General features: G+C 41.2%; 5 protein-coding genes across 11 annotated transcripts; 2 read left to right on the top strand and 3 right to left on the bottom strand.

The window, feature by feature from the left end:
- Positions 1 to 2,663: 2,663 nt before the first annotated feature.
- Positions 2,664 to 30,421, bottom strand: zmym2 (zinc finger, MYM-type 2). The gene is made up of 23 exons (XM_023792915.2): positions 30,324 to 30,421; positions 22,076 to 22,900; positions 21,488 to 21,776; positions 21,144 to 21,306; positions 20,769 to 20,981; positions 20,374 to 20,524; positions 20,058 to 20,173; positions 19,462 to 19,587; positions 12,008 to 12,158; positions 10,479 to 10,651; positions 10,232 to 10,397; positions 9,652 to 9,686; positions 9,040 to 9,184; positions 8,734 to 8,861; positions 8,045 to 8,210; positions 7,694 to 7,840; positions 6,792 to 6,904; positions 6,374 to 6,551; positions 5,927 to 6,078; positions 5,384 to 5,498; positions 4,380 to 4,622; positions 4,107 to 4,236; positions 2,664 to 3,682 (listed from the first exon to the last, which is right to left on the bottom strand). Exons 2-23 carry the CDS (start codon positions 22,884 to 22,886, stop codon positions 3,472 to 3,474), a joined length of 4,122 nt encoding a protein of 1,373 aa, XP_023648683.2. The 5' UTR covers positions 22,887 to 22,900; positions 30,324 to 30,421; the 3' UTR covers positions 2,664 to 3,471.
- Positions 30,422 to 32,204: 1,783 nt separating this feature from the next.
- Positions 32,205 to 60,023, top strand: pspc1 (paraspeckle component 1). Of its 2 annotated transcripts, none has more exons than XM_023792927.2 (9): positions 32,205 to 32,755; positions 35,091 to 35,392; positions 35,741 to 35,836; positions 36,036 to 36,232; positions 36,636 to 36,720; positions 37,004 to 37,109; positions 46,164 to 46,221; positions 48,464 to 48,603; positions 59,800 to 60,023. In XM_023792927.2, the coding sequence occupies exons 1-9, from the start codon at positions 32,393 to 32,395 to the stop codon at positions 59,851 to 59,853; spliced, it is 1,401 nt and encodes a 466-aa protein (XP_023648695.1). In that variant the 5' UTR covers positions 32,205 to 32,392; the 3' UTR covers positions 59,854 to 60,023. The 2 variants fall into 2 exon arrangements, with proteins under 2 accessions (XP_023648695.1, XP_023648694.1); XM_023792926.2 differs by lacking the exon at positions 59,800 to 60,023 and adding an exon at positions 51,601 to 52,436 and having other exon boundaries at positions 32,207 to 32,755.
- Positions 60,024 to 60,165: 142 nt separating this feature from the next.
- Positions 60,166 to 81,248, bottom strand: LOC140578834 (M-phase phosphoprotein 8-like). 6 transcript variants are annotated; one of them, XM_072700851.1, is made up of 15 exons: positions 81,012 to 81,248; positions 72,352 to 72,495; positions 70,874 to 71,029; positions 68,693 to 69,841; positions 68,505 to 68,601; positions 67,937 to 68,341; positions 64,495 to 64,617; positions 63,990 to 64,078; positions 63,739 to 63,879; positions 63,382 to 63,468; positions 63,119 to 63,273; positions 62,708 to 62,865; positions 62,499 to 62,623; positions 62,192 to 62,275; positions 60,166 to 61,804 (listed from the first exon to the last, which is right to left on the bottom strand). In XM_072700851.1, the coding sequence occupies exons 1-15, from the start codon at positions 81,114 to 81,116 to the stop codon at positions 61,763 to 61,765; spliced, it is 3,060 nt and encodes a 1,019-aa protein (XP_072556952.1). In that variant the 5' UTR covers positions 81,117 to 81,248; the 3' UTR covers positions 60,166 to 61,762. The 6 variants fall into 6 exon arrangements, with proteins under 6 accessions (XP_072556952.1, XP_072556951.1, XP_072556954.1 ...); XM_072700850.1 differs by having other exon boundaries at positions 68,693 to 69,844; XM_072700853.1 differs by lacking the exon at positions 70,874 to 71,029.
- A 5,058-nt stretch (positions 81,249 to 86,306) lies between these two features.
- Positions 86,307 to 90,141, top strand: LOC111834049 (uncharacterized). The gene is made up of 2 exons (XM_023792925.2): positions 86,307 to 86,635; positions 87,268 to 90,141. Exon 2 carries the CDS (start codon positions 87,473 to 87,475, stop codon positions 89,078 to 89,080), a length of 1,608 nt encoding a protein of 535 aa, XP_023648693.2. The 5' UTR covers positions 86,307 to 86,635; positions 87,268 to 87,472; the 3' UTR covers positions 89,081 to 90,141.
- Positions 90,142 to 93,636: 3,495 nt separating this feature from the next.
- LOC140578836 (ribosomal RNA processing protein 1 homolog B-like) lies at positions 93,637 to 101,660 on the bottom strand. Its single transcript, XM_072700857.1, has 16 exons — positions 101,471 to 101,660; positions 101,277 to 101,359; positions 100,811 to 100,868; positions 100,520 to 100,605; positions 100,097 to 100,158; positions 99,612 to 99,741; positions 99,363 to 99,427; positions 99,046 to 99,263; positions 98,836 to 98,924; positions 98,284 to 98,381; positions 97,893 to 97,912; positions 97,534 to 97,686; positions 95,642 to 96,468; positions 94,909 to 95,055; positions 94,518 to 94,584; positions 93,637 to 94,414 (listed from the first exon to the last, which is right to left on the bottom strand). The coding sequence occupies exons 1-16, from the start codon at positions 101,616 to 101,618 to the stop codon at positions 94,239 to 94,241; spliced, it is 2,427 nt and encodes an 808-aa protein (XP_072556958.1). The 5' UTR covers positions 101,619 to 101,660; the 3' UTR covers positions 93,637 to 94,238.
- Between the last annotated feature and the right edge of the window lie 9,171 nt (positions 101,661 to 110,831).

The following is a 110,831-nucleotide window of genomic DNA, read 5'->3' on the forward strand; positions in this document are numbered from 1 at the left end:
TGCTGAGTTCAGCACTTCCATTATGCCCCCTGAAAGGGCCAGGGATAAAATGGAAACAAAAAAACCTGCTGGGATGAAGCGTGGTATTTTACCGCTGGTCTGCTCTGTCGTGCGTCCCAGAGGGTGAATGAGACCAGGCTTTTTGAGATTGACCAATTAAAAAAAATTATGATAATGTAACCAAAGACCATAAAATCACATTCTAGATGTGTTGTATTACACAGTACAGGGGACAGGGCAGAGGCACAGTGATAATTTAATTTTCTGGCTTTTACAGTTTACTTCTTACTCTGTCTAGTTTTCACCGGTCCTATACAGAATGAACATAGACCTCACTGGTGAATTCTTCTGCAATACCTCTCAGTGCTTCATGACGCCCCCTACTGTAGACTAGAGGCGATGATACTGCAAGTCACAAATAATCTCTGACCTCATATCAGATCTAACAATTTCATACTGGGTCCTCAGTTGCTGGAGGAAGCCATAGTAAATGAACTGCAGGTGTCACGGTTTGGATTCTAAACTAAAGACACACCTTACAAACTGTAAGCAAAGGCAGATCCCTGCTTACTAAAGAACTTAATCCTCACAGTTCTAGCAAAACATATTGTTCTAGATTTGGCTAAGTGAATCAGACAAATATAATAATGTTTAAATTCTATTTCAGTGCTGAAAAACACATATAACAAAAGTAGAAAATTTGGCTTATGTAACATACATCCAAGACCTAGTTTGAAATAAACAATCTTTATGAATGAAACAAGGCGCAAGCTCAAGAACGGTACGTTTATGTTTTTATTCACAGTAGGATATGTGCACATGAAAATCGCAAAAAAATAAAATGCTTCACCTGCCGAAAATGCGCATTTGACAGAACTTGAAATACTCCGATGCCTAAGTATTATTTCAAAATTTCATGCAGCAGCCCGGCGTCCCGGCCCGCCCGCTGCCCAATTCACTCCAAGAGGGTGAGCCTCCCTGCAAGTGACGTTTTGAAGCATTTGTCTAGCTTTGCATTACTGAAAGCAGACAGTCTAGTGAAGCTGCATTTCAATGAGTTTCATCGGATCACTCTGCCATGGGAATGTAATGTATGGAAAAAAAAAAAATCACGTTACACAATCTGTGAGAAATTATTGCTGATTCTCAACAAACTAGCCATGAAGAATATGTTCTAGTGCACTCTTTGTAATGGCAACGTAAATACAACAGTACATATCTGACAAAAATTTTTGTAACATTTCAGAGGAGGAGGATCTGCCCTTGTAGCAGTCACCACTAGTCTGTTGTAGGCAGCACAGGGCACAAGGCTAAGGCACAAAAATTTAAGCTGTAGAACCAAAACAAACGCGTTTAAATTTGAACATTAATCTTATTTTATTCCTTTTAATTGTGTTTGTAAAGTGTGACATCTTGAGAAGTTGGATTAGATTGATCCCAATGTTACTGTAGCTACGATGTACCCTACAGTCTCAGTTTACATCTGAATGTCTAGTAACATTAATCAAACAAAAATATGGCAGTTTTTCCTAAAATTCAAGTAAATATTAATTTGAATTAATGTATGTAAATTGCATTGGCTGTTATATAGCTGTATGCTGCTGGTTGCTGAAGATTGAGAGGTATTTTGCAGGTCAGAGTGCCCAACCCACACACCCCCCAAGCTATTTTTGCACAGAGGTTGAAATGAGCCCCCCTCCCAACTCACAATAAACAAAAATGTGACCTTTTCATCATTTTATTGTGTGCGTGTGTGAAGTAAATATTGGCATCACTTAGACAATGGTCAGTTGGCCATGTGACTCATCATGGTTATATCTTCCATGCTTAGGGAGCAATGCGTGAGTAGGGAGAATTCCCTCTGCAGAGGTGTCACCATGTCTTCCCATCCAACAGGAAGTCAACAAATGATCTGTCACTCCACAGCAGTTCAGCTGCTTGAGCATGAAGCAAGTTTTTTGTTTTTCTCCATGCCTTGGGTACACATTGAAGTAATACTGCTCTACCACTCCCAGCTTAGCTGTACTGAATCAATAACTAATAGTTATTAGTACCTCTCAATAAGAGGATCAGTTGAGTAAAGCAAAAAAAAATAATATTGTTCTGACTCCTAAATCTCATAAATGACACTCCATCACTGACACAAACGGGTTCAGCTCTGCTATGAACTGGCAACACACTGCAGAGGGGGGCATGGGTGTGCCCACTAGGTGCAGTGAATCCTAATGGAGACATTACTCATACTAGTATTGATGTCACTCCCAACAAAACGTTTCTTGTGTGCAGGGTGTCTCTTGTTTTTCCTCACGCGTGTCTGACACCATGGTAGGCTCATGTGCGTTGAAGCTGAGGGCATGTTTCATGTCCCAGGGGGCCAGAATACAAAGGCTTCTGGAAACAAACTAAAAACCGGTTTTGATTTTAACCCCCTTGTTTTTCTACTGCTGGTTCATCCATCAGGCCTCTTTGTACAAATCAAGCCCCAGCAGCCAGCAGTGTGAAATCCCCTTAGCTACTCAAGTTTAAGGGCACAGTACCGGACCATGTCCATCAAAATTTTGACTGGGCAGCAAAACAAAAATATGGCACGTTTTAAACAATACAAATTACTTTTGAAATATTCTGCCACATAGGACAACCAACAATGCAATTATTGCTAGTAATACGTGTAAGCAAAAATGTTTTTATTGAAAGTGACAATTTTGCACATTTTAACATTTATTCCATTGGGTATTTACTAAACTGAGTTGAAATAACTTTCAAAAAAGCCCCTTGTGGAATTCAAACCATTCTAGCTTACGAACACCAGTCCATGGCCCTCCACCCACTCAAATCTCCACACTGAATGAAAACAGGGAGACAGAGGACAGATTGGGTAGAGCCGCAGCAAGGTTTAATTAATGCTTCGCTGAGAAGAGACTGTTCACATGGCACGAGCCCGTTCCGATTCTGTCCTGTCAGAAAGAAAACCTACAAATAAACCTAAAATGGGTAATAAATAAACCTTCCTTTCCCATAAAGGTCAAAGCCAAGTTCCATCTAAAACTGGTTCCATCTAGCTTTCAGAAACAAACTGTTGACAGCATGGACAGTGACCTCCTGTCATCCTTATGTTAAAATCATTCACAGACTGTAACTGGGAGGCTGGCTGCTACATCAGTTGTATGTTGTTTCCCGAAGAGGCAACACTTCGAGTTTCCATTTCATGATTTTATAAAAAAAAAAAAAAAAAAAATCCTTGGGGGGAAAAACAAAAAAAACAAAAACAAAAGCCCTGTTCTGCTCCACCTATGTGGCGCCTGGCTTTTGGGCGCCTATTCGCCTGTTCGCCTATTCAATGATTAGCCTCAACTGATCAGAAATCAGTAACGGATGAGAGAATGGCAGGGTCCTCTGAATAACAGCCCTGCTCCACTGCTGTTAATGTGCTCCTGGGTGGAGGTGCGGGGGCAAGGGGGGGACAAGACATGACTACTGGTCACCATCATCATCCTCCTCTTCTTCCTCATCAGACTGCCCCCTCTCACTGTAGATGTCCCTGGTCAGGAGGGCACGCGCAAGCAGACACTCCAGGCTACTTCTCTCTAGAGGGGTGGTGCTGTACCAGAGGAGGCTATCACTGCTGCTGAACGCGTCGGGCTTCACATAGAACATATCTGTCCTCTGCTTCAGGGATGCTGGGCTGTAGCAGGGGAAATAGAGAACAGCGGCAGCTTTTTACATAAAGTACAATTTGAGTGAATAAACCATTTAGCATGATTGGCTAACACTATATACCGGGGATAGGCAACCTTGATCTTGGAGTGCCGGTAAGTTTTCTATCCTACCTGATGCGTTACAATCTGCCTGAGATCAAGTGTGGTTCACCAGAGACCAGGTAGGACTGAAAACCTGCTGGATACCAGCAGTAGGTTGCCTACCCATGCTCCATACCAAATATTTATCTGTTTAGAAAACAAGCATTTCACTAGTTTTCACTTAAGATTTTATCAAGAGTGTGGATGGTGCAAGGAAAGATCATTTTCTCAAATAAATCCCCATACTTGGTTCAGGGCTGAGCACGTGGTTTCACACAGGCACTTACACCCTGCGAGACACAGACTCACCACTTGGAGAGGTAGAGCTCGTACAAGCGGCACTCGTGCTTCTTGACTGGACAGCGCGACGTGCCCCCCGGGCCCTCGTCTGGGTCACCCTCCTCGTCTCTGCGTTTCCTCTTCCCTGAGCCTGTCTTCTCTGCATGTAGACACAATTGCATGAACCCGAAATTAATGAAAGGCCGTGCTACATTCACAGTTGTTCAGGATACATCCTAGTGATGGACAACCATACTTTCACTGGGTCTGAGAATGACGACTCCATAGCAGCCGGACACATACCCTGGTGGTCCAGCGAGATAGAGGGGATGCAGATGCAAACACGGGTCTCTCTGCCCTGAGGGCCGGCCCGGCGCTCGCGGTACACATTGGCGAAGGAAAGACGGAGGTGCTGCTCGACGGTCCTCAAGCCGAAGTACTTGGTGTTGAGGTAGACCAGTGAGCGGAGGAGAGCGGCAGGGGAGTGAGCACCCAGCTGTTTGCTGCGCCATAGACACTGCTCCTCTACCCTGCTCCAGAGAGAGCCTGAGACAGAGAGAGAAGGAAAGAGAGAGACAGAGGGAGAGGAGGGAAGGAGAGAGACTTCCTTTAATATGATGCTGAAAAAACACATCTATCCTGATGTAACAGAGCCTGAAAGTGTTTTCCTCTACTACCAGTACAAAGACATGACAGAACTAGACACACTGCCACCATTTGAGATGAAATCTGGCACTGTGCAATTTCTCATTCTGAATTTACTGAATTATATATCCAGTGAAGGGTTTAGTTAGTTATGTTGACATAACGCCAAGTCTACAACTAGGGCTATATTCACTGTGTATATGGGTATTAAAACAGACAGAATCACCAAAAAAGGTGAAAACGTCATAACTATAAAATGTCCCAAAGCATTAAAACAATCTAAATAAGATGGTTAAGAGTGGCTTTCAATAATAAAAAAAAAAATCTAACAAAGCCTCTGGCTTGACTGTACTAACAACCTCTTTTACAGAGTGAGCAAAATGGTAACTCCGCCTAAAAGGCAAAAGAACGACAATACAATAAGATGCGTTTAGCAGTTAAAGGAGTTTTACATGTTGAACACAGGTGGATAGTCATCTTTAAGTACAAACATGTGAGTCAGCCTGGTATGCCCAGTACAACACCTCGAATAGAAGACCTGGTCCTAACGATTTATTGGAAAGATGACAAAAGTTAACTTTTATTATCTTTCCAATAATTGGGTGAAGGATTTTAGACAGTACAGTATAATAACACAGTCATTCAAAAAACGATAGACTTACCATCAGGAAGCACACTGGGCTGCCAGCCATTCAGGACCTTGTTAAGTTCTTGACCAAACTGCTGGTAGCAAGGGTCACTGAAGATGTCGTCCATTCTCCCGTTGTCATGGAGATGCTACAATTAGGTCCAGACTTCTTTAGGGTTTCAGAAATACTTACAGAAAGACCGACAAACAATTCTCCCTGTATAAAACTTTTCATCACATAATGCAATTAATTTAGGTGTCAGAAGGTGAACAAAAGTTGTCAATGTACATGATGATGTTTAATTTCCTTCAGAGTATAAGTCAAAGGAGATACCATCTGTGTAAATTTGGTAAGCAGACTTGCGTGCACACAGATACTATTCACCATTTTGTGAGGTGATGCTCAGCCACATTCAAACAAAGAATTTCAAGTAAGGTTGATATTTTGGCGATATTTACCGTATCTAACAAGGAAAATGTTCAATTGTGCGTGTTTATCACGTAACATCTGAAGGAACTATTGCAACAAGCACTAAATTAGTTCATTTATCATGGAGGATGAGTGTAACATTCCTACCTGCTGGATGCCCAGGCAGAGATAGAAGATGCTGTCAGGGGCGTAACTGTCGCCACTGGGCCGGCGCACCTCGCTGACAAAGCGAGAAAGGGCATGGCTCAGCTCCGCGGCACACAGGGACAGCAAGTTCCGCTTCAACCTCACCGGCTTTGCTGTAAGGCAGGGACAGAAGTCTCATGATGATTACAGCACACATGTTATGATTTAAAAACCCAGGGACCACACCTGCTTTCCAAGAAGGGTTTACTCAGCAGATTATTTCCTCTAATATACACAGCAATTACAGTGAAAAACACAATATAAAAGCATTAGGTTCATTTTGATCAGCATCGCACAGGTTATCACAGCATTAGTTTAGCATTCAGCTAATCTTCAGCTATGAGTCTTATCTGGGCAGACTATCTGAGAATGGGTTAAGTCTTCTCCCAGTTTCCTGCAGTCAGTCACCTAGCTTCAGCTGTTCCTTTGTCGTATCTTGGACCTGACCAGCGGAGGTCAGCACCCATCTTTTCCAGGCATTCACGCCATACTGGGGCTTTAAAGGGCACAGGGCAGCCTCTGCAGAGCCATTGGGCGATGGGGGTGGGGAACCACCCCCCGCCTCCACTGCCCGTCTCTTGTGACCCTGATGAAAAAGGACAAATAAAAATGGGGGAAAGCACAGCATTGCACAGACACTCCACTTCAATATGAGCCTATGTCCATTTATTTAAATATCTTGTGTCCTGATGCCCCTACAAAAATGTCTGCTTGCAGTGCATTTGAGCGTAAACCCCCAACACGCTAAAACACAAGCACTGCCTTCATTGCTGAAAGTAAGTGCACTTCACAAGCTGATAACAGGCAGCGAAACAAGCTAAACTACCTTTCTTCTGACTGCAGGTCGAGGCTTATCCTCCTTCTCCTCTCCTAAGACAGGGGGTAACGTGAACCCAATTTCAGCCTCCAGAAACTCTGTAGCTGGGTCCAGGCCTGGCACTGCAAAAGAGGGGAAGGGGTATCAAAATTACTTAGACTGAACGGCTGACTTTTGGGATTTAATTTGGAATCTTTTGTGGGAAATTAACATATTCTTTTACATCATGACAACATGGCAACCCGACTTACAATATATAGCCACAGAAAAAATTAAGAGATCACAGCATAATTTTTTGTTTCATTCATTTCTCAGTTTATGGCTGTGCGTCTGTGAATATGTTCTCTTTTTCCTCATTAATGAAGGGCATCTTCCTTGCTTTAAGGACTTCAGTCCTGCTTCTAGGAGCCTGATACAAACTTTCCTAGCAGTGCACTTCACAGCTGCACTTAATCTTTCCCATTCCCACGGTCACACGATGTCAGCCTATGATTCATGAGAAACTGTCGGATAAGTTAAGTTAACAGTCATCTCTGGCATTAGAGTGTCGCTTCTGCCCTCTACCTGACTGGTCTCCTGGTTCTCCTCATTCTTATGTACTGCTGTCTTAGAAATGTTTAACATGAAAGCAATATGCTGCTCAGCATAGCCTTCTGCTAGCAGAACCATCATTAAATAGGGATTGTAAGATGCAGATTTGTTGGAAAATAGAGTGGTCTTTTAAATGGTATTACACAGCCGTGGAAAAAAATTATCAATACAAATATGAATAATGCTAAAAGAAAAAAAACATCTGTCATATTGTAAATTTTGAGATGACTTAGCAAGTCAAGTTTCCTGATTTGTATAAAAAAAGAGAAAGTGTAATGGCCACAGAAAGACTGCAAACAAGGCTTCTCTACAGTTTGTACCTTGCGGAATGTCGATCTCTAGATCCAGGCCGGGGTCATACGAGTCGTCGTTCTCCTCTTCCTCTGAGCTGCTGCTGCTGGTGTCCCTCTCGGCCTTCACCTGCTCCTCCTTTACGCACTCCATCTTCACACTCTCACACTTAAGGTCTTAAGGAGGCAGAAACCAAACTGAGAAACCAAGAAAGCCAAGTCCCCCGAAAAGCAAAAGGCCTCCCGATCGGGACCGTGACCATTACGCTTTAACATTATCAAAGATAATGCGAGCTGCCGCACACAGCAAATGAGATCACATTAGTAAGGTGAGCACCAGTATCATACAGACGTTAAATAACTATATATACACATCTGCACCTTTGCAGTCAGGCTTCTCCTCGTCAGCTTCCGCCATCATGTCTGTCATGGTTAACAGGTCGACTTCTACAGCGTTGGAGGGGACCTTGGCCCTCAGCTCGCTAATGGCCTCCACAATCTTTTCTGCGCCATGCAGCGTGGTAGGCAGGAAAACTGGTACAGGGACCTGGGAAGGACGGCACACATCAAAAATTAAATATATATATGTATGTATGTATGTGTATATGTGAGTGCATGTGCGTGTGTTTACACACATATATATACACACACACATATATATATATATATATATACACACACACACACACACACACACACACACACTATTCCTCTATATAGATTTGGTTTTTGCGTAACATCTCTGCTACAGACTTGTTGAAAATGCTCCCACGCTTGAGAGCTTTTGGGCATTTCCCAGCTTCTCGGAGAACCACTCATACCCAGGATTTGAACCGCACCTGAAATTATCCAGTGCTACAGTAACCAAGTATTTCTTAGCTATAAGCCAGTTATCTAAATGTGGATTTTTCTTTTCTTTTTTCCCCCCAGAAAAGCGGAGGCCTTCCAAATACATGCCAAGAAAAAAAGGCTGTGAACCTAATACTTCCATAATAACCTGACTGTTGGCCAGAGTCAACTCATCCAAACGGACTTAACACGGTGTACATTTCAGTAAGGCAGCTTCTCACCGGAACAGGCACTGGCACAGGTGCAGGCGTGGTCTGAGCATACATGTTCATGGGTACAGGAACATAGACGGGAACAGGTATAGGGACGGGGACATACTCCTTTTTCACCATCTCCGAGTCTGCCTCTTCTACAGTACACAAACAAACAGTAACAGGCATTAGACTTGGGGGGGGAAAAAATCAGATATAGGCACATCACCAACAAGATCAGCACAGCTCCATAAACCATCCATACAGCTGCTGGAAATGTGCCTCATGTCCCGACGGTGTGATGGCAAGATGCCGCCCTGTAACGATGTGCCTCACCTGTCTGACAATGCTTGCTCTGCATGTGAGGTTTGCAATAAGTGGCCTTCGTCATGGTAAGCGGTTTGCACAAAACAGCTTTGTTCTTTGCATCTTTCAACAAGCCAGCGCCTCCAAATGTCGACAGCGGTGCCTGGTTATACGGCTACGGCAGAAAGGGATCAGGGAAGGGCAATGAAAGGGCATGAAATGCAGCAAGACTGTGGCCATTGAGAGTAGTTACAAAAGCCAGTGTACGCTGGCTCCCCAGGAGCATTATCAAAATCACCCTAAACAGTGCAGCAAATGCTAAGGACGTGATAAGATCTGTACAAATGGTTTAGTGGCAGCCAGAGGGGAATGGGTATGCTCCAGTCACAGAAACAGCATTTAGAGCTGACAGAGACTGGGGTTTACACTCATTGCTAAACCCCCCTTCAGCTAAGACACGAAATCTCTAAGGTACCGTCTCCTTGTAATACTGACATAACACTGCAAGGGGTGCTTTATAAAAATAAACTCAATATCTACCCTATCAGCATCCACAGCCATAATGGTCTGATGCAATCCCCACATAACTGAGCCAGCTTGTGCCAGCAAAGTGGAAGACGGAACAAACATGACAACACTCACCGTGTTTTTGGTTCCTTGTGACAGGGCTCCATATCCTGCCAAGGGACAGAAAGGTTACTGGTGAGGAGGGTAAAATCATTTTCTCTGGTTTTATGGGGCCACCGTAACATTGGAACGGTTGGGCAGGACCAGACGTGATAACAGAAGGGATACAAAGCATCTCAGGGCAGGAATACCTTTAAGGAGACCATGTCTCCCACAGGTGATCAGCAGGTTAAAGCTACTTAAAATGAGATCTAAACCAACCAAATCTCTCCATTCCAGGATCAGTTCATCAGCTTTCCTGAACATTACTGAATATAGCGTACGTCATTAAAGCCTCCTCATACAACATCTTCTGTGGCACTCCAGGGCAGTGTTTCCCAACCCGGTCCTTGGGGACCCACAGACGGTCCATGTTCTTGCTTCCTCCCAGCTCCCAGTAAAAATGTGGACCGTCTGTGGGTCCCCAAGGACTGAATCAGGAAACACTGCTCCACAGAAACAGTGCTGACAAGCAAGCAAAACAAATGAATAAAGCCAAATGAAATATTTATAAGGGAGCAGCCTGCAGAAGGCTGCAAAGGCCCTGCAGACCTACCGAACGACATGTTCTCAGGGCCCTTCTGTGTGGCCAAGTTGGGTTCATTCTGCTGGCAGTAAAAGCGCAGAAGACACTGCTGGTCACAAAAGTGCTTCACCTCCCCACGCCACTGTACTGATTCCGTAAGACTGCCCTGCACCTTGCAGCAGTCACAGCGCGCCGCCTGTGGATAGAAGGGGTGGGAACACCAGTGTCAGTATGTATGCAGACAGGAACGCATAGCATGGGGCGACAGCGCCCTCACCTTGTAGTACCAGTCATGGAACTTCTTGGCGCAGGCCTCGCTGCAGAAGTCCCGCTGCAGGTCGTCCACCTGCTTAATTATACCCCTCTTGCACATCTGTGAGCAGTAGTTGCAAGTGACACACTTGAGGCCCAGACGACGGGCAAAGTCCTGCTTGAACAGCAGCTTGCAGCCTAGCAGGAGTAACCAGAGCAACAAGCCCACGATTAGCACTGTGTTTAAATGGCATAGACCTAAGGTATACTGTAGTCTGTCATCAGTACAGGTACATAGAAGTTCTTTGGTTTTCACTTACTCTATCCTCCTGGGTAGCCAGTGTACAGTGCACCAGGTGTAGCTGGGGTTAAGGGCCTTATTCAAGGGACCATTGGTGATATGATCACTTTAGTAGCCACAGGATTCAAACCCACAACCTTCTGAAAATGGGCACAGATTCTTAACATGCTGAGCTACAGACCACGCATGAGATAGCAGCTAAGTCCCAGGAGGATCCCTTACTGTTGTACCCATGATTTATTTTCACTTGACGCAATGCCATTATTGTGGGTGCCATTCCACATACTGGGAGTGGGAGTATATGCTGGAAATGTACGAACTTGGTTACTCGTGTTACTATTGTTATCCTTACTGTCATTAATAGCATTAAGTTAAGTGTTTGGGGGTATAACACCTTTCTACCCTCCACAGCTTATCCTTCACCACCCGCCACAGTAACTTTCACCCCTGAGATAAAATACCAGTCCAAAAACAAAGCAAAATGCACACAACTGAAAGAAAAAGCTAATGATTCATTTTATTAAACCTTTCAAAATACTTGTAAAAGCACTCCATCTAGTGGCAGATTATGGAAAGTTCAAATTACGGATATGGGAAAGCACACTTCCCACACAGGACACTTGTTTCATTACTGGCTCAAGCTGCATCAGTCTCATCGAGTCATCCTATATGCACAAGAATATTCACTTATTGTGATGATCTAAACTTACTGCTACCCTCTTACTGTAGAATGGCTACAGGTTTAGCTAGAAGGGAACATCATGCACCACTTAATGTGCCCGCTGCCATACTAGGTCACACTACTATTTGTTGGGAAAAACTGTTTACTCATTCAGCTGGAGGTTCAAATCCTGCCTTTGTTCTGTGTGAGCTGCATGTCCTTCCCATGTCACATGGGTTTCAGGGTACTCTACTTTCCTGTCGCAATCTGTAGAGAGTGAGTTTGTTTGTGTTTGTGTGTGTGTGTGTGTGTTCTTGTGATGGACTGGCATATTTTCAGGGTGTTCCCCAACCTTGTCAAGGTCACATGCACCCCCCGAGCCCCCGACCCAGTGGTCAGAAGATGGATGTCCTGCTCAGACTTCATCTCCAGCACATTGCAGATGTACCGTAAGTATATTGTAATAATTCGAAAATTTCAGAGCTTAGAATTAACTTTGTCTGATGGCTAAATGTCTTTATTTTACTACAATGAACACCAACCACCATTAAAAAGAGAACCAGTGAAGAGCACCAAGCAGTACAGGGCGTACCCTCACTGCAGAAAGGTCTCTTCACTCCTGAGAACTTGACGGTCTCATGGAGAGTCTTCTCCTCCTGACAGTACTCGCAGAACGTCACAATGCAGTGCAGCTTCTTGTAGTCCTCACAGCAGGTCTTACTGCAGAACTGGTATACTTTATTCTGAAAGGGAGATCAAAGTTGAGAACAAGAAAGTATTTAGAGTCCACAGAGAAATGATTCTTGCACATAGTCATCCTCACTGAGGACGTTAAAATCCACTTTCGTGTTGGTCATACTTCTCAAAGGAAAAACTATAGCGGCTGCAAGTATGCAAGTGATTCCATATAATAAAACTGACAGGTGACATCCGTATAGATGACTAAAACCATAGCCTGTTATCAGATGACTTCTCCATTTACTTATGAGATTACATGGCCTTGTCCTAAACTCCCAGAAGTCACTGAAGGCACCAGTTTACGTCAGATTTCTTTTTCTGCTTATTTGAATCAAACACGCCATGTCAAATTCATTGTATCCATCGTATCCATCGTTGGCTAATAAAACTGCGGAGATTCAAAAGCACAAGCAAACTTGGGATGGGAAGTATATACACATTCAACACCAAATGTGTCAGAAGTACCTGAGCATGAAATTTAACCTTATATTATTGCAACCTAGGGGTGGGCGATATGATCTAAAATTATCAGTATTTTTCACTTTTTTGGATGTATCAGTATTATCCATCCATCCATCCATTAACTTCCGCTTGTCTGGGGTTAGGGTCGCGAGGGTAGTAGCTTCAGGAGAGATACCCAGACCTCCCTCTCCCCAGCTACCTCTACCAGCTCTTCGGGGGGGGATGCCGAGGCGTTCCCAGGCCAGCCGAGAGATATAATCCCTCCAGCGAGTCCTGGGTCTGCCCCGGGGCCTCCTCCCTGTAGGACATGTACGGAAAACCTCTCCGGGTAGCCGCCCAGGAGGCATCCATGCCAGGTGTCCAAACCACATCAACTGGCTCCTTTCGACGTGAAGAAGCAGCGGTTCTACTCTGAGACTCTCCCAGATATCCGAACTTCTCATCCTGTCTCTAAGGGAGAGCCCAGACACCCTGCGGAGAAACCTCATTTCGGCCGCCTGTATTCACGATCTCATTCTTTCGGTCATTACCCATAGCTCATGACCATAGGTGAGGGTAGGGACGAAGATGGTCCAACAGATCGAGAGCTTTGCTTTCCGGCTCAGTTCTTTCTTAGCCACGACAAACTGGTTAAGCACCTGCAAAACTGCAAATGCCGCTCCGATTCATCTGTTCAGCTCCCGATCTCGCCTACCCTCACTCGTGAGATACTTGAACTCCTCCACTTGAAGCAGTACCTCTTCTCTGACCTGAAGAGGGCAATCCACCCATTTCCGGCTGAGAACCATGGTCTCGGACTTGGAGGTGCTAATCCTCATCCCCACTGCTTCGCACTCGGCTGCGAACCACCCCAGAGCACGCTGGAGGTCCCCAGCAGATGAAGCCAACAGGACGGCATCGTCCGCAAAAAGCAGCGAGGCAATCCTGAGGCCACCAAACTGGACACCCTCAACACCCTGGCTGCGCCTAGAAATCCTGTCCATAAATATTATAAACAGGACCAATGACAAAGGGCAGCCCTGGCGGAGCCCAACCCACACTGGGAACACGTCCGATTTATTACTGGCAATGCGGACCAAGCTTCTGCTCCGTTCATACAGGGACCGAATCGCCCACAACAGCGGACCCCGGACCTCATACTCCCGAAGCACCCCCCACAGAACACCTCGGGGAACCCGGTCGTAAGCCTTTTTCAAGTCCACAAAACACATGTAGACTGGATAGGCAAACTCCCAGGTCACCTCAAGTACCCTCGCAAGGGTATAAAGCTGGTCCAGTGTTCCACGGCCAGGACGAAAACCGCATTGTTCCTCCTCTCCAGTACCCCGGAATAGACTTTCCCAGGAAGGCTGAGAAGTGTGATCCCCCTGTAGTTGGAACAGTCTCCTTTCTTAAATAAGGGTCTGCCAATCCAGCCGCACTGTCCCTGACCTCCACGCGCTGTTGAGAAGGCGTGTCAGCCATGACAGCCGCACAACATCCAGAGCCTTTAGGTACTCCGGGTGGCCCGGCCATCACGTAGCTCTTTAACCACCCTGGCCACCTCAGCCCCAGTGATGGGCAAGCCCCCCCCCCAGCACCCTCAGGCTCTGTGCCCTCAGATGTCTCAAAGGCAGTGCGCGTAGATGTATCTGAGGCAGGGTTGAGGAGGTCCTCAAAGTATTCCTTCCACCTCCGGGTGATGTCCCCAGGTGAGGTCAACAGCACCTACTCCCCACTATAAACAGTAGGGACCAGGAGCTGCTTCCCCCCCCCTGATATTCCGGATGGTTTGCCAGAACCTTTTTGAGGCCGAAAGTCACTTTCCATGGCCTCACCAAACTCCTCCAACGCCCGGGTTTTTGCTTCCGCGACCGCCGGAACCATGTTCCGCCTGGCCTGCCGGTACCTGTCAGCTGCCTCCGGAGACCCCCGGGCTAATAATTCCCAGTAGGCCTCCTTCTTCAGCTTAACATCCCGCCCTCACCTCTGGTGTCGACCATCGGGTACGAGGGTTACCGCCACGACTGGCACTGACCACCCTGCAGCCACAGCTCCGTACGACCGCTTCCACAATGGAGGTCCGGAACAGTGTCCATTCAAACTCAATGTCCCCAACCTCCCCCGGTATGCAGTTGGAATTCTGCTGGAGGTGCGAGTTAAAGCTCCGGAGAACAGGAGGCACTGCCAGACGTTCCCAACAGACCCTCACTATGCACTTGGGCCTACCAGGTCTGACTGGCTTCCTCCCCCGCCACCTGAGCCAACTCACCAGCAGGTGGTGATCAGTTGTCGCTCACTTGCCGCAACTCCAGAAGAAAAGAGCGTCCAGCCCCTCTCCAGGAGACTGGTTTCAGAACCCACGCTATGCGTTGAGGTGAGCCCGACTATATCTAGTCGGTATCTCTCAACCTCATGCACAAGCTCAGGCTCCTTCCCCACCAGAGAGGTGATATTCCACGTCCCGAAAGCCAGTTTTGTTAGCTGGGGATCGGACCGCCAGGGCCTTCCTTGGCCGCCACCCGATCCACAATGCACCGAACCCCTGACATTCCCCTTGCGGGTGGTGGGCCCACCTGGGGACAGTCCCGCGTGCCTCTTTCGGGCTGGGCCCGGCCACCAGGAGCTCACCAACGTGCCCCTCCCCCAGGGTGGGGTCCCGGTGACCCTAGTCCGGGCGAGGGAAATGAGACCTTGGTAGAATTCTTTGTCGTAAGGGCTTTAGGATCAGTATTATATCACTGTATTACTTTTTCCAGGTTTTGGGAGAAGTAGCATGTCATGTCCTTTTATGCAAATTAAAAAAATAATAATATTTTAAGTACACTTTAATTGCTATTACATTTCAGTATGGATGGTCTTATTTCAAAAAGATATAAAAAAAAGTGACATAGGTAATGTTTTCTCATATTTGTTTTATAATTGTAGGAGTAACGATAAACCGTTTCAGCTGAAAACAGTGCCTTTTTTCATTTCAAATAAAACGCAGGGTTGCCAACTTTGGTCAGCTTCAATTGGAGACGTCTGCACACACATTTACATGTATGTAAGATATAGCCAATTTTAGGCTTATAATGGAATAATGTAGATTTGCCGTAAGATTTCTTGCGTGAGTTTTGGCAACCATGAAAATGTATGTTTGTTTCTGTGAAGTTGAGTTTATTTGTATAGAAAACTAACATTACTTTATACAGTTGTTAAAAAATATAAACTTTAACAAACATGAAATCACCAATAAAATACGTCTATTTATCCACACTTTATAAAATATTACATTAGAAAACTTGTCAGCTGTACAATTTCAGGACAGAGCAGCTACTCTGTTAGGAACATTACAGCTTCTTGGTAGAGGTGTTAGTGTCAATAACAGCAGCGAAATCTAATGGCACATTAGCACAAACAAAGGGCTACATACACCAAAGTATGTCTTGCTTGGGGGTTAAAGGAGTTTGATGTTCATATAGCATGGGAAATGGCAGTTCAAGTGTTAATTGGGCAGTTGTGTGTTTTACCGTGCACCTTGCATGAAGACATACATTTGCTGATTTAGCGAATATGTTCTACTTTTTAATTTGCTAGTATACATATGTAACCAGGTTATTTTGTTTGTGCATAATTACACAAAATCTGTTTATCTTGAATTTGTTCATTTGCTATCACGACAGTGTCAGAGTGTGTTTAATAGAAAATTCACATAACGCAGATAAACCAGTTACAAAGAATATATAAGGACCTGAATTCAGATTATAAAATCTTCAAAGCTTCAGTTGTAAATAGCCTGTTGACTTCTCACTGTGTTAACGGTATAGTGCAAATCCATATCGCGGCGCACAATCACACCGATAATGACTATGACACCGGTGTACCGCCCTCCCTATTGTGACCCATTTATATATATAGTTATTACGCATAACATGATGTTAGTGAAACATACAAATGGGTAACTGAAATGACAAATTTTAATCATGTTTAACCATTCAAAATATGAGTTCAGCCATCACACAAAATAGTCACTTGTTCCTCAATATTCCCTGTTTGTCGGGTATACTCCAAGTGAATGAACCAAGAATTAAAAATACTTTGATTTGTACACACTGTTCTTGTTCATTAATGCAGTGTATGCACTCTAAATTACAAAACCTTCATTTTATGTTTAGTTATTTTAGTGTGCAAAGATTACAGCTCGCACCTCTCTCTTATTTTGCACAATCACTCCAAGCAAAACTGCATTCTGCCATCTCTGTAACATTGCTCGCTTTTAGTAATTTCTCACTAGTAATGATGCACAAACTCTGGTCCATGGTTTAATTATATCATGTACTGATTGTTGGAATTGCCTTTTTATTGCCCTTCGTGCAAAATCTTTATAAAAGCTTCAGTTTATTCAGATCTCTGCTGCAAGAGTCCCTAACCATAAGTGTTCTGCTCACATCACCTCCATTCTCAAGTTAAACTGGCTACCAGTTTCGTGTCAAATCAAATTCAAAATCTTGCTACTCATCTAAAAAGCTCTGCATGGCCTTGCACCCCCTTACCTCAATGAACTTACTCTCCCCCTCACTCTCTCCGGACATCCGGCTGTAATCTACTCTTCGTCCCTAGCACCAGGCTTCTCACTATTAGTGCCACTGCCCCCAAACTCTGGAATACTCAGTGTCTCCATGACTGCTCTTCATTATCTACTTGTAAATCTGACTTAAAGATCTTCCTGTTTAATGTACATTTCTCTTCCTGCTTAGATGTTTTTTTCTCCCTCCTTGTAATGCAACTTTGGATTTGTGAAAAGTGCTGTATAAATGTAATCCATTATTATTATTATTATTATTTATTATTATTATTATTATTAATAATAATAATAATAATATATTAATAACAGTAGCAGTATGCTACAGTATTATTCAAGTAGTAGTAGTAGTATAGGGTCAACACCTCTCCTTTAGCTCAACAGAAAGAGCATCATGCTAACTACTAGTGTTATCGAAAGTATTCATTCTACCATGTATAAAACTGCTCTAATGCTCATTTTACACTGTATTGATTCCACAGCCTGCACTTCCGGTTAAGACTATCAATGCGCATGCCTAGACCGGAGTGAAGTCTTACAGATGGGGTGTTACCGAGATGACTAGCTGAGCAACGTCAGAGCACCACCGCGCTTAGTTGAGTTGAGTATGTAAACAGTGCCACTGAACAATACTGGCAAACACCAGAAATTTATCTAAGCATTGAATGGACCGACACGTGATGTAAGAGTTGACAGATAGGACTCTTATTTATGAATTAATTAAATATTAATTTGTATGAGCTTATTGCAGTTGAAGTAGAGATGTAATGTGTATTTTTCTCTACGAGTTAAAACATTTTTTGTAGTTGGTTAAATATTTCCACATTAAGACAACGGTCTGCAGTTATTTTTACCTGTGGGTCTTGCTCAGCTCTTGAGGTCGTACTGATTAGTGATCATTCGGCTACCAACTTTTAGAGTTGTGCAACTGTTAGCATAGCATGTAAAGGTAATGGATATCTGTTCTATTATGCATTGCAATAATAGAAAGCAAGGTCTAATGTGTGATAGTGTTTGTTTATTGCTCATGAATATCTCTGAACGTGATTACAGAGCAATTACTATGGCTACTACTGTACTGCAAAGGTATATTTTAGATATAGTGACATGAGTTTACAAATGACTGAAGTTTTTACTGCAAACGAAATTGCAACTGAAATATTTTTTTTACATGACATTACGTGTTAAATATCGAAATTGCTACCAAACACTTCTTGATATCTTATCAAAATTTGAAATTTTTGTATCATGAGAATATTACTAATAACACAGAGCTTGGGGTTCAAATCCCAGGAAGCACACAAATTGTACCTCTTTCCTCTACTGTAAGCCTTCTTGAATAAAAAGGTCTATTAAATTTAAAGGAGTTACACGTACAGGTCACACACATTTGTGTGGCTTCTCCAGACCTCTGGATATATCACTAGTGTGTGTTACGGTTCTTAAATTTTTTTCTATGGCATGACGGTATCAAAGGGCAAAATATAAACAAACATATATAAAAAAGACATTTTCAAACATGGCTATTAAAACCAAAGAATACATGTAATCACGTAGTTGGAAATATTCTACAAATTATTATATAAATGGAATGTGCAATAAATGAATAAGTGCACTTTTTAGGACCTACATATCACAACAAATAAAAATATTTAACTTTCACCTTTACAGGTGATCCATCCAGTTCTTGAACAAGTTTGTGAGTGTGGGATGAGTACGGATTAGACGGGTAGAACAAATGACAGCACTATCCGGGAATTACAATGCTGTCATTTCCAATAGCACCAAGTCTCGTTTGAAAGATTTTCATTTTTACCATTAGACAACGGTGCTGTAACAAGAGACATGGGCATCAAATATTTAAATCTGAATGACATTTAGAAAATGATTCATACAGAAGAGCAAGTTGCAACAACTTCACAGATTTGTCTATAATATTGTTTTAAATGGAACGCGTTATGCCCTGAACATCAAAATGCCAGTGGTTAAACAAGTTAAATTGTTAGTTCATTCACTAATCAAGTCGGGGCCATTTACCCTAGATAACACTGCCAAGCTGCTAGTAACAAGCAACATGTATAGAGTTTGGATTCATATACTGCACTAGTCATTAAAAACTAACATTTTCAAAGGTGGAGTCACAGTGGCACCAGGGCAGTTTGAGTCGACATTTCAGACAGGCTCTCTTTGAACCACACACCACTGCGTTAGCCCCGGTGCTGAACTCAGCTCCCGTTGCTTTTTATATGGCTGTCAAAGAGAGCGCCACCTTGATGTGCGTCATGTTAAAGAGCACCACTGACCTCCCATTCCAGTGTCTCAGGCTTCAAGCTGAATGCACCGCGGCAGTAATTACACTTAAGCTGGATGCCCCCAGGGGCGGAGGGCCGTGCCGGCTGCCCGTTGGCGGGGGTCGCCACGTTGGCATTCTGTTAGGGGTAGTAAAGTTGACAAGGTTTTTACAGCACCTCGGGACAAAAGCTGAAAACTGATTTTTCACCCATTCTCTACAGTTAACTTGCACTGTGTAGAGTGATCAGAGCTAGTGTGGCTGGGCTGCATCACTGGGATTTAATGCAGCAACAATCAATTCAGAGGTGTGAGACCCGAGCTCGGGCTACACTCTTCACTGGTTTAGTGTCTGCTGATTTCCACTCACACACGTTCTCGGGATTTATCCAATTAGCAGTTAATGTATACAGATGTTTTCTAAAATATAAAGCATTTAAACATCATTTGCTGAAAGAGTGTCAATTTCAAAATGACCATTACTGTAAAGGAATGCTAAAATGAATGCTGATCCATTCACTTCCATAGGGGTTGTCTGTGGCCTGTACATGCATGTAAACACGCCTGCTAGGAGGCCTCTGCTAGAGGACGACACCCAGTTGCTGCCTACCTGAAATTTGGTCACACAGTTTGAGCTGCAGAAGCTGTAGACCTTGCCATCTGGTAGCGTGGCTTGGTACTGGGGTAATGCATTTCTCTTACAGAAATGACAGCTAGGCTCAGCACCTATAAAAGGCACAAAATTAACATGGACTAACACCACCTATACTCATATGTCAATGCAAACCAATACCACCTGGAAATGGTAAAGACATTCAAGCAATAAACTATGTTTTGACTCCGAGACCATAATTTGTGCTGCTTGTTTTCTGTAACTTGATGAATTGGGCCGTGGGCCCTGGGCTCTCTTCTGTGTCAGGACTTACTGATTGTGACAGGAGCTTTGCTCTTGTGTGCAGTCATACAGGTAGTGGAACAGTAGGGCTCCATGGTTCCACTAGGCCCAATGCAATGTGTGACATCAAATGACCTACAGGGGGCCTTGCAGCCACTGCAGTTGGTAAGCTTTCCATGTGCCTAAAAGCAGGACAAAGAGTTCACGATTTGTGAAACAAGACCTAACATTTTCTTACTTAGAAGGGGACTGAATGTTTCTCAGTATGACAAGAAAGGGCAAATGTGACTAAAAATTGGTTTGCAACAGGGTTAGAAATCTACAAGGCTGTGTTTGAATAGCAGGTACAGCATTTGCTGCAGGGATGTTTGGGAAGTAAGCGTTTCAAAATTCAATGATAAAACAGCCGGAAGGAGCGAAGCAGACCTGTTTGTAGTCCCTGACACAGTTCTGGCAGCAAAATCGCTTCTGCTGGCCATCGATAACCAGGAAGTGGTTGGCAGACGCCCGACTAGGCAGGTAATCTCCACATTGCTCACAACAGTTCATGATCAGGCCGTTAGCCATGCGGTAGCGGTTGAAGCACATGTCACTACAAATCTTGTGGGTGACATTCTTAAAGCTGACCTCATGGCGAATCTGCAAGGGATTTGAAGACATAACCAAAAAGGCAGAACCACTACATTCCCTCCCAAACATGTTTCTTAAAGAAAGTAGATATATCCCATAATATTAGATCAAACTTAATTGGCTTTTAGGTTTAAAGAGGTCAACAAGACGCAAAGGTAGATGCTATTTTACCTCTGTCAGCTTCCCACACACGGTGCACTTTGTTTTGACAGGTGTCTTGGGGGAGTTTTGTTTGTTCTCATATGAAGCCAGGCAGCCAGTGCTGCAGAATTCTTGAAAGGACTCACTGGAGTCCACCTGGGCCACGATGGTCCCTTTCATACTGGTAATGTCCCTGGAAAAGGGACAGTATTGAAGACATGGGTCAGCCTGAGCACCATAAAAATGGCAGATTTTAAAGAACTAAATGCATATTTGTACCTCACCTATGTATAAAGCAGGCTAAAAACGAGTTTAAGAAAAAAGAAGTGCATGGAAACTCAGCATGTATAAAACACCATGAATGAGACACTCACTTCTTGCACATTGTGCAGTTCTTCTTGGGGGCGGGTCTGTGGGAGAAGGCGGAGAGGCAGGTGGTGGAGCAGAAGAGATGGGCAGAGCCCTTGCGCTGGTAGGCTGTCTGCCCTTTCTTCAGCGGCTTCTTGCAGTTAGCGCACGTGACCTTGACAGCTCTGGGGGGAGGCTGGGGCCCCAGAGGGGAGCGTGCTGGTGGCTTGGGCAGCGGTGCTGCTGGGGATGGGGAGTCAGCTCCGGGCTGCTTCTGATTCCGTGGGAAGGATGCTGACTGGGAGATCCAGGAATCTGCAGGCAGAGTAAGAGGAAGATGCTTCCATTAATACTTACCACCAGAAGCAGAAAAGAGATGCTGAACACTGGCAACTAGTTAGTAATGTTTATAATTCAGCTGCAATTAATGCTTTGTCCAAAATGTCTTACAGATCAGTGCATGTAAGCACAGCATAATCATAGTCCTGTGCATTTTACCTATGTGAGAAAAAAAAAACAAAAAGCTGAGTCCAAGATAAAACAACAGCTCTGATTCTGGCACAGTAAGGATAATAAACTGCCCTCTAATCAATTAAATTGTTTTTTTTTTTTACCAGATTTCTGGTGAGTCCCTGTTTCCCCATTTTGCACGGGCTCGCGGGCGGTGCTGACCCGGCCAGGGTTGAATGTGCCGGAGGACCCAGTGTTGGTGCTCGGTCGGCCACTGACAGGGGGGTCACCATTGGGGTCCTGAGCCTCTGGGTTCAGACTGAAGGTGCTGCTAATTTGTAGCCCATTTTCCACCTCTGCAGCAGCCCCTGCTGGTGGAGTGGCATCCTGCAATGAAGTTACACTTGTGATCATCAAGTTCATGTCCTGCTGCCTGGCAGGCGACCCTGCCCCAGGGGCTGCTGTTGCCAAAGCAACAGTAGGAGGGGTCTGTGTGGCTGGAGTACCCAGCGTTGTGACGCTGGCAATCCTGATCTCAGAGTCTGGCTCTGTGCTGCTGAGAGCCCGTTGGGGTACTGCTGGTGCTGAGAGGGCATCTTCCTCGTCATCTATCACGATTGTCTCACTCCGATCCTCAGCCGATGGGTTCAGAACAGGGGCTGTGACCGTGGTTACTTCCTCCGCAATGCCTGCAGGCTTGGGGGCAGGGCTGTCTGCAGGAGAGTTCATTCTAATGGCAGGGAGAGGAGCAGTGCCAGACTCCTTTGCAGGAGGCGTGGTCTCCACCAGCACCACATCATCGTCGTCGGCTACCCTGGCTGTATCTGCCTCTGTAACAGCGCCTCCCTGGGACTCTGTGGCTGTGGTCTTTTCTCCTGAGGGAACAGTTTCCATAGGGTAACTCTCCTCTGGAACAGCGTTCCTCTCTTCACCTGCCAGGCTAGGCTCGGAAGCCTCTGGCAGCCCTTCATCCATCTCTTAGGCACCTGCTGACAGAAACAGCCCAGTAGGAAGAAAAAATGGCCAATCATGTACATCTCATTTGACTCATCGCGGCAGAAAATGTCTGCCGTGGTGTGATCTCGTATCCGTTTTATAATATTGTGCTTTAAATGTGACGTCTGCACACAGACCACTTCAAATTAATTCAAAGTTATAGAGTTTATGCATAGAACATGTACTCCTCTAATCTGGTAGCCTCCATGTTCGTTCACATCGATGGGACCACAAGGCACCGAGTGTGCATTTACTGTAGTGGTAAAAGCAAAGGGTTAATTAAGTCTTGCCTACTTGTGCAGTTTAAATACAGAGTAAGGCCTTACTCCGTATAGGCAGGAGGCATTTGTTGCTACACGTTAAAAACAAGGAGACATAGGCCTGCTTCATGTGCATAATGCCTGTTTGAATTGCAAGGTTTACAGCTAAACAATACTGGGAAAAAAAAGCACATCAACATTTGAAATTTTGCGATATTTATAAAGCAAAAATAAGCTGGAAATTTACGGAAAATACACTATAGCCAAATACAATTTATCTACCAATAAAGTCTGTGTAATAAACTGGTGGTGTTGCTGCGAGTTGTGATGACTTAACACAAAGCCGACATCACTTGCTTTTGCGCAATATCGTCTCTATGGAATCCAAAATATTTCCTTACAGCTTAAGTCTAATGTCTTTTAGTAATTCTTAGTTCCTGTGCAGTTCTTGTAGATGTACCGGTAGTTCTTGTTCACTTTTCTCCGCCTCACTCTCTTAAATTTCAATTGTTTTATTTAAATTCACACCTTTTTCACTGAACTTTATTGAAAAAAAATCAAATATTACCATTGGAATTTACACCGTATTAAAATATTTAATAATGTACACATTCATAAACAATCCTATAATCATAATCAATATATATGAAAGCTGTTGCATCTTGTTCATTGAAGGTGTCATGAATGCAATGCTTTAAGACATTACAGTATACTTACATGCTGCTTATGAATGTTCTATCAATGCCTTATGAAGGTGCAGTTAATGTAAAGTGTTACCCATTTTTTATTATGTGAAAAAATGAAAGATGGGTCTGTGGTCCAGAAATAATGAATTATAAACATGTCATGCCAGGAACAGTACTTTGAGACTTCTTGTAACTGATAAATTAAATGAAATCATCTCCATTATTTTAGCAGGTGTGTCTTTATATCGGGTGCAGCCAACTTTAAAATTGAAATATCGGTTGGCAGTACCAGCCAAGAATAAGGCATCTGACTGATGTCGATATCTTGATTTTTAAATGTACATCAGCAAATACCAATGTTGAATAACATTGGTAATAAATAACGCAAGCATTACTTTTTACTTAACTAAATAGTTAGCAGTCTTGACCATTGCTACTGCAGCTAGGAAAAATTATGACTTTTTGTGCTAAAAAGGCATTTCCTAAAAGTGTTGTACCGCAAACCATCAGGTAGCACTTCCCTTATGAATATTAATGATCCTTCCCTACAATTCGGAAATATGGGTGGCATTACTGCTACGCTGGCTGTTCAAATGCAGATCATGAATGCAAGAATGCGCAACCTGAGAGTCGTGCTACAAGGCGACCAATGTGTTCCTGAAAAAACTCACAATTACTAAAATCAGATACTAATACACATATCCAATGGGAAATGCGACTCAAACTTAACTTAAGGCAAGTGAAATGAATTAAATAATAAAAAACAGTGATACCAGTGGCCAATAATGTAATTATTATTATTTTTTATTTAAAGTGCATATAATACATAAATAAATTACATTACAAAACATCTCCTATGGGTCTTATGAGTCTCATGAGACTTGCATAGAAACAGCTTCAGCCGAAAGTGCCAAACTCACGACCTGTCGATTGCAGAGAGTCTGGAGTAATGATGGCCAAAACCACATTTCATGAACCATTTGCTGTATTTGTGACCTCACTAGAGGGTGCTCTTGGTTTTCTTTGGCTTTGAACATGGTCATGCTTTGAACCCTTTTTTGAACAGAAAACACCATCTAGTCAATGTTGTGAGCCATAACCACTATGCAGTTGGGCATAAGCACACCACAACGAATTATGGTATGTGTAGGGACACTGAAGACAACATGGCTACAGGCAGTCTACAAAAAGTAAATGTAAGTGAAGTTGCTGTGTTTTATATGATAAAAATCTAAAAATATTTCACAGGTTAAAATCTAAGACTTTGACCTGTTCAATGCATGGTTGAAGAAAAAGTTTAATTCTTTTAGATTTGAAAACTGGTTTGGTCAATTTGCTGAAAAGATCTGGTTCAAAAGAACGATACGTTCATGAATCGGACATCACTATCATTCACTTGGATAGCTGTTTTTGCATGCAAGTAGTGTTTCTCACTGAGGCCATATCACGTTGTAGTTTATAGTGCTTTTCACTTTAACTGAAATTGCAAAAATACAAATGCGATTCAGCTTGGTATTGGACTTGGGTACCAATATATCAATCATGTTAGAACAGATTTGTTGTACAATATCATGCATTGTAGTAGCACTGACTGTAGGAGGATTTCTACCTCTGAGGACTTTGCCCCAAAAATCGATTTTGACATTACTGACATACAGTTGAATCGCCACCCGAAATTTTTGATTCATCATAAAGCATTGATGCATCTTTACACAGCTAGTTAAAATATATGGTTGGTTTATTTCAAAGACAAACATACCTAAATCAAATCAGATTTGCTGATTTATACATGTAATGTCTATGCAAAGCAAACCCAAGTTGAGTACTACAAAGTATATGTGCCTGAAAGTTACGCATTTAACCACAACGTTTATTATACAATAACTCACTTTATTACCCATACCCACCTCCATGGGAGAGGTGACAAGAGGCTAGAACTGCAGTACAAGATTTCGGCCAACCTATTTCAGATGAAAGAAAACTTAGGCAAAGAGAAAAAAAATTAGCCCCATCCGAAACAATATGAAAAAACTGAAGAGGGATTTCTTGCTGCTCCTAGTCACACAGTAATACTCCATCAATGGCTGTACTGTGGAAACTGTCAGAAACACCAAGTTTCTTGGCAAACAGATCACAGATTACCTCACTGGGTCCCCTAGCACCACCTATTTAGTCAAAAGAGTACTGCAGCACCTCCATTTCCTGCATTGACTGAAGAGAACAAGTCCCCCTCCCCCATATCCTCACCATGTTCTACAGGGGTACCACAGAGTGCATCCTGACCAGCTGTATCACTGTTTGGTATGGGAATTGGGACATCTTAGACCAAAAGTCCCTGCAGTTGATAGTGAAAACAGCTGAGAACATCTCTTCCCTTCATTCAAGACATTTACCACAAATGCTGCATCCACAAGGCTTCCAGCATTTTGGGTGACCCCCTCCCATGGACTCTCCATCCCGCAGTCATCTGCAAAAAGATACTGCAGAACCCAGAACCCAGTTCCACCAGACTAAAACAGCTTTGTACCCCAGGCCATAAGCACTCTGCAACACCCTGCTGCCCACACCTCTCAGGTTAATTTAATAAACATAACTCAAACCCTGATCCCCTATTTGCACTAGCTGCACCCCATGTTTACACAAATGTACAGATATGCTGCTATATTTTTATATTCCAATACCTATGAATCCTACATTTATACATCCAATTATACTGCTATGTACTCTTTTTTTGTTGCACAACCTATAAAAGAATTCGTTCATTTTTACAATTTTGCATTGTTGCACTGTTATGTCAAGCACTACATGTATCTTTGTGTACAACCTGTCTGATGTGTGTGGCACTATGGTTCTAGAGGAAAACACAATGTGTTTCCTTCCATATATACTTAACTTCATCCTATTCATATACTAGCACATTTCAAAAGTGTGTGTGTACTGTCAGTGAAACTCCACAAGGGGCAGCACTGCAAGACAAATGTTGACTCTTTTCTCCCCTTTCCCTGCCCCCTCTTCTCTTCCTCACAACAGGTGTTCATGCAAGTCCTTTGTTGCGGTGGCTATCAGAATATTGAAGAAAATGCCCATTTTGCCTAGGTAAGCATCAAATCAGGTCTGCAGCAACATGCTTAAAGTAGAAATCGTAGCTTGATAGTGGACTGAAGAATTCAGTCTTTTTTCTCATATTGTGCTTTTCAAAATAGAGGTGACTGTGCTGCCAATTTCATTTTGGAAAGACACAGTTAACTCTACAACAGAAAAAAAAAATAATCAATAAAACATCTAAGGCCTTACAACATAATGGCAGGCTCCTACATGCAAACAACGCTGACAGCAGAAAGGCATCTTATGTCAGATGGGAGTCAGTCTAAGATGGTGGAGATCCCCAAGTAGAAAGGCTAGCCAGTTCATCTGCTTGATGTCAATTTGTCATGGTTTGCCACCCCTCTAGTGTACAGCAAGCAATAAAAACATAAAATATTATAGGAAGCAAAGAAGTGTCACTAATGAATACATTACAAAGTAATACCCACTTATGCTGAAATGCTAGTCTTGTGAATCTCTGACAGACCACAGTCAAGCCTAACATCCATTTGTACAAAGCATGGCCAAAACAGGCAAAAATATAATGGGAATTCACACATCGTCTGAAGTGACCCCTTAGATATTTTAGTGTGTGAACAAGATCAATCAGCTCCTATGCTGGTAGACAAGTAAAGCATGAAAACTTCCTATTGATAAATTCTGACACAAAAAGAAAATCTAACATAAACTCCAAATAGGTAAAAAAAAAAAAAACTACGTAACTGTCTTTTTCAATCCGAAAATGTACTTTCCAAGCACACAGATGTACATCTGGGTTGTCTCACACAGATTCAGAAAATGAAGAGAGCACACAAGGGCATCAGTGTCTGAAAAAGAGTACTGAATGGCAGCAAGTTCAGAGCCATGGCAGAAAACGGTACAAGCAGGACAGCACTGCAGCTGTGCAGACATAAAACCAATAGCCCCTGTCCATGCACTTTTGGCTAATCAGTACTTTGATCTTAAAATTGAGACCGGTTCTGATCAGATTAAAAGAAGTCAGTTGCTTTACCTTACCCAGTTCTACTGTTCTCCCATAATGTTCATTTCGGTATAGCCATCAAAAGTCAATGTTTATCTTCATTCATTAGGCTCCAGGTTGGATATTTACCAGTGTGTGAAAAGAATGTACATCTCTGTGAAATGCTCAAAGTAAATGTCATGCATAATTTAGCTACCCATTCACCAGAGTAGCTTGGGCTATGCTCCTTTCTCAAGAATGCCACTGAAGATCCCCTTCTGGAACCTAAACAAGCAACCATTGGGCTAAAATCCACTTCCTTAGGTTGCGTATTCCTAACCATTAGGCTACTGACTGTGGGATTATTCATATTTTCAATAAAATATTTCTGTGTCACCACTGTGAACCAGCATGGTCATTGGTCATTGCTACTCCCTCAGGTATGTCAGCTTTACTCTTCAAGCATCAAACTGCATTGCAGCCTAGCAAGCCTTTACATCATATACTCCACTGGAGGAGAGGCAGTAAGATTAAGAGTAAATGTAAGATTCTCACAGCACTGTAATGTTCCAGCTGCTCCCCACAAAATGATGCCACACACTCAGTATGTGCATCTAAAGGACAGGAGACCGTCATTCAAAATACAGCAATGGCATGACACAACATGACCCCCCATTGGCGGGGGGGGGGGGGAGAGGAAACACTCAAAGCCAAACACTGCAAATTTGACATTCCGTTCGCCTCAAACAGATTTTGATGTTGCTATGAACAGAGTAAAAGCTTGTTGGACAAATTATTTCCATAGGCAGAGCTTTCACCTGTTCAGAACACGATCACACATTTCATACCTGTGCTAAGTCAAGACCAGACCCTGATTTTAAAAAGGCACCTCAATAGGCGAAGTCTCATCTAATTTAACATCTCACTATACGCCTACCCAATTATATTATATAACACTTACTGTGACTGACTTTATACGAAGTATGTGGGGGAAATGAACAGTACTATGCAGAAGCCATGATATACATAACACTTTTATACAAGCAAAAAAAGCATCCTTTGTATTAATTCAACAACTGCCATCAACAGACAAGTAACCAGCTCATAAAATATTGCTTAATATTTCTTAAAAACTGGGTGGTTAATTATCACGGCAAATTCGGATATTTACAATCGAGGTAGAAAGCAGACCATACTTATCATAATGCAGGCTTTCCCCCAGGCCGTGCCCTTGACTATGCAAACGAGTCGAATCCCCGGTCCATCACGAGGACCACAGTTCCACGAGAGTCAAGGCAACGAGCAACCGACCGCGTCGAGCCAAAAAAAACATTTAATTTTTTTTTATAACTTAGAAGCGTCCAAAAGTTTGACCGCGAATCGATTGTGAGAGTTGACATTAGCAGTTCGCTCCCTAAACGCACGAGAACTTGTTGTTATTCACTAACAGTGTGAACCGTGCTTGAGCTTCGGCTTGACGTGTTCCCACCCCTGGCCTCCTTCGCGCACGCAGCCATTGGATTAGCGGCGAACTGGAGGGTGGAGAACTGAAGACTGCGCCATTGTTATTAGCAATGGGGGAAAATAATCACAAGTTATTCGTGATCATTCGCTGCGGGATATGACGGATGGTACTTTGTGATAACTCCACAGCACGCCTTATCGCGATAGAAAAAAGAGAGTTCGAATGCTGAGAATTCCTAGAAAGCCATTTGTTTGCATTTTATTCTGCCATGTCCCAATTCAAATGTCAGTGTTAGCAACCTACCTGGAGTCACATTACTAGATCTGAGGTGTTTGACATGAGGTTAAATTGCGTTAAAGATTTTTATGCAATATTATCTCCAATTATTATTACCAATCTACTATTATAATTCTGTATACTGTGAAAAGCTACCAGTTACCGTTTAATTGGAAAGTTACCCCTCAGCGAGTACCCCGGGCAATCAGAAAAATACATCGCATGACCCCAAGGGGCGCTATAACACTTAATATTACATCAGTTGCACTCCTGTTATTATATTTCTAACAATGATCTAAAACGGCTTAAATTTAAGATTAGAAGCTCAACATACGTTAATTGCCCCCACTCAATCAGTTGCATAGCGCATATCCTCTTACTTCCTGTCTCCAATAGGGGCTATTATTTGCCCCCTCGAGTCAGCAGCACTGCCTAACGTCCGCCATTAGAGAGCGAACGAAACAATACGTGAGTGAGCAGGCAACAGCACCCTGCCACAGCAGAGAGGGGGAGAAAAATCACAGGCGGGGTAAAATTAACTGCTAAGTCGCCATTAAATTAGACTTAACAACGTAACTGAAGACTAGCGGGCCTCAATGTACACCCGACTCACACCATCAGTAGTTGCTAAAACTTTGGCCAATTAACCATAAATTGCAATAAAAACGTCTCTGGATCTCTTACCCGAGTCGAGCTGGAAACGATATAGCGCCACTCTGTGCCTTGACATCAATCCTAAAGCGCATGCGTCGAAACGTAGAAACGTCCTATGCGCGTGGGAGGTGTCTGTTAGCAGGATCCTTTTCCATTTCTCGCCTTTCATCACTGCGCAAGCGTACTGTGTTCAATCAAAGTATTGCGGTAACATAACCAATTAAATTGGCAGTACTTAAAATATATTTCCGTTAAGTGATCATCTATGGAATTCTTACTCAAATCCTCTTTGGATTATATCGAGACTTATTTTGTTGTTAAATTATAATTTAGCATGCCGTAAAATAATCATTACGGTCAATGTATCAGTAAGGGATTTGTAAGTTTGGTGGTAGAGCCGAATTATATTTCCTATAGAAAGCATTCATCACGGTTTTGGTGTATGGTGAACTTTTAAAAAAAGTAGGTTATTTTTAAAATTTCTGGGGCGTGTGGCTCCAACTTTAAGTTTCCTACCTTGTCCGAGGGTATTTTCATCCTGAAGGACACGTGGTATCACTGATATGGTGCCCTTGAGACGTATGTGCATCCTTTGGTATATTCGATTTTAAATTCAATAGATGATTTAATTTATTCGTATTAAATTATTATCATAGTTATGGTGGATAATGTACATAAGCCAATGTCGCGGTATCCCCCATACGGTCTCCTGTAATGCCTGCGTATTTTCCCTCCATGTTTGCAAAGCATTATGGCGGGCGCAGTGGTCCTTTCTGCATTATATTTATATAATTTATCGAATTGCATGTTTTATTTACCCATTACATTTCAGGTTTTATTGTACATCCTTTGAAACTATGCCATTTTTATAAAGTGATTGGTTAAAAACCCAATCTAACAGGGCGACAGAACATCACAGCAAAGGTTCCTAAACTACTATATACTACCAACTTATTTGTCGTTCCTAGAATGTTTGAGAAACGATTTTACTTCATATACCCCGTGTAATGATAACAAATCATATAGACATTTAATGATTACACACATTACTTTACTGTTTATTGTGTTTAGAGCTGCTGAAGCTAAGGAAATAAAAAATGATCTTACATTAGTTTTCACACACCATATGTGTATACACACGCATATATATATATATATACATATATATATATATATATATATATACATATATATATATATATATACATATATATATATATATATACATATATATATATATATATATATATATATATATATATATATATATATATATATATATATATATATATATATATATATATATATATATATATATATATATATGCGCACATACACACACATAAAATAAGAATACATATCTTCCGGATTCCCCTCTGTAACCCCATCTAGCGACAAAACGGTGATATAACAATGTGCCACCGGGATGCCTATCTCGAACAATGGTCTATAGTGAACCGAACCTATCCTCGTTATGCTAAAGTCCCGTCCGTTACAAAAATCACGGTGAAACCGTGTAATATACCTACGTCACCGACAGCGTTACAACGGTTCACCTTTAACGGGGTGCTTGTGGCGGCCAAATGTATTAAACTCTCTACTAGTAAACTAAACAGTTAAAATGAATACGTCTCCAGGCACATTTCTATGTTGTTAACGATTTTCTTGCTATCATAATTCTAATTTTTTATTATGTACTTTGTGCTGTATAAGTATCATTGTGATATATATCCAATAACAGGCTATTAGCAGAACATGGACTTAGAGGTCAATATATAAATATTGATGGTCACTCCAGCACAAGATCAAATTAAATATCTAACTACTTTGTTGTATATGTGCAAAAATCATGAGAACTAAATCCATTAATTGAACCGTTAAGCGTGAAGGAGGGCAAAACGGGGGTTGTCTTATGACGTGACCTACAGCCATAGCTGCCAGAAATCCGTCTGCGCCATTTTGGAAAAGGGACACAGTGGCTGGGAGCCTCGTCGACCTGGGTACGCTGCGTTGTGCTGCGCCGTTGCGCGTGTTTTCGAGGCAAGGATTTCTTTGATTAAAGGGCAACCCGGTGACTGCTAAAACAAACAACATTAACCATGGCCAACCGAAATTTTAAAGCGGGTAACATTGGAAGCAATTCGCCGTCTCCGAGACCGCAAAGCGCGAAGCTTAATTCGGAGCCTGCAGGGCCTGAACTCGAGCCAAACGCGGAGAGGAGCGCGACGCCATCGACGGAACCCGGGCTGGAAGTCAGCGTCGGGGAGCCGCTGGAAATGACTTTTGACTTGAAGAGCTTCAGGAGACCCGGAGAGAAGACATTCACCCAACGCTGCAGGTTGTTTGTGGGCAACCTTCCCACAGATTTGACTGAGGAAGATTTTAAGAAAATGTTTGCTAAATATGGCGAAGCTAACGAAGTATTCATCAACCGTGATCGAGGCTTCGGATTTATTCGACTGGTATAACTATTTTTTTGTTATATTATTACTTTTTGATTGTAATTTAACATGGTTAGTATTTCGATGCCTGTCCTCAGCAACACTTCATTTTGATAACGTCTATGGCACAAGGCGGTCAGCCAAAGTACCTAGTTTTGCACCGCTACGTTTTATGCGTTTGAACATTGGGAGGAGGTAACTGCTCATTGTTTGCGTGAATTGGACGCGCTTGTACTACTTGAGTTGTAAGTAATCTCTAACCTTGCATGTTAATCGGTATGTGCAGCTACTGTGGTGTCAATTTCAACGTGCACGTTGCTATCGGGAAACCAGCTTAGTTTTAATGCCGTGTGCCACGGAAATTAATGCTGCGGATGTATTTCTATTGTCTCCTGTATTGTCTAGATTTAATTAAAACGAACGTTGCCAGAACGTCCAAGCCACTATCTCATCGTTTTAATGGTTTCTTCTATTAAGAAAATAGGACGACCTTAGCCCGAAAATATTGTTGGGTCACTGCATTTTAAGTAGCTGCGTGGTCCGTTATTAAGTATTGATGTTCAGCATTAAACCGGTCTCCGTTTAATTAATTATCTCTAATCGCCCTGAACCCACACATTGCGTAGTCTTCCTGTCTTTTGAGTATATACGTGTATAGGTTAAGGATTTCCATGTGAACAAGTGTACAACTCCCGTTTCTTCCCGTTTTTAAATGGTCACGTTTGTTATCGCAGCTAGCTGTTTTTTTTAGGCAATATTGGGATTTGTTCGGAATGAGGCGTTAGGGCGATGCAGCTATAAAACGCTGGGTCTACCGATTGTCTATGCTGTACACGTGGATGTGTATGCGAACTCGGGTCTTCGTATATACTGCTTCTAATGAACCGATTGTGAAAATTGCCTGAGAGTATGCGATCGATGTCTATAAGCTCGATGGCGTAGGTTTGGTTTCAAAATTGGTGGGAACCATATCAGTACACATCCCCCCCTCCCCGCCCTCCTAAAACACGCTTCAAAATATCAATTCATTTAATACACAAAAATATTAATTAGCATTACACCAGAATTGCAACTCCAGTCAAAATAACTGGATAATAGATCTACCAAACATTTGTTTACTCAAAAATAGGTTTTCAAAATAAATTAATTATAATAGTGGACAATAAAAATCAGTAAAAATGCAAGGATTAAAGAAAATAGACTAAAGGAATAATTTGTGAAAAGAAACAAACAGGGGCTTTTATGTAACAAAATCACAACGCCTTAGCCAAATGGATTGTTGCCAGCTTGTCACTGTCCTATCACAAAAACCATTGACACCATCCTATGTGCAAAAATTTTACCAATCATCTGAAACACTCAAGGAGTGTGCTTATAATAAACAAATCAAACGATATTGGTAATCAGTGCACTCATATCTTGAGTGGCTGCATGTTCCCAGTCACCACTGGATGTCATAAACCTGCACCTGAAGGTAAATCTCATTATTTTTAGTTTCCTTCCTTGATCTCCTCTGTGAATTTAAAGAGGACAATAAGTTAGTTAAACAAACAACCCATGAAAGGAAACTATTGGGGTACATCTTTGATTTCCCACAATAATTGTCAGCAGAAGGAAACATTTACTTCTATTATGAGGATGATGACATGAAAAAGTTTGGAGATTGTCCCACCTAATAGTTTAGCAATCTGGTACTTTCTTTGTATTGGTAGGGACATGTTCCTACCATCCACACCGAAATCTATGCTCTTGCATAAGCTTGTCATCATGAACATTATATTAATGTTAGCTTTATATGTCATTTATCACGTGTTTGCTTTAAAAAAAAATAAATAAAAAATTGGTTGTTCCAAGGAAATACAATGCTCTCTAATTTCAAATTTTAATGGGAGCAAATTTTTGTCCCAGACATATAAAGAACAAGGCATTAATGGTCCCCTTTCCTACGTGCTTTATACTGTTTGACATTTCTGTTGTGTGATGATCTTAAAGTAGAAAACTAGGTTTTGTGCTCTTTCATTACTTATGCACTGACCTTGTACTTTCGTCGTTATTCTGGTGCCATCAGCACTGCAAAATGGATTACATTTCTGGCCTGAGCTCTAAGTTTGTATGTTATTCATGGGACCCAGTGTTGTCTTTGGGGTTGCATAGCACCTTTGGAACAAACCTTCAATGTTTAGCGTCATTTGGTTCCGAGCAAATGTAAATCCTATATAGCTGAAGTTTTTAGTGTTGTTGTAAATACTAATTTTGTGATTAGCTGGTTAGATGTTTCTGCAAGCTTTGACACTCCACACTTTACTGTGTCACCAGAAAGGTTCAGTATAGCAGTCAGGTTTTCTCTTGTTTCCAGGAAACCAGGACGTTGGCAGAAATTGCAAAAGCTGAACTGGATGGGACTGTCCTGAGGAATCGGCCTATACGTGTACGGTTTGCCACACATGGAGCTGCACTGACTGTGAAGAACCTCCACCCAGTGGTGTCCAATGAGCTGCTGGAGCAGGCTTTCTCTCAGTTTGGGCCGGTTGAGAGAGCCATCGTGGTGGTGGATGACCGTGGCCGTCCCACTGGCAGGGGCTTCGTGGAGTTCGCCTCAAAGCCAGCTGCCCGCAAGGCACTTGACCGCTGTGCAGAGGGGGCTTTGCTGCTGACCACGTGAGTCACTCGTAAAGTGCCCGCCTCCCTTTTTCTCAGCACGTTCTGTGTGATCAGTGTAATTCAAAGCAGAAGGCAGATCATTACCATTCTAATGGTTACCTTCTACTGTGGAGCATTAATGCTGCTGTGTATTTGTCCGTGTTGTGCAGCTATTGTGTTTTTGTGTGAAGTATTTCATTTAGAACGTGGGTATCTCTTCACAAAGATTTCTCAGATGCACAGTGACCTTTACTCTGTCAGAGTTACTGCTGTTAATATGGTCCACTTGAAGTGGTGTGATCATTTCAATATGTATATTTGCAAGGTTATGCGGGGTGGATGGATTTATATATATTTTAATTTTAGGTCACCCCGCCCAGCAGTTGTTGAACCAGCAGAACAATTTGAAGATGAAGATGGACTTCCTGAGAAACTTCTACAAAAAACTGCGCAGTATTACAAGTATGTGCTCTTGCATTAATTTGTATTTTTTTTGGAGTGGGGTTTTTGAAAGTTGTCTTTCAGTTGAGTTACCTCTTGTCTGTGGTTGTAAAGTTTGTCTAGGTTGTGTTTGATGTGTCACTGCCTGCTATTCACGGGTTTCAGACTGTGCTTTTGCTTCCTCTGTGAGATTTCGTCATTCCTTCATTCATTGTTTCAGGGAGAGGGAACAGCCACCTCGTTTTGCCCAGCCAGGAACCTTTGAGTTTGAGTACTCATCTCGCTGGAAGGCTTTGGATGAGATGGAGAAGCAGCAGCGTGAGCAGGTGGATCGAAACATTCGTGAGGCAAAGGAGAAGCTGGAGGCAGAGATGGAGGCTGCACGTCACGAGCACCAGCTCATGATGATGAGGCAAGGTGAGTAACGTGTGATGCTACACAGGTGAATGTGGATAAGGGCAACTGGTCTCATTACTGTGCAGTGAACTGGTGCTCTTCCTACAGAAGCCCTTGTCCAAAGCTAACAATTATTTGATCACTCACTTGTCATATTGGGAACCAGTTGGTTTGACTCTGTGTTAGTGTTTTTACAGTTGCCCTGGTGCCTGTGAGTTCCTCTTTTCCAGTGGCAAGGGTTGCATAATTTATCAACAATATTCCATTTAAAATGGTTAAAAGTGGAGTATTTGGGAGTGCCAGTCAGAGGAGCGTGTCAGTTAATTGGTACATAACTGTGCAGAGGAGCAGAAATGCTGAAAGCAGTCTCCTTACTGGAAAACACCATAAATATGAGTCTAATGCTCTTTCAAATCTGATTCAGATCTGATGCGGCGACAAGAGGAGCTGAGACGCCTGGAGGAGCTGAGAAACCAAGAGCTGCAGAAACGCAAGCAGATTGAGATGAGGTACACTGGGCCAATACAAGTTGAGGCTTTTGTGGAAATGGAAAGTTCAGTGAATTTAAACTAGTAAAAAAAATGGATTGTTTTACTAATCTAACCTATTTAATCTATGTATGGATTTTCTTAACTGAAAAACCAAAGAGGAGAAGTTCCAGAGCAACTGAAGGAAAGTTTCACTTGGTCTGTGGTCCTGAGGAATGTTTTGGATTGTCATTCTGTTTTTGGACCCCCTCGTTTTAATAAATAAAAAAAAAAAAAGTGAATAATACTTGTCTTTCCTGCTCAGACATGAAGAAGAGAGACGTCGTCGTGAAGAGGAGATGATGCGCCACCGGGGACAAGAGGAACTGAGACGGCAACCAGATGGGTTCAAGCCCAGCTATATGGACAGTGTGAGTAATCCATCTCTCCTGAGGCACCAGTGTGCCTTAATCGCGTTACCACCAACTCCTTAGAGGCCCGCTGTTGCGACTTCTAATGTCGCCTTCTGAATCTGGCGAAGTTGTTGGGGCCTCCACACTGAACACCAAACACGGTATTGTTTCTTCTATTGAGATTTTTGTCCTGGTAGAGTTGGGAGGCCTTGAATATAGAGTCAAAATGTCCCCTCAGGCCTGTAACTAAAGTTACCCTTTCATAGTTAAACTAAGAATCTTTTACAACCAGAAAATGAATTTCTCGTACAGTGGCTATATTACTTTATCGCGTAAACTGGCCAACTGGCAGCTTACTAGCTGTTAGTGACAGTGGCTTACTTTAGTTGTCTGGTGAGAACACATCTTTCTCTCTTCATTGTCCTTTGTTCACTTCAGTGGTCTATAAGTGTCCATTACTCCTGAACACTAACTTGGTGTGTGGATACATAGGTTTTTATTCTGCACTAGTGGTATTTACTATCCTTCTGGTGCTAATTAATATATTCTGCAGAAAGTCTGCTTGTAAAATTTGTGCTGTTCCGCAGGCAACATTTGGGCCTTAAGTCATAACCAGTTTCTGTCTAAGTGTAAGCCTGCTTTGTGCATTACATTTCCTGCCTCTTTGGAAATGATGTTTGCCTAATTCTACACATGATCAAACTTTTCAAAATGCTGCTCAGGTCAGTGTTGTCATTACAATACTGTTTAAATGCAAAACTAAATGAAATTTAGCAATTGCAGTGGTTACGATGTGCTTTGCAGTGCAGCAGGAAATTCAGATTTCCCTCAGCTTTCTGGCTCTTTTTGCCTCTACTTAAAACACTAAGCAAGGGATTTTGAATTTTGTCCACTAGTCGCCAGGTTTTTTGCTTTCTGCATAGCTCCTGTGCAGTACAGAGCCAACATCTACTGAAGGACTGGTAACTGGCCCTTACTGTTTGCACTTAACATCATTGTGCTGTTTGTAGTTGCACATTGTCATTTTTCTTTTCCCTTAAACATTTTAATTGCTGATTGTAATTGCATTGTGGGTGCTAAATTTGGTGCACCAGAAATAGGCATTGCATAGTGATAACACTGAAGTGTTCAAAATGTTTGAGAATTTCATTATAGATCTTAGTTTTTATATTAATGTAATCTGAGGTTTCCCGTTTACCCAGAGTAGCAGCATTTATGTCGTAATATATTTTACAACTGTGTGAAATGGAGTCCATGCCAAGTTCTTCTGGGTGAATATTCAGGGACCCTGTATAGATTACTTTGTATTTCTCCACCCTCTGTGTTTTCTCTTACCATAGAGCCATTAAAAATAATATTGCATTTATCTTACACAAATTAAGATATTTATAAATAAGGGAATTTTAATTCTTATTTTTTCCTTTATCTTAATCTTATCATAGATGTTGCATGATGGTTCCATATTCTAATTGGTTGAACACTTTTTTAAATATTTTAATTATAGGTAAAAGTTGAAGGTATGACTCAGTACAGGTGTTCACGCAGTGTGAGGAGAGTATTTTAGTGCCTGTTTTCATTTGAATTAAAAACCAAAGTGCCAATTTGATCAGTAAATATGAGCTCCTTACTTAAAATGTACACCACATTTTGCAGGTACCTTACACATCTGTGAAGAAACTAGAAGTTTTGGTTATTTGTCTTTGGCGATAAGACCCCCTTGAAATGTGAAGTACTCATTGTTACCCCACAGTTTTAATTTTTGCAGAGGCCTACATATTATAATCATTACTAAAACTGCTTGTTACAACACTTCTTGTTGGAGCTGTGAAGCCTGTGACATTGAACATAACGTCTAGATATTTCAAGAGCAGAGTTTAATAGGATGGATTAGTAGCTTTACCTAATTTGTCATTCCACAGTTACCACGATTCTTTTTCCAATTCAATACAGTGCTGCGGATCCATTTCATATGTAGAAGTGGATTCAGTATAAAGCGTATGTGATGTGTACCTAAATCATACTGTTCTCACAGGTATGCTACATTTGTGCTGAATCAAGTGCTTTGTGGTTACTATTCCGTCTTTACACATAGATTTCTAACAATAATAGTATTAGACAAGGAATTCATGTGTACTACATGTATGTGTGATGTGTTTTATGATGGTATGACCTGACTGCCTCTTTTTTCCCCCTTTTCCAATGTTTATGGAGGTACCCTAAAGCCAAAGGACCTTCTGGGAAAGTTCTAGAGAACTACAGTTGATCTGCTTTGTAAGAGTAATACTTGTAATGATAAAAGTAGTTGAATAGTCAATAGCAGAATGGAAAGGAACTCTTAACTAAGATTTCATTCATCAGTGTTAAAAGCAACATGGAATACTATTTATCAGGTCTCTGCCAACGAAAATGAATGCAAGGAAATTTAGGGAAATTCACAACAGTGTCATTCTGAATAAATTCATATGAATTCTGGTAGCAGTGACCATAAGTATCAATTAGAGTAGAAATGCAAAAATAAAAATATTGACTTCAATGAATGGAAACATACCCAAATCAGCTGTGGGTTATTTTGTTGGTAAGTATAAATTTAACACAAAAGCCATATTGCTATATCACCTTATGTTCCTAGTCTAAAATTTACATTATATTGTATAATATTTCATATTAATAATGTATTCTAACCATGCGTCTATCCTTCCACCCGCTTTCAGTAAGGGCTTTTACAGATTTGAATAACTACTTGTATGGCTAAATACCAAATTACATGTATAATGGTAAACATAAATAGGACTGGGTGGTTGGATTATATTCATCTTTAGGTTGCTGAGAATACTTGGAATTTAGGTCATGGTTTCAACCCCTCTCCCCTTTCTTTTGTTAGTAACCGTAAAATGATGCTGTGGAAGCTTATAGCCCAGTACATGCAAAAGGTCAGGCTCATTGGCAGACTTGCATTTATAGTACCCATAGGGGTTTTAATTCAGTAAATATGTCTAGCTCCCTTTTTAAAATGTATTTTGCAATATGTAACTTGAAGCAAATTGTATTTGTCTATTTCAGACTACCGTATTTTCCGCACTATAACGCGCACTGCATTATAAGGCGCACCGTCAATCAGTGGTCTATTTTCAAACTTTTTCCACATACAAGGCACACTGGACTTTAAGGCGCTTTAAGCAAAACAAAACAGTCAGATAAGCCAGTCAACCAAAATTTTTTTTACATCACGTGTTCACAATGACTGTCAACATTGTTCAAACGTTTATGAGTGTCTTCACTACTCTTTAACACGTAAAAAAACAAGAGTCTTATACCGCTAAATCAAAAGTTAGTCTATTAACAATAACTCAAAATTGAACACTTATAATACGGTCCTATACCGCTAAATCAAAAGTCAGCGTATTCATAATAACTCTTGAAATTGTTAATTTATAACACGTGAAGCACTACACAATGCACTCACTTTTCAATACTAAAATATTCAAATCGCTTCGAGTTCAGTATGCACAACAGAAATTAATCCACGCTTAAAGCGCACTGGATTATAAGGCGCACTGTTATTTTTTAAGAAAATCAAAGGCTTTTTAGTGCGCCTTATAGTGCGGAAAATAAGGTAAATAAATCGCCTTCATTTTGGAAACTTACTTCCCCATGAGGCAGAATAATTTAGATCGATGAAAATGTATGCTGTATGACTGCCTTTATAATTGAATCACTGTTTTATGCTAGAATGGACATTTCCACTAATCCATCTTGTAACTATTTTGATTAGGATCTTAAAAGTTGTGTGCTAGCGCATCATAAGGTCTATGCATACTCATGCTCTGTGGGCAATTCAGAGACTTCGGTTAACGTCATTGAACATTGCTGAGTTGTGGGGGAGATCTGCTTAACATGGGAAGAACATGCACGCTGCAGACACAGTGCAGAGGCACTACTCAAACCCCCCCCACCCACCTACTGAGCTGCTGTGCTGCCCAGTACTCACATTTACCTGAAGTGATTCCAAGAATGCATTCTGTGACTCGCGTGCGGCTTCCCTAGCTTGCAAAACTCGTTGGTTCTTCATTTTTCATCTCTTTGAAACATACTGTTAAATGTATGGAAGGTCACATGGTATCTTATGCCTTCACTGATTCAAAGAAGCAATTCTTTTGTTTTCTTGGGAAATGACCTGTTCCACATGACTCAAATCCAAAGTTTAAATACCTGCTTTTTGGAGTAGCCAAAATTACCACCAGCTACATATTAGAATGAATCAAGAAGTACTAGTGTTTTTTTTTTCTCCCTTCTGACCCAAACACTGTGGAAATGTATAGTTTAATAGATTATTAGAGTAGAGTACTATTATTAGACTACTATTAAAAATTAGTCTTTTTTTTTTTCTTCATGTCTTGCAAATCATTGGAGATTCCAGCATATGTATGTCAATAGGATTGTCACATTTAATTTAAAATCAATCATTATAGGGAGTCCACAAAAATAACTGGGAATACAACGATCACCACCCAGTAATTTTTTTTTTTCAGCTGCAAACTATGAGCCAAGTGAATTATTGGCAGTGGCTGCAACATTTCTTTATTCTTTTAAACACTTTGAAGCCTCTGCACTGTGAAGTAGAATCTAATTTCCTTTGAAAAAGAAGCCACCTTGATTGTAAGACAACTGGACACTGTACAATTTTCCAAACTGCTGGGATCAAAATCTATGATATTGTACAGATGTCAGCAAACCATGTTGAAGTCTTAATTACATCTCTAACAACCTTATAACTGTGACATTAACATATGAAATGATAGCTGATACATTATAGCCATCACATTCGTAAGTCTTCACCCAAAATGGGCAAATTAGGCAATACTGGAGTACTCAGACCAGTGTCAATTTTTTACTCATTCCAATTTGCTGTCTTTATAATTGAGGCACCAAATTGATTGTGGAAATACGTTCATAAGTTTCCAGATGTTTGTTAGGAATTCAACCCAAGACAGATGCAATGACTGGATCCTTTGCCCTTTTTTCCTGGTTTTTCGATTCACACTGATCAAAAAATTTGATCACGAATTGCTGTAAGTACAGCATTCTCTGCCTAAGTCCATGAGTTTTAAATCTAAAAAGACATACAAATGCTATGTTAAGATATCTGATGTTTATGGGACTCTTTTGCAAGTGATGTGACTACATCCATAAACACAGAAATGAATAGGACACTTGTGCAAATTATTGCCATTTAGAATTTGCCCAGTAATCTTAAAATTAGTTTCAAATGTTATTTAATATAGGCGTATGTTAACTAATATTGGGAGAAAGGTTAGAGAATATTACATGCAACTGTTACTGAATTGTTCAGAAAATGGTTTTATAGCATTGTTAAAGGAAAAATGATGGGATATATTGTAGGGGTGCAATGGTACGCAAAATTCACGATTCAGTGTCAACTTCAGTTTTGGGTTCATAGTTCAGTGTGATTTCTGTACAGCAGGGAAAATGGTATTAAAAGTGCAACAGTTAGGAACCGTTGTAAATCTATGAACATGACTGAATAACAAAACCTATGAGACACTTTGTAAAAGTAAAAAAAAAAATAAAAATTGTAAAGATAAATGAGGAGAAAAATCAAAAATATTAGAATCCTAATGAACAAAATCCGGTGCGCTCTATCACAGAATATGGTTGCATCTCTAGCAGTAAATACCATGTAACTTTATTTGCTTGATTGCTTTTTGTATATTTACTCAGTGGCTAAAGCTGTTTGTCTTGCTCTGGTTGCATTCACACTTGGATGTTATCGTCTCAGATGAGTTAGCATGTTAGATATTTCCAGCAGAGTACAGTATAACTGATCCGACTTGGTCTTATCAACTGCTCTCTCTCCAGTCCTGGTGTGATTTATTGGGAAACCGAAATGTCCCCAATCTGCTGATTATGACTGATTTAATCAGCATTAGCTGGAACCAACTCACAGCCATTACTAAGAACTAAGAACGTTAGCATAATGTTTTCAGTTTAGGTTTCTCCCATGACAATGTATAACTTTGTTTCATTCTGCATACCAAATCTAATGATGTACTGAATGATACACAGTGAATATGTGTACAGTATATGGCCCTAATATAGTGGGAGGAATGAGCAAGATTTGTTTAACATAATTGACTCATAAAATTTCAGTTATTTTCTAAGCCATATTTTGATTAGATTTTCTTTCTGAAAGCTATTACACCAATTACAAGCTTTCCTGCTTGACTTGAAATGTAAGACCTTTCTTTCTTTAGAGATGTGCACTATAACAATCCTGTTGTCTTGTTTCCATCAACACGGTGCCAGACTTCTTCCCAATCCAGATCTAATTCCCTGTTTCCACCACAAAAAAACTGTCCCTGGGTCAGGAAAAACGGCTCCAGCATGGTATCACAGAAGAGTTGGTCTAAAAATTAACGTCAGCGAAAGTGGGATGTGCTATGGCGTCCAAACTTTGCACATACCTGGAAATCCATAACTGATATATTTTAGTCTAATATTGTCGGTGCTGGCAGTGAAACAACTTGTCAGCACTTATTAGCAGAATAACGTTACATTGTTGTTGTTTTTTTATTGTGAAAAATGAAACCTGTCTGCTGGCCAGGTTCATTAATATGGCGCAGGTCCAATAAATATATTGTGGTGTTCAAGTGGTGAAGAGATGCAGTGTTTTGTTTAGCAGACTCTTTTATTGCTCAGTTCTTAATAGGACAGCGGTAAAAGAGCGAGCGAGAAGAAACACGGGGAGCCTTTTCAGAGACAATGTCATAAAATATCTTAAAATGGTAAGGATTGTATAAGCTGAAAATACAATCCGTACTATTTTAGGTCACGTAAATATTGTGGCATTCGAGTCGCAAAGAGACCATGAGGTGGACTGCGAAGTTCAGTTTTTAACACACTTCTTGCTCTATCCTTAAGACAACGGTAAAACAGCAAGGAAGAATAAAGTACACACAGACTGGGGGTCTTTATGGACAGAAAAGTGGTTGCAGGCAATAGACACCGCAATGAGTTTTCTGAAAACCTATTTTTGGTTTGGCAGCTTATAAAAACTTAAAATCAGAAATGGATCAAAATAATCTGTTTTGTTTTTTTTTATTTTATTTCTTTCACTTCCGTCTACATAACATTTCTGTTTCATTCTTTTTTGAAACTGGTGGAGATGTGGGCAGTTTCTCAAAAGGCACCAAGCGAGAACCAGCCCAGGACCAGCACTGGCTTTGCTTTGGTGGAAACGAGTCATATCAGAATAACCCGTTTACACTCGTACTCAGCCCCACACTATAGCTTATTGCTAATTGGATTTGAAAATATGAAGCTTATGGATTTACAGTATATTTACAAAATGTGTAATTTTGATTTACATTTTATTGGGCTGAAATTACTTTTTTTATTATAAAAAATTCTGGCTTATTTACACCCTTTAATTAGATCCGTTAAATAATAGTTGTATGTATTTTTCCATGGAGTTCTTTATACACATGTGTATAACATTCATATATGCCATATATGTCAGTTCCTCCTCATTTCTCCCCTGGATTTGAACCTGTTCCATGAATTACCACACTGCATGCATGCGTGTGTGATGCATTTGCTTGTAAGTGGATATTCCTGTAAATTCCAAATCATCTTTTGGGTTTTTAAGGTAAGTGCTTTCATATTTAAATTTGCATGTCTGGAAAGCAGTAGAAGTGTTGAACCTTTTTCTTACCGTATCTTTAAGTTTCTAGTTTTATTGCTGTCTGCCCTTAGTTTACAATTTACTAACATTTTTTTATTAAACATTAATGATTAGACTGAGGGAATAATATGAGACATTCATATTTGAATGTTTGTTTATGGTATCTGTTGTCCAGAAACATTTTAAATCTTAATTGTATACCTGAGTACATACGCGATTGCCCTTTTCTATGGGCAGAGTGGTAGATATTACCCTTTGTACATCTGAAAAAACCTCTCGCTAGAACAACTGGGTTCTAACCCCACATTTTACTTTCTTTACCATTTTTATGAGCTTAAGGCAGTGCTAAAAGTTGTATGACTTGCCAGTGTAATTTATTGCTGTGATGAGGAGCCATTTTAAACACCTGTTGTCTTGTGGTAGTAAAATTGGTCTGTTGGTAAAGATTTTTTTCCTTTACATAGTTTTTTCTCAACAGATCTGAAATTTGCTTCCCTAAAGTACTTTTATTTCAAGCAATTTAAAGTTGTGCTATGTCTGCTAAGAGACACTAAATCTTCATTAATTGGACAAGTGTTTTTTTAAACATTTCTTTAGAGATGGTGTTTGGTCGTTAGCCCTATGATGAGGTTCAGGTTGAGTGCATGGAAGGTACATGTTTCTGGGAGTGGGGTGCTGCCTATGGGTTGTCATATCCAGTATCCATTTGCCTTGTCACCATCTCACATGTAAAAATGGAAGTCAGTTCAGCATTTGAACTGCCAAGTAAATTCATTGTTGCCCTGGTCTAAAACTATATACTATTTCAGTATTATGTTGTTTGCATGAGATGCGAGGACATACACTTGAATGTGAGTTGTCTATTTATATATTCCTGAATATTAATTTCTCTATTACTGTATAGATGTCTTGTTTCGTGTTAAGGTTTGTCATCTTAGCCTTTTTTGTATATCTAATGGCATTTTTAATATATTGTTCACATACCTGTAGTGTGAATACTACTGCAAAAATGGGTCTATTTGAATGGGTCCATTTCAATGGGTAATTACCCTAAATGTATGGATCAACAGAAGTACCCCTCCTGGGATGATATATTACAGAGTTGTAATTTTTATTGCAATATTATGCAATTAGCATGGGAGGAAGCGTATTGTACAGTTTTTAAACCAGAGAACTAAATACGTGCAATGCAAAAAAGCATTTATATTTGTGTAAATTCATAATTGTAGCCATTTAACGCATATTCGCATTTTGCACATTAGATCTCAGTCTTTAACAGAGTGTTCATGAGTGTTACTGTGGAGCACCCTAACCTTTTACATCTGCGTCTTGTCTGAGGTTGACCCGTGCCAAACTCTTTTCACTTCCAGAGAGAACAGGATATGAGAATGGGTGATATGGGTCCACGTGGAGCGATAAATATGGGAGGTAGGGTCCCTGCAGATCCTGGGGACAGCTGTGTGGGGCCTGTGCTCTGGGAGAGGCTGCATCATTGGGACTGCACGACACTTACATGCATACATGTTCTCCCATGTGCCTGATCTTCATCTTCGTGGGCCTGCCATCAGGTGGTAGTGGGTTTGGCTCAGCTTGATGGCATCTTGTATTTGTAACTTGGGACTTCTGTATACATCCCCTTATTAACGTCTGTTTGTCCCAGGCTTTAACTTCAACCATGTCTTCCAGATGTGTGGCACTGTGACATTGCTGTAGATTAGTCACTGCTTCTCTGAACGCGAGTGAGTGTGTGCGCGCGCGTGTGTGTATGTGTCTAAGCAATGCATATATATTCTATATGTTTAGTCTGTTACAAAACAGTCAGCCTTTATGGAATGCTCTTAATTTAGTCAGTGTGCAGTATTTACCAGTTGTCTGGTTTCATCACTGTACATCTTGAGTCTTTGGGTCAGTGAATATATGAACCTGTAACGGCTGTTTTTTTTCTTCTGCTCAATGCTGAGTTTGTGTCTGTAACTTATGTATTACTATCAAAGAACAATATACATTTATAACCCTAGTCGATTTATTATGAATTCAATGGAAAATGACCTGTGTGTGAATACGGAACAAGTGACTCTGATAAAAATGGCTACATTGGTGTAGTGAAAATTGTGGTGTTATGTTTCCACTTCTGTAGTTACATGGTGCTTTTACCCTGGCATACAGGAACCAAGCCATAACCAGAAGAGACACTAGTTACAGCGCAGTTCCAGCTCATGTTTCCGTTTTCCACTGCAGAAGGGTCGGCTCGGTAAAGGCATTGCCAGGTTTGGAGAATTACAGCAACATTAAACTTAAGAGATGTTTATTTACTGTTCGCAGGGTGTACATCATGATTTACTTTGTGCTCATTTCTGCCATCACCTCTGAGAACTTGTCAGCATCAAACACTAGTGGAATTAACTTTCGCTTGCATAAATTTGCATCACAAATCCATTCTGTTCAGCTGTTGTATAGTACTTTAAGTGGTTGGAAATTTTCAAGTTATGAGTTAGGAATACATCAGTACATCGCGATATGCGATATTACTACTAATGAATAATGTATAGAATATGCCCTTTTTCCCTTCACATAATCCCTGCATATCACCGTAGAACCTGCATCAGATAATCCACTGCATTTAGACCAATCAGATGGTAGTGATGCAATCAGCTTGGTTTGGTCACACTTTCAGTCCTGTTAGTAAGTAGGACCATGTCAAAGCGGGTACAGCCCGTGGGTGGCTTGGATAATTTGCAATGGAAAACTGTCAGTTTGTCGTGGTACAGCTTGGTGGTAGTGGAAAAGGGCCAATAGAAAAGTGTCACCTCACTCTGTTTTATTATACTCTGGTGAAATGCATTTTCTCTTGTGTTTTCTGGTTCCAAATCAAGTCACTTGTCACCAGTACACAGGAACTATACATGTGAGTGAAATGCTTGTGTGCAAAGCCTCTTAAAGCAGCCATAGTAAGACACAAATTAACAATCAAAAGTATAAAACATGAAACATTTGTTTTAAACCAGAGGACTAATCTATGTATTTTTCAGATGTTCAGTTTTGGAGCTTCCATGTTTTGAAAATGTGAATTGCTGTGTGTTTGTTTGGGGTGCGGTATCTGCTCAAGCTTCCGTTCTTAGTACTTCCATAATTATGAATTTAAAAGATGTATTTGAAATGTTACGGATACAGCTGTGCTAATATGATATGGAATTGTATTTTAAAACTTGTTACTTGTGTGGGACCTCTTCTAATCAGCATTTAGATTTGTTGAATCAAAACCTTTTAGATCCACCCGTTTTAATTTCACCGTTAGGTTATAGGGTAATATCTGCATATTGTGGGAGCATGGGTGGTAACGTCTGAATGGTGAGGTATGCGATGAATGGCAATGCAGCTGGCTGGGTGACTTATTTTACTCTGCAAGTTAATCATCTGAAGTGCTGTAGTTCATCTCATCCTCTGTAGAAAGGGAACTGGTTTGCTTGTGTATTTGTGCTCCTTCAGTGGCATTAGTGGAGGAGGGGTTTTCCCTCATATGCAGCCGCATAACGTGCAGTCCCAACTGTGTTCTGTCAAGATCCCATGAAAACAAGCCTCACACAGCTATTTCCCATGTCCTCTTCATGTGTTCCGCACGGCCCTCTAAGTTGTCAACGAGGACAAACAACCACCACATTGTTTTGCGTAGATTCGTATAGCCCAGCTGTGGCTGGTGCTAACCAGGGACCTCAAATGATGGGCTTGGGTGTGACGGGTCGTGCTGGAGCCCTGGGGCCCGACGGAGCCGCCGGCATGGGGACACCGATGATGCCCGATAACGGAGCCATGGTAATGTATCCTGATAAACCCCACTCGGGCTTCTGCCCTCTCACATATGACTTTTGTCCTCAGTAGTGCATTGCAGCCACTTTTGCATGAAAGTACAACAGCAAGATGTGCTGCAGAGCTGGTGTTGGGGATTCGGGGGTGGGGCGGGGGCAGCTGTTTCTAAGGAGTGTAATGGTTGTACCTTAATACATGGGGTTGAACTTCCATTTTCAATGCTTGTATAGCAGGTCATGTAAATGGTTTTTTCTGTTTCTTATATCAAGTATGTTATACCAGCAGTGTGCTTTCATGCAAAACTGAAATATGTCTACTCCCAGTATTTTTAATTAAAAGCACAATACATCTTTTTACAGATCAGGACAACTTTGGTATCTATGCAATCCTTGAAAATTTAAACAATGATTGCACCCACAAGAAATTCAGTTTCACTGTTTCAGTTTTTTACAGAAGTAAATTACTGAGTAAAAATTTTATTTTATACCTAGCAATATACTTTTCTGCAAAAGAATACAGTGGTACCTCAGAACTTGAACTTAATCCGTTCAGAACTCCAGATCGAATCCTAAAAAGTTCGAGTTCTGGTCAAATTTTCCCCATAAGAAATAATGTAAGACCAATGAATTGGTTCCCAGCCCCAAAAAATTACACCTTAATGTTTTTTAGCATTTAAACACAAAATGAACCGGATAAAACAAGAAAAGCATATACTGTACTAAACACATTTAAGCACATTTATCAAAACAGTAATTTGTAAAGTAAGAAAATAAATATCCAAACAATGTGTAAAGTCCTGCTCCTATATTTAGTCCGCGTCTCAGTTTGTTTCCCCAGTCCGGTTATTGTATTGTCTGTCTGCGTTTTGCCTGCCTTACCTGTAATTAAACCCCGTATTTCCCGATACCCTGACGTCTGTGCCTTTGTGCCCATTCCGTCCCCACTTGGCACAACAATATTATAATTAAATGTATGAATGGTTTATTAATATTAAAATTAATAAATCTTTATTTTAAAATGTATTTTATTATAATAATTACTGTTACTGTCTCATTGTCAATGTATTTTTACTGTCTAAATGTATTCATCTAGTGTAAACATGTACGATGTTATCACAGCGAATGCGAGGCTGAGACTGAAGCATTACCCTTTGTTTCCGCTGAGACACGTGCCGCGTGACTCATTTTCCCGCGCGTACAAGTTATCTTAGGTCGGCGTTCACGGTTTGACTTCTGAGATTCAGATTGAGTCCTAGGTAATTTTTTTTTCTAACTGGTTGGTTCGACTTTTAAGAAATTCGACTTCTAATGAGTTCGAGAACTGAGGTACCACTGTACTCTTAAGGAATCATTGTGTGGTAGATCCTTACCATGAATTCCTCAATGCAATTCTACTCAGACTTAGAGTCCTAATGTGTATTTGTAGGATATCTAGCTCAGGGACTTCAACAAAGGTAAAGTCAGCGTAACTTGGTTTAGATTTAAAATCTCGTGTTACACAGACTTTCCTGTGATGTGCTGTAATATGCAATGTAATGGCAGCAATCCTGTATATATGCAACACTAAGGGAGGCCTGTTTTTGGTTCAAGTATTCAGAATAAGTACCTTTTCTTTGATAAATATGCTGTTTTGCCCTAATGCCAAACTAATTTAGGAGACAAAGGGTTGCTTTGTGCCCTTTGTGTGATAGGATAACTTAGAAAACTAATATAGTTAAATGTTGCTTTAAACTCAGGCCTTTTTATCAGTCAGTTAATTTGGTTGCTCAGTTTCTCTTGAGCTTGATGGGCCAAATGGCCTCCTCTTGTTTGTAAATTTCTTATGTTCTTAGTGTTTTACTGTCGAGGGTAGATTATGAACATTGGAAAGCAAAAGTCTACTGCTGTACTTGATAGCTAATCCACATAGAAATACTGTTTTAGGACTTGGTAAAAAAAATCCATTTAAAAAAAATACATTGTTACAAAGATTAAATAGTTAAAATGATTTAGTGATCACCAGACTTGCTAATTGTGGGAACATTTTTCATTATTTTTGTTTGTGGTCCACTGCATAGTTCTTTGCAAAGCTTAAGGGCTCCACAACTGCATATTCTTTTACTCTAAGCAGTAGTATTGGCATCCGTGCAAAGATACTCTGAGATGCTTTGAATGGCAGCCTCTGGTTGTGAAATACGTCAGGCTTATTCTGCAATGATGGTGACAAATTAAAGAACACATACGTATGTGCATGTAATATACTCAACTGATAATGAGTAGTTAATGCTGCCAGGTAATTTTAAGAGGTATTATTTCTCCTGAAGGTCGATCTAGTACAGCCGCAAAGAGCAGAAATTTGCCAAGATGAGGGGTGGCCAGCTCTACTCCTAGAGGGAATATTTTGTATTTTGAAGTACTGCAGCCCTTGAGGTCCAGACATGGACACCCCTGTCTTAAATGCACAAGGATATCAGGGTCACTACTGTTAGATTTTGAATAGTATGAGATTTTGGAGCGAAGCAAATTCATGTGGCTTTTTAACTGTTTTAGAGCCACCTTTTCTCCATCAGCAGCATAGTATTATCTAAATTAATGAGCCTCAGAACACTTTTATCGGACCTTGGAGTATAACATTAATGTTATGCTATACCAGGGCTACATTCTGGCAAAGTTACGTATCAATCTGCAAAAAATTGCTGTTCAGTTAAGGTATGTTCAAGAGGTATCTTAACTAGTTGGGGTGCGATTTGGTGACTAGCAGATCAGCAGTATATAAATAACACTAATAAAATTACTCCTTTCTTCTTCCTCCAATGTTTGATCCTGGTTCTCTTCGGAACTCCGCTGTCCTCCCAACGTCCGACCCATCATCTGCGTTCGGAACATGCTGTGGGGGGGTGCCAAAATGTGTTATCTTTCTGGGTGGTGGCCGGGGACGATCAATTATTCTTTGGACTTGACTTACATTTTGGCTTTCTAAACTGGTTCCATTATCCCTTGGTGGTGGTGGTCGTGAAACCTGTAGCGCAATGATAGGTTCCCCCCGGCCGGTGGCCCTTCCCCGATGGGCACTCCCATTGGCAATCGGTCAGGAGTGGAAGGCCAGCAGCAACCAACGCAACAGCAGCAGCAGCCACCCATGATGGGTGTTGGCCCAGTAGGGGGCGCCGGTGGGCCCCCAGGTTTCGGGAGAGGGAACCAAGGCGGGCCGAGCTTTGATGGACCCAACAACAAGCGCCGCCGCTACTGAAGCTGTTTGAAGGTGGTTGTCCCTAGTTACCATCACCTCCCTGCAGTACAAAGATCGGGCGTTCTTTGTGCTACCCTTTTCATTAAATGTTGTGGGAATTTCTGCTCTAGTTTTCAGATTTTGTTGTGGCTCTGATTTTTCACAGTAAACATTTTCAGCCAACCAGGGTTGAGCACTGCAGTGCATCTGGTCAATGGCTGTTAGCAAAGGAAAAAAAGTTTCACTAAGTGTGTTATTTGACTCGGTTTAATTTTCATGCCCTCGGTTTAATTTAGTTTTTTGTTCTAGTGACAAAGGGTAAAATTATGAAGCGAATTAAGAATTTCTTAGATATTTCTTGGTGCCATGCCCGTCCATTGCTCCTTTTTAATTTTTATTTTTAAATAGTAGCTTGCTTAATGTTTAAGATGTGAATGAGTATCTTTTTTATTTTAGAATAGGCATAATTGTTCCAGATGCATGCCTCCTGCTTTGTACCTTCTGACAGCAGTTTATAGTGATCTGTGAAACACCAACACTCCACATTTTTGTTCTAGTATTTCGGCAATTGTAATAAACACAGAATTTGAAACGGTAGCTGTGTGTCTTGACATTAAAGTGTTGTTATTTCAGTAGTTTGTGTTTTTTTCAGGTTGCTGTGTCAAACTGTCTATAAGATATGAAAAATTGTGTGTTGTGGAAAGTGTTTAGGTTTTTTCATATCTTTAGCCCAAAGAGCATAGTTTTGAAGTCATTATCATATTCTCTGCTTCTGTTCTGAAAGTCTTACGGAAACCATTCAGTGAATTATTTCCCTGATCTGTAGGAGACCTACCATTTAGATCTCATATAATAAGAGAACTGATAATGAGACACTACATTAAATTAAACTTTGATTAGATTAAGGGTTTAATGCTGGTGTAAAAACTTCAGATGGCATCTCATTTTGAACTTTTCTGAGATTCCTATGCTAGGAATCTCAGATTTGTTCCAGATGTGCTCTGCTGGTAGAGGTGCCTTATAGCCTGTATCAGGGATATAGAATTCAAATTATAGCTGGGCCTGTAATGTGTTTATTTTTGTTTGGTGTGATACCTATTTCACCTAGTTGCAATCTTGCTTTTTTTTTGTGAAAACTCTCCCTTATTCCTTTTAAAGTTTTTACTTGCAGACTGTGAACATATGTTTTTACGCTTGAAAGTGAAATCATCGATTTGATTTTGTTGCAGTGGGCCCACCAATAGACCATCCATATGATATTTTTAATGCAAGTATATTTTCCTTTTAGGGATTGGGTTAGAACTAGTAGTATTTATGCAATACACGCTGTATTATCACAAGGTAAATAAATGCATTTTGAATCTTAAGCCCCCAGTATTATATAAACATGTCTGCAGTTCAAAACCCAGAAAGTTTCCCTTTGGCTGCTAATATAAATGCAAAAAAGATACCTAAGGGATTTTTATTTGACTTTTCGTTGGCATTTATGGTTTTCTATATTGCATTTTCTGAAAAGAAATGTACTTGTATATAATGCTCTTCATATTTGTCCATCAGACCTTTGGTGTTTTGGTTCATGTGGGGTTTTTGGCATAACTTCAGTGACACGCCATTTTTCCTTTTTTTTTTCTTTTTTTTCCTTTTCTTTAAATTGTATGCCAGTTAAGCTGAGACCTAACTTCAAATCAGTTGAACAAAATGGACATTGCCCCTGTGTAAACTTACATACACAATGTTTAAAAAGCCAGTGCTTTGCTTTTGGTGAAATCAATGCTTATTTCCACTCAAGATTTCAAAGAAATCAGGTAGAAGCAGGGCCGGATTAAGAGCATTAAGTGCCCCTGGGCAACAGCACCTAAAAGGACCCTGATCCACCATGTTTTATGGGAAAATTCGTTTACCCTAAACAATATGTCACGTCAGAAAGAAGCGGATCTGACTGGTGGCTCACAGAATCAAAAATGCACCTAACACAAGGGAAAATGTTGCATGGGCTTTTCAGTGAGTGCCGTATTAAAAGATCATACAATCATGCTAAATATTAGACATCAAAGCACATTTTAAGGTATTTGTGAATGGGAACATGCTTATGGGGGGTTGCTCTTGAAATACTCTTAAACTTTGAATAGAATACTGATGTAAAATTTCACTGAATTGAGAAATTGAGCCTATTTGTCGTCTTAAGCATAGTTTAGACCTAATGTCTCTGTGAAAAGATTAATTGTGCAACAAAATTACCTTAAACATTTGTGTTAAGAAATAATCTCATTTCACACATTTGAGTGCAGCAGTTATTAAATGGAGGTAAAGTGAAATCAGTCACCGAAGTGTAAGAGCTGTGCAAAAGGGACAATTGTTTAAAATGACCTGTGAACTTTAAATGTTTAAGAATAAAAACTTCTAAATAAAATCGATTTATGCAGGAAGAATTGTGCAAGAAACGTGAGATTTATCCTAAACAAAAATGTCCTCCCAAAAAAATCATTTTCTTGGAAAACTCTTCAGTTCTTTTTTTAAATTACATGATAATAAAGGTGGATACTGCATAAAAATCTTGCTTTTTTGGAATAGTCAGCCACCTAGGTGTTCAGTGAATTTCATTTGATTACTTTTCAACATCATTTACACAGCTGCCTGTTTACTGGAGTACAACAGCAAATACTTTCCTGGAACCTGAACAGGCAACATTCAAAAGAGAGTACTTTAAAATTCTGTTGCACATGGATACATGGAAGATGGCAGTAGCTTGCTCATATTTGTTGTCAAACTGTATTGAAGTAAGGATTTATATATCAACTTTAAACCAAAGGAAATTCTATGCTGAAACCAAACTACTGATTTGTAAGTAATTTAATGCCATTTATATTCAAAACTCTTGTACTGTAAAAAGTAGAATGTAATAAGTTAAAGGCATTTCGTAGTCTGCATAGTGAAGAGCTGATGAAGGTAGGCTGAATGTTTGCTGTGCAATTTTTTCCTCTTGTCAGAACTTACACTAATTCCAAATGTTAAGTCTGCATGAAGTGATGCTATGCAGAACAGAGGTGGTTAGAACTGGAAAGTACTGACCGAGCATTTAACGACAACCAGTGTCTCGTGTATGTATCACCTTGTCTGTGACATGAAGGCTTTTTTTTTTTTATATATACATAATTTCATATGTAAGCATTTTGCAAGTTTTAACTTAAATTTGTAGTATTTGGTTAAATTATTTCCACTGACCTCATGGTTGTGTGTCTCCCAGTGTAGTTTAAATGAATATATCAGCTTGTTGCCTGAGACATTTATTCATCCAAAATATTACTTTTCTGTAGCTGCACACTTAAACCCTCCTTTTCTGCTTTTAAAATGCCATCTGACATGTGTCCTGCAGGACTTGCCTTTAGTGGAACCTTACAGGCTGGTCATCTCCTTCCATCCATTCGCAGAGTAACATTTATCCTACTTACACATATGCCTTCAGTGCAGTGGAAGTCCAGTATTTTCACTCTAAAGCAGATACATCTTTTGCATAAGCTAATTGTTTGCAACTACCTTTTCTAGGGAAACACCAACAAAGTGGATTTTTGATGTCACAAATGTTTGTGTGTGAATAGACTGACTTGTCTTTGCCTTTTAGTGTGTGACTAAATTCAAGCCTTTAACTAAAGCTGACCAAGCAAGGATGCCCTAACTTCATTGGGGTCATGATGAGAGCTGACGATGTAATTAATCACCACAGCATGAAGCCATGTGTCTTCCACCTCTCACCTAAAGCCTGTGCTATTTAGGTCATAACTTGAAAATTAATCTTGCTGTACTGGGTAGTGTCAAAAATAACATTCTTAGATCTCGTATAGCGTCATGGGATATATTTGAATGTTTTTTACTGAGTGGAAATGTGAATCCTAGTGATTATGGAGTTAAAGTTGAGAACAAGCCACTGAATTTGTCTGACGAATGCTGTTCAGGGTGTGCAGTGCAATACTGAACTCCCCCCACTGTGCCAAAATGGCATCAGAGGAATGTTCTTCCACCAGGTGAGTAATCAAAAGGATGAATACACTTTCATTTTGAAACTCTTAGCCTGTTCAGATTAGAAATTGCTGAATTACTGAACTTTAAGCAATTAAAATAGATCTTGAATACGTTTCTACCATCTCAAACAAGGAGAGAAATCGATCCATACCTCAGACGCTCCTGTATTCAGTGTCTACATTTATGTGCAGGACACTTCAAATGTGATAAGCCATTCATTGAAATAACCCACCTGACAAAACCTGCATGAACACAACCACATCTTACTGATTCAAAAACTGCTTTTAGGGACCGATGTTGTCCAAACTGGTTTATACAGTTCCAGTACTTTTTGTGTCCGGTCTCTTCCTTATATTGTCCAAAGACTTGCGGTTAGGATAATTGTTTCTATAGCGCCTTGTGATTCTGTCCAGGGTCGACCTGTAACCCTGACCATGTTGGTGCAGTTGGGTGAGTGAAGAAAGACAGGCCTATAAAATAATCTGAACATAATGAGATTTGTAGTCAAATGTTTGTGCTTTTGGGCCATAGAAATTTCTAATAAAGAAAAGCTCAGCACTCAAAATGTTTCAAATGCAGGTATCTTATGCTGCAATAAATGTAGGCAAAAACTTATTTCTCAAATATTTGTTTGACCTTTCAAATTTTAAAGTGACAACATTTTATAATTAAAGGACATTTTTGTAGGTGGAATGAGCCTGAATACTTTTGCATAGCATCTAGCATGAAGAACTGATGGTACATTTATTGGTTTTAAAAATAAATTATATTTCCTGAAGTCACTGGATAAAATTACTGATCAGGCTCATGTAAGGCATTTTTAGTGTTTTTTTTTTTTTATTTCCCCCCTTCTCAAAGAAATAGCATTCAAACTATTTAAATTAACCTTGTGGTTGTAGGGTCTGTAACAACCAGTCAGTCATAGACTATAGAGTTGATTTTACCAATGGTTCTACGGGGAAAATGTTAAGATCTTTTCTGAAACGACTTTTGAATCCCACATCTTTATTGTGCATAATGATTCTTTGCTGTTCTTGTTCTATGTATTGCCATAAATTACACTAAAAGATTTTCTCTCTGACAAATCAGTTCAGATTAATAAATTTAAAGGCCACCTGCTGCTTAAATCATGCATTGACAGTGGTAATTGCATGTCTGTGATGCCTCATATTTTGTTGTATCCAGATGCTACCCAGGTCATGAGCAAATTAATACTTCCACAGCTAAGCATGACCCTGGAATGTAGCCAGTCACTCAACCCACACCACCTTCAGGATTTTAAGTGCTGTGTTCCAAATTCTCTGCACATACTTGCTGAATATGGAGCATTGTTATAGAAGTTGCTTAGGGTCTTCTTCAACATTTCATGAATACCTAGCAATTCATAATGGGCTGAGAGTCAAAATCGGAATTTGAATTATTCTTGTTAATGGTTTAACTCTCTGCTAATATTGATTATTAGTTACTGTGTCCAGCAGTGCTTTGCAAGACGGCTTATTCCAATGCCAGATTTTTTTTTAATAAACTCGAAAGAAGTACATTCATTCTTAAGCATCTGTTTGGATTTTGATCTTTTAGTCATTCAAAGCTTAAAAAAAAAAAAAACCACAAACATCCAGCACTTGGTTGTGGCTGGCTGCTTTATGTTACAATGGAGGCCCGCCCACCTAAAAGATGGATGCAGCTCATTTCTCAGTACCATATCCACCCTGCATGCCTATAGCACACAGCACACATTCAGTGTGAAGCAGATAACATGCTGACTTCTAAATAAAATCTTGCAAGACATTGATAAGCTTTAAAATTCAAAGGTCTCTTAATCACAATGTTTATTACAAAAGCAATAAAAAATATTGAGATTTCGACAGAACTAAATGTATATTGTAATTTGTAAGAAATAAGCTCCTGCAAGAAGTCGTTCTTAATGCTGTTTATTCATTTTACCTGATACCATTCTTCAGATTTGTTACTTGAAACATTTTGTATGCAAAATGTTGGTATAAAAATTTGTTACTCCAAAAAACAGCATTTTGGGTAACCCTTTAAGTGATCCCTGCTTTCTGCTTGTATTTCAAAACCATCAAAGATCAAACTTCCTTTTTTCCTTGGAGATTTACTCCTTTGGTAGCCATGGTTGTAAATGGTTTACTTATTAGTAATTAATAGCCTTAAACTAGCTCCAGTTGCATTAGCTGCATGCTATATTGCATCACTTTTGTTTTGATCATATGAGACAGGGCTGCACAAAATTCACTTTGATTGCATGTTTGTCTTGATTTTTCAGGTTAACTTGTCTCTTGTAAGTGGTACAATGCAAACAGCTGAGATTTAGTTGCTGCTGTTAGTATGGGTTGAACTTTTTTTCCTGCACACTAATCTCCTCTGCTTTGAAATTACATAAATAAAAGGTCACTCACAGGAACCATCCCTTTTATTTTTATTTTCTGTTGGTAAATGTTTTAAAGAATACTTTTTACAACTTGCACATGCATATACTAGCAGGTCACTGGAGCATATGAAATATACACAGTGTATATTCAGCACAGTGCCAACCTAAGTATAAATAATAATAATTGATACTTTATTGATCCCCGTGGGGAAATTGTTTTTACGCCTCCCTCAACTTGCTCTTTGTAGAGTAAGTTGTCCGCGAAGGGCAACCACCTGTTGGGGTGCCCAGGGAGTTGGGGGTTAAGGGCCTTGCTCAAGGACCCACAGATGTGCTGAGGCTGGGTTTGAACCGGCGACCTTCTGATTACAGGTACACAGGCTTAGCCCACTGAGCCTCACACTAATTCAAACTGCGTAGCTGTCAATTATGTTACTGTGGTATCATACATGCTGCAGTAGATGCGCAAGGTGCTTTTTGAAGGCTGGGGTGACAACCCAGTCCTGCTTCAGCAGTAGGAGCAGCAGACATCTACATGCTCAGCTGGGGGACTTACTAACCAGGGCTGCCTGGGATTTGAACAGACAGGCTGTGTTGCCTGGCTTTTGTATCGTACTTCCTGCTGTTACGTTTATGAGGGCATGCACATACAGAAACGCACTCAGTGAGGAAGTCGAGGGGGGTGGGGTACATTCCAGCCGTTAGCCCACAGGCTTGGTCTGTTCCCTCCCTCCCTTTCCCCCCCCAGTGGAAACAGATGCAGTGTGTTTCAGCGAGCAGTGAGCCCCTGTGTCCCAGCCATTTGCCCACATCTTCATGCTAGCTGCAGGTGCTCTTCTCCATTCAATCCCCCTTTCCCCAGGACTATGAGGTAGGGCTTCACCTTCTAACTGGAGGACTTAATGTATTTCCTGAATGCTCATAGTTCGATCTACGTTAATGAAAATGCATCCTGGCAAAATGTAAAGCTTTACAGAGTAAAGCAGTAATGCTGTGTGCGAGCACAAGTGCACTGAGGTTTGGTGTCTTGCTGACCCAGAGTGATTAATAAAAGCTCTGCATAACACCTGTAAGTGTAAAATAACCCTCATTCTGACTCTAGCAGGTGTCTCCTTTGTGTGTGTGTGTTACAGTGGGGGGTGCATCAGGTCAGCCTTGCATTGTGAGCTATACTGTAGTTCAGAATGTGTTGCAAAAGGTTGTGGCCTGATCCTGCCCCCTACTAAGGGTCAGCTATATGGTATATTTTATATCTGATCGACATATTTCACCAATATTAGACAAACTGCACTTTACCCGAAACAGAAATCCATTGATCAGAGCTTCCCGATTCCTTTATAAACCCTGCTGTGTATGAGGTTGCACATACAAGGTGGTGGCACACAGGACTGCACTGAAATACAGGGCAAACACGGAACTACTTGCTTTTCAGAGGTTTTGTCTGTGTGCCGGATGAGGTGCACAGCTTAGGTCAATATAATCGGCATTGCAACAGCACTGCAGATACAACCTGAGCCAGAATGTTTAATATCATTGTCCACATCTGCATGGATTGTTCCTGTGGTTTAAAAGGTACTCTGTTTTTGCAGAGATCCCCAAGATTAACAAAGGGAGAGAATATCGTTGGTACAGAGGGACACTGAAGGACCACATCATTGTCCCCACCAGAAAATCCCACAGTAAGTATGAATGAAAGAAACTGGACTTGCTTTAACAGTGAGGCAGTCCATATGAACACTATAGGGTAAGTGTCTGTCCCGTTTACATCTCTGTTGTACAATGTACATACGCAATTAAAGTTCATTCACCGAAATCAGCGTTGTGTTCTGTTTGGTGGATACGGACATCGGCTTGTTGATTGATATTCTGTAGTGCACCATGGCAACGGAAACCTGATATCCAAGTGCACCCAGGTGGCCTGCTGTTAACTGAAGAAACATTAAGCACAGTAATGCTTTCAAAGGTTGCAGCTATATTTAATGCAGAGAAATATACAATGTGCCTATTTCTAATGAAAGTATAACAGGTATTCACCATATTTAAATACAATAGCACTTCGTAGTCATTGTTAAACCAAAGCAACAGCTATTCATTGCCATGGAGTACTTTACATCATCATTTTATAAAGAAATGGTGAATATAGCAGCCCCAGATCTTAGAACATATTAGTGCTGGGCTAGCAAAGCTACAAAACAGCACACTAAGGCTCTGTTATATCATTTCCTGTTCTGATTTAAACTGGTGACGTTAGCTAGTTATATTGTGGAGAATATAAATCAGAAGAAATGGGGGAAGACCTGTAAAATGTACACCCTGGACATTTAATACTAAGCTGAATATGGAGGTATGAGGAAATTTGCCACACAAAAGACACCATAAAGGTCCATCTAGGCCTCACATCACTTCAAGGAGGGGTTCACTATATCTGTACCTTGGGTAACAGTTTGTGTGCAATCAGACAGGTCTTGTCTGAAATATTGGTTTAAAATAAGTGAATAAGGTCTTATTTCTCTGAAGAGAAAGTCAGTCCATACATTGATTATACAGAAATGAGTTCCAAAATAAAATTAAGTATCGGAGAGGGAGACAATGACACTTCAGTTTCAGGAAATGGACATGACAAAAAAAAATAAAAAATACTCAGGGTTCTGCCCAGGCATGACTACCTCTCACCCAAAAACTTCCTTGATGGGAGCACAACTGGTTTCAAGGGCTACATTGTATGCTGGTTTTTTTGAACCTCAACATGACAAATACCTTTAAGCTGAAAAACACCCAAAACCAGCTAACATCACAACCTGAGAATATGGTATTTCTCACCCGTGATCTTTGGGATCCTGGAACAACAGGAAGATCTTTCAGTGAACAATATATTGACCAGGCATGCATGTCACTGCAGCCTTTACTACTTTACCCCAAATTTTGACGCAGAGTATGATACAGTACATTAGTGTCTAATGTATGTGGGCAAGATCACAGGCAAAAAGTATTAAATGGAGAGCAAATAACCAAGAATCAAATACTGCAAAAAAGCCTGGTGGAAACTGACTGGCCTTAAAATTTAAGAACACTTGCTTTGAAGAGGAGTTACAACTTCACACTCTGCCTCCCACTGTGTTCCATGGGAAAGGGGCACGAGTAACTCCGGTTGTAAAATCGGACCCAAAAGGCAGATTTCCAGGGGAGGGTGGGTCGGGGGGTGGTGTATTCTTTGAATCGCATGATGCAGAGCGTTATTCGTGAAAACAGAATTCTGGGCAGGCAGTATTTATAGGAGTTCTTGTCCTCAAAAGCATAGAGCACGCTGTGTGCGACTCCGTGCATCTCCCAGGGATAATCGTATTCTTTGCACACAGGCAGCCCATTCCCAATGGGCTCAAGCTCTTAGTGAAACTGTAGGGCCAAGAGACTCAGTCACTCCATCATCCTGGGCTAGTCTTTCATCTTGATGGATATGGCTGGGGCCATACTCAATGATAAAGACCAAGGCTGCGCAGGAATGTCCTGAACTTGGTTTGGGGTGCAGTTGACCTTTGATCCAAGGCGTGCATGTCACTGTAGCTGGACTCTGTATGCACAGATGAGCAGCTTGACCTGGTGGGCCAACAGGAGGGGAGACAAAAAAAATTCAGAACATGCATTAGGTACAAAAAAAAACATTAAAACTGAAAACAGCAGAACTTGGTTTGGTGATTCTCAAGGCTAATTCCTCAGTAATTAGTACATTGTTTCAATGAATGTCTCCAGCTTAATATACTGTTATTTAATGCAGTAACTGAAATTACTTAATTTGTCTCACCAAATCCCACTCAGTAATTCCATGATACTGTGCTCATTCATACTCCTATTGCCCCCAGACCTGCTCTGAACATGCACAATACATTTATTATTGCTGATTTTTGATCTCTGAATACTTGTATCCTTCAAAACTGACTCGGTGTTTTCGAGGCTCCTGTGACCAGTCAAGGTGAACAGTCTTACCTTGGCAGTGGGGGACTCTGCCAGTCGTATAAAAAGCTTATTGAGACCCGGTACTGGACTGAATGAGTAAATGAAGTGACTATCCTGGAAAGGAGAGAAACAGGACACACAGATGGGCAGTATGGTAAGCCATAGAAAATAACTGATGTTCATAGCTAACAAGCACTTGTCCATACCTATATATGGCCACAAACACATTGCCACCTTTAGAAATTATTAAAATAAGTTAAATGACTACATATTCAGCTCTGGTATTGCATGTCATATCACCACCTTCAGAAACCCCTGAATAGTTCACTTAGCTCACCAGGAAGATGGGAAGTTGGAACTTGTCATTGAGCACAACAGCATGGACACTACAAGGCCCACATAGTCTAGCCGTGATCTCGCTCAGGAAGTTGGCATGAAAGATGAAGAGAAGGATGCCTGTTCCTGGAAGAGAAGCGAACCTGGGTCACATGGGTTTCCGCTTAGCCCACTACACCTTTAACGTGCGCAGATGTACCTTATACATACCCTCAGGGGGGGTGTGCAGGGGAGCTTTGTAGTTAAATTCCAAGGAGAAGTCTGGACCCTCACAAAGCCGATGGCAAGCTAATGGAAAGACGGGCTCCAGTACAGCCAGCCGCGTCTCAAAATACGCCCGAATGGTGTCTTCGGCCACACTAGATAGCCTGCATGATTTGGGGTAGTGGGGGAACAGGGATGAGCTGTGAGTCATAACAGTACTTTATTTGGTTGCCTAGACCTGAGATGTACATTAGGCAGGCTGAGACATGCATGTCAAGGCAACATTTTCCAAGGCCTGAGTGATATGTTCCACTGTACAGGAAGCTGGCTTGTTAAAGAGCACCTGTTTAATGAGGCTGTGCCTCTTTGTTGCACATAGTCTGGACAACAGGTCTTCTCAGCCCTTTCTGAACTTACGTCGCCATGTGGTCCTTGATGTGATCATAGACCATGATGTTGTTGCTCAGTTTGGCGAAATGCATGGCATTGTTCTGATGTTTAGATAAGATGTTGCAGTCAGCCCCATACTCCAGCAAAAGACGTACAATGTCTGCATTTCCTCTCTTACATGCCTGGAAGAAGATTCAGAAAAAAACAATCAAGAAGATAGTTCACGTTAAGTATTATAACACCAACAACATTCCATTTTAAACAGTTAATCCTCTGACTGACAAACACACCTTCATGAGAGCCGTTTCGCCACTCAGCGTCTGGGCGTTGACGTAGGCCCCTGCTTCTAGGAGTATGGCAACCGTTGTCAAGAAGTTCTGAGACAAATTACAAAGTTCAGGGATGGACACATGCACAAAATGTACAAATAAGACTAACAATGATTTGAGAAATTAATGTAATACAAAAGCAAAGTACAACAAAATTCATTTGGTTGTGTGAATGAAAAAAATCTTTCAGCCAGACAGGCAAGGATAGGCATGGAATAGATGGATGAACATTAAACTGTTAAATGTATGGGAACACTGTATAGAAGCGACAAATGAAGATGGGGTAAGTGTGAAGGCAGCAAGGGCCAGATACCATACCTTTTCTGCTGCGTGCATCAGGGCCGTGCTGCCGTTCTTCTGCCGGCCGTTCACCCGCGCTCCCTTCTTGATCAGCAGCCGCAGGATATCGTCCTGCCCGCCGGCTGCCGCCAGCATGGCCAAAGACATCCCACTCGAGTCCTGCATTCAAATAGATTCTCTGAGGGCCTCTCCCAAAGCCTCATAGTTCTGCAGACTTGCCATTAGCTGTAAACTGGGTCTACCCATGTTCCTGAGAGAGCTTGCCCTACCTCCTGATCTAGGTTGTAGTCCTCTTTGGAATTAAGTGCCAACCGTACTGCCAGGTAATCGCCACTCTTCACCGCCTCTCGAAACTCACCTACAGTAGTAAATGAGTACAGAGTACATGAAGAATAAGCAATATTTAATCCCTCTATTTACAGTAATTCGTTTGTCTTTTAAACATAATGGGTCTTTCCCCAACAAATGTTTCTCTATAGATTTCAGGAAAACAATGTGTAAAAACATTACACCTTCTCCCGCAAGTAGAATGCATGAAACCGATTGTTTTAAATAGTTTACTTTTATAATGTTCTAATAAATTTGTTTGGGTGATTTTTCAGCAGCAATAATGGCCAATACTAAACAATAATTTCCAAAAAGATAGTCCTTCACTAACAAACATGGCCAGATTAATCAAACTTACTAAAAACAGGTAAATCACAATTTGGGTTTCTTTCTGAACATTAAGCGGGATACCAGCTATGCAATGTCTGTATATCCAGTCGCACTCACTTGGAGATATGGTTGCAGCAGACATAACCTCATCTTCCCCATTCAAGTGCTTCTGAAAATCCTCCAGTGTCATCCAGTCCAGTTTCAGGTCCACCCCAAGGTTCAGGGAAGCCTGCCCCCTGTCTGTCACAGCATACACCACACACTCCGGTTACAGAACTAACAGCAATGCTTACAGATAGAACAGTATTCTGATACTCAGAGCAATTTCTGGAATTTGAAATGAATTGAGGGGGAAAAAAGCAAATCTGCTAAGGCTAAACTTAAGAAAAACTCCAATAAATTCCATTGTGCAATAGGTTTCACAATGGTTAAAGAATATTATACATTCAATGCTACGTAAATGTTGTATGTTAAACATTCAATGTCATGCAAATGTTAGGGTGAGTGAAACAAGCTGAACCGTAGTAGGGTTATGGTGGTGTCCCCTTAATGCTCGAGTTACTTTATTAGAAGTCAAACAATTATAAGCGGATCATGAATGAAATGAAAGCATTTTCTAAAAAGCTAAGAATAGAGATGCACCAATCGACCAGCCAGGCCCCAAAATCAGTCAATTTTCAGCATGCTTGGCCCAGACCAGAGACTAGCCGGTCAGTCTATTTCCAATACCGAACCGTTCCATTTTACACATACACCACATGTCATGCACACAGCGTGGCAGGCAATAGCCTCGCAGCCACACGTTAACGTATCATTAGCATAGCATGTGAGTGAAGATGACACAAAGCTTGCAATTTGTAATACATGTAAAGCCAAAGAGAAAACGTGGTGAAACATCGGAGCACCTTTGAACTGATTATTGAACATACACCAGATAATCTTGAAAATAAATAATCAATAAAATTGCTAGGCTAGCTAAGTTTTTTTCCTATGACAGAGTAAAAAAGTTTTAGCGGAACTTTAACCCCCTGCGGTATAATGTCCGTATAGTACGGACGTAGGGTAAATTGTAAATAACAGAATGCAATGACAGAAATCTCAAACTGATATTTTATTCACAACAGAACATATAAAACATGTAAAATGTTTAAAGTGAGATTTTGCTATTTAGTGAAAAATATTGGCTTATTTTGAATTTCATGACAGTAACAAGTCTCAAAAAAGTTGGGATGGGGGCAATAGGAGGCTGGAAAAGTTAGTGGTACAAAAACCCAACAGCTGGAGGGTCAATTGGCAACAGGTCAGTAACATGACTGGGTATAAAAAGAGCATCTTAGAGTTGCAGTGTCTTTCAGAAGTAAAGATGGACAGAGGATCATCAATCCCCCTAATACTGCATCGACAAATAGTGGAACAATTTCAGGAAAAAAGTTCCTTGGTGTAAAATTGCAAAGGGGTTGAAAATATCATCTACAGTACATAATACAGTCAAAAGATTCAGAGAATCTGGAGAAATCTGTGTGTAAGTATTCTGGATGCCCATGATCTTCGGCCCTTAGGCAGCACTGCCTCACAAATAGGCATGATTCTGCAATGGAAATCACTAAATGGGCTCAGGAATATTTCCAGAAAACATTATCAGTGAACACAATTCGCCATGCCATCCAAAGATGCCAGTTAAAACTATCATTCAAAGAAGCTGTTGTATTTGAACATGATCCAGAAGCGCTGATGTCTTCTCTAGGCCAAAGCTCATTTAAAATGGATTGTGGCTAAGTGGAAAACTGTTCTGTGGTCAGACGTATCTGACAAGAATGGGACAACATTCCTCTCCCAACACTCGAGCAACTGATGATCTCAGTCCCCAGATGTTTACAGACTGTTGTTAAAAGAAGAGGGGATGCCACCCAGTGGTAAACATGGCCTTGTCCCAACTTTTTTGAGACGTGTTGCTGCCATGACGTTCAAAATTCCTTATCTTTTCCTTAAAATGATACATTTTCTCAGATTAAACATTTGATGTGTTTTCTATGTTTTGTTATGAATAAAATATGGGTTTATGAGATTTCCATATCATTGCATTCTGCTTTTATTTAGTTTGCACAACGTCCCAACTTCATTGTAATTGGGGTTGTATGAAGGTAAGAAAAAGCCTGATCTTAATCTAGCTCACTAGCGATGTAAGAATTGTATGTGCATAGAATGCGATGTTGGTATTAATAATATAATCCTGCACCTATTATTATTTGGAAGAGTATAGTACACTTTAGTTTTATTTGTAGGTTTGTAACCTATGGACTTTAACACCAGTAAGAAGGAAAAAAAAGGGAAAAGGTCATTGTTGTGTTGTATCATTTTCCAGTATGTTTAAATTCACCGGATAAGTAAGACATTCATTTTATTTAAATCTGCTGCACCTGCTCTTCTTTGGTAAAGTTGGGTGTACAGTAACTCATTTTCAGTTAATTATTTGTACCTCTTTCCAGTCAGAGTACTTTATTTTGAGACTTGTTTAAGTGATTGAGTTTGGGGGAAATAGTGAAGTCCAACAAATTCTTTCATTATGAAAATAAAACTTTGCATTGAAGAAAAGTTGATTTTTGTTTGTATGTGTTGTCAATTATAGTTTTAAGAAAACTGGAATTGGCAAAAAAAATTGAAATCGGTCACGAATATCGGTGCATCTCTAGCAAAGAAGTATCACACTAGTACTGATAATAGCACAGATGTTCACAAGTCTGAATCTAGTCTGAAATCCAAGTCAAGTTTCTGCTTCCAACTTGATATGCATTCCAGGAGCTTTTTCTTCTGAACTGTATTCCATGCAATAACCAATAAGGTTTAATAGTGTAAGAACCACAATTACAAAACCATTTACGCACAATGCCCAAATTCAACATAAAGAAAAAAACCCCATATGTTTAAAGAAAAACTGCACCGACTCTATTATTAAAGGCTGGTTAACATTCACAGAAGTGTGGCTGGGAGTTATTCCAACCTCTGGTGCAGTCAAATACATTGACAGAAAAATGTATAGCTTAAATTTCCAAAGTGCCCATTGTTTTTTGTTATGTAAACTGTATCTATGCTCTATATGAGATTATGAGATGTGTTCGCTGTGCTTATCTTCGCAGTTCTGCCTAGCTAAAAAAAACACATGAATATGTAGAAAGCTGCGGTAAATTTGAAAAACTGCAAGCTCTTGAAAATATCACGGAGCTTGCAAGATTTTGCACTAATTACTGCAATCCCAAATCACACAATCCTCGGGGGACTAGTTAAAAGATCAGGAAAAGTTTCCAATAAATAAAAATATATATAATATATATATATTTTTTTTTTGCTCCTGCAGAAATGTTCTGCTGTTCATTAAAATATGAAAGATTCTTAATGTTTATGAGTCTTTACACAGAAGTGAAGTCTGAGGACGATTAGGAACAAGTTGCAAGTCTGTGTGTGACTCAAGTCACCAACTCGAGTGTCCATCCCTGGTTAACAGTGAAAGTCTGACTGCTGTTCCGGCCAGGGCAGCTATGAGTATACCCCCCCCCAAGCTTACCAGTGTTCAGGGTCGGTTCCCGTGTCTCCCGACTGTCATCGCAGGCGATGTAGAGGCGTGGCTCGCCATCTTCCTGCTTCCTTTTCTTCTCCTTCCACCTTCCCGCTGCCGGAGCTAATAACTCTTCTGCTGGTTCTGGTGACGCTGCTGGCACCTTCTTCTCCAAGCGATCGCTCCTCACCTCTTCCAACCTTCCCTTCCTCTCCCAGACATCCTCCGGTGTGGTGGTGGTTCTGATCCGTCCTGGCACCTCGTCGTGCTTCTCGTCCTTTTTTTCTGTGGGGCCCTCAGGCCTGCCCTTCACCTGGTCCTTTGCACTCTCAGCTGCCTCCTTGCCCTCTGGTGAATGGTCTAATCTGCTTGGCCTGTCCTCTGCCTCCGCTGGGCTGTTTGTTGGCTGTGAACCTGAGGCAGAGAGAGGCCAAGTAGACTACACCATTCACCAAAGGATATGGAGGTCCAGTCTCAGGTTGCTTAATTCAAATGACCCCCACATTTAATTATAACATCCATACATCAAGTTCACAGTACACGGTTAACGCATCGCTCCAAGCTCCCCGCTACTTACCCTCTGGACCCTTGAACTCCTTATGGGCTTTCTCTAGTTCCAACCTATTCTGCACCACCTCCTTCACTGGCCTTATTCTCTTCTCTGCCTTTGCAGCCTTTAACATATAAGGAGGGGTAAAGTATAAAATTATACATTATTTACAGATGTTTCATTTTAACACTGATGCTGAATTGATGCATGCTGACCTTCATCTTGTGCTCTCCTCGTGTCTCCGTGCTTGAATTCAGCACGTGGACCGTCTGTCTCCTGAGCACCCGGTCCTTGGCCTCAAAGTTCAACAGAAACTTTTCAAAGAGATTGGTGGACCCCAACTGCTCCTTTTCCATGCTCTCCTTCTGCTTTTTTGAAGCCAGGGCTGAACTAAAGCCCATCCCAGCTCCGTCTTGCCTCTGCTCATCTGGTTCCTTGGCCTTGGCAAAACTAGCTGCAGAAGAGCTTGTCTTCTGAGCCATGCCCTCCTGCACTTTGGCTTTCCCCCTTCGCTGGATGGAGATAGTGGCATCGCTAGAATCGGAAGATGGCAGTCCATGGTCATCGTCCACGCTCCGCTTCACCTTCGCCATACCCCGACTATTCATCAGGTTCTTTAGCTTCTGATGACTGGACTCCCTCAGTGGAGGTGTGGCCTCATGTGGTGACACCTGTTGCTGCACCTTCTTGTTCTTCTTCTCCTGGATGAGGTCCTTGATGCCCTGCAACTTTAGGCTTGCAGGCTTGTTCTTTTTTTGCTTGGCCTTCACCTCCTCCCCTGACCTGGGGGGTCCTTCAGGGGGCTCACAGCTCTCTGTGGCAGTCGTATCATCAGTCTGCATGCTGGCTGACTCAGATGGTGCTTCACTGTTCAAGTCTTCCTCAGCCCGCACCGCCAAAGCCGCCTCCTCTTCGTCCTCCACACGGGGCACGTTCTGCTCATCTTTCCTCCTGCTCTTCTTCTTTTTGATCTCTGCCCGGACCTCCTTCTTGCCTTTGCCTCCATCTTTGGCCTTGTCTTTTGTCTGCCGTTTTGATGCACCAGTGATCTCTTCCTCTTCATCATCTTCATCAGACACAAGAGGCCTCTTCTTGGTTTGGACAGTCCTTTTTAATGGTGCTGAAGGTAGAACTGGTTCATTCTCCACCACCTCCGACTCGTTGCCGTCGGACTCGGGTCCCGGCAGCGGCTTCCAGCGCTCCTTCTCCTTCCGCCGCTTCTTCTTCTTCTCTATGGTCACATCCTCGGCCTCTGCTTTTGACTTCTTCTTTTTCTTCTTCTTCTTGGGTGGAGATTCATCCCTCTTACTCCTGCCACCCTCACTCTCCGAGTCTGCATCAAACAGGTCACTCTTCATCGGCAGCTTCTAACAAACAGGACAGAACAAGGGCTGATGTCATCGTCAGGGGTTTTCTCTTATCCCATGCATGTAATTCTGGATTGTGACCAATCTTCATGGCCTGGCATCAATCAGGATCCATTCACATTTATTTTGTCAATTAGGCACTCATAATAATTGTTAACTATTTTAATAATTGCTGTAAATTTTAGAAATATAATAAAATTGGGCCTCCTTGAAAGACTGAGATCATGGCTTTCATGAATATTACATCCCCTCAAATGGATTCTGGGGGGATATCGACAAAGTTGAATTTCCTGGTTAGCTGGATAATTTAAGCCAAACATGAAAACTGTCCAATAGGAAGAGAAGTTAGTGACATTCCCATTGGACAGTCCTTACATGTGGCTTAAGTTTTCTGGCTAATGAAGACATCCTGCTTTGTGGAATGCCCCCCGCACTGCAAAAAAGCTATATAAACAGTGAAATCCCAAAACCCTACAGGCAAATATAAATGCACACAGAAACTTTTACCCAAAGATGATAAAAACCCATTAATATCCAACAGGAAATACAACCATAATAAAAAGAAACCTTACCATGACCCCATCAACAAATGTCCAACCATCGTGTGGGAAGAGAAAAGGGAAGACCAACTCATTTGTAATATTCATGGAAGCAGCTGCCATCAAAGATACAAATTCTATGTTTTGTTCACACATGCTCAGACATGCAAGCGTATCTTTGGCTCCCCAACATCAAGTGAAAATCCGATCCTTCCACTCGCCTTTAGAGGAACACAGACACCAAACAAAAACACTACAAATCACATACACAGGCAAGGCCTACATTTCCATAAACACCATACCACCAACACAGTGGCAAAATGAAAGCACTGTTTTTCTCCTTTCCCGGTGCCAGAGTGACCTCTCAAACTATCACTGCACGGAACACGCAGAAGCCTCCACCTACCCGTCTCACCCGCTCACCCTCCAGCTAGTGACACGCAGGGGAACAAACTGGTGGGCGGAACTCAGGTATAAGCTGGGGTCTTACCTGTAGGAGTGGGTCCCTGCATGACCCACGGTGTGGGCCTGTGACCTCTTCCTCCTTCTCCTGCAGCTGATGGGTTCCCACAATACCCTGGGGTGTGTCTGTCAGCAGGCGAAGGCTCTGCCCTGCACTACAGCCTACTGCCTGTGCTTTCTCCACCTGCGTTTCATTTCCAAAGATTTGACACGGATCAGAGGTCAGACGCGCTCCCACTCTACAGAGCCTTGGTGGGCCATGGGCGAAAGCCCGTCCTAGACCAAAGCATTCAGCTCAGGCAGCTTCTGCAGCCTCCCGCAGACCAAGGACCCTAAACGCTGCCACTGCGGCTTTCCAGGTAGCAAGCAGGAGCCCAAGTTCCACAGAGCAGTCATATGCCTTCTCATCAACCTGTTCTACAAGAGCACTAGTCTTGTAAACGGAAGCCTCTGGAAAGCAGAGAAACCTGCAGATGCCAGAACCCGACAGATAACGCAGTGACAGAGCTGCCATTCTTCCAAGAAGCCGGCAGTTTCTACACCATAAGTTAGGGCTGTAACGGTACATGTATCTGTTTGGTACATTATTTTCAGTTTAGTGCACACAATGAAATAAATCAATACATTTACTAACACTGACAAAATCTCAATTCACAAGTACATGTTTAACATGGAAAATATGATGCTAACTGTGAATGCTGGTTAAAGTCACTCATATTCAGCGGTTTGGGGACATTTTGGTTTCCCAATGAACTACACCAGCACTGGGGGGAGAGAGAGAGAGAGAGATAGACAGACAGATAATTTATTAATCCGAAAGGAAAATTAGGGAAACAATCAGAGCTACTGGATAGGCTGCTACTCACAGCAGTGCCGGAAGTTACCACCCTTAACTTATTATCTACTCTCTGGCTGGAAGTGTCCAGCCAAGACCAAGACTGTCTGTTTACTATGATATACCAAATTCAGATATATTGCTGGAAACACATCCAACATGCTAAATCTTTTGAGACAACACCGTCAGAGTGTATGAGCACAGCAATTCAGAAACAGAAACTTGGCAAGTGCATCTCCCTGTGGTATTTAAGGCGCTTTTGCCAGGAAATTCAGACAGGTCTAAGGCTATAGGGGTGTTTAACGCTACAGTCACTTGACCATACTTGACAGTAGAATTTTGAAATAACTTCCATTTTCCCTGCTGTACCAAAATTGCACCAAACCGTGAACCCAAAACCAAGGTTTGTACTGAACCATGAATTTTGTGTACTGTTACACTCCCAACATAAATAGAAAACAAAAACTGTTCAAATGTTGCAGCTTGTATAATATGAAGGAATGTCTGGCACTGATAGCTATATGGTGCAGACACCAAGCTGCAGGGCCCTCACTTCATGGGCCCAGAATAAGACTAACCACTGTGCAGCCAACGCCTTCACCATGATGGAGGCTGAAATGATCCTTAAGCCCCAGGGAAACCTGCTGGATAATGATGAAACCCAGACTCACTCCAGGGGCCTCCTTCTTGACCTCGGCCAGCCTCCTCCGGTAGGCGAGGAGCACCTCTCGGCAATCCTCCAGGTGAGACTCTGGCTCCCAGGTATCATCGTCCGAGGTGTAGTTCTTCCAGCGCACACGGTACAGCACCTCCCCCTGGCACAGAAAAGGAGTGTCCGCAGGTCAAATCAATAAGCAGATGTGAGAGGTCCACATTCTTCCCAATCACATTTCAGCAGACAGGTTTGGGTGGCTGGTGAGTGAGGAAGGAGCATGAAGAGTAAAGGGGTCATTCATTCCATGTCAAATCATCACACTTTCGGACCTTATCGTCACGGATTTCAACGAAACGTGGCATGCTGGCTATATTTACCTTAATATAAGCTGCACAGAAATGGTCCTCATATTGATTTAAAGCTATTGTGCAGCTCTATAGATTGAAAAAATAATATGCCATCCCCATATGAATTACTACTATGTAATAACTGATTAAAATATAAAAAATTCAATAACAAAAAACCTATTTCAAAATTGATCAATTTTTTTTTACTAAATATAGCTCATAATGTCATGAACATCTCAGGAAAATTTGGTCTTTGGTTTTTTAGTTGTTGCTCAGATATCACTACTATGCTGGATTTAGTGAAATGTGTATCAAAACCACAATTACTTACAATGCTGTTAGCAGTAGCAGAATAGCAGTGATTAATGCATGGTACAGGGTTATTATTTTTCATGACAACTACAACTATTGCCAGAACTAGCTGTGGAAATATAATTTAAATTAAAACATTTTTAAATTGCTATTAAAAATGAATAAAAAGAATTTGCCAAAGTAACTGGAAAAAGAGAATTAATTGACTAGTCACTGGCCTTCTAAAAAGGGCCTTCATTTGTTAAAAACCAGAAAAACACACAATAAACAAAAAAAACACAAACTAGATAGGCTTTTATGCTACTAGGGCAAGGAAAGCATTTCAACAAAGTTACATACTGTACAATCAGTACTGTCTAAAGGGAAGGTGGGAATGTAAGAATATACTCTCAATTTATAGTCCATCAGAGCCTTTGATGCAGCTATTGTGTATGTCCGCCCTGTTGCTATCACAGGTTCAACTACTAAAAGCACATCCTGATGATCCATAAGAAGTCTATCAGGACGGTATGGGAATGAATAGGATGGAGATGGTCCATAAGGATGTAAAAAGTTCAGCCTCAACTCTCCAGTGCTGGGCATAGTTTCTTCAACACATCTTAGTCACCAATTATCATCATATGCAGCCACAACATAACCTTTGATGATTGCAAAGTCAAGTGATTCCCTAAGTGTGCACTTACACTGGGACCAATTTGCACACCTCACTCACCTCTGATGAATGCAGGGCATTAATTAGCCATATTTACTAGCCATGTGGGCACGTACATGTGTCTGCAATGACATTAATGAAGCTTTCCTTAAATTTCAGTGTAGCATATTTGTAAACCTTAATTAATGTTATTACTTATTACACCTGTGCTTGTTATATTATTTCATGTCAGTTTGGCTGCCGTTAAAAAGGCCCATTAGTGATATGAAACCATGTGACGCTACCTTTACGTCAAGATATCTCATCAACACCTTAAAAACCAAAGACCAAATTTTCTGGATATGTTCATGACATTATGATGTAGCTTTAGTAAAAAAAAAAACTGATCAATTTTGAAATATAAGTTTTTTGTTACTGAATTTTTAATATTTTAATCAGTTATTACATAGTAATTATTCATATGGGGTTGGCATATTATTAGTTCAATCTATATAGCTGTACAATAGCTTTAAAACAATATGAGGACCACTTCTGTACATTAAGGTAAATATAGCCAGTCAAAATCATAGCCCCCCCCCCCTAAAAAAAGGTAAAACTTTGTTCGCTTAAATCTCCCTCAGTATTGATCCAAGACACGCTCAATTTCAGATTCATGGGTCACTCGTGTGACCAAATCATCATGCCAAGTTTCGCTAAAATTTGTGACGATGAGGTCCGAAAGTGTGATGATTTGACATGGAATAATGACCCAAAGACTGCTCACATCAAACACCAACTGATAATGACTCATCCCCAAAATAGTGCACAAAAACATGCAGCCAGACATACAAATTTCACATGCAGAATTACATCACGTGCGCACACAATGCCACAATGGCTAAGGCTCGTCTACATGGAAGATCTGCTAACAAGAGGTCTGCAATGTTCACGCATAGACTAGAACAAAACATAAGCACACTCCCAACAACATCCAGCAAGTGAGGAATCGGGGTGGTGAGGGAGAAAAAAAAAATCACAAAATCCCAAGGTCAATCAATCCCCATGACATTGAAAACATTTTTGCTGAATCTTACTTGTATTGGTTGTATCACTGTATAGGTGGTGCCTCTATCCCCTATACAGTGCACTTATTATCCTAACTAGGCTAAAGTAAATTCCATTAAGTTAGCCACTGATGCCAACAATGGTAGAAGGTGGCCCTTAAATACAAGAGGAGCAAAGTCATCTGCAGTGTGCAGTACAGGAATGAAGTATTGTGGCAATATTTCTATAATTCTAAGGAATCATTAAGGCATCACACAGATGTTCTAAAGTCTCATTCAAAGCCAGCAGATCTAAAAGTCTCAGCTGGGGTTAGTTTTACCGAGGGCGGTTCTGTATGTAATTTGATTTGACTGGCCGATTCAAATGGGAAAAGAAACATTCCCCAGATTTTCAGAGATAGTGGAGATAACAACCAGATCTTAGTGTCAAAGTTAATGCACCTAAAAAGCAAATGACAACAACATTTTCATTTTTGGGTGACATATCCTCTTAACATACTAAATTAAACATACTAAACATTTTTCTCCTCCCAGCCATACAGCTGCTTACAAATTGGTGTACTCAGAAGTGTTGTACTGCTCTGCACTTGTAGAAAACCTTGACGCAGACGAGGCTATAAGTGTAGGTCATCAGACATTTATGGAAAAAAACTCCAAGTTCCATGTTCAGTAGGGGTGTAACGGTTCACAAAAATCACAGTTCGGTTCGATTACGACACAGTGGTGTCACGGTTCGGTATGTTTTCGATACAGCAAAAATTAAAAAAAATGCCAGATAATTCCTTTTTTATTTATTAAAACATCAAAAAAGTATGATCTTGTTTTTTTTCTTTTACTTTAAACAATGATGAAGCTATTCTTCACCCATCTTCTGAGGTTTCTTTTTAGCAGCAAATAAAACAAAACTCCTTTATAACCAAAACCAAAAAGCTCCTGATAAAAATATTTAATGTAATTTTGTAGTAGTTATAAACTAATAGAAAGAAAATAACTATTTTGTTTTTATATGGAACTCAGTTTCAATCAATTTTTAAGTTTTTTTTCCAGAAAGATGAGTGTGTCCACATTTTATCCACCACTCTCTTGCCATCACCCTCATAACTTACAGGGAAACCAAAGTGCTCCCAAACTCCAGACCTGTTGGTTATAGGAGGATCCTCTATTTCTGGTCTGATAATTGCATTGACATTACTAGCCATTTTGCAATGAGCCAGTGCAGCAAATGCCTGACTGACTGGAGTAGTGTTTGGGGGTGGGAGGGGCAGTCAGCACGTTGCCTGTCACGTCGTTTGGGCTGCCTTGATGAGCGTAGTAGCACTGAAAACATATTTTACACACTTTATTATCTTATTTTTTTCAAATATAACCCTCTGGAGTCTAGGGGTAGGGAACACACTTTCACTGATTGGGGCATGATCACACATTTCATTCAATATCAAACTTAATTCATGGCAAATAAATTATTTCTTATATATTTGGTTTGGCAACAAACTCATCTTAATCTTAGTGTACTTTGTAAATATGTCAGATTTATGTGAAGTTTGTAATTTGACATTCAAAGTATAGACATTGCAAAATGCAGTTTGTAACACTTGCAGAAACATTATAAAAGTACATAGTAAGCAATGCTGGCAGTTTGTCTTGATCCCAGATATCTGATCACCAAAGTCTTGTCTACACGAAGATGACTAAATAGTGTAGTTGCAATATTCATTTGGATAAATGAATAAGAAAAACCTAACTCATGTAACTATTTCTTGCTCCTTTCATTGAATATGTAGCAACTTTCATGTGTATGAATGAGCCATTGACACCTGGCCATGTCCCTCCCTCCCCCCCTTTTATGGCTCTGACTGGAACGTTTCCGGATCGCGTTTCACCGTTGCGCTGTTAATAAAATTACCATGCGAATGCGATTTGAATACGCGCTAATGCGGCTATTTAGAATGTGCATAGTGATCTTCGGGTGACAATGGCACTACACGCCCCCGATGCAGGTAAAACAAAGTAAGGTGACATGGTTTACTTTCTTGCCGATATAAAGCGTATCGTTACACCTCTAATGTTCAGTGGATGAATGCTTTCCACCTTCCTGTTTTTACAAATATGACTTTATTACTGAGATGACAATTTGGACTTGACTACAGTAACCGAAAGTTGTCCGTGTTCACCGAAATACAGAAGGCCAGTCACTCCTGAATTTGTAATGTGGAAGCCTATATTAATTAGACATGGCTGATTTAGATTGGCTTAAAATTAAGGACCTAATTCCATTACGCACACACAAGAAAAAGACCTACCTTTTCTGGTTAATTGTTTCACATAGTAATAGACATTACCTTACACTATTTTCTTTTTTCGGTTAAATAAAAAATTAATACTGACCTTTGTTAATGTTTGACATTAATCTACATGATAAATTGATTCTCAGAGAATTGTTCTATACATGTTTTGGGAGTGTCCCATGATGTATGTATTTTGGAAGTATGTTCTTCACATGTTATCAAAGTTCCTTGGTGTTGCTCTGGTGCTGGACCCTTGTCTCTGTTTACTAAATGACAGCCTGCACTTGTGCTTACTTTACACAAAAAGCGCTTGTTATTTGCGGGCTTCACCGCTGCCAAGAAAGCAACCCTTCGACTGTGGTTTGAAGTGGACATTAATCTGTTACTGGATTGTGTCTTTGCTCGACATTGCAACTTTAGAAGAGACCACAGCTAGATTGAACAAAGCTAGCGTCTCCTCAATCACTGCATGGACTGGACTCTGTTTGTCGATTAACAATACTCTGGGTCGGTAGTATGATGTACCTGATAAGGTTTGTGTTTATTATTTGATCTGCCCCCCTTCCCCTCCCTTTTCCTTTTTTTTTCCCTTCATCTTGTGTTTGTGTGCGTTTTTTGTGGTGTGTGTGTCTGTTTTTGTTTGTTTGAAAATGCAAATTAAAAGTAGAATCAAAAAAAGCTAAGCATCTGTGAATCGAAATCGGATCAAATTGTCAGGTCAGGGCTGACTGCCAGTCCTAGTGAGGAAACTACAAACTGTAGTCTAAACCCTGAGGCAACATCAGTCTGTAGAGCCATGTAAAGAATTGCTTTTTTAAAGCCTGACAAGAGGCAAATTAATAATGTACAGTAATGTACCATTTTTGGTTGCCATAGAACCACTCATTTAGCAACAGAGTTCCGTTCCAAAGACCAAGCCATTGACTGTGACTGTGGTTACACCTTTACTCTACATCTTTCATGCTCAATTTCTGTTATCCTTCATGAAGTGGGCATTTTTAACAACATTCTTCCAGAAATCTCTCTCTCACTCTGGCGTACATTATCATCAAGAGTACAAAATTTCATTGTAAATGCGTGCATCAGTTGAAATGGTCCCTAACTGAGGCAGTCAAACGAGGAATGGCTGTGTCACGCTGCTTATACATGTGAAAAGGTTGTGCCCAGGTGGAATATCTGCTGCTCCAGTTCCCAGAGTTTGACAACAGCTCAGCATCTGTGCTCCAGTCTAAATTATCACCATGAGCATAAAAAGTATTTTTAAAGTAAGGTGAGTCTGAAGACCCATGGCTTTTAGAACAGTGCTTGGTGGCCTTTATAAAGCTGAGCACATTATGCCAGGAGGCATTTTCTTCAATTACTTCAACAAAGTGAATAAATACTGAAGCTAATGGGAAAAGTGGAGTCCATAGCCAACCAGGTTCAGCCTGGTTTGTATTTCACCGGTAAAAAACCAGTGGCTTTCCCCTCTCAGTGGCTCCAACCAGTAGACAGTGAGAGAAACCATCATTCCCCATCGTAACATATCAGAGGTTCTCAGCGCCCACCATGAAAACCCCTAATGTCAGACGACTACTGTGTTAACTCTGGTGGAACAGTGTCAGGGGCATAACATTTCATTAATATTATATTTAGTATCATTAGTATTAGTATAATTCACCTTTGTGGCTTAGATAAATTTCTACTGGACTGCAGTTTTTTGACTGCCTGAATCACTCTAGTAAAAATACCCTGTGCATGGACAGACCAACAAACTTTGATATATACAAAATGAGGCCTTGGTGTAAAGGACTGCTTTAGGTATGTGACCACAATGTGTAAAGAGAGACGCACACAGAGCAGAAGCTCACAAGGACACGGTTCAGCCTGTGTATCATCTCCCGTTTCTGCTCTGGGAACACAAATAACGTGAGAGACCCAAGAGCGTCAAGCTGCACATATTAGTGCTGTGTGGTCATAGGGAGGGTCACTACAGCAACCCGACTGTGTGCCTGAGAGGGAGAGAGACAAGCAGAAATACACATATGCCCCCACCCCTCTTTTCTTGGTGTGTGAAAGCTGCCTCAGTGCAAAGCTCCCCCCCCCCCACCCCTGCCCTGTATTTATGTAGATCTCCAGATCTCCAAGAGGCACAGTACACAGAAGTGGCTGCCAGCAGCTTCAGTCTCTGGCCACTCTCCTCTAGCCCCTCCTTAGACAGAGAGAATGAGAGCAAGACAGGGTGTGTGTGCGCAGGCACGCGTGTGTGCACGTCTACTCATTCCCATCACAGACTGGGGTCTTGGCACACACAGGGCTCTCACTCCCACAAGGTTACTAAAGACCATGTTAAATTCAGTGTTACTGACACCCTACACATGCCCCGACACAAACATACATCTCTCAGGTCACCTTCACTCACATCAAGATGTTTGTTTTTCTTACATTGAAAACCAAAGACATTCCCCATTGGACTAAAAATAAATGCCACATTGCAGAAATTCTATCCACGTCGCTGAGTGCTGCTTACGGACAGTAGGGGTTCCCCAGGGTTCAGATAATCTTTGTTTGCCCCCACTGCCCCTACACATCACTCTGCTGCGCTGCTATGGCAATGAGATAATGTTGCTACAACATAAGGGATAGCAATGCTGATCCAAAGGGGATTCGCGCAAGCGGGAAGGGGACCCCCTTCTCTGAAAATGAGCAATGGGTACAGCCATCCTCTGCTCACTCCACAGCAGAAGAGGGCTAATCTGGCACACAGGGCTACGCAGTGGGCTCAGCGTCTTTCCACTGCAGCCTCTGCCTCAAAATACTAACTGTCTAGTGGATCTACCACATGCTGCCTGATGCCAGGCTCCAGCTGTCCCCGAAATCCCTACGGGGGCCATTAAAAGGGAAGCCTGAGTTGTGGGGGGGACTCACCTTGGGTGTGGCAGCAAACAGACAGGGCACTTTGCCATGTCAAGTGCAACTTCCAGTGAGAGAAGAGCCCCTTTTAAATGAGCAACACACTACAGCAAGTTATAAGTTGTGCACCACTGAAACTCTCCCCCGTGCCTGTCTGCGTCTGTGGTTAGCGAAAGCTGGGGAAGGCAGGGGAAATGCTTCTTCTGAAATTCACCTCTGTCATTCCTGGCTCTCAGGGAACTAGCTTTCGGTTAAGCACAAAACATAAAGATCTTCAAGAATGGACCCATCAGACCTGCTACCACCTACTGGATTTCCAGTAGAATGAACTCAACTGCCTGGCAGCCCCTGACCCACTCAATACCTAGTGTTTCATGAAATTAATCTAGTAAAAACATTCAGAGATTAGTCAGTGATTTGCTACTAGCCACATAAATATACAGGGAAAAAAAGATCACAACGTGATCCATATTAACCACTGCTTTAAAAGATCAAAGTCCACATGTAACGTGACTGCGTATCAATACAACGTATTTCTGGGGTTCCACAAAAATTATATTTTCCTCTGCGTCCCACCCGTTGAGATGAATGTTTAAAATGAGCTGAAATTGTTGCTATGCAGTCAACGGGCAGCGGGTTGACGAAAATAAACTGTGAGAACATATATATATATGATTAACTGGCCCGCGTATAGTGTAAACAAACAATAACATTTACGGAAGTGGTTTTCAGGGAGAGACTGAGCCGATGAAATGTCGTTTGGCCGAAACTCAGAGCGTCGCTATCGCTGTCGCCGGTGACGGCGACTCGGCCCGCTCTTGAGAGCTCGCCACCAGGAGCGCGCACGCACGTACGCTCACACGCAGACGGACTTGGGCGAGATGACCGACCAAGAAGTATAAAATAGCTGCGTCAGGTGAGAAATTTAAACGATAACTGTGCGTGAACGAGAAGGAAGGGAGAGTATGGTAACAGAAGTAGGACGCGCACGGGCTGCTGCTTCCACGCATGCAATCACCATTTGCAACAGCTGTCGTGGCATTTTCACACCGCCCTCCAAAGTTTGGCCGCACAAAACATTTCTTGAATGGCAAGGAGCCATTCGCCCTCCCCGTTTTCCGACATTCTGGCCACCGTACGCTCACCTTCTCTGTTCGCATATCAATAATCTTCTCCACCTCGTAAACATCCTCCTCCTCGTCCTGTTCGCTGTCTCCTGGTTCAATCCTCTCGGCAGACGATACTTCCATCTCTGGTGATGTTGAATCTTCTGCCCTATTTATTTATTTTTAATCCAAACTTGCTTGCGTCCCAGAAATGTCCGCACCACAAGCTCAGGCCGCACGGTCTGAGCAAGCGCTAGTTTTTTCCGCTCCTGTAAGGAGGGGAGGATACAGGACGGCTCTCTGAGGGGGCGGGCCATTGCGTCATCCGCTCAGCCAATAGCGTCTAAAGCAGGGACGAACAATTTTGGACACAGGCCGGATGGTCAAACATATTAAAACAGGTGTAATGTCGAGCAAGAGGGCGTATTGGATGAAAACCAGATCAAACTGGAATTAATGTTTTCTCAGTTCGATGAAGTGGACTCGTCTGCAGACGTGGGTTATGAGATACGTCACGGGGAAACAAAACGGGAATACATTTCACACCTCCGATTATAATATTAGTGCGGTTGTATGATATTCGTCTGTGGCACTCGGCTTTTGCGATTAACATCTTTCCGCGGAAAGAAGTCTCTGAATTCTTGTGTACTTTACCGCCGTGATTAAATGCATGCCGCACTCTAAAAGAGGACAGAGGATTCTATCCAAGCTAAAGTCCATTTGGAACAAGATAAAATGCATTGTGAGCTGCCACCATTGAGCATTGTATCATTTCTAATGCTTTATTAATAGTTATTCTGAGCTGGTTCTTAAGTACTAAGGAATATAAAATTAGCGCTTACTCAGAAGGTATTAAATTAGAAAATATACCTTTTAAAACATAGAAGATACTGATTTTCAGTGTACAAGTTATGGTCCAGGAAAAGAAGAGTAACATGAAACATGCAAAACGATAGATATTCAGTTAGAACTTAATGGGTTTGATATTTTTACTGAACATGCAAGCCCAAAAGAATCGTTGTTAATATTAAACTGTGTTAAAAACACCATTCACCTTACTTTTGAGTATGTTTTTTTTTTGCAACCATTTTTTTTATTGGGTTTTAGTACAATGCACACAAAAGTGACACATCAAAACTGTTCAACATACAAAACAAAGAAAAAACACTAGAACCGAAACCCCACCCCACCCCCAACCCCACTGGAGCAAGACATTAAAGGAAACAAAAGAAAATAAAAATGATACAGTTTTACTATATACATACACAGTAATATACATACAGCAATAATAAATAAAACATATATATATATATATATATATATACACACACACATATATATACATATACATACACATATATATATATATACATATACATAAACATATATACACTCACCTAAAGGATTATTAGGAACACCTGTTCAATTTCTCATTAATGCAATTATCTAATCCACCAATCACATGGCAGTTGCTTCAATGCATTTAGGGGTGTGGTCCTGGTCAAGACAATCTCCTGAACTCCAAACTGAATGTCAGAATGGGAAAGAAAGGTGATTTAAGCAATTTTGAGCGTGGCATGGTTGTTGGTGCCAGACGGGCCGGTCTGAGTATTTCACAATCTGCTCAGTTACTGGGATTTTCACGCACAACCATTTCTAGGGTTTACAAAGAATGGTGTGCAAAGGGAAAAACATCCAGTATGCGGCAGTCCTGTGGGCGAAAATGCCTTGTTGATGCTAGAGGTCAGAGGAGAATGGGCCGACTGATTCAAGCTGATAGAAGAGCAACTTTGACTGAAATAACCACTCGTTACAACCGAGGTATGCAGCAAAGCATTTGTGAAGCCACAACACGCACAACCTTGAGTCGGATGGGCTACAACAGCAGAAGACCCCACCGGGTACCACTCATCTCCACTACAAATAGGAAAAAGAGACTACAATTTGCACGAGCTCACCAAAATTGGACAGTTGAAGACTGGAAAAATGTTGCCTGGTCTGATGAGTCTCGATTTCTGTTGAGACATTCAAATGGTAGAGTCAGAATTTGGCGTAAACAGAATGAGAACATGGATCCATCATGCCTTGTTACCACTGTGCAGGCTGGTGGTGGTGGTGTAATGGTGTGGGGGATGTTTTCTTGGCACACTTTAGGCCCCTTAGTGCCAATTGGGCATCATTTCAATGCCACGGCCTACCTGAGCATTGTTTCTGACCATGGCCATCCCTTTATGACCACCATGTACCCATCCTCTGATGGCTACTTCCAGCAGGATAATGTACCATGTCACAAAGCTCGAATCATTTCAAATTGGTTTCTTGAACATGACAATGAGTTCACTGTACTAAAATGGCCCCCACAGTCACCAGATCTCAACCCAATAGAGCATCTTTGGGATGTGGTGGAATGGGAGCTTCATGCCCTGGATGTGCATCCCACAAATCTCCATCAACTGCAAGATGCTATCCTATCAAAATGGGCCAACATTTCTAAAGAATGCTTTCAGCACCTTGTTGAATCAATGCCACGTAGAATTAAGGCAGTTCTGAAGGCGAAAGGGGGTCAAACACCGTATTAGTATGGTGTTCCTAATAATCCTTTAGGTGAGTGTATATACATATATACATGCATACACATATACATACACATGCAGACACATACACATACATACATACATACATACATACATACACCTATAAATGCATATGCATGCACACCCCCATACATCCATTACTTTTGAGGATATTAAAGAACTAAAAAGCTCTTTATGGTTACATAAGTGATTTAAAGCGCTGGGAGTGAATGTTTCTGACCTTAACTGACGTTTAATCTTGCTTGTAAAGCCTGTGCAGAGCACATTCAAATTCACCCCAATTGAAATTGATCTACAATAATCCCACATTTTTTGAGTATTCTATGAACTCTATTTCATTATAAAGCAGGAATTGATTTCTCAAACTATATTTACCCTAAATATTTTATTTTTAGAATATTTTGACAAGAAAATGCACACTTTTCAATGCCTTGCATGACACTAAATTTGGTTTTCATGCTGTTGCAGGCATGCCTGGCATTGTAGGTGCAGTGGGAGGAAGGCTCATTCCTACTGGTATTCCCAGCCTCCTGAATCCCATCTGCACCTGTCAAAAATGCTTCTCAGCACTAGGTCTCAATGTCCAGGTGATATGTAGACTTCAAGGACATTGTACAGACACTGTGGCTAAGTGGCCTATAGCAGTACACCTGATGCTTATATCTGGTCCAGCTTTGGAGTGTGTCACATGGCAAAGGATGGTGCATTTGCTGGTGGCTAGTTATTGGGAGACAGCAGGTACATTAATGGTGAAGAGCAACACCATGGCTGCCACCAAAGCTAGAAAGGCATGCTGGCAGCAAGTCACTGATGGTGTAAATGCTTAGAAACAGTGTGATTGTTAAGAAAAAGTCAATAATTGTCATAATTTTCAAATGTGCTTTGTGGTTTTTGTAACTATCCTTAGTCTTTATATTCATATTCATAATCCATTTTTATTATTCATTTTATTATTATATATAAATAAACATGTCACCCTTCAAAATCAGTTCAGCATTCCTTTATCCATCTCTCTCTCTCACACACACACACACATACACACACAGCATGCGTGTGTTTGGGAAAGATGACAAAGGTGTTGACATATTTTAGTAGAGTGACATCCATGTTCATTTAGAATTACACCATTCAAAGTGAAAAAGCATAGAATAAATGGATTAATAACTGTAAGGCTTAATGAGATGTCCTGTAAAGTGTGGTTTAACAAAGTGACTATGGGGGATAATGCACACTGCTTGACTTTCTGGTAATGTACTTCTATACATCTTTATTAATAACTGCGCTGGGTCTATTCACCACCAGCTATTGAATGTGAGGAGCACATATGAACATCCATCCATCCACCCACCCATTTTCTGTAAACACTTATCCTTGATTGAAGGAGATCTAGAGCCTATCCTGTAGGTTCAAGGGGCACAAGGCAGGGAATAACCCAGGATGGTGTGTCAACCCATCACAGGGTACATTCACGCCCCATTCACTCACACATGCACACCTATGGGCAATTTGGCAACTCCAATCAGCCTCAGCATGTTTTTGGACTGTGGGGGGAAACCAGAGTACCCAGAGGAAACCCCACGACGACATGGGGAGAACATGCATACTCTGCACATATGGATCCCTGGGGGAGACTCAAACCCAGGTCCCAGAGGTGTGAGGTGACAGTGCTAGCCACTGCACTCCCCCACCACCCCCATATGAAAATTCAAATATTAATTAAAATTTGCTTGTAATTTGGAAAACCATGGGGTGTGCAAGAGTTGCTATAAATTCAAATTGCTGAAACAATAACTCATTAAATCAAAGACTGACTCTTAGATACTGACAAGATTTAGCACACATAGTGAAAGGGCTGTGGACTGTGGACATCAAAGGTCTAAGACTAAAAATTTCCTGGCTTGCTTGATGAAAGGTATTGCAGCCTGAGGAGTGAATATCATATATACAGCTACAGGGCTTGGACTGAATTACCTAATCAATAGTGTTTGAGGTTTCACGCCTATATATGCAGTCTGGTGGCCAGTCTTCACGGACTGCACATTCCACCAGTAACAGAGGATTGTGAAGGTTGAATTAGCAGAGTAATAGCACAGCTGTATATAAAATATTGCAATCCGCACCTCATAATGGAAGACGCATCAGAGTTCAAATGAAAACAAATTGTGGACAATGTGAAACATGTATTGTTCTCTAATGAGTCCATCTTCACAAGCATGATCCTTAAACACAGGGGGGGTTCCACAAAGCAGGATTTCTAGTTAGCTGGGTTAAGATAGAAGTCATAATTGTCCAATAAGACTTTAAGTACTGCCCTAGTGACAACCAAAGATACAAATTTGTACTTTTTTTCTGACAGTGATGTGAATCTTTATATTGAAAATGCATCAAATTGTATGCAAATACAAATGTATTTTACCCATCTCTGCACACACACACACATACACATACACACACACACGCACCGATTACAATTCTTAATGCTTTGATACAGGACTGATCTTTTTAACGAGAATTCTGGGATATCGACATACAAATAATGAATATACTGATAGTATTGTTCATCAAGTAAAATATTGTTCAGATATTGCAAAAAATTTAAATTCCCTTTGTTGACTGCATGCTGGTGACAGTCATTAATTTAGGAGGCAGGTCACGGCATACTGACTGCATCATGGGATCTAGTCGCTAACTCCTAGGCGGTAGGGGGCGCTACAATACCAACACCATGAGCAGAGGGTGTTCTTCGGGGTTAGGGTTACAACCAGGTTACAGTAGGATTATGGATACTAGGCATCACGTAACTGTAAATAGTTACTTGATGATTTGAGGACGGGCTTTACCCCATCATTTTTAGCAGTGACAAGTCTAACAGACAAGTCTATAGCGAATAGCAGATAAAGAGACCCCACCAACCATGTCTGTCGAACGAGAGGCATTTATTCTGTTCTCTATATATTGACTTTAATTTGTCACCCTTAACTATTATTTTTGAGATTTTTCCAGCTGAACTCGCTTAAATACACCGTTAACATATCGCGTAAAACGTTTATCCACCCAGAGAATATTGTGGTAAGTAGGATTTTCATAATAGTTCAGCGACGTTACAGATATGTAATATGTAGCATGAGGATTTCTTGGTTTATTTGGATGCTGTAGCTGCATGCCACTCTGTAGGCAAGTTTTATCTGCACTATTGAATAAAAATTTATATCATAAAAAATTAAGTAGTATGTTATTGCTAGGGGGTGGGTTATGAAGGATGTCTTGCGGCGCGGTGTTTGCCACTAATTATATTCAAATGAATTATTTTCATTTTGAGAGTTTGCAATACATTACGTATTTTGCATTTGTGATTTTGTTTTCATATACGGAACGTGTTATTCATATCATGGATATTGTTAATTATTCACGCGGTAAAGTATTAAAGTTTGCCTTTGTAAAAACTTGTTAGGTAAACGACGAATCAATCAGACGCAAAATAATAACCCACGTGGCGTCGTAAGTTACATAGGTAGCTACCTCCATTGGTGACGAGTGTTTTTAATATTTTCGCTCAAACCGGTTAAACAAATCAAACATTTACGTATTTGGTAAAACTGGTAAATGTATAGCGAGTGTAACAGCATAGGGGTAGTATCAGGTTCCATTAGCTTTTTCAGATGTCTTGTGTTTTACATGGTCTGTTTAATTTTTTCTGCCAGGAATAGTATCAAGAACAGTGGAGACAGCTGAACCCCGTCCAGAAAGGGCAAATGGAAATTACATTTGGATATGGGGCCACTAGGAACAGAAGACTAATAGTATAGTACCTAATAGACAGTAAACGAAGTTTGGTGTTGCGGTGTTAATTTACACAACGGTAACTGTAAGAGCCAACAGACAGCAATCAGGTGCAACACAGGGGTCATGGCTTTGTGTGTTAAAAGCGAATATGATTCGGGTTCTGTACACACTGGGGATTCAGCAGCAACATGGGAAACTGACAGTCGTGGATTCTATCTGGATACTGAACAAATTAAAAGAGAAGTCGTTGATCCAGACTACATTAAAGTGGAACAACATAGTGACCTGCAGTGCCTTGGTGATTCAGGGCTAGTAGTCGAAGAAATGAAGTGTGAACCAGTTGGAGCTAAGACTGAAATCAAACAGTGTGAAGAGGATCTCAAAGAAATTATTGCAAATAGTGTGGAAACTCAAGAGGAAAATCGGCTCTTAGTCAATTATAACTCACAGTATGAGAATGGGAGTACTATTTATACAGTAATTAATTGGTCAGACTGTATCCAGAGTACAAAGACATTTGAGTTAGACCAGCAGATTAAACCAAACAGAAATAAACATAGCTGTCCTGAATGTGGCAAATGTTTTACAAGATCTTATACTTTAAGGCAACACAAGAAAATTCATTCGGGGGAAAAACCGCATAATTGTGCTGACTGTGGAAAAAGTTTTGCCAATACAAAATATTTGGCAAAACACAGAAGAATTCATTCTGGAAAAAAAAAAAACCTTATATGTGATTTGTGTGGGAAAAGTTTTGTAGATTCTTCATCTTTGAAGAAACACCATAAAGTCCACTCAGGGGAAAAACCCCACAGCTGTTCGGAATGTGGAAAAAGGTTTGCAGAAACATATTCCTTAAAAATGCATGTAAGACATCATTCAGGTGAGAAACCATACAGCTGTTCCCAGTGTGGGAAAAGTTTCTTTACTCTGTCATCATTAAAGAGGCACAAAAGGATTCATACAGGTGAAAAGCCAAATATCTGTGGACAATGTGGGAAAAGTTTTTCTGATCCCTCATCTTTTAAAAAGCACCTTAAAGTTCATTCAGGTGAAAAACCACACAAATGTGCTGTCTGTGGCAAGTGTTTTGCAGAGGCTGAAACTTTAAGGAAACATATGAGAATTCATTCAGGTGAAAAACCATACACCTGTTTCCAATGTGGGAAGAGTTATACACAGGCATACCAGTTAACAATACACAAGAGAATTCATTCAGGTGAAAAACCTTACAAATGCGTTGAATGTGGCAAGTGTTATGCACAGGCAAACAACTTAACAGTACATATGAGAATCCATTCAGGGGAAAAACCATATAAATGTACCCAGTGTGGAAAGAGTTATACACAGGCAAACAATCTGACAATACATATGAGAATTCATTCAGATGAAAAGCCTTACAAATGTACACAGTGTGGTAAGAGTTTTGCTGAAGCCGACAGCTTAACAACACACACAAGGATTCATTCAGGGGAGAAACCGTACAGATGTCCCCAGTGCGGGAAGGGTTTTATTTCTGTAGACTCTGTAAAACGACACCAGAAAAGACATTTTAGTGAAAAACCGCATGGTTGCTCTGAATGTGGGAAGAGATTTGCTGATGTAGGATCTTTAAAACTGCATAAAAGAATTCATTCAGGGGAGAAGGCATTCAGCTGTGACCAATGTGGAAAGCGCTTTGGCTATCCATCCTCATTATGGTACCACCAGAAAATGCACACAGGTGACTAGATAAGCACGGGGTTTGGGAAGTGTGTTTAATACTAGAAATGCACAATATATTGGTTGATATTGCCAGATTTTAGTCTATTTAAAGTTAGCAGCATCACAGCTAAAGATGTAATTACTAAAATCACAGAGATGATTGTATTGCATCAGTGCTTCTCAACCCGATTTTCAGAGACCCCCAGACAGTCCACGTCTTTGCTCCCTCTCAGGTCCTGTAAGGTTAGATGATCAGCCATTTTCCATATTGGAGGACGAGGGATTTCGTCGACTCATTCACCACTTAGAAGCTCACTACAGTCTCCCGATTTGGCTCTACTTCACTGACGTCTCACTGCCTGCATTATATGACGTAGCTGCTATACACATTCACAGGATCTTAAGAAGTAGCGTCATCCACTTCAGTTTCACTGCAGATTCATGGAGCTCAAAGGTTAGTTATTTATCAGTATAGACAAAAACATATTTCTTAACTGTTTGGGCCAAAATGTATACATGGGTGTACCCCTATTTGTTAGCAGCATCACCATTGGTCAATAATGTAAATGTGCAAGATGGCATGGTGACTGATTGAGCAGTGCAGTAGTCATCGCTTTCAGGCTTGTAGGTTAAATTATTCTCCATGGCTCTGTATGTATTCAGGTTTGCATGTTCTTCCTTTGTTGTGCCTGTTTACTCCAGATAATCCAGTTTCCTTCTGTAGTCAACAAACATGGTAAATTGGTGTCTCTAAATGGCCCGTAAGGTCTTACTGTGCATCTATAATCTACAGGAATCCTCTGTGGGATAGCATAGGCTTCATATCCACCACAGCCTTGTGCTGGAAAAGTGGTTATGGAAGGTATGTGGATGGATGAAGACATGCATCAGAAATAAATCATCACAGTAAATCCACATACTATCAAGTGAATTTAATTACTGTGTCATGCACCACTGAGTTTGCTTTTTGAATTTTGCAAATAATTTGTAAAGTGTGTGACAGTTTTTAACCGTGAGATACTGCCACTTACTGTATGCAGATTTAATAAAATAAAATTAAACCGCATTAAAGATTCCTGACATATCAAGTGTGGTGTAAATCAATTATAATGCCAGTCGAGGGGTATTACATTGCTTTTCAGTGAGAAACACAGTAGTGTAGTAGACTACAGGAATAGCAGACGTGTGTTGATCCACTGTTGTCCAATGTTTTCTCATTCACTATTCTGTTTCACCACAATGACCATGTACCATTTTATTGAATAAAATGTCATCATTAAAAAACAAACAAGCTGCAGTCACAAGAGGACGCAGAAGCAGCCATGGGTTTTGTTTAACAAAACAACAAAAAAATTAAAGAGAAAAACCTCAGCATTTCCTTCATTACACCACCTTTTAGTGTCAGATGGTTGTGAAATGGTTTAATTTAAGCTCCAGCTACATCTGCAAATTATTGTATGTATCCTCATAAGATGCTGCAAATCTATTATTTGCAAGCTTGGTATATTGTGCTGTTTCCCATATTTGAGACATTGTTCCAAGGGTTTTGAATTAAATCTGGGTAGCAGCACAAGAGAATTACACACTACTTGGTGGAGATTGGGGGAGATGGTGTGTTTTCCTGTGTCCTGGACTGGAGGGTACCCAGAATTAAAGTCTGGCAGTCAATTGTGACTCCACAATTTCTCACTACACCCCTGCCCCTGCAGAGTAATTTGTGAGTGATCATACTTTAAGAATGTGCAATAGAAGTCATTTGTAGAACAATGTGCAGGTGTGCTAAATGTGCAAATTCTTAATTTGTTTTTAAAAAGTAGATGCTAAACAAAACACAGTCTGTCGTTAAAGCTACGCAAACCCAGCATGTAAGTCAAAATTAAACTTGGATAAAAGTGTTCATATCTATTCCAAATGTGGAAAGAATTTCTCAGGAGCAAAAAGGAAAATGTACACCAGAATGCATTTGGGTGAGAAGTCATACCTGCGCACTCAAAGTGGGCAGCTTTGCGTGGGCTGTTGCTAAAAAAATGATGTAATATGGCTTTCAGGTGAAAACCATGCAAAATTGTCAGCTTAGAAAATATTGTTTTCAGGGGAAAAAAACATGGCAGTTATTAATAGAGCCTGCGGTTTACCAATGGAAACTTGTTCAAAGTAAATAATGTGGTTTTTTTGGAAGGGTTACACTGGTTTGCAAAACTTCAATATGTTATTATAGAATTTGTATACTAACTTGTTTGTAGCACAGTGCATCAATCCAAGGGCGTAACTTTGGCTGGAACATTGGGGGGGTTGAGGTCTCCACCCATTATGGGGGAAACATGATTATTGGGGGGGGGCTGCAACCCCCCCCGTAATTTACGCCCATGCATCAATCGGGCAGAGCACCTACTGAAGGCAGTGGTGGTAAAGTCAAAGCATGTCTTCCTGTTCATATTTCACTTATGAAGGATACTGCAAATACAATTTGATTTATAGTTTTGTTTACATAATATGAAGTTGTTTAATGACCAGGGATATTTTGGTAAGCCAGATATTGCAGAAACATTAGTAATGGGTTTCAGGTAACAAGCCAGACCATAATATGCATGAAGCAAAAAAAAAAGGGGTTAGACAGCATTCATCGACTTCTATTGGCACGTAACTGGAGATCTAAAAATTAGCATCACATTGCATTTTGCATTTATAGGCTTGCCTTCTTCCCATAGTGTATCCTGGTGTCTGTTCTCCAGGTAAATAACTCACATGCACCTGGCCGTCCACATGATATAACAGAAAATGACCCATGAGACCAGGCCATCTGCTTCCATTGCTCCATGGTCCAGTTTTGATGCTCATTTGTCCATTGTAGGCGCTTTCAGGGCTCCACACACTGATCTTACCTTCAGAGCAGTGATACGATTGGTGCATGGAGTTCGGTAGAAGAAAAGAGTTTGGACATTATTAAACTGCTCACTACAAAGTCTGTGGATTACCTTCAATATCCGAGTCGTGATTTCTGGTAAGAAACATTGCAGTTTAATTTTCCCAAATTTTATTGACCACAGGAAGAATGCCATTATAATCAAGGGAAGCCCAACATTTCTACAGCCAATATCTCCAAAACTAGGTAACTCCCAGCAGAACAACCTTGATTGATAGATAACACTGAAGCCGCAACCTTCAAGATAACTTTAACCCTGTGATGTCAGGTTGTTCAGATGAAGGCTGGTGAAATGGCCCTCTTAGCCACTGGAAGAGAAGCTAGTCATTCCAAGTTTCATTTTTGAAATATTGAAGTTCCAAAAAAGGCCCGTCAGCCATGCAAGATGAGCACGAGAGAACAGGACAATAGGGAGACTCTGTAGGCGATTGGGTCAATAAGCAGCTGCCATCAGTTTAGGACAGAGCAAGAATTTGTTTTGACAAGGTCTTGTCATCTGGGACAATATGGACTGAAAGGCCACTCTGCAGTGACAAAGCCACCCATCAGCAAGAAGAATAAAAAGGCTAGACTAGCCCTTTGCTGAGGAGCACGTCAAGTGGACAGAGGAGAACTGGTGTAAAGATCATTTCAGCAAGAAAAGCTAGTTTAATTTGGTTGGTTCAGATGGGACACATGTGCAGCATTGAATTAGGAAAGACTCCCACCAGAGTGCAAAAAAATCAGATTAGAGGGGTGAGTGTCACGGCATGGGGTGTGACCTCAGCCACAGGAGTCAGGCTTCTCACACGGCTACATGACAAGGTGAATGTTAATGAGGATCAGAACCTCCTTCAGCAACATGTGGCTCCTTCTCTGTGAACATCACCTATTCAGCCAATGATTTCTATACAAGGCAATGCCCCTTACCACTGCCAAACGGATGAAGCAATTCCTCAAAGCTGAGTACATAGAGGCGATGAAATGGCCGACCCAGAGTCCCCATCAAGAATCTCTGGAAGGTAAATGGCGACAAAGTTATGGCAAATCTGATACAGTTACAGAATTGTGGAAGGAACTGGAAGACAAATGGAACAAAATCAAGTCAGAGTAGTGCAAGAAATTGCTCATGTCCTGTGGGCGCTCATGTGCCAATGTCATTGAAAACAAGGACCTCTACACATCCTATTCATTTCTGAGTTGTAACTGTCAAAAAAGTTGACAAAATTCATTTGCAAGTTTCTTCTGTAATAAGTATCCATTCTGTAATTTTGATCGCAAACCTATTATTTTGTGATGTGGGATAGATCTCTTCTATTCAGGAAAGAATAACTTTAAATTCAGATAAGCAACATTGTAAATGACAGAAATGCTCTCTAATTTTGATCACTACTGTATATTTACTTAGCATTCCATCCATCCATTTCCTGAAACCGCTTATCCTGTTCAGGGTCACGGGGGGTCCGGAATCTATTATACTCAGCATTATTCTATTAAATTTAACTGTTCTGATATTGTGTTGTATAGCAAATTACAGTATTAAAATAACAAAGGAAAAGTATGTATTAGAGGTAACTGGAGCTCAGCTAAGCTTAGTACTAACCAGTTTGACCGGATTTTTTAATTTTATTACCATCTCATAGTTTTTCAGTGGGATCATAATAAAGTCTTAATAAAGTCATTAATAATTAAGAAAAAGCTTTACTTGTCTATCTGCATTCACAGTTGTGTACATAATGTGGGCTGGTTTTGTAGCCTTAGATAGGTAATTTACACTCTCTCTTTGGATGAACAGATAATTGTATCCACTATCTCAATTTAAATTAAAAGTTGTTGAAATGAATACTGTTTAAGCTCTCAAAGGCTAATTGCATTCTCCACTGGCATAAAAACAAGGAGGAACAGAGAACAGTGTCAGCAGGACACACAATCGCTGCATAAAATCACTGTCATTATGCTCTCGTAACATTACAAACCACATCTCTGAAGGGTACAACCAGTGACTCTTGTGAGTCTAATCATGTGCTTGATGGACGAAACATACACCAAAAAGAAATTGACTAAATAATGTATTATTTACAGAAGTGGGGAAAGACTGCACTGCTCAACCAGAACACACACCCAGATTCTTCTGAAGAAGAATTTTAATCTAGCACTTAATTATTTTGAACATAGAAAAGCTCACAGAACATAACTGTTTTCAGCCAAAACAAGTCCATGTTACTTAGTCATTCTGTAGATCGACAGAACATCAGGATTTTGGAATTCTCTGTAAAAAGCTCCTTAAAAAAAATCAGCTGCACAAGGTCTCCTCTGGGTGGCACTGCTGCTGTTTTTGCTAGCCTGAGCTGTCATCGGTGACTTCAACACTCCAAACCGTGGCTTTTGCTTGGGGTCAAAGGCCACACGGGATGAGCCATCGGGGCTCACCAACAGGCTGCGGTCCGTCTTCCTGAACTCTGGATAAATGGAAAATAATCAAAATTCCATAAAGTGTGTGAGTCAATGCAGAATTCTCACAGGCATGCTTCATAACATCACCCCGCATAGCGAGCAGCTAACCTGCAGTCTTGTTGTTCTTCAGCCCAAAAGTGACCTTCTTAAATTCAGACAGCGGCGTCCGCCTCACCTGGAAGGAGAAACATTTTAGAACCTTCAAGCTCCTCATGCCAGATCCTTCGGGATGTTAACGAAATGTGGGAAATGCACACAATATAGAGCCACTCTGGAGCTCCCACTGCAGTGATGGTGCCACAGCTCCTTTCTAAAGCATCCTGCCAATCCCCGAGACCCTCAAGTCATTTCATTGCTGCTGATTTGTGTGCATCATCTTTGGTTGACTGTCCTTGTTTAACCTACATGGACCTCATTTACTCCAAACTGTCGCTTTACCCGATGTACGTGAGCAGGCCCCAGGGTGCCTGTTGCTCAGACCCATGTGTGGTACAGATACCTGCTTGGTGAATGTGGCCCGGCCTCCTTTACTCTTCCTGCAGAACAGAGGAACGGGTACAGCACCACTTTGAAACTTGACAAAATCTAACTTGGCCCCATCTGCTTTCTTCTTAAGGGCTTTTTTAGTTCTGCCTGGGCCAGCGTCCTGTAGCAAGAGAACCCAGGTATATTTTTAATGCATTATTCTGTGCTTTCATCTCGTGTTTTTGTGTGTCGTTATCTGTTTTGCGTTCCATTATGCGTTTTTTTGATTGTATATATTTCAATGATTTGCAAAATATGCAAATCAGAAAAGCAGATAAACCTATATGACAGTGGTATTGTAGTGTGGGTTTCTGAAATTTTGGTGTGGATATCAATAACTATCATAATATTCTAAAATTCTTATGTAGAAATGGTCAAATATGACAGGTGGTTTTGGTTTTTCTAAGTATGATGACCAAACTATTTTACTAATAGTTGGAGATTTCCTACTCAATAGAAGCAACTCAGAGGTGTTAACCATGCACCCTACTGACTCAACTGTTTGAATATTTTTTCTATCTCAACCCTTAAAATGAATTAAAATGTCTAGTCTTTCCCTAATGAAATCCCCCTGAATGCTAATACCCATGTCATTAGTGTTCTCCCCATAGTCCGTAGTTTCTAGGCTGTGTGTATCGTCCTGGATAAGAATCCGCATTAAGGGAGGGTGACACTGACGGTCTTGGGACAGCCATGCAGTGACTTACACTGGCCGCCGTGGGGGCCTTGGTGCCCACCCCCTCCACGTGACCATTGGTCTGGCCTGACTGTTCCTCAGTCCACACAGTAACCTTTGCTGCCGCCGCCTTCGCCTTGGGAGCTGGGCTCTCCGCTGCTGGCTGCCTGTCTGCACACACACCACCATCGGCTACCTGCCGCCTCTCACATATTAAGGACGTCTCCTTCATCCTTTTCTTCTTCTTCCTTTTCTCTTTGCCCCCCTGGGAAGTAGCCGTTCCTTTTGCTGTCTCTGGCCCTGCCTCCTCTGCCCCCCTGCTTTGTGTCACTGGGCTGGGACGGCTGTCTTGTTCTCCCCCCATCAGGGCTGTGGGAGTTTCCAGCCCCAGTGGGCTCTTGGGCTCCTCTGCCAAAGAGCTGTTCCTCCTCTTCCTCTGCTTCTTCTTCACCACCTGGCGTTCTTCTGCCGTCACATCATGCTGACTCAGAGCGTCAGACATTTTCACGCCGGGGTTGATCTTCTGCCTCTTCCCCTTCTGGTTTGTCACAGTGGCACCACCTTGTTCCCCCCTTTCTGGCACAGCTGGGTCTGTCCTTTTTTCTGACACACAATGTTCTGACTGGCCCTCCCTCACCACCTGCAAGCCCTGCTCTGCCTCTGGAATCCCCTGGGCTGAACCATTGTTCTGCTCTGACCCGTCCACTGAAGGTTCTCCTGCCTCCACCCCCTTGTTCTTCTTCCTCCTTTTCTTCTTTTTCTTGGCCATAGAATCAGTCTTCCCCTCGTCCCCTGTAGCCTCTCCTTCCACAGAGCCTTTTTTCTGCTTGACTGGAATCTCCATTTCTTTCTTCTTGCCTAAAAATTAAGGTGGCATAACAATTAAACCCACTTATCTGTACTGTTCCAGCAAAATACAAAAGTATTAGCTACTGGCACTAGGGTGTGAGGATGGTGTCTCCATTAGAGATGTTTTTGTGGCACTTTCCACCACACCAATTCCCATACATTTGGTACAGTACTTTTGGTACTTTCCCTTTTCCATTGACTTGCGGTCAAGTACCAGTACCAAAAGTACCAGTACCAAAAGTTCCAAACTTCTTTGGTACTTCAGTACTTTGGGTGGGACTTGAAATGCTTTCTTTGTCGATTAATTATGCATATAGAGTGCCTCTGAAATACAGTACAACCGCAATCTTAAAAAAAGTTATGAACATTTTTTTTTGTGTCACTGGGCAAACCCCCAACGAGATTGCTCTTTCATGCCATGAAACCTAAGGAATGCACTTTCTTTTACTCCACTGTGCATTGGCTTGTGTGGGACCCGAACCCAGCGAGAATCATACCCATAGACCAACAAGCCGTGGTACTTTCTCAAAGTAACAAAAGTACGGTACCCGGTGCAGTGGAAAAGCACCCTTGGTTCCAGTTTTAGGTTAATTAGGGACCTGGCTATAGTGTATTGTGCTTGGTAGGAAAGGCAGAGTTTGTACGTTTATGTAGATGTGGGTGTGTCAAGTTCTGATACAGGTGGGGTTTGGGTTAAGGTTGATTTATATTTCTTCACAGAATCTACGCCGTAGGTTGCCGCGTACCCTAAGCTGTACCCTACGCGGTGCCCTAAGCCGTAGCCTGGCACACACCTCCCCAGAAACATCACTACAGGCATCAGACCACAGCGAAGGTTACAGCGTAGATTCTACGCAGAAGTAGAAACTGGCCTTTAGTCACTTTGTCATGGCTTGAAATCACCAGTTGAGAAACTAAAAATGTAAACTGGTCAATGGTATTCTACATTTCCCTTTTCACAGGCTAATGCTATAAAATAAAAGTAAAAACTATAAAATCAGTAATAAGGCAGTTAATTTACTAAAACTGAGACTGTCCATTTGCACTAACAACTACCACTCTCTGCATGCTCGCCTTTGCGTTTCTTGGCCTTGGAGCCTTCATCCACGTCTTCCTCATTGATCCAGCTCATCTTCCTCTTCTTTAATCTCCGCCGGCTCCCAAACATCTCGTCATCATCTTCATCTGTGGAGACCTCCTCTGGGTACTCATCCTGGGGGAACACACCTGGCGCGAGAGGTTAAAAAAAAAGTAAGAGGAGACAGAGAAAGGATGGATTAATGAAGGAAGAGAGACTGGCAACCTCACCAACAAGGTGCATCAGAAAATACTCAAGATTTACATCGACTGGTCATGATTATAAGACGGCTGACCCACAATTCAGAGACAGATCACAATTCCACAGACACTATAGTATTTACTGAGGCCCCTACCTTCACCGAGATCTTGAAACCTGTAAGAAAAAGAGTCAGAAGAGAAAACATAAATTCCTGAAAGCAGTAACAGTAAAGCAGACAGACATGGGTTCAGCAGCTCAGCAGAAAGGTGAAAAGCATCACCCAGTCCACACTCACACACGTCAGCCAGGACTGTAATAGTAATGCCGCCCCCCAGGTGAGCACGAGCAGGCCTGCTGGGCATCTGCTGTTTAGGGGCGGGGCCAGGAGCAATTGTAGGATTTCACCCGTGGGGGGCGGGGCCTTTGCCCCCTGAAGAAACATGGGATGCCATTTCCACACGATTAAATTTGCTGAGCAGGAGATACCAAAACACATATCTCTGCTAAATAGGGTCTACAAGTGCCTATGGAAATTCAACACTCACGTCTTCACTGCTCTGTAGAGCTTCTTCCTGTTGAAGGTGGGTGTGTTGCTGCGACCGGACAGCTTAAGCAGCCTTTCTGCCAGTGCCTTGTAGTCAAACTGTCACACAGAGGAAGAGGAAGCCTGGGCTCTCAGCATTTTACATCTGCAAACATGCCACATCCGTCTCCAGGCTCACACATGCCAGATTCCAAATCTTATACAGCTTGGAGGTCACGACCTGGTCTAGCAGAGACTACCACAGACTGCCCACCAGTGCCATACAGTACACACATTTCACTCTGATATACCTAAAGCCCTGTGAGAAAACCACTAAAACTCTTTGAATATGGCCAAAAATTCAAACTTTGACCAACACCTATAGAATACTATAGGGGAAGGAGACTCTGCGATTGGAAGGGACACAGTTAAGCTGGGGTCCTTCAGACCAGGATTCTCCTCATGGTGTCTAAATACTGAACTTTAAATGTGAGAAAGAACTAAAAGACATGAATGAGACTGTATGTGCTGCGGATTTTCATTCTAGACTCTCCTGAAACACGGCGTCACTGACCTGAAGCACAGGCCCGATGTCATTCTCAGGCAGGAGAGAGTCACCCTCCTCAAAATCAGACAGCTCATCCTCTTCACTAGCTGGGACACCTAGAGAAAAGTGCAAGGAGAGATGATTATTTGAGAATATTCATGTAGTAATAACAAAACAATCTGCATTGAAATTTCTATAATGTGCTCACTCAAATGTGATGCAGTGACAAATACATACCATTAACATGTTTGACTTTAGCTTTCTTAGAGCTTTGTGGGACAGCGTCAATCTCACACCCCTCTTCATCCTCCTCATCACCAGAGGCCTGACCCGAATCATCCTCCCCAGTTCCACCTCTTCCCTGAATCTCATTTAGGAGGTCCTCGATGGCAAAGGGGGCATGGTCAACAATCTCTTGGAACATGGTGCCACAGATGGCCTGTACTAACATATGACTGTGGGGGGGGGGGGGAGGGAGAGGGGGCAGAGAGAGCTTGAGTCCTCAGACACACTGAATGGGAACGTTCAAGAACAGCATTGAAACGTTCACTCACTTCTTTGATTTTGCTGCCGTTCTGAGGAACGGATCAATGAACGTCAGGTTTTGCTGGGCTGTGAGCTGCAATCAGAGTCCATCAGCATGATTCACACTGTGGCTGAGCTCCCCCTGGCATCATTATTATCCAAAGCTGTATCCTGATGCTGTACTTAACTATGCCACCTACTGCCTCGGCATGTATCTTACAGACTGCACCCAATTTCTGGCAGCTTCTCAGCCCAGGTACAAGATACATTTTCCCTACCTCTTTGGCTCCGACCCTGGCCAGTTCTGTCATATAGATGTCCAGGACGTGGAACTGCACTCCTGAGGGGCAATCACTGGTGCTTCGGAGCACGTGGTCAAACAGCAACTCGACAAACTTCTGCACTAGACTGCAAAGTAGATGGGAATAGTTAATGTTTTATTAGTGCATCCAAAACAATGCAATAAGTAAAATGACTAATATGACACAATCTATATACACTGTAGATTATTACTTTTCATTTATCTCTTTACTTTTTATCATTTATAGCATGTAGTATTGTACAATGACAAAGATATTTTATTATAATACTGATAACACTACAACTACTAATAATTAGCTAAAACCCATTTTACCCCTTAATATCCTCCAATGGTAAAGAGCATTAAAACAAAGTACAATACAAATAACTCTATCAACACGCAGCCATCTACATTCAGCAGTGGAGCTGCCAGCCACGTCCTTGCAGCCTGACACGGACTTACCCAGTGTCCCAAACCCGCCTCTTCAACAGTTCAAATGCCTGCCTGAATACGAAACGCACCAGCTGGATGGGAGACAGACAGAAAGAGGCAGGGTGTTTCAGTCTAACCTCCCTGTTATTCTGAATGATGACAGGCATAACCTGGCTAAGTGGCAGTCATTCCTTTGCATAGATGGAGTATTTCTCATCTTAAAAACCTTTTGATGGCAAAAACATTGCGTCCTTGAACTGTCCACATTACTAATGACATTTTTTACCATCACTAATGGTTTACACTTTACTGATACAGTAATAATATTTTCTGAGATCACCATTGACTGGTAATATTTTGCTTGGTTTTCTGAATAATAATTATTTAGAGAGAGAATTGTACACCATTAATCATTTCACTTCTGGGACACCAGTCAGCCGAACAGTACAGTACCATGTAGAACTTATCCATGCGGAGTCCATCTATACCGTTCCACTCCCTGTTCATGGTCTTCAGAAAGCTCTCCAGGAACAAAAACTCTATAGAAAGAGATACAAGGTGAATGTAAGAGGGCTGCTATGAGATACTACTCTGCACAAGGGTGATTCTAGGCAGCCATCACAGTGCTGACTCCATCTTAGAGGGAAACAATCCCCAAACTGATTAAGATTAAGACCGAGACATTACATTCTTAAAATACCGACTTCCCATCATTTCCGGAATTACGGTTAGCAAGGTACTTACGGACATCGACATTGTGCAGTGAGTGGATCAGGTTTGATATCTGGGCGGACAGGTCCTCCTATTGAACAAATTTAGAAATACAGCCAGTGATCACACAGGCAGGAAAACACGGTGTAATGCAGGTAAAATGACGAGAAAGATGTATTAACGGGGGTCACTGACAGCTCTGACTCTTTCTACTTCTCATTCTAATGATTTATCCTTAATGCATAAAATACTCCGCAAAGATGTTAGGAACAGTTATGCTAGAAACTTTCTAACACGTGGACAGAAGTATTACAGATCTGTGTGCGGAAATATCCAAATGGGTCTCATTTAGCAATCTGTATAGTCAACTTCAGACTATGGGCCTGAGACTGCACTGATTAATTTCCAAGCGTTATTTTTCTCCAGGTCTGACAGATTGCCGAAACTATTAAAAACACAACCACTATGCTATGTGATGAAATCGTGACACGAAAATTACCTGTAGTAGTGGTTTATCCTGCATCCACAGGCAATAAAAGAGCCCCTTCCATATTTTCAACAGTTCTTCAACAGTGAATCCACCTAGACGATGGAAGAAAACGACCAAAAATGTAAGAAGCTTAAGAAAAGTTGGATCGCCACATCTTCACGATTGGTATCATTTTATGTTGGAATCTTTTCTGTCTATCTTACCATTGGGTTTCTGCGACCTCACACTTAAGTACTTCCTCAGTTTTTTTATTGCTTTGGTCCGGATGGGCTTCTCGTTGGAAGCTAATCTCTGAGCAAATTGTATCTCTGGCTCTTGTACCATAGGCGCCATCTTCCCAATGGCTAACATGTGGTAATGCGAATCCCTTCTGTACACGAGTCTCAAGCGTCGCATGAAAATGACGTCATGGTATAGTTCGTGCTGTTGGCATCTTTTGGGATCCTATAGGTTATGATCATAAACTTCAGGTGACATTTGCAATAATTATGACATAAAGTCAGGTGACATTTGCAATAATTATGATAACATTTATTGTTAGACTGCAGCACTTCGATTTTGTTTCTTTTGTTTTATATTCGGCGAAAGAACGTTTATTAGACGTATCAGTACCATAACTGCTCGATCCATCCATTTTATATTAGATTAGATTAGATTAGATTAGATTAGATTAGATTAGATTAGATTAGATTAGACTAGACTTTATTAATCCCACAATGGGGAAATTCTTTGAGAAAACAGCAGCAATAATGAAAAAAGACAGTACAAAAAAAGGACAGGATCCATAGGATCAGCAAAAAAAATAACAATACAGATAATAAAAACAATAGAAAACAATTTCTAAAACTGTAAAAATATACAAGTAAAAATGTAAGAAAAAAAGAAACATATACACAATGCTAGGTATATGGATAGCAGCTTGCTGAAATATATATATATATATATATATATTATATATATATATATATATACATACATACATATATACACACACACACACAGATATACATATATATACACACATATGTACATATACAGGGATTATATATATATTGATTATGTGGTCACTGCAGTGATGTGTTGTAAAGTCTAATAGCTGTGGGGAGGAATGATCGACGGAAGCGCTCCTTCTTGCACTGAGGGTGTAACAGTCTTGTGCTGAAGGAGCTGCTCAGAGCCTCCACAGTGTGGTGCAGGGGGTGGGAGGGATTATCCATAATAGATGACAGTTTTAATAGCATCCTTCTGTTCGCCACCTCCTCGATGGTGTCCAGTGTGCAGCCCAGGACAGAGCCAGCTTTCTTAACAAGCTTGTTAAGTTTTTTCCTGTCTCTGTCCGAGCTACTCCCTGCCCAGCACACAACAGCGTAGAGAACTACTGAGGCCACTACTGTGTCATAAAAAGTCCGTAGGAGTTCTCTGCACACCCCGAAGGACCTCAGTCTCCTCAACAGGTGGAGGCGACTTTGGCCCTTCCTATACAGGGCAACTGTGTTTGTTGACCAGTCCAATTTATTATTGAGATGAACACCCAGGTATTTAAAAGTGTCCACAATATCAATGTCCGAGCCCTGGATGCTCACAGGAGTATGCACTGAAGTGTTCCTTCTGAAGTCGAGCACCAGCTCCTTTGTCTTACTGGTGTTCAGTAGCAAGTGGTTTTCCTCACACCAGTTCACAAAGTCAGTGATGACCCCCCTGTATTCCTGCTCATTCTCCCCGGACACACAACCAACAATGGCAGTGTCGTCTGAGAATTTCTGCAGGTGACAGTGATGGGAGCTGTACTTAAAATCAGCTGTGTACATGGTGAACAAAAATGGGGAGAGTACCGTCCCTTGAGGAGCCCCCGTGTTACAGACTACCACCTCTGACACACAGTCACGCAACCTGACGAATTGTGGCCTGTCAGTGAGGTAGTCTAAAATCCAAGCAGCCAGATGTTGGTCCACACCTGCAGTCTCCAACTTCCCTCTCAACAGTGATGGTTGAATATGGTTGATTTACTTTTCAACCATAAGGTTTGTGTCTTCATGAAACGCAGACATTGTACCTCTCCCGGAAGTTCCGGAAGTCTCCTGCAATTCATACCAGCTGTGGCTGCCCGATCTGCGGTCTGTCACTACAGAAAACGTTACACCTGTCACTACCGAAAATGTTACACCTACCGAAAATGTAACTTCCGCTACTACGCACGCGCACATTCATCACGCATGCATCCACGAAACCACATTTTCTGGCACTTCATTATTACGCATGCGTAATGTACACTTCCACAGGCCCAATACTGCGCATGTATTCACATTTTGCAACAAACCGTGATTGCGTGATTCAGGGCGTGGATGTCATGTATTCATTGGTCACGTATTGTGAGATGGGTCATTGATGTTTATATTTTTAGTTCAGCCGTCACTTTATTGTAGGGTGACCAGATAATCCATGTCAGGGAGGACACTCTGAGCTAGGACAGGAATTGTAAATTACCATTTCAATTAAACGGACCTGGATTTCACTTGAGCACTCAGCTCTTGCTGTGTGCTGATTGGACAGTCCTATAATGTATGTGCATGTGTCACTAATGCTAATGTGAAACAGCTGGATGAGTCTTTCAGTCAAGGAAACAAACCAGTCAAAGCACAAGAAGAGCTAAACTATTTAGCCGAGCACAGGAGCCTTTCAATTAGAAAGTAGTTTGTAAAACCCAAAGTAACTCAAAGTGTCCTCCCTGACATGGATTGTCTGGTCACCCTACTTTATTGTGGTATTTAAAACATATTGCTTTGCCGATTGTAATAGTTGCATCTGTGTGCGCGTTGCTTTTAGTGCCTGACAGTAATCTTACATAAGGTTTTTCCCAATGGTATTGCTGAATAGATGCCTTTTCTTTAGAAAACGTAATAAAATTGGGGTGTATATCAATCTTGTGTACCCATACTGCTTATCAAGGGGCTGTGACCTATGTATAGCATTTTCTAAAAAAAAAATAACACCAAAATAATAATTAAGAGCTTTTATTTGCACAACATAAGCAATGTTTATGTTGTGCGGTTTGGCCCAAAATAAAACAATCGGTCGTCTGCCAGAAACAAATATAATTTGCTTTATTTAGCACCACAAGACACAGCTGCCATAACTGACACGAGTGTGTGGTAATTACACTGATACAATTAAGAAATGAAATGACTAAGGAGAAAAAAAGCAGGCTTAGTTTAAGTAACTTCACAGCACATCGAACTGGGAGTAGTACATAATGGTAACATTAAAGTATTGTCACCTTTGACTGTAAAATTGATGGCCATACCCTGTATTTTACGTTGCTCCTTCTGAAGCACATTGGGCATTAAAGGCCTATGCGAAATAAAATCTTTTAAAGTCGAAGGACTCCATCATTATCCGGTTAAATCTTCTCTTCTCGCTGTCGACATTCTTATCAAAAATCAACAGACGATGCGATGTGACGCGATGCCGTAAAAATAGCACGCCTCCTTCCAAAAGTCGCAAGCGTGCGCATGCGTAGTAGCGGAAGTTACATTTTCGGTACAACCCCTGGCATAAATTATGGAATCACCAGTCTTGGAGGATGTTCATTCAGTTGTTTTATTTTTTAGACAAAAAGCAGATCACAGACAAGACACAAAACTAAGTTAAGGTCAAATGGCAACTTTCCAGCTTTACGAAACATTAAAAGAAATCAAGAAAGAAACATATTTAGTCAGTAAGAGTTGCCTTTTTTAGACCAAGCAAAGAGAAAAAAATATGGAATCACTTAATTCCAAGGAAAAAAATATGGAATCATTGAAAATAAACAAACCAAAAAAGACCGCAACACACCCCTAGTACTTTGTTGCACCACCTCTGGCTTTTATAACGGCTCGCAGTCTCTGAGGCATGGACTTAATGAGTGACAAACAGTACTCATCATCAATCTGGCTCCAACTGTCTCTAATTGCAGTTGCCAGATCAGTTTTGCAGGTTGGAGCTTTGGCATGAACCATTTTCTTCAACTTCCACCACAGATTTTCAATTGGATTGAGATCCGGGCTATTTGCAGGCCATGACATTGACCTTATGTGTCTTTCTTCAAGGAATTTCTTTACAGTTTTTGCTCTATGACAAGATGCATTATCATCTTGAAAAATGATGTCATCATCCCCAAACATCCTTTCAATTGATGGAATAAGAAAAGTGTCCAAAATGTCAATATAAACTTGTGCATTTATTGAAGATGTAATGATTGCCATCTCCCCAATGCCTTTACCTGACATGCAGCCCCATATCATCAATGACTGAGGAAATTTGCATGTTTTCTTCAGGCAGTTGTCTTCATAAATCTCATTGGAACGGCACCAAATGAAAGTTCCAGCATCATCACCTTGCCCAATGCAGATACGCGATTCATCACTGAATATGACTTTCATCCAGTCATCCACAGTCCAAGATTGCTTTTCCTTAGCCCACTGTAACCTTGTTCTTTTATGTTTAGGTGTTAATTGTGGTTTACGTTTAGCTTTTCTGTATGTAAATCCCATTTCCTTTAGGCGATTTCTCACAGTTCGGTCACAGACGTTCACTCCAGTTTCTTTCCATTTGTTCCCCATTTGTTTTGTTGTGCATTTTCTGTTGTCAAGACATATTGCCTTAAGTTTTCTGTCTTGACGCTTTGATGTCTTCCTTGGTCTACCAGTATGCTTGCCTTTAACAACCTTCCCATGCTGTTTGTACTTGGTCCAGATTTTAGACACCGCTGACTGGGAACAACCTACATCTTTTGCAACATCACGTGATGATTTGTCCTCTTTAAGGAGTTTGATTATCCTCTCCTTTGTTTCAATTGACATCTCTCGTGTTGGAGCCATGATACATGTCAGTCCACTTGGTGCAACAGCTCTCAAGGGGTGATCACTCCTTTTTAACTACAGATTAACAAGAAGATCTGGTGCAGGTGGGGAAGGAAATTGACAGGGGTGATTCCATATTATTTTCCTTGGAATTGAATGATTCCATAATTATTTCCCTCTGCTTGGTCTAAAAAAGGAGACGTTTACTGAATAACTAGTTGTTTTCTTGATTTCCTTTAATGTTTTCTAAAGCTAGAAAGTTGCCATTTGAAATTCTCTTAGTTTTGTGTCTTGTCTGTGATCTGCTTTTTTTCTAGAAAATCAAACAACTGAATGAACATCCTCCAAGACTGGTGATTCCATAATTTATGCCAGGGGTTGTAGGTGTCACATTGTTTCCCAAAAGTTCCCGTTAGCAACTTACATAGTTGAAACCATTCAGTTGCAAAGTTCCAGATGTTTAAGTTGCCAACGTTCATATAAAAGTTGCCTTTCTAAAATAAATACGCCTACGGTGGGATGTCTGATTCGTTCTAAAAATGATGGATACTTTGAAATGATATCGATCACTACACTGATCGGTTCAGTTCATTCGCCACCCGCTGGTGAAACGATGTACAGATGTTTGAAAGAGTGAGTAGACCTAATATATTTTAATCAACATCAAATGTAATTAATGAAATATGAAATATAATTATGAAATGGTTATTTTTACTGCTGGGGTTCAGTATAAATGCCTAAAATTGAACAACATTCCCTTATCTGCCATTGTACTTTTATGCAGTCATAAAGGAAATGGTACATATGCATAAAATGATGTTTTCACTGTAGTGTATACAGTGATAGCTACGGGGGCACAGTGCAGGCAATAATGAGGGTGACAATCCACTAATGGCTTATTGGTATATTAAGGACACTGAACACACTTGGCTAAACTACAAAACAAAGGACCAGGAGGGGTCAGAACTAAACATGAGAAAAGGAACAACTAAACAAACAATAATCTAACATACAAATTAACTGGCCAATGCCAGGAACAGAACTTGGCAAAACAGCAGAGTGACACAAAGTAATAAAGCACAATAACAGACTGGGGAAATGAGAAAATGCAGGCCCTTATATACACAGGTAATGATGACTAACATAGGGCAGGTGTGAATCATCAAATTACCAAAACATGACACAAGAAACTAGGGAACATAACAGAGGGCTGACTACACTAGGAAAAACTAGGAACAAATACAAGCAGAGCATAGTTAACCCAGGCACAAACAGGGAAGACTATATCAGGAACACAAAGCAAAGACAAAGAAAACAATACCAAACACTAAGGAAAATTAAACCATCTCGAACCAAAAGGTGAGACTGGCTTCAAACTCATAAGTGATAATCTGAGTCACATGCTCAAGCCACAGAGCTATGCAGCAGGAAACACACTTGGCACACTGAGGCTGAAGGACCAAAGACAGAGAGGATGACAGGATGGCCAACAACACCTGCTGGCCAAACAGAGTGGAGACATGAAGGGCAGGACCGGATGGTACAGACCCGGACAGTATGCATCTCATATGGCTATTTGTATCTAACAAGTGGAACAATAGGACACATGGTTATGGTAGTCACCTTCGGCCAATTCCGGATGGGTATGATTCACAGTGCTGTGTAATGTGATGTACTACAGGTTTATCTGAATAAGAAGGTGAGTGATTTCACTTTTTGGAATTGGCATGCCCCCTGCTGGGAGAATTACAGTATGACTATCTCCTTTCCACAATTCTCTGACTCCATTAAGTTGGAAAAAATGCTTTAGGGCAGTGGAGTTCTCTATGCTTTTATTTTTTATTGCATAATAAAAATGTAATAATGTGATGCACATTATTACATTATGGGATAAAAATTTCAAATTATGGCACTATGTGTCATGTCATAGTTATATTATCAATCTATCCATCTTCCTGGTCAGTGTTACAGGATTTGTTATACAATATACACTCACTTAAAGGATTATTAGGAACACCATACTAATACGGTGTTTGACCCCCTTTCGCCTTCAGAACTGCCTTAATTCTACGTGGCATTGATTCAACAAGGTGCTGAAAGCATTATTTAGAAATGTTGGCCCATATTGATAGGATAGCATCTTGCAGTTGATGGAGATTTGTGGGATGCACATCCAGGGCATGAAGCTCCCGTTCCACCACATCCCAAAGATGCTCTATTGGGTTGAAATCTGCTGACTGTGGGGGCCATTTTAGTACAGTGAACTCATTGTCATGTTCAAGAAACCAATTTGAAATGATTCGAGCTTTGTGACATGGTGCATTATCCTGCTGGAAGTAGCCATCAGAGGATGGGTACATGGTGGTCATAATGGGATGGACATGGTCAGAAACAATGCTCAGGTAGGCCGTGGCATTTAAACGATGCCCAATTGGCACTAAGGGGCCTAAAGTGTGCCAAGAAAACATCCCCCACACCATTACACCACCACCACCAGCCTGCACAGTGGTAACAAGGCATGATGGATCCATGTTCTCATTCTGTTTACGCCAAATTCTGACTCTACCATTTGAATGTCTCAACAGAAATCGAGACTCATCAGACCAGGCAACATTTTTCCAGTCTTCAACTGTCCAATTTTGTTGAGCTCGTGCAAATTGTAGCCTCTTTTTCCTATTTGTAGTGGAGATGAGTGGTATCCGGTGGGGTCTTCTGCTGTTGTAGCCCATCCGCCTCAAGGTTGTGCGTGTTGTGGCTTCACAAATGCTTTGCTGCATACCTCGGTTGTAATGAGTGGTTATTTCAGTCAAAGTTGCTCTTCTATCAGCTTGAATCAGTCAGCCCATTCTCCTCTGACCTCTAGCATCAACAAGGCATTTTCGCCCACAGGACTGCCGCATACTGGATGTTTTTCCCTTTGCACACCATTCTTTGTAAACCCTAGAAATGGTTGTGCGTGAAAATCCCAGTAACTGAGCAGATTGTGAAATACTCAGACCGGCCCGTCTGGCACCAACAACCATGCCACGCTCAAAATTGCTTAAATCACCTTTCTTTCCCATTCTGACATTCAGTTTGGAGTTCAGGAGATTGTCTTGACCAGGACCACACCCCTAAATGCATTGAAGCAACTACCATGTGATTGGTTGATTAGATAATTGCATTAATGAGAAATTGAACAGGTGTTCCTAATAATCCTTTAGGTGAGTGTATATAGTTTATAATTCAATGGCATAAAGACCAAAATTATATGAAAATAAATATCAAAACGTGAAAATTTGTGACATACTAATCTAGCTGCACAGCTGTATAATAAAAAATATTTTATTTAAAAGGGTGAGATTATAGGTACATTTTCCTGAACACTGGCCTTCAGTTTTGGACCATGTGTTGGGATGGTTTATTAGAAAAGGTCTACAGAAAGAGCTAAGTGTCAGAGCGGGCTGTTGTTTCACTTCCAGCTGCAGGTGACGGGATTTGCCAAACTGTCACAGTGGAAGGGTACACATGCAAATCTGACAGAACAGCAAGCTCATTCATTTGAATCCCTGAGCATATGTCAGGCAGTGATGATATTTTGATCATTTATATGAGTAAATATGAACGTAACTCCCAAAGAAGTTGTTCTTAATTTCAAAGACATACATATAACTTCATACGGCAGGGTCTTTGTGGCTGACTGTGACGCAAATGGTTCACGTAATAACCGCGTGGCAGAAGGTTCGGGATGTTTAATTAAGTGTATTGATCCCAGAAAGCACCAGACCATATAATGAAATCCATTCCCTCACCGATGAGGTTTGTCTGGAGAAAACCCACTGACACATTTCTTTAGTCCACATAATTTTCCCGCAACTGATATATCAAATAATAAAGCGAGAACGATTCTTATTTAGTTTACAAATCGTGCCCAGATCTTCCAGGTTTCAGTTATATTTTAATCTATTCATTTTGTCCTAACGTAGTCGAAACAGTTTATATTTACAGTAATAATAAATGTAATTGTTGTAAAGGAGGAAACTGCATGCCAGAGGCCGCTTTTCATTCTTGACGAGTGGGGTAACTATGACGATATGAAGCATCCTTACTGCACTTATAACTCGCTTTTAAAGCTGCCCACACCCTCACTTTGTCCAGTACAGCTGTACAGTCAGGGGATTGACAGCCGGCGGGGGGAGGCGGAGTGGGAGGGGCAGTATGGGGTGGGAGTTTAGGGAGTCCTACGGAAAGGTGACTGAGAAGAGATGCTGGCAAGGTATTATTGTAATTCTTAGCACAGAGGCCAGGCTCATTTTGTGATCGCTAAGACGGCACGCTGGTCTGTGGCAGCGATCGGAGGGCGGAGATGGGATCCGCGTCTTCGGCGTATCGCGTTATCTACCTGGACGTCGATGGCAGATCGCAAAAGGTATTTTCAACGGCGTTTACAACCCGTGTCCCTGATTCCTTCGCTTCGTCAGCTCCAGTGTGCCATCGATATCGGTTATCTCTTGATATTTTACAAAAATATATAATGAAAGCAGTTCTGTATGTAAAATCCCATCAAACGCATTTGACAGAAATTGGTTTATATGCTTGAGACCAGTGTCTTCGTTCCCGTTATTTTTTCTTAAACACTGATCTAGGAGAAGGGGTAACTACTGGGGATAATAAGAAAGTTGAAAGCTGTGGGTTAAGTACTGTTGTATTGTCACTAGTAGTTATGTGGAGCATTGTTTTAAAGAAG

The sequence above is a fragment of the Paramormyrops kingsleyae genome, chromosome 16 (genome assembly GCF_048594095.1).
Source record: "Paramormyrops kingsleyae isolate MSU_618 chromosome 16, PKINGS_0.4, whole genome shotgun sequence".
Classification (NCBI taxonomy): domain Eukaryota; kingdom Metazoa; phylum Chordata; class Actinopteri; order Osteoglossiformes; family Mormyridae; genus Paramormyrops; species Paramormyrops kingsleyae.

Bases quoted from the DNA above. Each gene is read 5' to 3' on its own strand.
- pspc1 (XM_023792926.2), top strand. From the start codon at position 32,393: ATGGCCAACCGAAATTTTAAAGCGGGTAACATTGGAAGCAATTCGCCG. The intron at 32,756-35,090 runs GTATAACTATTT...TCTTGTTTCCAG, and splicing joins GCTTCGGATTTATTCGACTG to GAAACCAGGACGTTGGCAGA. The intron at 46,222-48,463 runs GTAGGGTCCCTG...TGTTTTGCGTAG, and splicing joins TGGAGCGATAAATATGGGAG to ATTCGTATAGCCCAGCTGTG.
- zmym2 (XM_023792915.2), bottom strand. From the start codon at position 22,886: ATGGATGAAGGGCTGCCAGAGGCTTCCGAGCCTAGCCTGGCAGGTGAA. The intron at 10,652-12,007 runs GTACGCCCTGTA...TACTCCTGCTAG, and splicing joins GAGACCTTTCTGCAGTGAGG to GCTGCAAGCTGCTGTTCAAG. The intron at 6,079-6,373 runs GTGACTGACTGC...CCTGCCTTACAG, and splicing joins AAAGGAACAGCTGAAGCTAG to CAAAGCCGGTGAGGTTGAAG.
- LOC140578834 (XM_072700850.1), bottom strand. From the start codon at position 81,116: ATGGAAGTATCGTCTGCCGAGAGGATTGAACCAGGAGACAGCGAACAG. The intron at 62,276-62,498 runs GTGAGCTAAGTG...TCTCCTTTCCAG, and splicing joins TCCAACTTCCCATCTTCCTG to GATAGTCACTTCATTTACTC. The intron at 61,805-62,191 runs GTAAGACTGTTC...TTGGCCCACCAG, and splicing joins CAGAGTCCCCCACTGCCAAG to GTCAAGCTGCTCATCTGTGC.
- LOC140578836 (XM_072700857.1), bottom strand. From the start codon at position 101,618: ATGTTAGCCATTGGGAAGATGGCGCCTATGGTACAAGAGCCAGAGATA. The intron at 100,159-100,519 runs GTACTGTACTGT...TCTCCCATCCAG, and splicing joins GCATGGATAAGTTCTACATG to CTGGTGCGTTTCGTATTCAG. The intron at 94,415-94,517 runs GTTAGCTGCTCG...CCATTTATCCAG, and splicing joins GAAGAACAACAAGACTGCAG to AGTTCAGGAAGACGGACCGC.
- LOC111834049 (XM_023792925.2), top strand. From the start codon at position 87,473: ATGGCTTTGTGTGTTAAAAGCGAATATGATTCGGGTTCTGTACACACT.